At 36.9% G+C, this 140369-nt stretch overlaps 3 protein-coding genes across 8 annotated transcripts; 2 read left to right on the plus strand and 1 right to left on the minus strand.

Annotated features, from left to right (window-relative positions):
* The first annotated feature begins 30794 nt into the window (after nucleotides 1-30794).
* Nucleotides 30795-36167, plus strand: LOC139972148 (NADP-dependent oxidoreductase domain-containing protein 1-like). The gene is made up of 5 exons (XM_071979124.1): nucleotides 30795-31022; nucleotides 32423-32622; nucleotides 33778-34119; nucleotides 34448-34631; nucleotides 35297-36167. Exons 1-5 carry the CDS (start codon nucleotides 30829-30831, stop codon nucleotides 35493-35495), a joined length of 1119 nt encoding a protein of 372 aa, XP_071835225.1. The 5' UTR covers nucleotides 30795-30828; the 3' UTR covers nucleotides 35496-36167.
* Nucleotides 36168-38032: 1865 nt separating this feature from the next.
* LOC139972147 (dihydrolipoyllysine-residue succinyltransferase component of 2-oxoglutarate dehydrogenase complex, mitochondrial-like) lies at nucleotides 38033-68595 on the minus strand. Its single transcript, XM_071979123.1, has 15 exons — nucleotides 68439-68595; nucleotides 62847-62886; nucleotides 61049-61091; nucleotides 59609-59685; nucleotides 58751-58825; nucleotides 54679-54734; nucleotides 48312-48420; nucleotides 47423-47575; nucleotides 46201-46334; nucleotides 45305-45402; nucleotides 44588-44718; nucleotides 43359-43426; nucleotides 42620-42703; nucleotides 41949-42116; nucleotides 38033-40689 (listed from the first exon to the last, which is right to left on the minus strand). Exons 1-15 carry the CDS (start codon nucleotides 68508-68510, stop codon nucleotides 40555-40557), a joined length of 1443 nt encoding a protein of 480 aa, XP_071835224.1. The 5' UTR covers nucleotides 68511-68595; the 3' UTR covers nucleotides 38033-40554.
* A 4342-nt stretch (nucleotides 68596-72937) lies between these two features.
* Nucleotides 72938-120244, plus strand: LOC139972146 (uncharacterized). 6 transcript variants are annotated; one of them, XM_071979119.1, is made up of 31 exons: nucleotides 72938-73323; nucleotides 74135-74265; nucleotides 74494-74589; nucleotides 75702-75927; nucleotides 75967-77967; nucleotides 80755-82016; nucleotides 88367-88615; nucleotides 88995-89114; nucleotides 90337-90361; nucleotides 91178-91344; nucleotides 91915-92025; nucleotides 92949-93020; nucleotides 94486-94590; nucleotides 97383-97414; nucleotides 97828-97918; nucleotides 99105-99159; nucleotides 99436-99482; nucleotides 99915-100005; nucleotides 101127-101265; nucleotides 101828-101929; nucleotides 102583-102643; nucleotides 103280-103315; nucleotides 103536-103603; nucleotides 105950-106006; nucleotides 111580-111644; nucleotides 112274-112298; nucleotides 113058-113080; nucleotides 113310-113870; nucleotides 114220-114335; nucleotides 115901-115967; nucleotides 116515-120244. In XM_071979119.1, exons 1-30 carry the CDS (start codon nucleotides 73206-73208, stop codon nucleotides 115949-115951), a joined length of 6303 nt encoding a protein of 2100 aa, XP_071835220.1. In that variant the 5' UTR covers nucleotides 72938-73205; the 3' UTR covers nucleotides 115952-115967; nucleotides 116515-120244. The 6 variants fall into 6 exon arrangements, with proteins under 6 accessions (XP_071835220.1, XP_071835218.1, XP_071835219.1 ...); XM_071979122.1 differs by having other exon boundaries at nucleotides 72942-73323; nucleotides 75967-76017; XM_071979117.1 differs by having other exon boundaries at nucleotides 75702-77967.
* The last annotated feature ends 20125 nt before the right edge of the window (nucleotides 120245-140369 follow it).

Consider the following 140369-nt stretch of genomic DNA (forward strand, 5'->3'; position numbering starts at 1 on the left):
AGTTGAGCAGTCTTTGGTAACAATAATGTGTAGTCATTTATATTGGATAGACTTGAAGCAAAGCCATGAATATAGTCTAAAACAAGCCGGTGTGTACATTGTATGTAATGTGAGTTTAGAAAATGAATCCGATTGTGGGGGGGGGGATGCTTTCCACCCCGGCACGGAAAGCATGTACCCGAATCGATGGTTACACGAGGAAATACCTCAGTGTATACGAAGTGTATTGGATAGCCTAAATACATCCCCGCGATAATAGCCTAAAAGCAAGCCCATGAATAGCCTAAATCCAATCCATATGTAGCCGATGATATGGTTTTTGAAAGCGTGCATCAAATACAAACAAAATTGCAAACATTTAGTTATATATGCGAAACCAATTTGAATAACCGAACAATTACAGCTGAATTACAGCCCAATTACAGCTGAAAAAGTCGATGAAAACTTGTCTGAAATATGATATAACAATGCAAAACTTGTGTGTAATATGATATAATGCAGGTACCACTCAGACCAACTTAACAAAAAAAAAAAGGTAAACCTACGGGTATAATAAGGCATATTTAAAATCGATTGGATGTAGCCTAATATGCACTTATATATGGCCTAAGTCATGATATATTGGTTAGTATTATACATCAGGGCATGTTTTTACATATATAGTTAATATACAAGTTCACCAAAATCAGCCTATATGCATGCATGGTTTTATTCTCCTGTGAATATTTCATTCTCTTCTGAACTAAATTTACCATATACCGCTGTACCAAACTTTTTGTTTTCATGTTTGATATTATGACTCAGAAGCCCGTGAATTCTACCAAAGATTAAAATTCCATATTTTCAGATCTTGGTTATAGACTAGTAAATCAGAAGTTGTTATAGGTAAATACTTTTGATCCGAAAAGGAAACAAACCTAGCTAAACTTACAAATAGGTTCTGCATGCATGCATGTGTGTGCGGATTGGTGTGTGTTTTTCAGATAAAAATGATTTGTGACAATTAGGAATACACACGGAGCTTAATATACATATATCTATCATAGTGCCTTAAAAAGCGGATATTATTCTCGATTTAATGCAACTTATTCAAGCACCATATCATTATGTAGCAAACATATTAACACTGTTCTGGAACGCCACTCTGTTGTAACTTCTATTCATGAAATTCTATTCATGAAATTCTTTGAAATAAAGAAAAAAGTTACACAACTTCTGCGATCTATTTATATCGATTATGGTGGATATGGGTGATCGGGTCCCATTCATCGCTCGTCGGAATAGTCAACTATTAGGTAGGGGTGTTCTGTATTTGTGTAGAATATAAAACGGTCGTTTTGTCTGTTTCAAATTATTTTGAGAACGACCCTTCACATCCCTTCCCTATTTTAATTTAATTTCATGAATAAAAATTATATTTACCATTGTTAAACTTGACTCCAACATATTATCGAATGGTATGTGTTCCAAATGATACTTGACCCGATATGGGCCTTAGTTCACATATATTTTTCTTACTTGGCCATGGGAAACATAAACCTACTCAAACATTTCACTGTGTTACCTCCTTCTATCGTTCTCGACTTACAATCGTCGTCGTCATCATCGTCATCATCATCAAGAAATGGCCTGCTTTAGTTGCCAGAACTCTCTTGTTTCTTTGTTCTTATTCTTTATTGTCTATTTTCCCTTTGTTTTCTGTTCTGTTTTTGTTTATGTACCGAGCTTTCTGTGGAATCACAGAGTATGAACAACAGTGTGTAATACTTTGTCTTAAAAAAAATGTCGCCGCCCGGGACCGAACCATGCTACGAAAACAAACCGTTACAGTAGCATGACAAATTGACCCCCTTTTCAACCGCATGCCAGACTCTCCTGCGACATTATTGGCACCACGACATGCATGCGACTATGACGATGGCATATATATATATATATATATATATATATATATATATATATATATATATATATATATATATATATATACATGCACTGAATTACCAAACCAAATAAGCAGATATACTCGTAACGTTCAGTAAGTATGAATATGATAGTTGATATGTACAGTCGAAACATTAGAGCAAGAACTCTGTCGTGGATCACTTGAAGTACGTACTCTTGAGGCAACAGTGCTACTGTTGAAAGTTCTCATGTAAAGATGCAACGAGGAATCAGTAAGCCCATTGGCTTTCTGTTTTTCCCCGAATTTTGGCGTAAGAATAACGATTTGTGCGTCATCTTGTGTCATATAAGTGAAGATAAGTCCTTTTGGACTTGTGTTAACGAAAGCCTATTTTCAGTCAGATGAGCTACATGTGACAATATTACGCTTACATGCTGTGTTAAATGCAATATGTAGCCTTGATTTTAATTAAGAAAGAAAAAAATGTTTTTCAATTGATAATAGAGATTCCACGAATAACGTTGTAGTTCTTTGGTTTATAACAAGCCAAGTTAAATCATTTGGAATATTGAACAAGAAGAAGAATAAAGAAGAGAATTTTGGAAATTTCAACTCTGTGTGTGCGATATGAGAGACTGTGTCCGTGCGACGAATATGTCAATATAGAAACGATGAATTCACAAGTACCCACAAATTAATATTGGGTCAACATAGGTCTTACACCGCATGAGTGTCTGTATCAGTTTGGCCAATTCTTACTGTTGGTTAAGGTATAGTTCTCCAACAATTGTCGAGAAGCTCCATGATATTACAAGCACCATGTATGCTCTATGCATGTATCGTTCCGAATTCAAGTGTCATGTACGTAGGATTATAATGACGTCATCGGCGAATCTGACGCAGTGTCGATCGAGAACAGGAAGACACGTACCCGTAAACCGATGGTCGTAACTTTTCCAAGAAATTGAATCCGTGAAAATTTCTTATTATTTCCCAACAGCCCACATGTATCCTGCTGGCGTGCTAACCTTCGCAGCTGAGTTACTTTTTTTGAACTATTACTATTAAAATTAAAAACAAAATTAAAAAACAGTCGGATGAAAAGATGAATATAATGTTTAATATTAGAATATTTCTTGTTGACAAGGCTTCTCTTAGTCGAAATTTAATAATAATAATAATAATAACAATAATAATAATAATAACAATGACGTTATATTTTATAAAGCAATGGCATCCTTTCGGGTAGTGGTGTGAACATAATCAGCAGCAGGTATATACGGTATCATATCGAACAGAGGTTAATGTAGGGTAACATGGGTCGGGATCTGACATGTATGTGGGGTCACCAATAGTTCATATATAGTTATTTCACTTACGTACTCTGCGGTATGATCGCATTGCGTATTGGTCTATAAATAGAATAAATTTGTAATAATATACAAACAAAAGAAAACTGATTATGCCACATGTGTGTCTGTTGGTAACCTGCAGTGTGATCACGTGTGTAATACAAAATGCACATGCGCACATGACGTCATTTTAGTATTGTTGTTTATAATGATACAAAGCGTCCTGTTTTAAAGGACATCATAGTGCGGCTGTCATGATAGGGTGGATATTGAGAACCAATTATTCCATTCTTTTCTTTTTCAAACAGGGACGCCGTCACAGTTTTAAGAGTGCAGGGTGTAAAGCCAGGAGTAAGGCCAAAGGTCCATGATGAAAATGATTGCTGCGATAGGTTGTGAGGGCCATGGACCCCGGCCCACCTGGTGCCAGAGCGCTGTTAAAGTTGCTGGTTATATGTGCAAGGTTGTGATAAGAATCTTTTTGTTGTTGTCCCTATAGTTAAGAAGTTGTTAATGAATTAACCCAACGGGGGGAGAGGGTGCGGGGCAGAATTGTAACGTTTTTTTTTTTGCTTTAAAGGGGTCCATACATTTGATATCATGCTACGTAGTTTCCCTATATAATTCAGTAACAGTGTAGTTCTTAATTGGTTTATTTATCACTTATCAAAGTCTTGGGACCACAAACGATTGAAACTATTATTCATTCAGCAATTCTCCCATGATGAAACTGCAGCTTGTAGTTGATTGATTTCAGTCAAAGGTACATCTACAAATGCAAATTCCGAATACGAGCACGAATAGAAAACATTCGTGTACATATCACTCAAGCCGAGTATACATTAGTGCATTAATGTATTAATCCATTAGTTCATTAGTGTTTAAGTGCATCAGTATACATTAGTACGCGTACATGAGTATACAATTCCACAAAGCATATAGTACGATCAGTACAGGGAGCTATGCTAGAGTATACGAGTAACAGAGTTTTAAGTCAGATTACAGCTGCACACTGGGTATAGACCATTCCATAATTAGAGTAATGTTTATAGCCTTCGACCGCCGTAATCGGCGGGAAATGTTACCCTAAGTTACCCTAAATCTGCATGATGTTATATATAGGGACTGCGGAAAGTGACGTATTTAGTGTAAATATCAATTGAGCAATTAACTGCATGTAGGGGTCTACATGGTATTGCATCATTTTGAAGTTGTTTAAGTCGGTTGTTTAAGTATTGAATCCTGTTTATTGAGAATAAACTTGAAAGCAGAAGAATTATATTCTTTGTAAATTAGTCAAGCGAGAACAGGAATACCACGTTAGGTAGACAAAATTCTGTTTATTTGCCACTTTGTATTGAATATGAAGTAATAGTACAATATATATTTTTTTTTCAAGAAACGAACTCTAACAGCAAGCAAAAAATTATATGGAACATGGATGCCATTAAAAAAAATTCTCCATGGATACCCGAGTATGTACTTGCGATATTTGATTATATAAGATGCCATGACCATTCTAAAAAACTTGGAAAAGAAGCAACAATATAGGCCTACTATATTGCTTAATTCCTTACAGTGGCTGAGACAAACACACACACGCACATACACACACACTTGAACAAGTTAAAAAATATGACATCATCGAACCACTTTTGCTTCACGTTTTTTTTTCTTTTAGTTTAGTTTTAGTTTGGTAGAAAAAAAAAGGATCATGAGGGATACTCAAGTCCCCATCAAGGACCCTATAGGAGAGGGGACAAACTGAAGACACAAACACTCAGACCCGATTACAATGCTTAAAGTGCCTGTCCAAAGCATTCTTAAACCCATTTCACACTACTTGCAAGTATACATTCACAACCCTATTAAAAAAAAGTTCTGCCGAATATTAATCCTACTTTGTGACTTTTGGAGGTTAAGACAATGACCTCTGATTACAACTACTAGTTTTCTTGACTTATCACACCGTTTATTTTCTGTAGTGCATAAAAGATGGTATTTTATTAATGCTGAATCTGAAATGTTGAACTTCGTTATATGACCTTATGATGGCATTGGTCTTAGTGTAAACAATGTTAACATTCTTCCTTATTGAAACAAAAAAATATGAAAAAGAAAAGCAACGACTAAAGAAGAGGGGTTTCAGATTTTAGGGGCGCATCATAATTTAAAAAAAAAAAGTGATCAGTTTCCATACAAGAGTTTTAAACTAAGATATCTTCCAAACGAAACAAGATTTTGTTTGTAGGAGCTGTTCTTCACAAAGATCTCTATATTTTTATTATATTGGTGTTTTGGCTATTTATCACCTTTAAAGATATGACGCACAAATATAATAAGAAGCAATGTTTCCGAAGAAGGAAGTACGTCAGTATAAACCCAAAGACTGATTGCATGACAGCGACAGGACAGAACCGTAGATAATCATAGCTCTGAGCCAGGGACGTATAGTATGTTTTACACAGTACAAAAAGGCTTTGTCATACAGATTGTACAAGTATACGTGGCAAGCGGTTATCCCCCTGTGTGATGAAATGAAAAAATTCATTCTCTCGAATGAGGAACACGTGACATCATCATCATCATCATCATCATATTTATATTTATTATTTGTTTTCGTGAATGGTCCTGTTTAAATCATTTCCAGACGTTGAGTAATCAAACATCATCATTATTATTAAGGTGTACCGATGATGACATGGTATTGGAAAGGAGGTCTTTCTGTAGTGCGTTGCGGGCAATGTTTTCATGTCCTATATATATATATATATATATATATATATATATATATATATATATATAAATAAATAAATATAAATATATATATATATATATATATATATAAATAAATAAATATAAATATATATATATATATATATATATATAAATAAATAAATATAAATATATATATATATATATATATATATAAATATATATATATATATATATATATATATATATATATATATATATATATATATATATATATATATATATATATATATATATATATATATATACATAATCACAAATAATTCCGAGTTGGCTAGCGTCATCTATCTATATATTGCAAGTCATTCCATGTAAAATAGTTACAGATCATTTTATTCTCAAGTGCAGGAATTTCAAAATTCGATTACAAACGTGACCAAGGCGTGAATAAATGCCTGTATACCGGTGAATCAAACCGGCTCATACGGTGCACCCTATTATACATGTCGTCTATTTTTATTTTTGCCTTGAAACACTTTTTCACACTCAATTATATGTTCATCGTAGAAGGTGTGAATCCCACACAAAATTCTCGGCATGCGTTATTTCTCAGTGAGCATGCGCAAGAGTTAAGAATTGATTTCGTCATATAGGCCATACCTATAGCCTACCAGAGGATCTATGATAGAGCGGGCCAAATCGTTGTTCCCGCTCAAACTATGTGTACGTGCAACAATAAACTGACTCTCCCCTAGGCTCCACCTCTCCGCAACCACCGGGCCCTACCTCCAACCAATAAACATTTAAACGATAAATGTGAGCCTCTTCTAAAATACATATACATACTAATGTTAGAAACTATAGGTACGGTAAACGTATTCGGTATACCCGCACGATGAGGATGGTGGCCCTCTATAGAAACCCACCCAATCCCCAAATCGTTCTACCATTTTTGGACCAGAAGTCACTCCTGAAGATTATAGAAGCAAACATGAAAACAATACAAACGTCTTGTCCCTGGTTGGTTGTCGTCAACACCACCTCTCAAGAACCCCCCTAGCTCCCCCTCTCAGTTACTCAACGATATGAAAAAATAATATCACAAATACCAAGTATTTTCTTATATATTATGTACCACCAATGCACGGTACGTATATTGAACACACAAGTTTTCACATGTCTAAACCAGGGAGTTGTTCCATAACAACCGTCCCTGCAGTCTAAACTATACATTATACAGAACCGTTTGTACGCGGTACGAATACGCACTGTACCTAGACGTACAGTGCATGTATATAAGGGGTAAGCAATTTATATATTAGTACAGTTAACGAACAATAAACCTTCTAATAATACCTGCATTGTGCCATTATGTATTTGGAGGTGTGGTTCGTGTATCATGCACACGTGTCATGTACTGCCTTGCTTTACAGGCTTATGTATTTTATTTGAATTGGGTATGCTTCACAATGCGTCATTGTTAACGTTAACCTTGCATTTTGAAATAATTTGAAACAACCGAAATATGGGCCCTGTATGGTAACTTCCTTGTATATGCTGGCGACACATAAAAGAAAATATATATTGTGTTATGCTATTTGTATTTCTCGTAATATTTCCAGGGGTATATGGCACGATATTTCAGGGTGTGGGTACATGGAGGGTGAAGAAAGGGGTCCACGTCAACTGGGTGTAGGGTCAGATTATACGCAATGATTCGTGTGTGTCTTAATCATATTCAGAGAAATTGGCATGTTTGCAAGCTTTTCATCATGGGGCATGGCCCCCTATTGGGGCGGAAGATTGGGGTATACGTAAACCAAGAAAATATGTTATGATTGATCAGTTTAATCACTGACCGAGACTAGTTTTGTTTAGACACTATAGTTGTCCAAATCTACAAACCTGTCGTTTTCAGTAACAAGAAGTACTTGCCTTTACATATAAGTCATCCAGGTCCTCCCTTAAACGTAGGATTTCTAAAATTTATATTTAACTATATTCAAGGTCATTTATTTGAAGACAATAGTGGAGCGTGTGTCGAGTGAGTTGGGCTTTTAAAACAGTTGACAGAGTGAACCTATCCTTGCACATTTACCGTGCATCTTGCATTATTGACGATGATTTTTTAGTCATAGAAAATATCTCTAAGGTCTAAAATGTTCATCCGTTATTCGAAGCTATTTCGATATTTAAAAAACAAAAGCATTAGCTGAACTCGTATAATGAAGTCAAACTCAGAAAGTTTGGAAATTTGACGGTTTATACTTTATCTGTGATTAATAAGGCTACTGAAATAAATTTGAAAAATGCATTGGCGGAGAACAATTGGAAACGGAATGGAATGATGAATTAAATTTCCCCATTACTGCATTAATTGATAAAGCAGCTGGTCTTTGTCTTAGTTTGATCATATTACAATCTGGAAGAAAAATGGCAAACAGGGACCTGACACAAGTTTGAGATTGGACGGGGGATGGGGGATGGGTGAAGGAGTTATAGCAATGTTCGGTGGGGGGGGGGGACTATTGCTGCCAGTGACAGCATCATGCCCGTAGAAAATCATTGTTGTAAAAGTTATGTGGCATTATGGACCTCGCCCTTCCCATCCCCCTATACCCCCTCCCCTACTCCCTGTTTCAGACCCATGCGTTATTGAGATACAATCAATGAGCGCACGATAACAATTACGACTGCAAGCAGACATTTAATCAACCGAAAGAGATTTATTATTAACAACATAAGGTAAATGCATAGTAACAGTCAAGCACGAATAAACGCGAAGGACCCTGGTCTTTTCTTTCTTCTGAGGCGACCCATGCAGTCGGATTGACTCAACACCGTTGAGTTATATATATATATATATATTACCGTACGTTATATATATATATTTATTACGTTATATATACATATATATATATATATGTATATATATATATATATATATATATATATATATATATATATATATATATATATATATATATATATATATAATATGGTGACTCATGCTCAATCTTCAAGAATACATTTACTGCCATACTTAAAGGAGTTTCCTCGCTGAACGTGTCTATAGTAGTAAACTTTAACACTCGCAAGAGGACTTCAAGAGGGGTATAATAACCTACTGGAAAAAAATACTCAGTTTGAAAACTCTGACATGCTAAAAATTGCAACTCTATACGGTTATGGACTTTCCAACGCTGCCCAGTCGTATGGATGTTAGCTGTATATATAATTACATCCATATATGGATATATTAACATAAAACTTAAGATGCATGTTACCCTATTCGGTAAACATGGGGGGGGGGGGTGGAAAACGGAAAAAAGGTGACTTTGTAAAATATTCCCATGTTTTCACATGTATAATATTTTCATTTCAAATCTTCCTTTAAACACGTTCCTTCTTTCCAGCATATCTCAATTCCTTCCCATCATGTCTCCTTAAAACTCTACATCAAATTTCAAAGTTCGTTGCCATTACGCAGTTGCATGGATATTCTCACCCGCAGATGACGTCACAAGCTGTCTTAGCACATAAAACTGACTGTGTGTAGTATAAAGTCGAATGTCATTCCGTTACCAAATTTTAGAACTTTCTTTGGTTTGCATGTTGAAGTGTATGTGGTGTGAAAATCAGAGCAAATTATAGGCAGCATTAGACATTTTTAGCCCTTCAAAGCTCAACGTTTAGGAAGCAAAGAAACTTTTTTTTCAGTTTTTTTCATTTGGACTCTCGTTGCTAGAAACCTGCATGGTGATAGTACGGAAAAATATATGTGCCATGAAAGTCATACATGCACAGCTACCGAGTGAGGGATCGTTTTTACCTATACTTTTACAAGGTAGTTTACACCATGGAGGTCTGTTTTTACTTCCATGGTTACACCACATCGTCAAATGGACGAGTCATTACCGGGTGGGGGGGGGGGATTATATGAGGTTATTTCTAAGTTATCTTAACTGGAAATGAAATTTTACGACTGAGCTGCTTTTGAAAGTTATCGTCACTACTATCAAAACAAGTCATTCCTCTTTACTTAGTTTCACGATGCTCTCGTAAGGCAAATCTGTTGCTTTCAATTTGTACTATATAGAAGTACCTCTTCCGTATTTCCTCTGTAGAGTTACGATGTCTACATCATGATCAGGGTATAAGGGTCATCGTCCTTTGAGTATAATAAGGTATAATTCAACTTTCGTGCCCTTGCGTGACAAACTTTCGAAAACATTGTGATAGTTCTTTTACCGTTTTCACTTTCCTATTTGACTTACACAGCTGTATACTTTACATTTCATAGTCCTGGAGTGCAAACTGAAATCTGTCGGATTAACCGGAAAATATCTTTTTTCAAACACACAATTTGAGAAACAGGATGAAGGAACGGGATATCACAAGATGGGAATAGTTCACTTTTATGACTTGACACAACATAGGGATAACCATGGAGGTAAAAACAGACTAAACCGACCACCCCAACCCGCCTACCCAGTCGACTCCTTGCTAGAGACTATTTGCAAATGGGGGGTGGGGGTGGAGGGAGGGGGAGTAGGAGGAAGGGAGAAAAGGATTTACCCAGATCATCGTCAGTGCGCTCTCACTTTATACCAATATCATTATGGCAAGCGAATACAATAGCAGTAACATAATCCGCAGAGATTATGAAAATGTTATAACGGATTGAGGAGGAGAAGGGGTGGGCGGGAAGGGGAGGGGAAGGAGGGGTTGAGAGTTGAACGGGATAACGTTTTGGAAATATAAAATACCTCCTGAAATATATATGTGCTTTAGAAAGCTTCTTCGATTTTCAGATTTAGATCATTAATAGGTTTGCCAGTCCGTTCTTCATCTCAATTTACAAGGAACCATTTCAGTTTGAGATCAAACGAAAATGGGCGAGAAGTTTTGTGGGGGCCGGCCGCTTCGGCCCTTGCGGTCCTCTCCGTTGACCGTAACGACTCTAAGCATGTACAACTGTATTATTGCGTACACCGCCGATGAAACCATTGCCGAATTGCAAGTTACATTGTATTCACTATTTTCAGAAAGTAGAAAACACTAAAACTTGATGTCAGTGATTAACAAATTCTCCCCATTCAAAACACAAGTAGTCACGTGATTATCACGATGTTACGTCATGATCGTGTGTATCCATACCGTAAGTTAGAGGGATATGAAACACACAGACAAAACGTTTATGACGAAATTCACTTTGAAAAGTATCCTTATAGCACAAAAGTCCACCCCAATGGATTAACCCCCCCCCCCCCCCCCATTACCATGTCTAATCCACTTACACTGGGACTGATGTGGCCACTGGTTTGATGATCATGATCTAATGCTTATGCATAATTCATTCGCACTTCTGCACCCCTCCCCTCCCCTTACGTGGAGACCACGTGATTTTAGCGAGGGTGTGCATAATGAGTATTGTGTAATGGAAAAATGGAGTCGAAAAACCGGACACTTCATCACCAACTGATACACTTAACCCCCTCCCCCCATTACCCTTAAATATTGGACTGTTACCATGATATCATGACGATGGTACATCTATGGTGGTCAAGGCATAGAAATTGTTGGAAGGGATATTTACCCTCGCCCCCGTCCCTTCCCCTCACCGTCCCCTCCCCCCCCCCCAAGCACGTACTCACTTACACACACAATAAAGTTTATCAAAAAGGAAACAATGGGGATGGAAGAAAATATCTAACATGCTGTAGCTGTCGGGTTCTTCCAGGGGACCAAATCAGGGTTCTCACTTCTTGAGGGAGCCATCAACCCCCAACGAATTACAATACTGTACATCACCCACCCACCCACTCAAGTAGTGATAAGATTCTGTTGAAAAGGGAATATACTAACCACATTATCAGTTTGAAGGAATGTTACCCAAGCTATAACCTTGAACAAGTGACCGCTAACAGGAAGCGACTGCTCTGGTGACTTTTCAACCCCTGCCACCTTTCAACCCCTGTCACCTTTCAACCCCTGCCACCTTTCAACCCCTGTCACCTTTCAACCCCTGCCACCTTTCAACCCCTGTCACCTTTCAACCCCTGTCACCTTCCATCGAGAACTTGACTACTTCATTAATACACAACAAGATCTTAACCAAACTGCCGAGAAACCTTAACATATATAATATATAACCACTGCTAAGTATAAGAAAAACTCTAAGGAAATTGGAAGCATATATTATCCGCATTCGAAAAAAAGTATGAAACAAATGACTAAGGTTCACAAGTATTTCTATAATGACTATATTTAACGTGCTTTCGCAATTTTGATTTAAGAAAAGTCAATCTAGTAATCAGCCTTCCCGTGAAAGAAATCTTTCCAAAAAGTAATAGTACTTTTCCGGATATGCTTAGTAACACGATCATAGTTTCGTTATCAGTCACGTTTGTACCGGTCTGATTGGATGATATAGCCCACGTGGTTATTCTCGTGATACGTGATTGGATTTCAGGTAACGACGTTGCATCGACTGTAGAAGAAAGTTTCTAATCAGCTGATCTGCAGTGCGATTGGATGACGTCACATTTGATGTTATTCGACACTATCACCTAATGAAACTGGCGGTATTGAATTTCAGTATATCCTCCGATGAGTGCATGGTTATAGTGGTATCATAGTTATCATATTTTTTTGTGGAAATGTTGAGGGCATTGCTTGGTCAAAGCATGGAGGTAAAACAGAAGTGTATGAGCCAATATACGTGCTGTTTGCCGCAAGGCTCTCTCTATGGTTTGCAAGGTTTCGGAAATTTGAATTTTGTGTTAGAGCTAAATCCATTACATTGTATGACATCATAAAGACACGTGATCAGTAGCCATTACGTATACATACCGGTAACCGGTTATAGGGTTATACCTATAGTATCAAATATCTTCAAAATGATTCCGGATTTTTTTTTTTTTTTTTTTTTTGTCATTCATATATGGATTGGGCACCATTTCAAAATTAATTACAGGCAATGATAGTCGACCATAGGATGCTCAAATCTCGAACATTAAGAACGTATTTCGTAAATAATATATCTTCATAAAAAAATAGTAATGAATACAATGTACGACGAGGTATTATTTAGCCGTATATAGTTGTTAAAGTATTGTTCCCCCAACCCCCCCCCCCCCCCACAAACGATACCTATGAATATACGGTAGGTCTTGTATGAATTACGTTCAGTATATTAAATAACTCGTTGCATGTCTTTGATAATGTCCATGCAAGTATACAAAGATAACAATGGCTGTCTATTGTATCCAATGGTCAGTGCCCCCCCCCCCCGCTCGCCCCTCACACCCCCGCCCCGTATACCTCTCCATTTTAATGGTATAGGATATGTTGACGCTCATTACTTTTGTGTGTCATGCATGTGTTGCCTGTTACCAGTATAAGCCTATTATGTAACCCTATACGTATATAAACTATCATGTTCTCCCGTCACACAGATATTACTTCAATGCTAATAATACTCATGACAAAGACTAAACATATACACGAGTTAGGAGGACGTCGACCGCTTAATCAGTTCCATGAACTTTTCAAAACATGTTGCGTTCATTATCTCGACCAACGTTAGATTTCTTTGTGCATGTTTTACTTTTGAAATCGATGTCAGGCTCATACCATTTTTGATTCCCTCATTCAGTGTAATGAAACTAATTTGAATGCGGACTCACGGATTCATTATAATCACACAATCCAACCTCCAACTGGTGAAGTTTAACGAAAAAACGATTTGTAAATCTCGAAAGTAAAGCACTTTAAAATTTTAATCGAAAGTCACTTCTTACTAACTTTCTTGAAGAGGGTTCGGTGGCAAGAGTAACTCAACGAACCCGATGGTCATTGACCTCCAGGCGGGGGTTTCATGACCTGTCCAACACAAGTGAATCAACTTGATTTCAGTTAACTAAGTGTCTATAAAGGTTTTACTTTTGAAACCAAATGTTGGCTCTATATTAGTCAGTATTTCTTTCATGAATGTAGTGAAAGTATTTTGGATGTTGGTCATTATTACGTTGGTCATTTCTGTTCAGTTTGGTCTTGTAAATACATCACAGACTGTCATATTTCTATTTGCGGTAACTGGTAAGGGTAATGGAGGCCAGGATTTGTGGCGAGGGTGATCATGGGGGGGGGGGGGTGAGTAATATGCTATGTCCGGTACAACAGGTTTCAGAAACTTTAACGAGAGATATATTTTTGACTTCGGCAATGAGCCGGGGCAGGGGTGGGGCTTATATTGCTCTTTGACCCTCCACATTTCTTGACCTTCACGGTGTAACATTCGTTACATATTAACAAAGCGGTAAGCTGAAATTCTAATTCAAACATACGATTTGATGGTAGATTTTAATTTAGAGAAAGTTTGCTTACGATATGAATGAGCGGCCACCTTTAGACTCTTAATTGACCTATTTCTTCAATTCAAGGAAGCAACTTTTTGAGTCGATTTTAACAAAATTTTTGAATATAAAATGTTGATATTAAAATCTTATTTAAATGCAAGTTGTTAACTTGACTATATGATATATTATTTTCAAGTAAATGTGAGAAATGACCACCAAAAAAAATAAATCGATTCACCCTTTGTATGTGAGTGATTAATACTGTATACAAAGTTGTCTTTGTAATAGTTTCAAAGTCAAACGTTGGTCAGTCTTGTAGTACGGGAACTGATATAGGCTTCCTCGAAGCATGATGTCATTGACCTCAACTTTACAACATCTGTTGACCGTGACAAATATTTGTCCTGTTTCAACACAATGCGCGGCACTAATTAACGAAACAAGTATCTTGTTTCATTATCGTTTTACATAATATCGCAAATTTGGGATGGACTCGGGGAATTCTCTATTTGTGCGTGCGCGTGTTTATGTCCTATGGAGACTTCAGAATTGTTTCGATTTTGCTGTCATTCCTTAATACAGTTGAGGCACTGAAAGATCGTTGAACTTCTACCAAAAACACAAAACAAAATAGAAAAGAAAAAAAAAGGAAGAAAAACAGTTGCGAGCGTCAAAACGTCATGAAGTATAGATAAAAGGTTTGTTTACTTGAAATTCCGTGACGTGCAAATTGTTTTACGTTCCAAACATTGATCATTTTATTACTTGAAATACTTTCACGTCGTTTTCGTTTTGAAAATACATTTTTTGGGGCATTATAAGTTATATAAAAATAATAAAAATTCACAAATAAATGATAAAATAAACCCTCAATCCAACTCAGATATCTCTATGGGGTATATACAACCATTTCACAGTTATCATACTTGTACGATTACCAGTGGGGCACACAGGATCAAGGGAGAAGGTGGAGGGGGGGGGGGGTAGTTCGGTGAGGCAACTCTAAATTCAACCCGACTGGTTTATGTATAAGGCCTATGAAACTTTGTGGAAGAAACCGAGGCGAAGGAAGAAATTTGGAGAGGGCGTGGCGGTAGTCTCGTTGCAGCCGACGCCGGGCGGCGGTTGGGGTTTGGATACACGTTAAGACATCAAGTATTGCAATCTGAGGCATATATTTATACACTAAATTAGGTATATAATAGGGTCTAAACGCAAGGTTGGTGAGTGGAAGGGTACACCCGGAGGAGTTGCTTGCTTCTTCCCGACTGAATGATTGAACCATTTACACTGACTAGAGATGGGAAAGTAGGGAGTGAAGGGGGATGGGGGACACTCCACCGACGATCATTAATGGGCGATAGCTTAATATCGGGTTTGCGAACGTCTTATAATTGTTAATAATGTGACTCGCAGACCGAGTAAGATTCACCTGGTGTTGCAGATGTAGTTGAAAAGGCTAATTGTTAGGTGTTCAGACCAGGGAGTTGTTCCATAACAACTCCCTGTTCAGACTCGGTATAGGTGTGTGAAGGAGGTAGGGTGTTTTGTGGTGAAGACCGCGTACTAGTCCGGTGTGCGAAGTGGGTGATGTAGGGTGCGATGTATAAACAAGATCCGAAAAAGATTTCCGTTATAACCGTATGATACAGTCCATGTTGCACAGAAACTTTAACAATCCCCCCTCACCTCCCCAAACCTGGCAAATCTAAATTTACGCCATGCGTCTTGTAATACATAAATAAAACCGAAGAATGTGCAGGATAATGTTAATTGACTCTCTAAAACAAAGGGAAGAAAAAAAAAACGCCTACAATGAATAATAATTTATTTTTATGACTGCCTCCGCTATCTACGTAGTGGATTTTTTATTTATCATCCACGCATCAATTATAAACAACAACTATGTTTCTTAAATTACGTAGCCAATTAACACAACAGTTTGTGCAAACTGGTTTCCTGTATGGTGTAATGTTAAAGGAAGTTTGGACTTATACCATGTACTGACTAATAATGACACTTGGTTATATTAAACAGACTACATCAAAGAAAGGGATGACGTTGTTTCAATGTTTTGCTTGCACAATTATTGGTCACATGTTTGCTCATTATTAGGTAACATGGCCAAAAGGTTTTAAAGTAAGAAAACATTGTCAATGTTCTATCAGTGTTCTCGTAACTCAAATTTAACCGAGTGAACAGAGTAATACGTATTCTTGAAGTAAAATGTATATCACATGTTCGTGACATCATGATTCGTGTCAGATGATCCATGACACATGGAACGCCGTTCCTATACACTTATTCTCAAACTGATTGTCAAAAATAGGAAGTAGTTATGTCGACGAACTTGTCTATCATATTGTCCGACAATCGTGAAATCGGTTCTTTTTGAAAACTGTAATCTTTTGTTCCATTTTCAAATGACTGCACACTAAGCGAAATTCATCAATAAGTCAAAACACTTGCTTGCTGACTTTATGTATTACATCACTTGACTGAGTGTGACGTAACAGTTTCTACCAAAGGGGATTTTCATCTTTCTACCAGCTGGTTCTTGTTTCACGCTGGTTTATATTGTCTCTTCTTGAACAAACCAAATAACGTTTTTCATAAACGGCGTACACGGCAGCTGCAAGTTAAAACCTGCATTATATTTTTAAAGTATACGGTATAGATTTCTCTCACGCCAAAACAACAAACCAAAAACGAAACAAACAAAACAGCAGATGTCGTCTTGCTGAATCTTATTCGACAATATTAATCATGTGGGTTTAGTGACGTCAGTATTATCGCTTTTCAACGGATGGAAAAAAAAGTCAAACGGGAACTATTTAAAGTACACAAAAATGTATACATTTTATTAACATGATTAGAAGTGACTACACGTTTTCTGTGAAACAAAATACAAGACATACTGCAAATTCATGCTGGTATTATCTGGTATAGTTAGTTTTGCAAGGAAGTAAACGTATTCAATAGTCTAAACATTGTTTTCAAAATTAATATATCATTCTGTCAATAAGTGATGTCATCGACATTGGGTCACTATGACTTAAAACCGTTACTTTCTTTTTTGCTTTTATCTGCATATTTGAACATTGTTGTTACTAAAAGCAATCCAATATCGTATGTCGACAGTCCGTAATGTACTGGGCGCGACCAAAAAGTGGGTGGAGAACAATTTGTATGTGGGTGGTGGAATTTCCCCCCTCCAAAAGCCGGTTTATTCATTAAAAAAAAGGTTTTCGAAGCTTGCCGAATGAGATCGATGAAATCATTTCTTTATATCTTTCATCAATGAACTGTGGGCATGAATTCTAAGGGAATGGGGTCTTGTGAAGTCGTGACTGGGGAATCTGGGCATGAATTATTAAGGGGTGGGGGTCTGGTTAGGTCGTGACAGAGGATTGAGGGCATGAATTCTATAAGGGGTGGGGTCTGGTGGGGTTGTGACTGGGGAATCTTAATGGATGGAGGTCTGGTGGGGTTGTGACTGGGGAATCTTGGCATGAATTCTTAAGGGGTGGGGGTCTGGTGAGTTCGTGACTGAGGACTCTGGGCATGAATTCTTAAGGGATGGGAGTCTGGTGGGGTTCGTGATTATAGTTTTCATGGAAGATCCTGGATCGTGGGCTTAAAAGTGTGCGGAATGCTGTTATATCGGTCTTAGTAAAGACTTTACTATCGTATTGACAACATCGACAAACGTGTAATAATAATAATAATAATATAATTCCAAACACTTATAATGCGCCAACTATAAGCAAAAATTGTCAAAAGCGCCTCAGTACAGATAACAACAAAAACAAACAAAGATATAAAAAAAAATCAGCATAAATGCCTCGTGAAGAGGTGCGTTTTTTATCTTAGCCATGAATAAGGGGTTAATCAACGGTCTAGCGTGTGTTACTCACAGGATTAATGCACGATCGGGGGATAATGCAAGTGATGCACGAGGGCGGAGCCCGAGTGCATCCAGCGATAGCATTAACACCCAGAGTGCATTAATCATGTGAGTAACGCACGCTAGACCGTTGATTAACCCCTTATTCATGGCTAAGATAAAAAACGTACCACTACCATTTGTGTGGGGGAAAAATCATAAACAAAACATTTTTGGTTACATATTTATTAAAGTGATGCCCCGTAATTTTACCGTGCGTTACTCACATGATTACCACGGTCAGCTGACCTGAATTGACCAATAGGATTTAGGAATCTTTACTACGTATGAATGAACAGTGATTTATCGGGTATGCAATTTAGATAGTTGGGAAGGGAATTCCATGACTTTGGACCAGAGATACAAAAAGCATGCTTACTATAAGTAACACCAACAGTTTGAGGAATAAGTAAAGTAACAAAATTAGATTGACGGGTATGGCATTTGAATTTCTGAATGGATATGATTTCACAGAGATATTTTGGTGAAAAACCGTAGATGCAGCCATGTACTAAAGTAGTAATTTTTAATTGTATTCTTGATTCAATTGGTAACCAGTGCAACGATCTAAGAAGGGGGGGGGGGGGATGGTCGGTAACGTGTGCGCATTCTGATTGCTCAAACAGCAGTTTAGCAGCTCAGTTTTGACATTTTTGCAGACGATTTTTATAGGTTTTTGGAAGACCAATTTAAATGGCGTTAGAGAAGTCGAGACGAGATGTCACAAAAGCATGAAATAAACGTTCACGAGACAGATAGTGCCTTACAGATCTTATATTTCTGAGGTGTACACAACATGATTGAACGATATTTGAGATATGTTTCAATGGGGATTCCCAAATTTCGTGCATGGGTGCATGGATTAACAATCGTCCCGCAAAGGTTTAAATTATGTTGGGTACCTGTTTTGTCGTGATTTTGATACTAACAACAAGAATTCAGTTTTGTCAGCGTTTAGTTTGAGTTGGTTTAGTACCATCCAATTCTGAATTTCAATTAATGTGTCTTGAAATAAGCCAATCTTAGTTTGGATGTCAGTTGGGTCATCTACTAAATTAACCTCAGACAAAATGTGCGTATCATCCGCATAGACATGGAAGATAGAATTGATTTAGTAAGTAGAATATCACTCAGTGGCTTAGTATATATAAAGAGTGAATAATAATGGGACTAAGACACTTCCCTGAGGCACATCAAAACTAAGTAGATGATCAGAAGATTGATGGGATTTAATTTGAACTATAAAGTGCCCATCAACAAGATAAATGCTTTAGTAAGCCTATAAGGCCGTATTGGGAAAACCATACAATTTTTCTAATCATGTCAAGAGTATATGCTATGATGTATCGTATCAAAAGCCGCACTCATTGGTCTTATATAGTAATAGATATCACAGCTCTACGCGTGTCAAGTGACATTACCAGCTTATTGGAATTAGCCACCATGGCAGTTTCCACACTGTGTTCAGACATATAGGCGGATTGATACGAGGGATAAGCATTTGTCTCAAATAAGTGACCATGTATACGTCTTGAAAAGACTTTCTCAAGTAGTTAAACAAAACTAAGATATGATTCAGATTGACAGAATCCATATAGCTATTTTGAGAAATAAACCATACCACAATCATGCAGTACGGTAAGTCATGAAATGGAATCGACATTCGATCACAAGTGGCTCAATGACGTCATATTTAGACTTACTCCAGTCTTTCATCTTTAGTCTAATCTTTCAAAGACAATCATTTTTGTCCAATTACCTATATGGAGAAGTTTTTTCCATAACAAGCAATCTTTTTCGCGTAGGACTGTATTCTAGTCTTAATGGTTGGCGCTGTTTAAAAATATATACGACTCGCTGTCTTTAATCACATTTGGACACGGCGTGTATACTCGAGTGCGCGAGAGCCACGAAAGAGGAGTATACCCTATCTTTCAAAGAAAGCATAATCTTCATTATAAAGCGCTGTTTAGTATGTGTATGCCTGGTCCTCTAGTGGCGGTTGGGTTTGGCTCTCATCTCAATTACTTATTATGATAGTGACTCATTACATCGGTTCCTATAAACAGTCACAAAAAAAAAAAAAAAAAAAAAAAAACGCTCTTAAAGTCGCATGTAGCCTTTATTATGTACTGTAGTTTAGGCCGTCCATCTCCAACATTAGTTTCTCCTTGTAAATGCAATGACGCAGTATCATAATTTTATTAAATAAATTTACAATAATTTTGGGATCGTTTGGTCCGCAATTTAAACATTTTTTTTTTATTACAGAAGATAATTCAAAATAAGGTTACAATTGATCAAGTTATAAGTCACTCTCCAACAGTCTCGAATGCTTTAACGGGTATATAAATTAATCGATGATAATATTCATAATAATTGCATATTTACCGGTATGAGCATTATTATCATTAATCGCATGTAAAACGCAAAATTAAGTTAATTAATTATGACTTAATATTTTGGTATGACAAATACTTGAATATACCCAATCAAGTGAATTGAATCTTCTTCTTCTTATCTAATTTTCCGAGCAAATCATCCACGAGGCCCTGAAATAATATAACAATATCTAATAAAAATCAAATAATAGCATTGACAAATTCATCAGAATTACATCGACAATAATTCTTTTGCATTTATTTCCGACGATTATATAGGTTATAATTATCAAGCTACGTCATTCTTGGGATTTCCCCTATATATGTCTGTGCGAGGCACGTTAAAGTCACGTAAGTATGCAATGTTTTTTTAAAGTTTTTTTTTTTTACCTTCTTTGTTTGTATTGTTAAATAAAAAAATACTATATATGTCTATGTAAACTATATGCCGCAGTGTTCAAAGTTGTATTTTGCATTGCGGCAATATAGTTTGTACATAAACGGAATGCCCCACTTGAGAAAGATTTGTGGATAAAATGATTTGGTTGCTAATTCCAATTAAATAATGATAATAATAAATTACATTTATATAGCGTTTCAAAGCGCTTTACAAAGTAGGAAAGAGACAAACCAAGGAAAAGGAAACTAGGAATCAAACAGAAATGTTTTTAGTTGTTTCTTGAAAATATAGAGGGAGAAAGAGTCATGAACGTGAAATGAGAGTTTGTTCCAAAGAAAAGGCGCAGCGACAGAAAAGACACGATCGCCATAACGAGGGTGGGTACGTGGACCAGGAGTCAATTGCAAATGCGCATGATAGGAAGAGCGAAGCGTAACTGTAGTTGACCGACCCAAAGGAGTAAGAAGGTCAGTGATATATTGAGGAGCAAGCCCGTTGATCGCTTTGTAGGTGTGAAGTAGGATCTTAAACTGGATGCGCTGAGAGACGGGAAACCAATGCAATGAACGGAGTACAGGAGTGATGTGATCAAACTTTTTAGTGAGTGAGACTAGGCGCGCAGCAGCGTTCTGAATAGCCGTTCCAGTAATACCGTAGCTTATCGAGTCAGTTACCAGGGGCAGCGGACGGAGCCTTTGTGGAGAGCGAAGGGGGAGTGGGGGGATTTAGGTCACGTGTAACTCCAGTTTTGTCAAAACGTAATTTTTTTTAAACATCAAATGTGCCCCTTTCCGTAAATAATAAGTGTTAAAATAAGTAACACATATTTTTGCACTGAAATTTACCCTTTTGTGTTTAAAGATATAGTCCCCTCTGCCTTTCGCCGTTTGCGTCGCCCTCCCACCCCAACGCACCCCACCACGATTGACCTCTGCCAGTTATCGTTGTTTCCAATGAAGAAATTTTTTGAACCCCACTCAAGTTTGTCGGTTTCATTTGGAAATCGTTGAGAGTTATCACTTTAATTGCTATCGCTCCTGGTACGACTTTGGTGGGCTTTAGTGAAAGATCATCATGTCTCAGGTTCAACATTATCATTCATTTCACTTTGGGTTATGATGCAGGATAAATATTAATGACCGCTGAACATTTCTTTACGCCAGTGAAAACTGTTCTGTATTGCAAAGTCTTCCTGCAAAAATATCTGTATTGCACAGGCTTCAACGAACCTCAGGTCCATTCCCCCACCCCACCCCACACCCTTCTTTTTAAAATCGAGCATCCGCAATGTTCATAAAGTCAATATACTGCTGAATCATCATGTGTGTAGGTGTGTGGAATTTTAGTCTTTTTTGTTTTGTTTCTTTGAAGTTGAATTTGACAATTCAACTTAAAGACTTTGCGCAGTGTTATGGCATCAAAGGTTATACATAGTTTGCTATTTCATTGTGACCGACTGTCTATAGGTTTATGTGTCTTTCTTATGAACCAACTAACCATATATAACTAAATATTTCTTTTCTTCTGTGTGACCTTGTTAAAATTCTCATATAATATCACTCGCTGTTAACAAACTTGAAACTTTGCAACTTTCTGTACTACACGGTAGTAATGCTATATACTCTCATCACGGCAACGACAATCTCAATAGAATATTGGTAGCCTGAGTTATTTGCGGACGTGGAAGAAGGGATTGGTGTCTCTTTACCATTTTTAATAGTTGTATACTCCCTCTCGATAAAAGATCGTATTAACTTTAAAATCCTGTTCTTTGTCCATAATTGTGTTCACCATGCTGCCCCTGATTACCTTAATGGTATGCTGTATTGGTCCCAAATATGCTAGATATTTAAATATGGTCACCTTTGGTCAAAATTCGTAAACTGTTTTTATTACAACCCTCGAGGAAATGTTCCTAACTGGGACATTCAGTCAACAATTCAGAACAACTTGGGGAGTAAAGACCTACAGGACAGTACTTTTTGAAAACTTATAGCGTTCATAGCGTGCTATAATTTCGGGCCAATACTGACTACGGTACCTTTCAGAACCTTACTTATTGTTTCTCGCCCGGCTACCCCTGTTACTGACACTGATACTAGAGTCGTCGCCGTTTGTGGGCCGAATGCTTAATTTAGACAGTCAGCCCTTAGCATTGATTTCATACTGAATCTTGTTTTCTTTCAATATTAATGCCAAACACTACATCCAAACTCAAGGCGCAAAGTTGAATGCAAACGAATCCCCCCCCCCCCTGGTCTTAGACTACATCCCCCTTGTTCCCTCACTTGCTCGTGATTTCCGTTTTCTCAAAGATGACCCGTCTCTTTATGCTATTTTTGAAGACCCCCTCCTCTCCTAGCACTACGGCAAATCCCACCCCCCCCCCCCCAACCTTAAACATTTGCTTACTTCTCACATTTCACCTACTCAACAGACCACCAAGAGTAATGTTGGTTGTCAGAATGCTCGTTGCCAGGTCTGTAGACATATCACTGTTCGGGAAAGCATTATCATTCCTAAACTTAAATTTCCTATCGCGCCTCCCAGTCTTAATTGTGATTCATACAATGTTATTTATATGTTCCACTGTAATATTTGTGATCATGGTATGTATGTTGGTGAATAGGCCATCAGATTCAGTTAACCGGCGATTTAATAATCACAAGAAAAATCTACTCGTGATAACTTGCCAGGTTTTCCAGTTGCTGCCTAGGCTAGTCTAATACCCCCACGGCTCTATTAATAACCTCATATCATCTGGCTTTACATCTACTGAAAAGCGCAAACAAGCTGAACTAAATTGGATCCTTAAGACCAAGTCACACTTGGTAGGCATTAACAAAGACCTTGCTACTCAACAATACACCTTCTATAAACTATGTTTCCCCCCCTTAGCCCCTTTGAATGTGGACGGTGTGATTTTATATATATGTAGGCATAATTTCCTTAAAATCTTTGAAGTTAAAATTATTGCTAAATTTTCCAAATAATGTACCTTACATCATATATAGGCTGATTGGCTTGCCGTCGTATACCATTTCGGAAACGTAGCACCGTTGGGTCCGATGCGCAGAAGGCGCCGTCGGTTTGAGATGCCCATTCCCCTTGATTTGAAGTGCTATTCTTATTTACTGACACTTTTCTAGTTTTTTATTTCAGAAAAACCTAATCGTTTCGTTCGTTCATGCTTTTTAAGGGGGAAGGGGGGGGGGGTTCAAGGTGTCCTTTGTTATTAGTAATAAAACAAATTGTCGTTTCGTTGGAAAAACATTAGGACATAATTAATTTCTAGGGGAATGCACAGACGATTCATTCTGTTGAGAAGTTGCCCACCGAGGTCCCCCATCCCCCTCTCACCAACTGAATCATCCCTCTCAAACCGACCCTGCTTCAAAGGCAGTATGATCATACATGAAGCACAACACTTTTTCAATGAGTGACCATTTATCTTATCTTTCTATGGCCTATTATATAGAGTTATTTAACTGGATAACATTTTAACTAAAGCCTTTTACGTCACCATACCGCAATAATAATAATAATAATAATAATAATAATAATAATAATAATAATAATAATAATAATAATAATAATAATAATAATAATAATAATAATAATAATAATAATAATAATAATAATAATAAAAAAGGTGTTCCAGCGATTTAACGGAATGTATGATTACGTAAATGACATAGTACAAATAGTTCCAATTAAACAGATACGATTACGTACTTTTTTTAAAATAAACTGATTGAGTTTCCACGAAAGCTGAAAATTCACCGACTAAGCAAAAAACAAATGGCATTTCGGAATGATTTGATTTTGTATAAGACAACAGTGGGTCTGAGACGATGCTTAAACAATTAGATGATTTCTTTGCGCAACAGATGAGGTGGCATTTCTAAAACATTAACCACTTCCTAACAGGTTATAAGCTGCAATTAAGTAGGCCTATTATTTTGCAGTTTTCCCGTGTCAAGTATTTTCCTTCTCATAAAAAAAAAATTAAGTCTGATTTGTTGATTATTACTTCTTTCTCACTCATCAATCAGTAGAAATTTACTTTTCTATCATAATATGCTAAGTATAGAGACCAATCTATACCTTCTCAACCACGTTCTCAACCAACGCGGTAAACTGGTAAATAACCCTAACCCTACCTCAATCATCACCGCCGCCCCACCCCCATGGGTGAGTAATGACCCGGATCGGGGGAGGGGTGGGGGATAATGGTATTCTACATGCGCAACTATACCTGCTTTTTACAGCTAGTGCACTTCAACATGATGATATAAAACGAACATATCTTTGTTTATGTATGTGTTACATATATCGGGGTATAATCGGCGCATGGAGGGCTAGAGAGGGAGGGTATTTGGGGTAACGGTTTCATTCATCTAAATGAACACTGTGTGCTGTTATTCATATTGCAAACTGAGGACTTTCTTAGATAATATATTACTGTTTACATCTCTATACGTAAATTGCATGCAACAAACTATCAAACCGTCTATTATCTAAGTTTGTTTGTTTGTTTTATTCTAAGTTGCGGGAATGATTACTGCAGTCACGTGTATCGATTGTGATAATCATCCGGCAAACGGCCGCGGGGTCGATGCGTCCGCATCAAGACCATGCAGAGATCGGTCCGAGGGTATCACTTGGTTCAATCAGGGAGTTGTTCCATAACAACTCCCTGGTTCAATCAGAAAACGCCGGGTTCAGAGCCATTTGCACCCCTATAAGCACCGCTGAACAAATACATGCAGTGTGGATGTTTGATATTATGTTAATAGAATTCCAATGGTCGATGTAGTCTTTGCTCGTCCAGCCGTTTGTTTTAATGTTCCCCTACATGCGCTTAACTTTCCCCATTTCTTTGTTTCGTCACTCTCCTATCAGCCAAAGAAATCTCTCCTGCGTCTAAAGTTGGAACCAGACATTGCTTACCATTTAAAAAAAAAAATCCTATAGCATAATTACGGAGAATACCATGACCTTCAACTTTAAACGGGCAAGCAATCTATTTATTTATTTCCCTTGAAACAGGATTTAAAAATCGTTGAATGAAAACAGTCAGCAATTCCTTTGTGATGTAAATGCCATTGAGTGAAATACCATACGTCTATACCATTCTTGTACACTGTTATTTTAACAATTGATATCGGCATTCTTTTCTTACAGGGATTGCGACAGGCTGACTGAAGCAAAGAAGGGAGCCACATTTCCACGGACAAAAAACTCAGCAAAGAATTCTGCACACATATACAGTTAAGGCTATCGCGGAAACGCGTGCACATAAATAAGAACAATATCTGTTTCTACAGAATAATTGCTTTATTATATTCCTATACATATGTGGTTCACATTAGGGTCAGGTTTTGAAGGATTGACGTACTTTACAATTATTGTTACGTTTATAACCTCCAAATGACGATAAAATTTATGTCACATCTATTCTTGTTCACAGAATTGGGGGAAAATGGAATAATTGACTAAAATCGTCACTTGAAGTATTTTGTTGCCTTTTACATCATATATCCCCTGTTTATATATATATATATATATATATATATACATATATATATATTTATATATATATATATATATATATATATATATATATATTTATATATATATATATATATATATATATATATATATAAATATATATATATATTAAATATAAGTTTCAGCCCTTATTCGTAAATGCAGTAGGAGTACAACAGCATGAGTACGAATAGAACTAGAATTCACGATTGGCTGAATACAAGTACAATTACGAGGCCATAAGCACGAGCGAATATAATGTACATATGTAAATATGTAATATTTCTTTAAATGTCCCGAGTAACGAATTCGAGTACAAGGGAGCGACTACGAGTAAACACGGTTATGGGTACGAGTACTATTACTACGGACTCACTACAAGAAGGCTGCATGATGAATTATTCATGTTAGGCTATGAATAAATTATTGATATGCCTCCTTAAAACGTACGTCTCTGATATCGCGCAGAAACTCTGATGAGCTGTCACAGACATTATCAATGAGTACCGTATATGAAGTTTTATGAGTTTTTTATACTGTCTGCGACCTGATCAAGGTTATTTTATAGATGATCGAATCAAGGGACCATCTCTCGCCCTGCTCTTGATATATAGGATATAGCTAATGCCTCCCCTCTCTTGAACATGAAGCCTAAATTGAAACACTCATCCTTCTACTAATAAGTCTGGACTTATGGCATCAAGTTTCCATTCCCCAGTCGCGTATGTAAAGGGGCGGGGTATGACACCCCCAAAACCATCGTCAATCTTGGATAGAAAAAAACACTTTCCGTCGGAGAGTCTTTTTACAATCAGACGGGGATAAGTATGACCATCATTCGGACCCCATCACTCCCTGAGGGGCGGATCCAGTGTGTGAGGTTTTACAACCACGTTTCAACCCCATGCACCAAAGCAATTCAATAGTATTTATTAATACATAACCCGACATTTAGACCTAATTGGAGACCTTATTTGTATATACCTTGCTATGCCTCATTGCACCATTTGACGTCTAAACTTTTAATTTTCTCTCTTCATAACCCCCTCCCCTCCTTCCCCTACTGTTTGAGAGTCGACTTCACTATACAATGGTCATCTGCCCCGCCTTTATGTAATATTGGATCATTTGGTCTTACAACAAACATTCGTACCTTGTCCTAATCAGTCTAAGGGGAGGGGACTAACAATCCCCTCCCCTCATTCTCACCCTATCTTGAAACTTCTCTAACTTTTGTCTGTGAATGAGACAAGATCAATGGGAAGAGATTATTCGTAATGGATATAGATAGAGGAACATAGGTCCAAACGGAATTCTACACACAGTTACCAACGGTACCACTACAAGTTGCTAACGAAATAGTTTGCACAAATTTAGGCGTCAAGTGCACTTACATATCATAACATCAATATGGATTAGCCTTATGTCACACAATAGAACGTATGTATCGTTATATGTGTAATATAGATTATCATATAATACATCATATGTGTCCTATACATGTTTTTCTATATCTATACTATAACACGACCTTATTACTGATTACGTTTACTTGCGCTTTAGCGAGACTTTTCTATAAAAAATATCGACTGTGTATCAGCGTATACTTACTATTTATGCAACCAATGCAACTTATACAAGAATGCATTGAAGCGGTGAGTTGTTGTTGTCGTAATATGGCAGGGTGCCAAATCTGAGCAGCCTATTCCGGATCACACGTAGGCCTATACATAATAAGAAGTTACCTGGAAACAGTATACATGAATAGAAACTGGATCTTGCTCGAAGGAAGCAATTGTATCTGCAATGTCCATCTGTTTGTCTGTTGACATTTTAAATGTCACAAGTATTAATCCCAACATTTGAAATGCTAACATTTTGCAGATTTAAAAAGCGAACGAAAACAGCATTTTGCAATACATCTGCTGCCGTCATACGTGATACCGCGAAGTCGATCAGGATTGCAAGAGAAACAATATGCTTTTTTTTAGGGGGGGGGGGGAGTGTTTACGAAATCAACCTCGACACATTCTCATAAATATAGAGGGTGGTATAGAACGAAAGCGGGACGAATTCGTTCCACCCTTCACTTCCCGAGTGATTTTGTACATGATCCGTTCAGGTGAAGCAACAGTGTCCTCCCAAATTATTCAGTCAACCAAGCCATAAGACTATACAAGAACGTCCACATAATTAATATATATTTTTTGAAGATGAAGTACAACACGATTGTTCATGCTGGCATCTACGTTGTATTCTTACAATTCTTAAATCTAAACACTAGGATTTCTATATTTGAAAGTGTCTAAAATTTAACTCTTTCCAGGAGCAAAATCAGTCTTTTTTTTTCTCCTCTGAGTGTATTGTCTCAAATTTAATGCTTATAGAGTGAAAGTGCACTTGCTCATTTTTTTTAAGATACAAATTGAGATGATCTTGTTATTGTGTTATTGACTTAAAGAGTGAAATTGACTTCTCTTGATTCATCATTCTGGACACGTTCAAAGAGAGGATAATAATTTCTTTAAAGTTAGAAAGTGTACCGGTAAAATTTATTTGTGAAGTCCCATAGTTTACGACAACATCAGTTTTGCTTTGTTATTTGGTGTTGTTAAGGAATATGGACAATCTATCAGGAGATATTAATTAGGAGATGAATTATATCTAATCCGGTATTTATAGGGATAAATCAAATACTGAATCAGTGTCACAATGCCAATGTTTGCCATCTGGCTTAATAATAATTTAAATATATCTTGAAATTCAGAGTTTCATGCATAATTCGTTGACATATCAATCTATAATTGAACGTATACGGAACGAAGTATACACTTTCTCAAGATCCTATTCAATAGTTAACATTATCGTAATACAGTTAAAAGAAATTATGTCTAATCGAACAAATATTGTAATCATTTTTGACAGATTTCTGTGATAAGTAAAAGACATGTTCTGTAATTTGATATTCTGTGCATAAACTACTTCGAGTTTTACTTGAAGCTGAATCAAGCTTTGGTCTCTGCATGAATTAAGACATTATTTGCACTAAAATCATTCTTTCTTAAAATGCCACATTGCGTCGAAGTCTTCCTGGAAATGGTCTTCTGATGTTACCTATATAGTACCTGTACGTAATTACTAATCAAACATAAATGTTGTAACCTTTTAGTCATTTTGGACGTGGTGCCGCATATCCAGGATGCTGAAATGTGCTTACTGTTTTTTTCTATTTATATTATAATACAGTATAGTTGATCAATATAGCACTACAAATGTTTAAAAAAATACACGGAAAGGGCAAAACCATCAGCAATTCGCAGTAACGTTTCTTCGTTACGTCGACAAAGGTTCCGTTCTATACAGGACACACTTAAACAAATATAAGATTGAACACAAAAACTGGAAGTAATAGAAGATAGAAATACCTTTATGGCTTATGAGGTATTACAGGAACTTTAACTAAATGAGTTAATACCGGATAACTTCATTACGTACGGTTTTGTAGCCGGTTTTTTTTTATTATAACCACGTCCTTAGAAAATAAACCTCAAAATTACTATGGGGTGAATATACTTTTAGATCCTGGGATGTTCTGCGGGGGGGGGGGGGGGGAGGGGAAAAGGGGCAACCACCCCTCCTTGAGCATATTTTTTAATTTTTTTTTATGATATCCCTAGTAATTTCAAAATATTATATATTGCTGAGATGCAACTTACAAGGCCTGGGAAGTGCCATTTCCAGCGATCTGGGGAGCATTTTCGGCCAAAATGAATGTTCTTGTACGCTTCGCTCCAACTCGTGGTGGCGCTACGCTTAGATAGTTTGCCTACAGGCTTCGGAATCCCCCCCCCCCCCCCTCTCCACCTCTTTGGCAAATTCCTCGCTACGCGCCTGCGCCGTTTGCATATTTTTATAATTTTTGAAAAGCTTACTAGAAACTACAATCATGATCATTTGTGTTCAAATATATAGGCTGGGTGGTACTGTTCGAACTGTGGTACTCGAGTACATTTTGAAATCAGTTGAGAGAAATAAATTATGCATGATTTCACAGTCCCCGATAGTCCGCTGACGTTAAAAGAGTACCAATCAACAATAATTTTGTGTGATGATATCCCATTAACAGCCACATCACCAACGATGCTGAAACACACATAGCGTCGTATTCAGTGGCATAGGATACCATTTAGTACATAACACCCCCGAACTGCCATGGCGACAAGTATTGACATTAGTAACTTGAATATTGTTAGTGACATAACCAGAGATTTGCCTTCTTTGCAGTTTGAAAGTTCTTTAACGGAAGACGAAAAACCTTACTTAGGTTTGAGAGTTAGGTCCCACGCGATCGGCTCGTCACTTTGTGGCCAAGCCACATACTTTACAGCAATCCTAAACCAAGCCAGGTGATTAATTTCGCATAACACGTTAATGTCAAGAATTGTGTTGGAAATACAGTTGCCTACAGTAACGTTAGTCAATTGTGGACATTAGGCGACGAAAACTTGACAAAGCTAAGAGTAAATATGTTGTCTATTAAAAACAAAATGGTGAAAAGGATAATTATGATCTTTCTGTTATGTTATTCTTGTATGTGACTAGCTAGACTCGGACAGGGTGTTGGCCTAACTACTGTAGCCTAACGATTTGGCTAGGCTAGGACTGAGGCAAGTCTAACGTGAGACCTATAGCACCCCCCCCCCCCCTACCAGTAAGAAAAAAGTTAAGCATTATTTTCAAGTTGTGTAGCAGGTTTGGAGGCACTCATTTTTGTCTCATGCAAAATACAAAACCTGTTATACAATTTTGCACTCGTACAGCAATTGGGTCCCGTTTATTCTCTGCACACAATACTTTACGCTGACACTGGTGCTTTCCGCACACCAAATTTGTCAGCGGAAAACAACGCGGTAAATACAGGTTTTTTGCTTGAGGAGCAGAATGGCTTACTGGACTGATAAGAAACATTGAAATGATTTAGAAGGATGGAGAAGCTAGAATTTGACTGTAGCACGATAGAATTTAGCTCAGAGACTAGATTATTATTAGGATAGCTTTGGTTCGGAAGAGGAATGATGACTGACTCGAGTACAAGTGGCGGTGATAATTAAATTTAGTTAAACAGCGCCACTTTATTGGTTGTAGTTTTTGATATGGCGTGAAGGTGAAAAAGGTGAGCTGCCGTAACAATTTGGTCTCGCTAAGTTTCATCCTTTAGGGAGTATCTTTTGTGATATTTTCTCATTAACCTTGTGTATTCTTTATATTTTAATTTTATCATTGCCTTTTTACGCCGACTGCCAGCGTCTTGTACTTCTTTACGTAATCCCTAATTACATACACCCATGCCTCCAGTAAATTATAGGCAGCTTAACTTTCCTGACATGAACTCAGTCTAACCATCCTTATCGTCTTTGATACTTTCTTGTGACATTTTCATCATCCTAAATTTGGTATCTTAAAATTGAAGAAAAATATAGTGTACAAGTAAGAGAAAAAAAAAATTGTTTTCCGCACAAGAAATTTTTCAGCAGAAAGTAATCAGCGTTAAGTACCGTGTGCGGAGAATAACTGGACAACAGCAATTTGCTCTTATTGCATAGCAATAGCATATGGCTATGTGATAGTGGATGAATTATTCACTGCTATTTAAAGTCCTCCTGTAGGTCTAAATACTTGTAATACTTTTAATGTTTACTTTATAGTGTAAAAGCATCTTGACAACAAAATTTACCAATGCAGTTATCAGCAGCATCAATTCAAAACTTTAACATGTTAAATTTTGATAATTTTGATAACTTTACAGACAGAATATTTTGGAGTTGAAGACTCCACCACAAACGAAAGCATCAAAGCTCTTGAGAGATGCTCCGCCCAGAGACCCACTTTTGGTGGGTCTTATTGGATGTGGGAGACTTGGTACTCAGTTGGCCAACTGTCTGCTGACATATGCTGATGTCCAATCATCTGAACTTTTAATATCAACAAGAAGACCAGAACTGCTCAGTAAATATATTTACTTTAAACTTTGGCAGATTTTTGGTGAAAACAGAGGAGTAGTGTTATCAGTATGTGTTGCTGTTGTATGATATAGTTTTCTACTAACATGTCATTTGATAAGGGTTTCATATCACTCATAATTTTAGTTGTTGTTGTTGGGAACCACTGGATCAAATTAATAGAAGGTTGTAGAAACATAACATGTTAGTTTCAGGAATAGAAGAAAACTGGGAAACAGTTTACCACCTTCAGTTAGGCTTGCCAATACGATGAGTCTTTTTAAAACAAACTTAAAGGCCTATCTTTTCATGGTCACATATTATCACTAATTTTTTTACCGGCCCTTTATAAGTGTGTATTAATATGATTATAATTAAACTGTGCATAATAAAGAGCATGTGAAATGAAGTATAATGCTCAAACTCTGAATTTTGAACATCATTTGTTCAATGTTGAGATATTTCATTTTATATAAAAGTTTTGATCCTGATATGGTCTTCGTCAGAGGCTAAACTAAAAGGAAAACAGACTAAGGACATATTTAAATCAGACAGATAGACAGACAGCTAAATTGGGCAAAAATTAGACAGAAAATAGATTGGCAGTGCGATCAAAGGGTTTCAGCTTGACTTGAACATTTAACAAGTATTGTAAGTTTTCTTATTTCAATTGTTTCAGTTATTCAAATAATCAATTATTTCAGTTATGCTGGGAACATATTTGCTAATCTGTGATTTCAAAGTAAAACACAAATACAGGTTTATATTGTTATCCATGTGTGACATCACAAATTTTCTGACATTCTTATATAAATAAATATATTCTTTCAATAAGCACCTTCAATCCCACCGTTGCCAACTATGTTACATCCATCTCAGTAGCTTCACCTCCCTCAGTATCTGACATCAGTAGTCATGTATTCGTGGAACACGTCTCTCTCTCTCAAGTGAGATATATATTAATATGACAGAGCTAGACTATCAGGAAATTAATAAAAGTCTGAATATGCTGTATCTTACTTTAGTAGTAAAAATGATAAAGCTGTATCAAAGCATTCCAAAATGTAGGTTTCAAATGTGTCGATTCCCAAATCCATCTTTACTCGACATCTCTCTTGGTATGTTCCATTTTCAAGTCACATTCCGTTCTTCTCTTCAACAGATGCTTTGTCTGATCGAGGGGTCAGATGTTTCTATGACAACCATCAACTTGTCCAATCAGCAAACTTGATCTTCCTGTGTGTTCTTCCCTCTCATCTTGCTGATGTCGTTGAGGAAATCCGAGGTTCCATCTCGGCCACTTCCACAGTTTATAGCTTCCTCAGTTCGGTGCCTCTTTCCAAACTCAGATATTGTCTGGGATTTCCAGCGGTTGTTAAAGCAGATCTAAGCTGGAGTGCTGAAGACTCAGGGTTGGACTGGGACTGCACTGAAGACGTGTGTACCGTGCTGGAAAATCAGGTCCAAGTTGAGATGACTTGTCCATTGAATCTGTTAGAAAATTGTAAGTTTCTTACCCCCCCCCCTCTGCTCTCTTATCCACTCTTTCTTCCTTCTTTTGCCATTTAAATTACCAGTGACTGATGTCTGCTAAGTTTCACTTAAATGTGATGTTGCATCTTCCATGAATACAACCTTTTAATACTTTAAAAATACAACCAAAATTAAGCTGAGAGAAGATGTCCACAAATTAAGCTTATCATCAATATTTTGAACCTAGCTGTTGTAAAGTTTCTGGTTGAAGTGAGGGGTGCTGTTTGGTTTTGTTACGGTATTTATTTTACCGTTTTGAATATTATGTCATTTTTATTTTTTTCCTTATTCTGTGGCAGGTTTCATTCAAACAGACACCAAGTGGGCAGAACTGTTGTTATACACATTCCTTAATCTCTGCACGAGTAAAGAGTTATCGCAGGAGGAGACAGTTTCATTAGTCAATCAGATCGTCTTAGGGCAGCTTGCTTCAAAGGAATACGACGTTCGCTTCACCTCATTGGATTTTACCAGGAGGAAAGGGTAAGTTCCTTATCTTAGAGCTAAAAGAGGAGGGTTTTCAAAATGGTTGTAAGTTTCTGCTTATAGTTCCAATGTATTAAAAGTTGTCACCACTCACTTGTACATATTTATTGGTATGGTGAAAATCTTTGTATATACAATGATTTAGCCAGTTTTACTTTTAATTAACCACTTACTCAGAATTGGTTACAATTTGGTAACTACTGTTAACGGGCATTACTGGGAGCAAACTTTGACCTACACAGGGATCTAGTTTCAGGTGTGGGAGGGGGGGGGGGGTGTCCCACTGGCACTGTTGTTGAAGAAATCTGTACATGCAAATATTGAAATTGTAGCCTAATAACTTATCGAATTAACAAGTTTACCTTCTTTTTTTTCAAACCTCAAAGGAAATTTGCAAATTTAGATGTTACAGGTTTGAAGAAAAATATGAAAAGAAACTTCTCTTTGAAGAGGTCAACAACATTGCATTTAAAGAGAAAATTTGAATATACCCCTTGTATTCATGTACTAGTTTGGAATTTGACAAAGGAAAAAAAGCTCCATTTAACTTAATATTTCTTGATGCGAATGTTACTTACAATCTGGTTTCTAATTGTACTTTCTTTCACAATTAAACATACCTTTTTCTTTCTTTTTTTTTGTTGTCATTTTTCACTTTTCAGAAAATTTCCAATCTTTGATATAGCCGCTGTAGCGTCTAGAGAGACACCGTTAACGAAAACCATAAACCAAAACACAGAACTGAGGGCGTTGTTTGTGAAACAGTATAAGAACATCTTTGACAAATTCTATTACTGGAAAGGAATCAAACAGTTAAAGAAGAAATCTGAAGAAGGAGATGTTAGGCTAAGGAGTACTTGAAATGACGAGATGGAAAAGAGAGTTGGAGAGGTTGAGAAAAACTAATCAAGTCTGTGGACCAAAATATGCAAAGAAGATAATATTAACCAAAAAACAAGATTTATAATTATTCTCTTACTCCTCAAGATGAAAAAAATTAAACTTGCATAAGTTTCCTGCACACTTTTAAAAGAGTGTAAGATCTGGAAGTTTGAGAGAACTTTATTATGGTCATCATCAGTCAACTAAAAGTTAGAACATACCTAAGATTTTATCTCGTTTTCAAATGAAATTTTTATCCTTTTCTGAATACAAAATGAAAAACAAACAAAAGCTTGTTTTGTGCTGTTCTTTGCTCTGCAGCTGCTTGGTCATTCGTCTGTTAAAGTCACAATGTGTGCCAAATTTTAATTTCGATCTTTCCAGCTTACTGCCCTAAAATCTCAGTGAAAATAACACCATTCTATGCAATTTTCATATTAATAATCATTATTTTGATTGAGTTACCTGTCGTTAAACATTTTGAGCTGAATTAAACTTCGCCAGATTTTTTACTGAGTCCGTAGATTCTACAAATTTACTCAAAATTTGCAAGCCCCGCCCAACAGATCATGCGCCAATCAAATCTCTCTGTTTTGTTATGACCGTTAGGCATAGGACTCACGAATGGACGATACAAGTATTTATAGGTTACATTTGTGTAATGAACATGCTGATATGTACGGTCGCAGTGATTTTACGGTAAATCGCCACAAGGGCAACAGGAATAATAAATTTCTTTCTTTTGATTGCAAGAGCTTTTCTCTTTAAAACTCACCTGGACAAAGTGCCTTAGAATAAGAAACATTGAATCTGCTTCGGAAGTTTGTTTTCCGAAATTCATCAGCAAGCACGTATTGAGAATGGATTAGACTTGGGTTGCTGCTTGCAGGCAGGGTTCATCAAAAATACCGAGTATTGGCCGGTATGTGGCGTGCAAATCGATAAATTGAGGACACCATGCTAGCATTTTCAAGTTTCACTCGAGAATTGCTATTCAAGAAGTAATTAACAATGCCTTGTGGGTTTTGACGATTTGTTAACTATTGGTATCTGTAGCGGCAATCCATAATGATACATTAATACAACTAAAAACAGTCTAGATTTTTAGAGACTTTCAACAATTGTAATAAATTCAGTGGCAAAAACTCCCTCTAGTTTGAATAGCCATCAACCTACTTTAAGTTGAGCACAGACGGGCAACTTTTCAACAGTAACAGCCCTTTAACCATTCTGAGGCAAGGCATATGAAAATTTTTTTAACTTGAATTTTGACCACCCCGACTGAAATGAATTTTTTTCCAAAAAGGGAAGGGGGAACCCTTCATCCAGGACCCATCATTTCCGATCCTTGATAAATTGCGCTCATTTCTTCAGATAAAATAGGATTAACCCTAAAGCTTGAGGGAACCACCCCCCCCCCCCAATAAACAACAAGAAAAAAAAACAAACATGAAACAAGATACTCATGTTTTAAATCACCTCTTTGTTTCAATAGCCATTGTCAAAATACAATGTTATAAAATAAACTTAGTAAACATCAACATCATCTCTAATATTTTCATTCATTTCAACAATAAAACCACATTCGTTTTTTCCCCCTCTTTTTCAAGGTCTCAAATGGGACTAATTTAAGTCAAAAACGGATTGATACATTGAGAGCTACATACTTTCCATTACAAATCTGAAGTCTAACACATTTAATCTCACAACAATCCTTCACAACCATATTTCCATCGAAAGAAAAGATGATTTTTTTTTTTGATGTTTCAAATGAATTTTTAACCAGTCTACTACTGCTACCAGTCTCAGAAAATTATGCTATTCTCTTAAAAAGTTTAAAGAATCACTCACTGGACTGCTACTACTCACACCCCTAAGATCAACTTTAATTGAGACCGGTCCCGAGATGAACGTTTCCCGAATGACCGACCATGTGATAGTAATTTCAGTACAGCAACACTGGTAGTCAGTTTGCATAATGGTAGAAACACTACACATCTTATTTTCAACTTTACCATTGCATTGATAGTAGAATATTACTTGAATAATACTTGAATGTATCCAGCTGTCTTCTACTTTTGTGAGGTTTCAAGAAGAAAAAGAAGCTATATCTGGGCGAATTGTAGATTATTCTCACAACCTCAAGCAAAACTTGCGACACGTTTGTTCAACAGAACTGACGTTGAACTTATTTCCCTCGTGAGAGAGATTCAATAATGGAGAAACACTTCGAGGGCTTATAGCAGAGCCACAGTCTGAATCCCGAAGACCTTAACATATTCAGTTACATCGAGAGTCAAAAAACAGTTGGCTTCGTTCTTTTCCTTCCATATGAGGTAGGATGTCAAATAGTCAGCCTCGCTGAAAGTCCAAGCTTTCGGGAATAACTCTCATCAGGCATCTGCAAGTTTTAAGATGCCTGAATATCTAGGTGACCAGAACCTACATATACAAATCTGCAGTCCTTCATGTAGACGTGTCTTTTCTTTATTAATAAATTGAATATTAAATTTGTGAATATATATATATATAGACAATTTAAATCCTCACTACTGTGTTAGGTAAAGAACACCATTTATATTTCAGCAGATAAAACTTGTCAACCACACCTTAAAACTCACAGAGATTGCAGCTCAAATCCACTTTGTATTTTGTCGATTGTGGCCCCCTGATTCACAAGTTCTTCAATGGAACCAAGTGGCCACTCGGGTATAACCACCAGCCATTTGTCATGTTCTTATCTATTAATTTATACTCCTTTAGGAGCAAACATTACTACCATGTAGCAACAAGGTTGGATCTATGACTAGGGCTAGCAACTGCACTACATTAGAAAACGCACTCCTTGCATATATTCTACTGGCAACTTAAAGATGGTTGGCTTGTTACAGATCTGAGAAGGTATGTTAGGCTCTACTGTTTGGATCAGTATGAAAATTGAAAAGTGATATCTATCTCCAGCAATCACAAAAACTAACCTCAGCTCAGAATGACTTAAAAGGCAACTACAGAAGTCTCCGTCTTGCACAAACATCACTGCTAAAGAATACAACCAGTGTTGTTTTACTTATTACAGATTCTCAAATGGTTAAGGGGAAAGAGTAAAACTAGGGTTTTACCTTCAACTTTCTGCAATTTGCATCAAATAGTCAATAATGTGATGGGTGAAAGTTTTGCCCTCTAACTGTGTCTGTCACTCCACCAATGGTCACAAACATTTCTCTACTGAGCTGTATTTAACATTTCCACTTTTGAAAGTTTGATGCAAGTTCCAAAATTGATGAAACGAGAAATAGCTGCTCCGTAATTAGCAGTTAATTTGGCACTCAAACAAACAAGAAAAGAAGCACTTACAGAAATAAATACCAACATGTCAGATCAACTAACTAAAAGCTAATATGTTAATATTTAAAAGCTTGATAAACCAAATCAAGTAAGACAATCTATGGATAAGACAAACTGTCAAAGAATATTTATTGTTGTCATTTTGTTTGAACTAAAATCGTTTGGCCAGAAGTGTGCGAGTGAAGGGTAGAAGTGGCTGATGGGGGGGTTAAGAAGCAAGGCACTCTCATATACACATTTTGTGGAAGGCTGCAACATAAAGCTTTTAATAATGAGGAAAATGTTTGTTTCAAGTAAGCTTTCTACGCATTTTGGCATCATCGCTGTTTGTAATAACTTATGTTGGAGCATTTATTTCTAATGTGAGGTGCTCCAGTTTCAGTTGCCCCCTTCCACCCTCCCCGAGATAACAAGTTTCATGAACAAAACTGTTACAACAGACCTAACTAAGGAAAGTAAGATCACATACACACAAACTACACAGACGGAGAAAACAAATATTAAATTGCTCTCGTTAATGGCAATCATCTATAAGTCATATTTTCACATTCACTATCCTTAAATTTGATACATGACGAAGACATCACAGTTTTGCTCAAGAATCTTTCCAAGCCATGTGAAAGCAGCAGGTAGTAAGCAGGTACATAAGTTTTACACTTCAAGAGTCTTTGTAATGGTCAGGTCGCACCTCAGACAAAAAAGTTTTTAATTCCATTACGATATAAAACTGTGTTTGTACTGGATACTAATACTCAAGAGTTCATCAAAAAACCTTTCCCTATGTTTTGTTTTTTCATTAAATATTCGAAACACACATAGCATCAAATGTTGTTAGAAATAAAACATTTGATGAAGTCGAAGATATAACTCACTATATGTCTATGAAACTTTACTGTTTAGCAGCAGCAAAAAAAAAACAATGTTTAAAACTTGCCCATTCAATTCCTTCAGTTGAACACAGAAACAAGAAAAATATTAAGTGAAGGTAAACGTTCCCCATTTCAATTTCAAATTGATTATTAAAAAGGTATTTGAATTGCATTAAAACATGAGGTACTACAAGACCATATTTAAGTAAACTTTTTATGGATGAACCAAACAAAACACAAGCCAGACTCAAGCAGAGACACCACCTTGATATTCTGCAGGGCATGTGGGGCACCTGCGTTGTGGTGGGTGTTTTACGATAAAACAATACCAACACTGTGTGGACAAGTTTGCAAGCAGCCACAGCAAGCGTTTAGAGGTTTTCACTATCTTCAGAGAAAGCTGAAGTTTCTGATTTGGAAGGAGGAAAACAAATTCACAAATGGTGTTGTAATAACATCTACAAGTCATTTTCTCCTGTCTCCTGTAAAATTTTGTAAAGATTTAACTGCCAAAGACTTTGGGAGCTACCATCTAAAGAACACCCTTCAAGCCGTCAAGGGACACCAAGACTGATCCAAGCAACATTGGTATCAAACAGGGATATCTAGCACACTACTGCTCATCTACCCAAAAATTTTATTTTCTGCTAATGCATCTAATGCATGGTTTCTCTAGTGTAACAATTCAGAAAGATGTTTTTTTTTTCTTTCTTTTGACCAAAAAAAAAACCACTCTCCATTTTTTAAAAGCCTTTACTTGTTGAAAGTTGATTATTTCCAATCTATCTTTTCTTCCACATTTGATATATATTTTTTGGCTTGGACTATAATTCTAAGAGTAGTGTGTGCGGGTCCTCTACGCCACTCTTGATCTTCCTCAGGAAGGAGACCGCTTCTCTGCCGTCGATGAGACGATGATCGTAGGTTAAAGCCACATACATCATAGGCCTGATCTCAACCTGAACGAAAGAGGACAACAAGAAGACATTTTCATTTTGAAGCTCGGTAACAGTGGCAGAGCTAGAACATACAATTAATGGCAGAAATGGTAGAGGCTGAGTGAGGGTGTGGGTGTGGGATGGTTGAGTATGGTATAGGCTGAGTGAGGGTGTGGGTGGGGAAAGGGTTGAGTATGGTAGAGGCTGAGTGAGGGTGTGGGTGTGGGATGTTGAGTATGGTAGAGACTGAGTGAGGGTGTGGGATGGTTGAGTATGGTAAAGGCTGAGTAAGGGTGTGGGTGGGGGAAGGGGGGATGGTTGAGTATGGTATAGGCTGAGTGAGGGTGTGGGTGGGGGAAGGGTTGAGTATGGTAGAGGCTGAGTGAGGGTGTGGGTGTGGGATGTTGAGTATGGTAGAGACTGTGTGAGGGTGTGGGATGGTTGAGTATGGTAAAGGCTGAGTAAGGGTGTGGGTGGGGGAAGGGGGGATGGTTGAGTATGGTATAGGCTGAGTGAGGGTGTGGGTGGGGGAAGGGTTGAGTATGGTAGAGGCTGAGTGAGGGTGTGGGATGTTGAGTATGGTAGAGACTGAGTGAGGGTGGGGGAAGGGTTGAGTATGGTAGAGGCTGAGTGAGGGTGTGGGTGTGGGATGGTTGAGTATGGTAGAGGCTGAGTAAGGGTGTGGGATGGATGGTTGAGAAAGGTACAGGCTGAGTGAGGGTAGGAGGGGGGATGGTTGAGTATGGTAGCGGCTGAGTGAGGGTAGGAGGGGGTGGTTGAGAATGGATAGTAAGGGCATGGGTTCCTTTCTTTTGAGGAGGGGAATTGTCTATTAATTAACCTTACCATACATGGTGTTTGTGTTATGCATACGTTGTTTGACTTTTAAATGAATATTCATATTTATTCATAACTGGCACAACCAGATCGTAACAGTCGTTGACCTGGAAGGGGGAATGGCCTGCAGCATGATATTCACCCTGGACAGCAATTAAGGGTATTAGGTCCTTTGGGATCTTATCCACCAAGAGGATTGCTCAGTCACCTAGCATACTATCAGTCCATGATACAATCCATTACTTCTCTATCAGTTATACAAAACAATTTAATACTCCTACTCTGTGGGAGACATTGTTGTCCCACTGTATATATTCTTAATTACCACATGGAGAAGATAAACTTCTCCAGAATTCCATCTAAGAAATCTGCAAGCTATTATAAGTCTCAACGAGATACACAGATAAAGAAAGGTGAACAGAAGGTAAAAATGATATTCTTACCTTCCCATTGATAGCTACAGGACGGTCAAATATGCCGTGCATTCCCAAGATTGCAGATTGTGGAGGGTTGATGATAGGGGTGCCATACAAGGAGCCAAACACCCCTCCATTACTGACAGTGAAGGTACCTCCGTCCATGTCCTCTATTGCTAGGTTACCAGTAGAGGCCTGTGGGGGAAAATATAAAAAAATTATAATTAAGACATCTCTATTTTCTTTTTGCTACTTTTTGCAGATTTCTTGATTTGTTTTAGCAAACCTACCGAAGTATGACTCAAGATAAGGGTTGCAATTTATCAAACTATATGACACTCTCCTCATAATGGTTCATAAAATGGAGGTCTATGAGGGACTAACTAAATGAATTTGATTCCTTCCTCAACATTTTACAGTATGATATTACGCATTGTTACCACATGCAAATTATTCATGTTAAATATCCTTTTTTTCTCTTCAGTGCTAGTATTTTCCGCATGGAAGCAAAATGGACTGTTTATCTGACTCAAAAAAGGTAGGTTTTCAATTCACACGACTACAAAATAAACAGCAGACAGTTGAGGGTAAGGTTGAGTGGAACATGCCTTTAATCCAGTAAGTCTTAAAATGATTGAACAATAGTAATACTTGTAAGCTACATGGATAACACATTCGAACAGATTCTCTGGTCTCACCTTTTGACCTAATTCTCCTAGACCTCTCTCTATATCAGCAAAGTTCATAGCCTCCACGTTTCGTAGGACAGGTACGACAAGACCCTGATGATCAAATATGGAAAGTTGATTTATACGATTACCAAATTTCTATGGGCATCATTAGACACCATGCCAAGTTGTTAAAGAAATTACACAGCTTTAATTACTGAACCAAGTATTATTGAAGAACACATCACAGAATTATCGTCAGATAAAGCAGAGAAATGTCCCAGGACTGTAGGCACACAGATCCATGACTTCAGGTCTCAACTGTGAAGCCACATGATCACGACCCCATTCCCCCCCACCCCCCCCCCCCGCCTCACACCGGTACTGCCTTTGATGTTAAGGACATATGCATAGTATCGGTCATATATCACAGACACTATAAACAATTTTTTTAATTTCACAGGCAATCACAATGTCTGTCAGAGCTCCAACAAGTATATGTGTAAATTGTTTCCAACATTTTGGGGCAATTTTTTGCTAAATTAAAATCATACAGTTAAAGTCTCGATGTAAGGGGGATCGGTACTGAGAGTGGACCCTGTCGTTTGGATTTTCGTGCCCAGGCTTTACCTTGTTGTGACATTTCTTATAAAGTATTAACATCAATCAGGTGGGTAACTTGGTAATTCGCCCAACCAGTTTATGAACGATAAAAACCTCTGCAGTAATTATCAAAAAGTTGAGTACAAGAAACTGGAATGTGACTCACCTTAGGAGTTGCTACTGCTACACTTATATCTATGTAATCTCTGTACACAATTTCCAAATCATCAATAACTGTAGGAGGAATATATAAAGAAATATATTAAAGAATGACATCTGAGAATGGTGTGATCTTGAACTGCAGACTGAGTGACATCATCATGGGAATTGAGCAAAAATGTCTTTCTTTTTCATTTAAAAAAAAATGGACAGACCCAATATCCCCGTGTACTAAAAGTATACCTACCCCTTGAATAGCTTTAAAATAATAAACAACTGATGAGCACATTTCAGCGATGTAACCAATGACGTAAGGCACAAACATGACAGATATTATGGGAGGAGTGGATAAGATGAAAGCTAGAGGATATAAAGAGAGATTTGATAGAATCCCTCTGTTATATGTTCCTCTTCTTTTCTTACAAAATTGATCAGCTCAGTGCAAGAGCTAGTGAAAGAAACCACTTGGAATATAGAAAGGATCTGTCTGTAAATTTGTATCGCTTAAAAAAAACTTCTGTATCTCAAGTGAAACTAACACTGTTCCAAGAAATACATATATTATTGTACCTGTAAAGAACACCAGTCTGTATAATTCAATACACTTCATATATTTAGACTACTTTCGTCATACAGGAATATGCAAGTTTGCTATGCACTACATATGCTGAAATTCCCAGCAAAAAGAATTTCTCTTCTTTCCTAGTTCTGCAAGCCTTAAAGTCCTTGCATGCAAGAACCTTCTACTTACACTCACATGTGCTAGACCAGGGTTTTTCCATTAATATTCAACAAGGGCCAGAGAAACAAATTAGATTGCGCAGATGGTCGGAGAGCTGCAATATCACACTATAGATTGAGTAATGTACAGGTTAGACATTAGGGTGCCCAAAGGAAAAGCCTTGAGAGTCAGCATCGACCAGATTTGTGGGAATCCTTTTGTCATCGAAATATTTAACTGCCATGAGTTGGACATCACAACAGCTTATAAGAACCTCTGAGTAAGACATTAGATCTTTCTTTCAATGGAATCCACTGATATCTAGGAAGCCATCCAAGAAGACAATAACCTATTATTTTATCTTCCTTATGTCATAATAAAATTTCCCCCATCCCCCCTCCTCCAGAAATTGAACTCATCTACAGCAAAGCTCTGCTCAGTCAAGGTGAAACTTATATGTCTGTACTTTTAATAACTAGCGTGTTGCTTGCTTGAAATGTATCTGGATAACTCACCAGCATTAACTACAGGCATTTCACAGAGGGCATGTGCTGATGCCTTTAAAAACGCTGACATGAAGCCCATTTTGACACCGTGCTTTTTCTGAAACTCGTCCTTGAATTTTTTCCTCATGTCCATTACAGTGCTTGAAAAAAAAAAAAAAAGAACATTTGATTTATGTTAATCGGATATTCGCAAACGGGCTGTTCTACTCCTTCTGATGTCATTTTAAGTCAACTTCTGTCCTTTGTTTCCTTTTATTATTATTATACTTTGTTACACATTGAATCTTAAGAGTGCATTAAATATTAACGAGAGTACATAATCAATCCACTACTGTGATTGAAATTGGAACTTTTAGTAATATTAAATTACGCAGGTTTTTCTTCTAAAAATCCTGTTAATAAAACACCGGCACACAATGCAATTAGTTACCAACCAAATTAGCCAAAAGCTTTGTTAATTATTTTAATGAATTCATAAAATCAACTTTTCATACATGTAGTAACCCAGTTATAACATTAAAATACATAGTCCATAGTAGAAAGTAGCAGGTGAGACATTTAATGTGTGCTCAGCATGTCACTAACAGGAGGACAATGCAACAATGTCTTCTCAATCGTTATGGCAACAGCTGCTGGTAGGGTGATGACTTATTTCTTTCCTATTTCTATTAAGCCCACAAAATATCACCAATCACCCACAACCCCCCTCCCCCCTCCAGAACATACCTCATATCAATTTCGTTGAATGTGGTCAGCATGGCATGTACGTTCTGCGCATCCTTCAACCGCTGGGCTATTCTTTGTCTCATACGAGACATTTTTACCTGCGCAAGATCAACAGACAAATGTTATCTCACAAATTATATGTTGTACATAAACGAAGACATTTGACACATATTTCAGCTGCTGAAAACCCAATCATACTAAAAGAATTTCAGTTTACCAACAACGTATGAAGAAAACACAGCAGTTCATAATTTCCATTTTTGGCTAAGGCATCAAATCTTTCCCCAACAGCTTCTGCATTCGGAGGCAAAATGCAAAACATGGTAAAGAAAGCTGATCTGTTTCTTGTAAGAGGAACACCATGGTAGCATCCCTGAATTCTATTCTTTGAAACTTTTAAAACAATTATTATGGTATTGTAAGTAAAGTACTAAGACTGCCAAGTATTAACCAATACAAATTAGAGATTTAACTTATGTAGATAACTGTAGATAACGTATAATTATTATATAATAATTTATACTTAAAATTACTAAATAAAATTTAAAAAGCCGAGACATACAAAATCCTGACTACATTGTACAATTCTGACCCAGTTAAGGAATATAATTATGGTATCACATTATTAGCAAGGTGCTGTCCAAAGTGGACAAAAGACTTTCACAATGCAGATACATATCAATATTTCTACACAGAAACTCAGTATTTAAAATATTTAAAAAAAAATTATCTTCAAACTTATTATATGAAAATGTTAACAGGAAACTATTCACATCAGATATGCTGCTTAGTCCATAACTTAGGAGCTCAAGAATGATCACTGTTGCAGAGAGCAATATAAAAGCAATCTGCTTGTTTGTAATTAAGTTACAGCAACTGGTTTTGTTAACACTTACCCTTTGTTCCGTTCTCGTTCCTGTGGCTTTGAGAGGAACACCGCCAGGCCCTGAGGGTGGGGGAGTCGATGGAGCTGCCTTTCGTTGAACAGTGGCCGTGGGAGGGACAGCTGGCCGAGAAGGTATTTCAGGTGCTGCGAGAAAATGGAGAAAGAGATCCTTCGGTGAATTTTCTTATTATCATTGTTACTGATGAGACTAGTTGTCTAATATAAATAACTTGGGAGGATGAAAACTACATTGGTGACACTTTGCTTCTACAACACAAGACTGTGTTTAGCATTAAGTACTTAAAAAACAGAAAAAGAACCCTCGGGTGAATACTTCCTGTGCAAGAAGTTGCTAAGAAGAGCGGATTTCCCAACAACCGACCGGTTTGGGTATTTACGTATGACAAGACTTACCGTTCTCCATTATACATATGCACACAAATCTACCTAGCCTACAAAAGGTGGTAACATTTAAGCACCCCATTGACCTTCTTCAAGGTCAATGTTGACTTCTTTCCGAATCTACCATGTTCAGGGAATTCTTCCTGTGCAAAACTGTTAATAGGAGTGGATTCCATCATCATTCATTTTGCCATGTTGAGGAAGGTACAATAAGAGTAACCACAAACATTGAAATGGAGCTTATATTTCAATTATCATTTTTTACTCCGATAAAACTGTGATACTTATACTGTTATTAATATATGCCTGAAGGGAGAATCCCGAATGGCAAGTTGGTAACAGGTTCAGTTGCAAAGTCTTATGTTTTGTTTTAACATTCAGCTATCTTGAGGGTTCAATGATGCTAGGATGACAATGTTATTTCCTTTCTAACCTCTTCTTTTTCTTTCCTATCCATTTCTATTCTTTAGTTGTCACATTTTCACCTCACCATACAACAGGGATACCTTTAATTTCACTGTTATGCAAGGTGCTATGATGAAAGCATTGTATAATTCATGCAAACATGACAGAAAGCTAACTATGAACGATAATCGCAAGATACAGTAGTAATGCCTTTGGAAAGGATAGATCAGGTGAAAATGACATCACACCTGTGTACTTTCAGTCCACTTATGCAAAAAAAAACTATGACAATTTCCATCAACAATACCTAGACGATGCTACATAGGAATGTCATGCAAATTTCACCACCATGCTTTGGAAATCTTCATTTCTTTCGTCATTCTTTAAAATAATTTCTTTTGCCCTTCGACTATCCTTATAAGTACCTGCATGAATAGTCATGGGTCCCGCTGGTACCGGTGGTATAGGGGGAGGCGTTGTTGGAGGAGGGGCAATCACCTCCTCTTTTGCAGCTGCAGCAGGGGGGGCAGCGGGCTGAGCTGTCGGAGGCGTGGCAGCTTTTGACGATCCGGCTCCACCTGCATATTAAAGATAAATACTCATTCAAAAATCAAACGGTCAGAAAGGATTGACTAAAGTTTGCTTTGGTAAACAGAGACAAGATGTAACTTTACTGATACATTTTGGGAGAAACTGCACAAAAGAGAAGGCTTGATGTAAACCTACTGTAGTGTTCATCTACAATCATCACATAGACTTGCTCTTATCCTTGGGAAATACTCAAGTAGACTATGATAAACACACTACTAGTCACAAAAAGCAGGTAGTAATTACCTTTGCTGATGTAAGAAAAAACAAAACTTAACAGCAAAAGTGTTACAAGTTTCCTGTGCTGGATAATGAGGTTTCACTGGGTTCATGGAAACGAAGAACTAACTACATTGTACTGGTACAAGTACGTAAATGCATGTATCGATATGCACAGTGCGAATATGGTCAGTTTTACATTTTACAAAGAATTCAACCCCCCCCCCCCAACCCTCCACAACCCGTCCAAGGTGGAAAAATTTAGGATATTGTTCCCCGGACAACAGAGGTCAAAGGGATTGCACGAAAAAGCCTTAAGTTATGTTTGAACCACCAGAATGGTATTATTCAAACTTACATGGAGCTTGTCGACATAGAACAAAGTTCTTTCTGATGGTTGAAGAATGCATGGCAGGTTGGGAGTAAAAGTGTCTGACGAGTAAAAATGTAAGACATGCGACACGGAAAGTGATCATTATGGTTGGTGAGTAGTAGAGTTGATGTTACCTGTAATTTCAATCTTGACTAGCTGTTGTCCAGCTATTACTGTTGATCCATCTTCAACCAAAAACTCCACGATGACCCCACTGACCGGTGAAGTGACTGCTATTGACGTCTGAAGATGGACAAAATACAGTAACAGAAACCTTGAATTTCATAGCTGCCGATCTTTCAACTTGACATCGGATTTTCTACCTATCGATAAATTGGCCCCTCAACCGGCACCAACATATCATATTATCTATTACGTTAGTATGAATAATGTTAATTACATTAGCAATTAATTACGTCATTATGAATAGCCTTTTTTCAAGACTCGAAGGATCAACGAAATGTTTAGTCAAAACTGACATTCCCATCAGTCGCAAACTTTTGAAACAATTATAATCAACATATCGTTCTTCTTTTGCAAATTTTGTGAGAAAAAGGCTCATTTTAAGGGAAGGTGATTCAGTTCTGTGGATGCATCTGGCTCAGCAGATATGTCCATACTCTGAACATATTTCAGTAATCTAAAACTAGTAAGTACTGTAACATGCAGCTGTTGTAAAATTATATCTGATAATGTTAAATCACTCTGTTGCTGCTGCGAAGCATCACGCACATACAGATACACAACAACATACTTTCAATATGTATATAACATTATTTCACAACATGTACAGATATCTCAAAACGACCCTGGCAAGCTATATTTGGCAATTCTGGACACATGCATGTATGAAAATATTTTATACATTTTCCCAGGCTTCAAAATTATTCATAACTATAAAAATATACTTGAGAAAGTTTCTCAGAGAAGTAAAACACTTTATTTTTTGTAAATTATTTTTCCCATGTCTTCACATACAGTACATACATACTGCGTACATGTTGACGTACTGGGCATATATTGTTTTAGTACAACATTCCTATTGTGTACAGTGTATGACACCATACATGTGCATGTAAAAGGGGGCTGTTTATCATCCATATAACTGCCTCGGAACCCTGCATGAATGCCTACTGGTTCAAAGCATCGTAAATGTCACACCATTTTAAAATGCTATCTACTGTACAGTATTATAGTATTCTGGACTTATGCAGCAAGACCTGGGAATTTACAGTGTGATACATACACGCTTCATTTGCTGTGAACAGTGATGATCTCATTAGAGCAAAATCAATCATGAAGAACGCAATTTAACCTCTAAAAGATTGAAGTATTGTAAAAAAGTACAGTAATCATGATGAATACATTGCAGGATGTCTGGTGAACTTGCTCGACGTTATAAAATGAGACTAGATAGGGGGAGAAATGTCTGAAGACTTCAGTACTAGAGAAAGATTACTGAATTAATCCTTGAATAGGTTTTATTTTTCTGCGGGTCAAACATGAATATCACTATGCAAACATGTTTTTGGTTCAATAAAATTCTTCCCTTCCCTACTGTACCCTTCTTTTTGCCCCTACAAGATAGTAATGTTTGAAACCTTGAACTACAGAAGTACAGTTAACAATATCTTTACCCGCAGCACTGTACACTTTTACGTGTCAATGTTATGACAACATACTTCATTGACACACTGCAGTATAAAACACAGTATTATGATTTAATATATATATGTTCATTGTATAGTAACATTGTACAGTATGTAACACATGCCTGTATGACTTTTGCATGCCAACTACTGTCCTTGTAGACTATGCTTGATTGGATGCCATCTGGTACGAGAGTTACCGTGCATTACGTAGGTTCATAATTAGAATTCCTTTTGAAAGGAAACAGACTATTCTTTCTGGATTGAAAAATGGAACTGTTTGACCACTTAAAAAATCTTTTATGTACACTTGTCTTTATGAATAAACAGCATTTGCATGACGGGAGAAGACAATTTGTTGAGAGCATGACCAGCTGCATTAACACCTAAAAGAGAAACAAATACTGTACTATTGATATACTACTGTATATATCTATAGCAAAGCATCCTATGTACAGTACTACATTAATGTGTACAGTGGTTGCAACTAGCCATAGGGGGACTGACACTTCGACCTTCAGCAGGAAATGTAACAGTCGCCACCAACCGTTTCCCAAGTTTTTTTAACCCTTCCATGTGGCATACAATCATATTCAAGTGCCCATTTACTTTAAATATGTATTCATAATATTCAAGATAACACTGGTACGGTCTGAACACACAACATACTAGACGGTATTACATTCTCTGAAATGTACCAGCATTTGACGACAAACACAGACAAGTTCAGCTACTGTAACAGACAAAGGGGAGTTAGTAACCAAACCCTGTAGATGTTTTCAATTTGTAAAAGGATTTTTGTACAGATCTACTGTACGCAGGGTTTGGAAGTCACTGCAAGAACTAAAAATCACACAAACATGAAGTACAGCTTCAACTACGTTACAATAAAACTATGAGACCATTGCCAACATTAATTTTTTCCGAGGTCGGTTAAAACCATCAGCGCCATTTGCAAAGGTATTGCTATTGATCGTCTGTATATATTGTTACCTTTAAAAAAATAATGATTGAATGATTGTCTTTGAACTAAAAATGACTGGTTTATGAGCAAATTAGTGCTGCAAACAATAGTATGGGACTATGGGTCAATAATGGGTGCAACCCCCCCCCCAAAAAAAAATGATTGAAGGTCACTGTAAGTTAATTGTTGTTAACTGAAGGCAAATTTGTGAAAGACACTATCCATTCCTTTAAAATGAAGAGCTCTGATAGCAACAAATCTAACTTTTAATTTTTTTTTGGATTATTTATGACTTGCATTCTAAGTTGTTAAGTTGTAGTTTCCCCAACAGGACAAACTTATCATCGATAGGTGTGATTAGAAATGTATTGTTCCAAGGATATGTTTGTGAATCAGTCAACCATTAAGGTACTAGTTTTCAACCGAATAGAAAATACCAGGGTAAGAACCGAAAAACAGAATAGACAGCCCTAGGAATATACTATAGCCAATTAAACCTGAGTGCTCACATGTACTTTATAACTACTCTTTAGATTTACTAAAATTTTATTGATCATTTAGAAGGGTGAAGCAATATACTCAGGCTCTGTTTGTTCACATGCATGCAGCTACTTTATCCACCTGAGCTGCATCTACATAGCAATAGGCCATTAAATACAGAATTGAACCATACAGTACTACATTCACTGCTGAGCCTTATTCTATGCAAAAAGTTACAAGCAGAGTGGATTTTTGGAAGAATATGTTTGCCACAATTCACACAGCACATTATGTACACATTTATAACTTGGTTCCCAGTTTCCCCACACTCTCTTGAAATATTAGTCCATCAGAAACCCCAGCTAGGAAGATAAAAGTGCACATTTATAGGAGACAGGTAAGAGTAGAGAGGGGTATATACAATAAACTCTATGATATATGCTACTGTACATAGAACATGTCTGTACCTGTAACTGTTCAATGGGTAAATTTCAGGGGCAAAATAGAAAATGAGAACATTCCATTTTTATAACTGCTGGTCACATTTTTACCTTCTACAAGACTTTCAATGTGTGGGAGAATTAATGTTAAGATTTTCAACACTTTTCTGTAATTTACCACCCTTTTCTGTACTTAAACACTCTTTTCTGTTTATTTCCATGGGAACCCTGTTTTATAATGCATGCAGTGTAATACAATGTGACACATACACCTACAGTATGATCCCATTCACATTTTGTAATAATAGATACTGTAGTTGACCTCCATCACACCCCAATCTGAACTACTGGAAATTGTTCACTTGAAGATTTCAGAGAATTTATCAAGTCCATAAAAACCACTGTAATAAAATGTACTCCAAACTAATTTTTAAAAGCATTCCCTTCTGTTTAGCATACTACTTACTGGACTGCAAGAAACTCAGATGTTTATGTCAGTGGACTTACTATATGCAGACCTGAGCTATGTAGATTATACTTAACAGGAATAACAAAGGCAGGGATCAAAGACAAAATTATTCAGTAACCTAAAAAGTCTCTAATAATCCATTTTTAAGTTTACCGCTTCCTGTTTGACTGAATAAGCTCGCTTTGAAAATTGGCTCCTAAGGCCTCACCACAACACAAAGTAAGCCGCCATTTATTATGTAAAACGCTTGAAATTCAATATTGATGGTTCCTGCCTTCGTTATTCCTTTAACAGGTTAAGCCAACCGTGATAAAGGAAAGGCTGCCTTAAACTTTCTTGTTCACATTCTGAAATATATGAACACCAGGAGCAGCATCTACAAGCTCATATGAACACAACAGGAAATTACACAGGATAACATGTATGTTCAAATAGGCTACCATAAAGTGCATATCCTAGTAACATAACATAACAACTAAAATTTATATAGCGCTATTCCATCTAGATCATAGCGCTTGTGACACAGACACAAATTAGCATGGAAATAGGTGAGTCTTAAGATTACTACAAAATTGAGAGATATTGTCAGTTTCTCTTATAGTACGAGGGAGATTGTTCCATGACTGTGGACCGGCTACACTGAACGATTTCTGACCCAAGACCTTGTTCGTTCTAGGAACATTCAAGCGGGTTATGTCATGAGTAGAGCGGAGAGTTCTTTGAGGAGTATAAGGTGACAGTAGATTGGATAAATAAACAGGTGCAGTATTGTTCATGGATTTAAAGACAAAAAGACAGAGTTTAAACTGAATCCGTTCCCTTATTGGCAGCCAGTGGAGTTCTTTAAGTGTTGGAGTAATGTGATCTCTCTTGGATATGGAACATACCAACCGGGCAGCATTGTTCTGCAATCTTTGAACTCTGTCCAATTCATGTTCCGTAGCACCAAAAAGAAGAAGATTTCCATAGTCGAGACGAGAGATGACTAAAGCCCTGACGACATGATAGTATTAGTGCTGCATGCTTTAAAACACCAGTGCATGATAGCATGCATCAAGATGGTACCATCAGAAGCAACACAACCGTCAGTGCCAGTCTTTCTTGACGTTGTGAGACTGCATCCTGGCCAGTTATGCTATATGTTGTTTCTCATTCCTAAATGATCTACTGTACATAAGACTTGGTATTAGCAAACCTATATTGAACTCGACTGTGCCATGCGTTTTCCACCCACTAAGAGTTACTAAGAGTATATCACAACAGTCAAGCATTGCCATATATATGCAAAAGTCACAAGTGACCACTCAGCGTGTCAAGTATCTGCCTGATAGTGATAGTCCGGCCACAGCCAGAAATAATAAACAGAGAGTCCACTTCCCAGCATAGTTGTCAAATTTGCAGCCAGGAGAACCTGAAACCATTGTTATAATCTTTGTCCTCTTTTAACCATTGTTTCCTCAATATCTTTTTTCTAGGTTGTGTTGTTTTCTATGTTGTTGGGATCTATGACCTTCTTCCTTTCTTAATTTGATTATTTTTCTCCCATAATTTGCATTGCTCTAAAATTCATTTAAATTTATACTGGAATAAACTGAAACCGAAGTAGGTTAACAACTGCTGATGTTGTGACCTCTGTACAATACAATGTGTACCTATGGACTGTGCTTGTATCCAGGCATTCAAACTCAAATCCCCAGGAAGTAATTGTGTTGAAGGCACTTCTCTCTAAAATACAATGGACAATTGTGAATACTTGGTATCAAGGCCTCCTAATTCAAAACAAAGCAAATTACAGCTGGGGCTCCCATTCCTCTCCATGACTGCTTTTGTCAGTGTGCACTTAACTTGTACCAAACTCACACCTTGTTCTGTATTAACTGCTGTCTTGGTAATTCTCTCCACCTCAAAGCACTCAGTACTGTAACTGCGTACTAGTAAAAGCATTTTAATTTATTCAGACCCAAGCAGTGGAGCATGTAAGTCGAGGGGAAAAAAGGGTCCAGTTGTGAGACCTTTCAAAATTCAAAAGTATTTACTAGTACAAAATATGCCTCGGATGCATTAACTTTGAATTTTTTTCTGGGAGGGGAGGGGGTGGGATCCCCCTCCCCATACAAGGAAGATGCATTCAACATCCCCACAGCGACAACCCTCATTCGAAAAACTTAACATCCGCATAAGGCTTATATGCATGTCCTTAAACCTTCATGCCCATACCAAAATCAGTCCGGGGGGAAATTTCGAATTTGGCATGCACCTACAGCCTCCCAACTTTGACATCCTGTGCACTTCACTAAACCCCAGTACATATCAATTACTGTGGTAAAAAAGCACTGATCCAACTTGTAGAATTCCACAACATAGATACCAAGTTACTGTGAAATTTATATGCTGTTAAGCACTTTCTAATAAAACTGAACCATGAAAGCCCCCCCTGATATCATAATCTTTACAAATTGTATGAAAGATGCAAAACATGAACGCCAAGACAGTACATACCTTATCAGTTTCTATTTCTCCAATAACATCATCTTCAGCTACAGCATCCCCAATGACTGACAAAAGAACGAAAAAAGGAGAAAGATACGTTAATTACATTTTACATTAATTAAATGCAGACTACTCTAGTATGAGATTTGATCAGATGTTTCATCTCGGCTTGAGACTCTGCCACCTAAGTTGAGATATTTTAATATGTTCACTTTTGTTCTGCTCATACTGTATGTCAAAAGTATTTATATTGCAAAACATTCTCAAGAGCAGTATGGGGTCAAAGGTCAAGGTTAAATCAGATAAACAACAGAGTGGGAGGCAACATTCTCTTCTGAAAGCAGCTTTCTGCATTCAGGCAGCAAGTTTATAAAACTCACCTCTGAATGGCATTCAAATTGAAGATACTATTAGCCACCTGAATGTCTATCTTACAATTTTATAATGTTTAGTGAGCAGGTAAATTAAATGTCTGATTTCATCTCATTCTGAAAAATTCACCACCCACATATTTTTTTCGTATTGGCAATGATTACTGTACCTTAGTAATCAACAAGGAAAGCTTTTCAAACATGTTGACATTCAATTATTAATAAATTACAAATGTCTAGTCAATCTACATGTAAGGTATAACATGCTGGTAAGATTTTAGCATCAAAATAACGCTGAGAAATTTAATCAAAGTCGACTCATTAAAAGCTGCTTTGAATCATAGGAATCATAGGAAGAATTTCACAGGCAGCCCTCTTTTTATGTAACCAGTACTGTACCTGTACTCTCATCAACCCATTAATCAAAGCTATTTCCAGAAATTTCTTCTTCACTTCAAATATTCCTAAACAATGATCATACTGTAGAGCTACAGTTGATATTTTATAATTACTTAAAGCCCAAACAGTGTGTACAGTAAAGCCAGTTTAAACAATGTTAGCATCATTCAAATCTAAAGGAGAACGTCAAGTAGTTCTTACATTTTTCAAGTCGGCTTTAAGGTGGTGCAAAAAAAAAAGAAAAAAAGTGAGTGTCCTAGGTTTAATAATTACACCAAAATCTTCCAACAGAAAAACTTGCATATAAATTCCAGTAGAAACTATCACCCTGTGGGAATAATTTTTTTGGCATTGCATTGCAAAATGGTTATGCTGCTGTAATACTGTAGTGTAAAGATGTACAGTGTGTAGCAGTTCTTGTACACAGGAACCGTAGTATATTGTTGAGGGACAAAATTCAGTGCCTTCGAAACTGCTACAAAAACATCATAACCCAATTATTATGGAAAATTAAAACTTGACAGAAAGGTAACATTAAGGTAGGCCTATGGACATCCACTATATTCTGGTGCTAAACAGCTGTTCAGATACCATTCCAACTGAAACTAGATTTGTGTATGATGTAGATTTGCCTGCCGGAAGATGACCGTTGCAACGCATCCGGTTGTTTACAGTAGCTCTTGCTTCTCCAAAAAATTTTCAATCAAAAGGGTCTATTCTATATAACATTGTATTCTACTGTATTTACGTAACCACTATAGTGGCATGCATACTGTACATGCTGTAAGAACAGACCTGTACAAATACAATGTAGTGCTTAGCCTCGACCGACACACAACTCCCTTAACACTACTGTACTTCATCATCAATAGAGCAGAACTAAACACTTCAAACTGCCATGCTTATTAGGAAGAACAAATAGTTCAACTTTATAATTAGGTTCAAGAAAACCTTGAAACCCAAGGTAACTGTAACAGTCAAGATAACCTTGTTCATCATGGAAATCATTAATCTAAATCATAACAACATACTGTAGCAATGTCAAGGTAAACTGTTAACATCTTGAGGAGGTGATTATTGTATTTTAGGATTGAGAGGTTTGTTAACAATAAAGCAAAGTACCAAGAGCACTTTCCATTTGACAGGCTCAATGAGGCCATCACATTGAATTCATCTTGTCAAATGTCTACTCACTTTGAAAGTTTGTTTAAAACTGACTGTGCATTGGCTATTGTTCTGCATTGTACTAATATGATATGCACATTCCGATTCCATTAAGGCAGCCATTTGTGATTCTCACACAATACAAATGATGCACAAATTATGCATTGGGGGTAACAGTGGACGGCAAAGCCTCTGGCAATAGACTGTGCATACATAATTAACTTTACATCAAACAGCTAGCCTTAGGGGATGTACCTAGTCTAGCCTATTTTGCATATAAATAAGATTCAGATGGAAGTGGTTAATTATCATTAACAGGTAAGGTTAATTAGTTATTATAAATTGTACTCTTTTGCTGAGAGAACAAAATACCTCATCACATTCATATTTTATATTACATTAAACTAGTAAGTGAATATTAAGTAGTAAATCAAGTAATAAACTGCATCCAGCTGCTATATACTAAAGCTTGGTAGTTTTGTCAATGTAAACAATACAGTTTATTCGTTACTAGTAATCTTCATATGGAGTATTGATGTTCTTGAGCATCCCAGTAAAACCAATTTTACTTCAAGAAAGATATCTGAATAAACACTTCTAGACTGATTTTCAAGTACTACAACTTCTTTTTTTTTGCCTTTGAAAAGAAAAAAGTTTAAAAATTGAAAGCAAGAATGTTAATGTTTCCAGGATGTTGTGGAAACTATATTCCATACTTCTAAGTACATATGAATGCAGTTGTGTATCTTGGTTAATACCATTTATGTCAGCAGCATTTTTGCTATCAAATCCAAACAGTCTTCTCTCTTGTTTTGTGTACAGCCAGGCTTGTATCCAAGGGGGGGGGGGGGGGCAAAGGGGGCGACCGCCCCCCCTTGAGCATATTTTTTTTGTATGTTTTTATGATATCGCTATTAATTTCAAGCTTAGATGCAATTACAAGGCCTGGGAAGTGCCATTTCCAGAGATCTGGGAGGCAATTTCAGCCAAAATTTCTTGTACACAGATGACATTTCAAATGCTTTGGGTCCGGAAAAAAAAAGTCTGAGCCAAAAAATTCATACACACCAACAACACACTTTGTGTTCAAAATTCTGAGATAGTGATCAAGATCTCTTCACATCTTTTCTCATAACTGTATTTTCCAACTATTGATTGACAGATTCGTTCATGTGCACACCCTTTGACTTATCAGCACTGTTTACTTGAGAGATTCGGAATATTTGAGGTAGGAAGAAAGGTTGACTAACATTGTCTTAGATCAAATAACTTTACAACAGATTCACACCAAAAGTGAAATTTAATGTACACAACCAGTCAAAGGTCAAGAGTGCTCTTCATGCAAAGCATACTTCCCTCTTGAAGGTGTAAATCCTGGGCAAGTTAGAAATGCTCTGAAACTGGCACAACTTTTGAATGGTAAGCTAAGAGGATTTTATATACCAAGGTTGTAATTAAAATAATATAACATGAAGAAGTATCAACATATGTACAAAGATATAGCTTTAATAACCATACTGAAATTCTAGTACAACTAATTCACTAATTGGCGCTATATAAGTCTCATTTATTATTATTATTATTATAATGTTTTCAAGCTTCATTAACATACACATGCTGATTTTTAATATGAATCTGATCGCTTGCAGGTTACACAGATGTTGCCTAAGGCAGAAAGAAGGTTTTCCGATTTAATAAAGGTGGCGAAAATTCAATTCTGCGACCAATTCAGCCGCAGGGTCTGACAGAAAACTGGTCATGTGAACTGTTGTCATGTATACTTCTCTATAATCTATTGTATAAAAGCCTTATTTTTGTTGAAGACCAACTTTGCCATCCAAACAACCTAACTCCAAGTACTTGTTGTTCAATGGGCAACCTGGCAAACTCCTTGTAAATGAGAATTGCAAAGGAAACACTTACCCTCAGAATTAGCTATATATTGGAACTACATACCTATTTTTTTTCAACTGAATTTCTTTGCTTAAATTTCATATCCGTTAAAATGGTTGGTATTTTCCAATTAATCTCTGACCGTTGTTATTGACTATTTAATCTATTTTGGTGCTTTGGCCTGCAGTTTGTTTCCAAATGAGAAAAGTAGAATGAAAAAAGTAGATTAATAAATGAGACATTCTTTCTCTTACCTTTATCCCACCTGACATCTCCTTCTGAAACAGATTCTGCAAAAGGTGGCGTCTCAACTATCTTAATGTTCTCACCTGCAACGGAGAGCCAAGTAAAAACCAATTGTGTTATTAGAGGTACAGTAACACAGATACACACATTACTTCCAAAATTGACAACGACAACGTCAAGTTAGAAAAGCACAGTATGCAATTACATGACTCGTTCAATTTTGGTTTACAGTACAGCAGAGAACATTTGCTTTACAGTACTTCATTAACAAAGAACCGATTAAAATAATCAGTAATTCAGACTGGTAATGTAATTGGTCATTTACTGTCTTTGTTTTTGTCTATATCATAAAAGCAGGAAAATTTTGCCACAAGTAAAGGACATCCTTTTCATTCACATCACTACATTTATATGACATCACAGTCAGTCACAAGAGCATACAACTCTTATTGGGACAGTATCCATTTTTGGAGCTCTCTTTAAATACTGCAAAACTGAGTCAAGCATTTTGGCTTAGCTCAGACTCAGTAAAAAAATATATACATATATTTCTGAGTAAAGAAGGAAGGATAAAATAGTAGCTTCTACATTTAGGAGCCATAGCATGGATTATATCACACTAAGATTCTTATAAAGAGTTTAAAAAAACAGAAATTGTTAATAAGAGACAAAGTTGAATGTTGCATGTGTTGCAAACATTGGCTTTTCAAAGGAGCCCAGGATATTTTCAATGAAATGCTCGTCTTGAAATATTAATCTTATAAGAAGAAGGGAAGAGTTATGGTTTTGCTTTAAAAGACATATATACATGCAATAGTCATAAATAATGAAATCGATAAATTGAGTAAAATTCACAAAATTCTTACATAGTGAGACCGATGTTTGAAAACCTCTATGAGACCCGCCAAGGTCATACCTATTTACAGCACCAAGTGACAGACACCTGACCAAGAGAAATGAGAAAGGACAAATTAATTCACATAAATGGATGACTTGAGGCAGACTTCAAGTGCTGATATATTATGTCAAAGTATAACAAAAAACTGTAAATCTGAGGGCCTGGCTAGAAATGATTTCATGGCTATTTGGATGTTCGTCTTTAATACACACTAATTTAAAGCACACTTTAATGCACACTTTAAAGCACGCTAATTGCATGGAAAGCTCCTATTAAGACAAAATTACTAATGATATCGGTTCCCCTCTGTATCTGTAGGAATAAATCATTAAATCCACCGTTAGGGTTTTATGAATATGTCTAGACTATGTAGAATAGTAAGAATACAATACAAAAAATGGTTTCAGTCAGATTTGTTTAGTCTCTGAAACAATGACTTAACAGTTTGTGTACTAGACTATGAAGTTAGGTCACTTGGATTGATGAGTCAGTCCCCGGTGCTTATAATGATACCCCGGGGGAAAGGTTATTTTGTGACTAATGAAGGAAGAACATACTACTGTAAGTGTCCTATAGCACATTTTGCATGCGATTCCCAACACTGTATTTTCGAGGAACTGATAGTTGAAATTGTCTCGGTTGTTACCATGTAAATTTTATAAGTGGTAGTGTATACCGTATATAAATACAACCTGGTCTGATAGCAACGGTATTTAAGTATCTGACAACATATCAACATTACATTTGTGGCTCCTGTGATGTTTGGATCACAATTTTCGGTATGCTATTAAAGCCACTAAACAGTTTGCAAACACAGTTTCCTCTATAGTAAAGGCTGGCTGTAAAATATCCACAGAGTTCTTGCACAAGCCATTTAGGTAAACCAATCTTATTAATCTCTTTCACAAACTTCCAATAGATGTGACATAGTCAAGAGCACATTCTCTACTTCAGTGTATACTCTAACAGTCTGTTACCCTTACTTACTGTGCCTTCTTTCTACATATACTGTACTGTACAGTATATATATATATATATATATTCTGCAAACGTTGGTAACCCGTAACTCAAATACACTTGTTGATAATTAGTAACAAGACTCAGGCAGAAATTGCACTGTGTATACACAATCTCTTTATCGCCTCCTCCTCAAATGTAATCGATAAGATAAAAACAGCTTAAACCACAAATCATCAATACTACCGTAAACTTGCTTGGATTTGCCTAGCTCTCAGAAGATTGAAACTCAAAGTTAACTGGACTATAAAACTGAGCAATGCAAAGGATCATACTACTGTACATATATGTTCTACAACAGTTTGAAATTGAATGACATCAGTTTAAACTACTATTAATGATATAAAAGGATGAGTTGAATATTCATTAAGAAACAATATATAGTTCTTACCTAACTGGTCTTGAGTACAAACAGATTTTGGCTGCATTTTGAGCTAGAAAAAGAAAGGGGGATAATATGACAAAAAATAAATAAATATGAAATATTTGTAAGAAAAGAAAAGTGTGATGTTGGGTATGACATCTAGCCTCATTCTATATTTAACAAACTTCAACCATTAAACCCTTTGCAGCTTTTTAAATGATAGGCAAGTTTGAAATGATATAGTAGGGGGTTTCCACGTGTTATAACTTTTATTCTCAGCAGAACCTCATAAGCACTGTGCAAGTTAGTGTGATAGGCTACTACTGCCATTATATAAATAGTTTTAACAAATGTTTTTCAACATTACAGAAGTTACTTCTTACATTGTGTTTGACCATGGTGCATTGTTCGTAGGTCTCAATATGCAATGTTTACAACTTTGATTGTGCAAAAAGTTTTCTTGGATACTTGCAAAGAATATATGCAAGGGCAAAACAGGTGTCAGCTGGTACTGTATGTTCTCTTTGAATTATGTTGTTTTCAATTGTTCAATAAATTGGCTGGTGAAAGTTACTTTAAGGCACGACGAAGACTGCTATGTACGTAACGTCGTTAAGTTGCCTGACTGGTCTGTTTACAGATCATTATCGGTAAATATTTTTCAGAACGTGCATCTTGTTTCTTTGACCAGCAGATCAGGCACATTGACCACTGGCTATTGATCGAAACTGTGGCTAAAGAAATGCGGTTTTTAGAACAGATTAATCAATCATCGCAAGTACCAAGAAGTGGCTTTGTCGTGCAAAGGAAATAAATGTTCGATATTGGTTTGTCGTTATCAGCAATAAAACTAAATTTACCGATAGTGATATGCCGCTGATATTGCAAATATCTATATCATAAAGAAATGGGTTTCTTAGACCAGAACAGATTAATAAATCATCGCAAGTTACAAGAAGTGGCTTTGTTGTGAAAATAAAATGTTCAATATCGGTTTGCAGTTATTGGCAATGAGGCTAAATTTTACCAATACGGATATGCCAGTGATATTGCAAATTTATATCGGCCGATACCGACATTGCAAATGATTATCTGCACAACACTAGAACTAACATACGGTTTTACTACTCATAACTAGCACATTTTAGCACAATGTTACAATCTACAGTATGTCTAGTTGTCAACCAATCAGACAGCTTCTCTGAGGTATTTTCAATCAAGTCCGCTACACTGAGTGTAAGCTTTGAGTGTTCATAAAATCGCATCCAAGTCTCTGAAATGGAATACACTGGACCTGTAATTATTGAAGACGAGGTCTTCTTAAACATATTTTCACAACTACTGTAGCTCATGGGTGGAGATGTACAGTAATACAGCTCTATACCAAATCATTGGAGATCTGTACACACGACAAATCACGCACACAAGGACCCAGAGCCATTTCTATGGCACTATTAGGAGCTGTGTACATACATAGAGATATGCAGCCCTGATAGCAACGATATCTTGTACTGTATATGACAGTGTCCTCTTCAGAAACACTGAAACCCCTACTTGACTGTTTTCCTTCACTTTATGCTGGCTTATTTTGCATACCTAAACAGCACTACCATTAACATTAGACATGTGCATGCAAAGTTCAGTACCAAGTATCAAGATGGATGCTTTTAAGTTCAAACTTAAACAAACTGATTCCAATCTTCAGATGCTAGAAAAGAAGAAAGGCCTACTTCTGACATACAGTACTGTATATAATGAGTTCATTGAATTTCAATTCCAGTAGAACAACCAAATTATGCAAAAATGAATGAAAAGTGATTTTTACCTTGAAGACTCCTGATCTTGCTTAAAGGCCTTTGGTTCTGCTGTAAAAGATCAAAGAACAAAACTTTGTATTAATTAGTGCAAACTACAGTAGTCATGACATACTGTATCTGTCAGTACTAAGTAACCCTTCATGTCAAAGTAAGTAGCATTGCATGCTAAGGGAATAATTTAATACTCAAATTTTTTAAAGCAGTTTTGAAGGCTCTGAACATTCCTTTACAAAATACTACTGTTACTGTGTACAAAAACTGCTATAAAACTATGCACTTGTATAGCAATTTGAACAGCATTTTGCCCAATTTGTATAGCAATTTACCCAACTTGCAGCATTTTGCAATGCGATACAGGATAAATTATTCCCTGATGCTACTGTATTCCTTAGACTTTGTTGATAAAATTAAATAATCCAACCACCAAGTTTCATTAAAGGAATATTTCAGAAAGAAAAATGTGTTCTTTATCCAAAATAATGTTGTTACTAGCATGTTGCAACTTGCATACAGTATTGTGGAAATTGTACATGCCGAGAACATTGATAAATTAACACAAATTTCAAGGATACTTTAAATAAAAAACAATTTAATTGAAAAGTAAAGCTTCTTGAAAGACATCTACCATAACGACGACACAGGTCACCTAAAGTTTTATCTGGTTTACCTGGTAACTATACTTTTACATTTTATACAACCATACCTAGACCCATGAACAATACTGTATATTGAGATTGAAATTTGTTTGCTTACACATAGTGTCACATTGCCTCCCACCAGGATTATCCCTTTTAATGGAAATAATTCAAATAAGGTACTTAATATTCTGTAGATCTATCTAGACTTTGCAAAAAGTATGTTGCACAGTCAAGTCTAGCCTAACAGTGCTGCAATTTGACCCAATCCAAAAATGTGTTTATATGTTATAGTTAATGATTAGTTCTGTTATTAGTCAAGCATCTATAGATAACATCACACCCCACCATAGTTTTGTTAGGATGGGGGTTCCCATCTTCCCCCATAACTAGTAATGAGTGATGCATGTGTCAACTACAGTAGGATGGACTACTAGAGCAATGGGCATGATGCCTGTGTGGACCAAATATATATGATGCTAAAAATTGCAATTTGGGTTCCGACCATCTCATTTACTCCTATTAAACGTAGTGAAAACTTCTCTTATAAGTAAAAATCAGAGGTACCAGCTTTGATGGTGGAAGAAAAGTACTTTGATAAGTTTAATCATTTTGGAATGTTATTTAACTTTCTAATTCATTTTTTCTGGCTATAATGTTACACTGTTACCAATGAAAGTTAAGAATGCATCATAATGTTCAGTCACATGGGCTTTTGCTATTTGATACCAGATAAATTCTTCTCTGCAATATTACCATCAATCCACAATATTTGCAGGAATGACCACTTGCAATTTTCATGTGGAATGAAAGGATATTATTCCATTAAATTTATATTTCAATATTATTATACTAGTATATATATATAACTAGAGCACCAATGGTGCAGAGCTCATACCTTTTCGAGCTCAAAAATGTAGGGCCCACAAAACTTTATGGCCCACCAAATTTCGGCCATTTTTCAGATTCCACCAGTTTTGGGCCCATGAGGCCAAACATTTTAGGTTCAAAGACAAATTTATACCCCTAGCTCAAAACGGCGATAACCCCCCCCCCCCCCCTCAGTTAGCAGCATCCTGGCCACACCACTGGCTATAATTCCTGTTTTCCCCTTTAATTCCTATTTTACCCACTCTCTCAAACAATACCACTGACCTATATGGAAAGCCGTTTTAACATTTAATAAGGAATTTCAGATATCTCGAAATAATTTCAGATATCTCAAATTAAATTACAGATATCTCCAATTTATTTAAGATATCTACAAATAACTGCAGATATCTCAAAATCAATTTCAGATATCTCGAAATACCAGGGAATTTCAGATATATGAAATTGAATTCGAGATATCTCGAATTCAATTTCAGATATCTCGAATTCAATTTCAGATATCTCGAATTCAATTTCAGATATCTGAAATAGAATTTTGGATATCTCGAATTCAATTTCAGATATCTCTAATTCAATTTCAGATATCTGAAATAAAATTTCAGATATCTCGAATTCATTTTCAGATATCTCGAATTCAATTTCAGATATCTCGAATTCAATTTCAGATATCTGAAATAGAATTTTAGATATCTCGAATTCAATTTCAGATATCTCGAATTCAATTACAGATATCTGAAATTTCCCGATTAAATGTTAAAATGGCTTTCCATACGTGCCATTTTAACATTTAATCGGAAATTTATGCATATGCATTTCAGATATCTCGAATTCAATTGCAGATATCTCGAATTCAATTTCAGATATCTTGAATTAGAATTGCAGATATCTTGAATTCAATTTCAGATATCTCGAATTCAATTTCAGATATCTCGAATTCAATTTCAGATATCTGAAATAGAATTTCAGATATCTGGAATTCAATTTCGGATATCTCGAATTCAATTTCAGATATCTCGAATTGAATTCCAGATATCTGAATTAGAATTTCAGATATCTCGAAATCTATTTTAGATATCTCGAATTCAATTTCAGATATCTCGAATTCAATTTCAGATATCTGAATTAGAATTTCAGATATCTCGAAATATATTTAAGATATCTCGAATTCAATTTCAGATATCTGAAATAAGAAACAATTTCAGATATCTAAAATTCCCGATTAAATGTTAAAATGGCTTTCCATAGACCTACCCTATTAAACTTTCTCCCCTCTACCTGAGCAGACATAACTTCACAAGCACGCCTTCCCAAAATTTTGGCTGGCTGCCTACATACCTCAGGCTCAAAGACTTCTAAGAATCGGCAAGTGCTGATTGGCTATAGGGCTCTCATGCTTACAGTTCAACAGTTAATAACAACTCCCAATCCTGCTTTAATTCCACTAACAGCCTCTGCAGAGCTTAACCAAAAATGTAAACAAACACTGCAGAGACTGGGAGGCAAATTAAAGGAGCTTTGACATAAAGGTGAAGGCTCAGATTTTTTTAAACAATGGGGATTAATTGAAATTAATTAACTTTTGACCAAAAATTATTAGGCATCACCTTATTCATACACAATCCAACAATCATCAGTTCAACTTTGAATGTGATCCATCAAAATCTTGAGGAGATTGAGATATTTGAAAATATTACAAAGAATGACCCCCGATGACCCCCTAAATGACATTTGACCTCAATTTTCCGAACACCCCTCGTAACCCTCATCCCTAGAAACGTTGTGACCAAGTTTCATTATAACTGGCCATACACTGTACAAACGGAAGCAATTTGAAAATATAGGGCCGCGGCCCGGGCCACAAAAGACCCCTAGTTGATCTTTGATCTCAAATTCATGAACACCCTGAAGGTAAAACTTCCATTGTACTATCGTGACAAACCCTCAACATTGTACCATGGAATCTGTAGGAGAAGAAGCATTTTGCGTATTTCCACAAAATGGCCCATTACGGCCCACAGGTGACCTTTGACCCCAAATTTCGGACCATCTCTGATGGCCCTATACCCAATGGTCTTTGTGTCGAAGTTTCATGAAATTCCATTAAACACTGTGCGAGTGGAAGTGGTTTTACCAATTGTTGATGGATAGCGTGATAGAATGATAGACGCCGCACTGTAACAACAGCTCACACCAGCATGCTGGTATGAGCTAAATGGGGAATTTTGTTTTTGATTTTTAATGTTTCAAGTTTTTTTTCTTTTTTTTTCTTCTTCTTGAAGTTGCAATTTATTCTAAGTCATGTTTTAAGTCATGTTTTAAGTCATGAAACACCAACATGCAATGTACAGCTAATTACATTCAAATGTTGTACGTTGTCCAGAGGTCTGATAGCTCAAGACACATTTGGCAGGTGCGTTAAATAGGCCTATTCACATATTTCTGTGATTGTGAATGACCTAAAAATTGAAAAATTTCGGTCAAAATTGACCTTTAATCAGTCATATTTACCACATTTTCCTTACCACTTTGAGAAATTGTATCTCGCGATCCTGATACTCCACCATACAAAACTTTGTATGGTTTTGAATACTCTAAAAAAAAGCCTCATAGAACTACCGTACATCGTTCGCCAGATTCAATTTGGTTTATTTATGTACTAATTTTGCTATTGGGTGGATTGACCATGTTCGCTAGCTTCAACTAAGTTCAGTATATATCAGGGACGTAGCCAGGGGGGAAGGGGGAGCAACTGACCCCCCCATTTCAGTGTTGAAAAAATGTTAACAACTGTTGAGTTTTTTGCATGGTATTTTGTCAGTGCTCTTTTGCTCTTGAATACTTGTCAGCTCCGTTAACTCGATTATAATCGTAGGAACATTCAGGCCTACTGATTCAGCTACTTAATTTGGCAGATGCAATTAGCTAAATTTAGCCTATAGCCTATTACCAGCCTACAGTTGGCCACTGCGTAATAAAATACATATAGCCTACCTAATCGCACTCGATGGAGAGTCACGAATCGTATGCACAACTACGACAACAACGTGCGTTCTCATCCTTTATATGATTCGTCATAAGTTGTTGCACGAACAGCAAGTTATGAAGCTAAGCTAGTAATCGTACGTGATACACGCTTCCATGTAAATAGTTATTACACTGCTAAATATGAAAGTTTATATTGTCCATCAATTGAGTTCTTCAAATGTATTTAAGTCCAGACATTGGACAATAAACAAGAATCATCCTACTGGAAAAATTGTAAAAGAGCACTATGTTTTTCTTTCTGATATAATATGTAAAAGAACATGTAAAAGAATAATTCAAACCGGAAACATCATCTCCTGATAATATGATATCATATGATAATGATGAAACTGGAAAAACATTGCACCAGAACGCATCTAAGGACCTTCAATTGTTACTTTAAATTTAATTAAATTTTACTAGCCAATAACTTTAAATGGGTGAAATAATTTGTGAAAGTTCCTCAGACTATAAACTTATTTCATCACATCACTGTATAATGTTGGGCTTTCTTTGAGGCTGTGCAGATTAAAATTGCTACCAAACAAGAGACTACAATACTTGACTTTCAAACATGTTCGCTAGCCTGTCTAAATAGCCTTGTATCATACATACAGTCACAAAATATTAATGCATAGTCTAGGCCTATACCACACAAATTGACTGTACCACATAAATTAAGGGGTACACACAAAGTTGCCATACCACCATTGCATGGAAGCGTGGAAGTTTGTTGTAATACGTCTGTTCGAACCCATGTCGAAGAGCCGCAACTACAACAGCAAGAAACAGTAGATAATGTGCAGCACGCTAAGGCAAGGCTAGGCTTCAGTTAATGTTAACAACATGCGAAGTTGTCTAGCCTAACAACGGTAAGCAAGCATAGACTATTGTAACACATTACTAATACTACTAGGCTAGGCCAAGTCCCAGGTAATTAGAAGTGTAAGCCAATGACCAACACAAATCAAAACATCGCTAATTTAGAAATAATACAACAGGATTTTTTTGGGTACAAAAACTGAGCTTGGATTTTTCTCTTGTACTTACCAAAATCCGACAAGATAAGCCGCTGCTGGCGGTGAAACGCGGGAGAGCGGAAGGTAATCTTTGAAGAAACATCTTCTGCCTTCGTTATAGTACGATCATCCTTGAAAATCCGAACATATGAAGACATGAATACAGGCCCCGAATAAGGTTCTGTGTTGCCAAATTTAAAAGCAAAATAATAAAATACATTGCATTTCGATTCGTTTTTCATATTTAAAAATTTGACAAATACTCTTCAAATTAAAAATAAATATTATCTACATTCTACAGTCGATATTCAATCTTTTTCGTCGATATTAATATTTTCAGTAAAACATACAGATTCTAAGTCACAAATGTACTGAACTTGAACAAGAATGTAGAAGAACCGACAACACCGTGAAGGTGACCTCGGGATGCTCGATTGATACCACAATATAGATATATGCTTACTTCATTGATACTACCAATTAAGCTCATTTGTGACTAAATTGAAGCTGGGCTGACTCTTGGGTCAGTGATCGCTCCTGGGTCGGGTCAATATGACCTCTATGTACCCTTCTATTTTGAAGACTTTTGCGATTATCTGAGTGAGAATGGTGACGCAGAGGCGCGGGTGCAAAAACAGCGCAAAATGCTAATCGAAAGGTTGTTCTATATGTAAGGAGCACCATCCTGTCCTCACTATTGCAAGCATCCAGTTGACCCTGATAATAGCAACTGGACCATGGCCGAACGGTTCACAAATATTTTGGAAACACACTTATCACAGATCTTATACTACTACGTACGATGGCATGCACTATCCTGGAAAAGAAAGGCTTTACCTACTTCGATGACTGATATGTGCAGTTGTAAACCGTTTCCCGGTTTAGTACGTCTGGTTTTCTTTACGATATAACAATTCATTAGTAATATAAACATTAGTAGTTACTGTTTACTGGTCTTTTTACTTTAGTTACAATCAATGCCGAATACATCATCATATTTGTGATCACACTAGTTTCACGTGGGTATTTTCAACTTTACCTCTGAGTACAGAAACCTGGCCCGCGCGGGCAAATGAATTTGATTTATTCTAGGAGCCAGTCTGTGCTATGGCCAGTGGCGGACTGGCCACACGGGCATTTGGGCAATGCCCGGTGGGCCGGTGGGGCCGTGCATGGGGAGCCTGGTAAATTTTCACAGTAGTTAATAGAATACAGACGGGCTGTGTAGAATTATATTTTTAACTGTGGGAATCAGCTCATGAAATCACCATGTTAGTTAGTCTGTGAGTTCGTAACAAAAGAACATGCTATTGGCACACTCGTCCGGGCTAATATTTTTACGACAAGATATACAAGTACTTTGACCAATGCATTCTGACATATACATAGCATCGGCAGAGAATACAGATTTTATTACTCTGCACCTCGTCTTCCAAAAAAACGAAGTAATAAAAGCTAAAATCTTATTAGATTATTTGGATATCACCCAGTAGCTTATTCCTGAGACTTATGTATGGATAAAAATGACCAACATATACAGTAGGGTGTTTGCATGGTTATCAAAATTAGACGAAAGTTAGTCGTCAACGAACATCTTGAGGCGTTCATGTTGATGTCTGTGGAAAAAAGGATCTTGGCCAAACTTGACAATAAAATATCATTGATGGTGTGGCTGCCAGGAGCAGCAACTGCGTATAGGCTCCTACTCTTGTAGACATGACGTGTGCTCGTGTTATTGAACATATATGTGATTTTATTTATGCAAGCATGTTGTCACAAAATGCTTGACAAACTAAATAAAATTCAGTCTAAAACATATATTTTTGTTTACGCTTTTAACTTTTCTCAGTAGTTAATCAAGTGTTGCTTCTGGAAAATTATTTTTGGGTCTTTTTTAAAGGATTATTGTAACCTACAAAATTGAGGAATATCGCACCACTTTGCATCTATAGGCATTCCTTAACTTCAAAAAATCTGAAAGGGGAGGGCCGGGACACCCGCTCCCCTTAGACACCTCCCCAAGGACGGCGATCACTATAGTAACATATCAATGAATAATGGCCCGGTCTGAGGTGAAAATGCCCGGACCGGTTTTAAGACCCAGTCCGCCCTGGCTATGGCACTATGACATTCGTAACTGACATCATGGTCTTAATTGTTGAATAACTAACTATAACTGTAATGAACTTGAAAAGTACATAGTGTATCGCTGAAGTAAGGACAACGCCGGGTATGAAGGTAAAGTGTCTTTCGTGGTAATAAAGAACGGCCAAATGTGGCCCTTCTGCTGGTAAACGTGTACGACACACTGATCTATGTACACTCGTATATATCAGCGTACGTTCGGCTACACATGCCAAGATTATTCCCTTGACGTTCCGCCCGGCAACATTTCGTCATAGACGATCTGCGAATTGTTTGGCTTCCGAAAGCGCATGTAGTAGGCTAATGGTGGCAGAGATTTCTGGCGCTATACAAAATCTTTGGTTGGAATCACTACAGTACTTTTAAACTACATTACTGTCTGTCATAGGCGTACGGGACCATTTCAGTTTGGGGGGCAGAACTTTTCGTGCCCGAAAGTTCCCGTGACACTATCTAAGCGGAGCGCCACCATCGGTTGGCGCGTAGCGTACAAGAATTTTTTTGGCACACAATGCCTCTCAGATTGCCGGAAACGGCACTTCTGAGGCCTTGCAAGTTGCATCTAAACATTCTTTATTTTATAATCTCACGTTTTAGAAATTTACACTTCCCCAAAAATTTGTTCAATTAGAAGAAGAAAAATGGTAACATCACTTTGAGGGGGAAAAATGGGACAGTATGTCTTTTAAGCTCCTATTTAGTTTCCTTATTTATTATTTTAACACAGTACTCAGCTACCTCCAGAAAAACATACATTGTCCAACGACACGTAGGCGGGATAATGTCGCTGTGTCGGGTGAGACTGCAATTTGTCTCACAAAAAAGTATAAAATATTACAAAGAATATTATAAACCTGTACTTCTAGGCTTGTAGGCACTCCCCCCCCCCCCACACACACACAAGAAAATGTTTCTTATATACACTCATGTTGGGGATGTCCAGGTCAAGGGCGGCGGAAGCACTTTTAATCGGGGGGGGGGGGGCACCGACATCAAAGGGCACTTTGAAAAAATTCGATTGGACTGATGCAGCCTTATATTTAGTACCCTTTATAACTCTTATTGTATTATCTTTTTTTGTGTATACACATCACTCCATCAACGCCCCCCAAAGGAAAATATGCATACTAGCACTGCAATATCCAATGCGCAAATTGGGAAACAAGGAAAAAGTTTTCTTTTGAGACAAAATAAGGTGATATCATGCTAGTTGCTAATGTAGGAATCTTCCGATTTTTTTTTTTATTGTTAATATCTTAACAAATTTTTTCCATTCGAAATAGCTTTGAATTTGACCCATAGAAATTCATGAAAAGTCACGGGCTTAGCCAGGATTTGCAAAGTTGTATGTACAACTATCTGAGCGGAGCGCCACCATCGGTTGGCGCGGAGCGCACTAGAAAACTTTTGGTCTTATACCCCTCAGATGGCCGGAAACGGCCCTTCCCGAGTGTTCATTCTGGTTCCCTGGCCTCTTGCTAACTTGAGGCACCTCAATTTTTATGTAGAAAAAGGCACATTTTTAACCTGAGGAAAGTGGGGGTGGAACGTGCCCGCTGTGCCCCGGTTCCGCTGCCCTTGGTCCAGGTATACAATTGACTAGTTAGAAAAAAAAATTGATCGTGCAAAAAACGTGGTAGCCCAGATGAACTGCGCTTACGGTGGTGTTACATGGAAATATTCGGGCATCATGATGCTAAATAAAGAAAATCATGGATTTGTCGGGCAAAAATTTGAAAAAGATTCGGGCAAGCTACTGCATATATTTCCAGAGGACAAGAAATTCGGGCAAAAGTCCTGAAAACTTCCTGCAGCCAAAAAAAAAAAAAAATTATATATATATATATATATATATATATATATATATATATATATATATATATATATATATATATATATATATATATATATGTATATATATATATATATATATATATATATATATATATATATATATATATATATAGGAATAACGGAAAAACTGTTAAACAACTATGCTGCATTTAGAGAAAGGCTGGATCTCGAGTGAGATACAATAATTGAATTAGGTAAGTGATTGGAAGTAAAACAGCCAATGTTTGGTTTTTGCAGAGCTTTCGAGCAAAACTAGCTCTTCTTCAGTGCATGATCAGTGCATGATCACCGAATATATATATATAATATATATATATATATATATATATATATATATATATATATATATATATATATATATATATATATATATATATATATATATATATAGATATATATATTTTTTTTTTTTCCTCTTTAGGCTGCCCGAATTTTTCAGGAATTTTGCCCGAATTTCTTGTCCTCTGGAAATTTGGGGGGGCAGTCTCCCCCTGCCCCCCCCCCCCCCCGCCTCGTACGCCTATGCTGTCTGTGGCTGTGGGCAAATTTGACTGGGGGAGAGGACAGGGCCAGAAAGTTTCGACAGCCCTATAAGAATTTACACTTTAGAAAACAAGGGGTTTGAATACCAACCAGCATCTACGTGCTCTTGTGACAAGCTGTGATATTGAAGGTCGAGGCATTGCAGATACACCAAACGTCCCGAGCGTGTGGCTGGCAGGTCTTTGACCTCGGGTTAACACTTCCGTAGTATTCGTGTCCATAATATCAGACGACGTGTTCAACGACCAGCTAAACCATGGTGATGTCGTGGAATTACTTTCTGGTGTTATTTCTCTGCCAATGTACCATTTTTAGCAGTTCTATGAGAGAGAACTTACCTAATGAGCTGCAATGCATGGACGACGGATGTAAAGGTAAAATTTTGGCATTTGCAAGCAGATGAAGTGTAACTTCAGATTTTATTTCTATATGATTGTGTGAACGTTAGTGCAGGCATGAAGGTGCACTAATTATCGATCAGACTGTGAGTATGAGATACATTGAGCAGTGAATGGTAGTCTAAAGACTTTACAAACTATTTTAACTTTTCTGAAAAATAACATATTTGCTCAAATAGGACCAGCATATCTAGTCTCAGTTAGATTAATTAATAAAATATTGCGTAGCAATTTTTGGTCGTAAATTAACTAGCCTAGCCTAAGTTGTTTGTTACTCTGTTAGTTGATCACAGCAACACAACTTTCAAAAGATGTGCAACACAGAAGCAGTCAGTTGGTGACTCATAAATTGCTTTAGAAAAAACAATAGTGTTTGTAACAATTGGAAGGTTGAAAAAGGGAACTTATTAATAGGCCTGACATAAGCAATTAGACCAATTTACATTTTAGCCTGTATTAATTATTATACTTACAGACATGTATTCAAAGTTGAAAGAACACAAACCACACCACCAAGACAACTTGTATGAATAGCAATATACCTTGTGGATCTGGTTAATTAGCATTAGTGTAGTTCTGATAATTCATTTTAAGATTGCATAATTACCAGTAATATTCCTGATTTCTGTTCAATATTTTTCAATCATCTTAAAGTGTTCAGTTTGTTCAAATGTTATGACTAATTAATTCAAAAAAATTGACCATTAATATCATGTTTACTATTGTAGTATATTTCAAATGCTGTAAATTATTTGTTGTACTTACAAAGCCTTCCGTTAACCTTCAGGAGCTATTTCTCAAGCAAGGGGTGAAGAGGGCTTCCAGTCTGAAGATGAAACTTTTCTCTCTTTCAAAAAGAAGGAGTTGATTGAAGTACTAGGCAAACCGAGTGAAGACAGCAAATTGTGGTTCGCGAAGGTAAGTCCTTTTGATGAAAAGCAAATCTCCACAACTGTCGGTCTTGTATTGTAAACCAAAACAGTGTTTTGATATAGCTTATTGATGAAAATGACCAAAGATCTTCCATGTACATCATTCTATGCAAGGTGTTGCATATTACTAGTTGAGTGCTTCTTACCACCTCACAAGGTACAATTTCATGAAAGAAGGTATGCCAGAGTTACTTTTGATTTTTCTCTTTCACAGCTATTCCAGTCCGGTCAAAAAGGCTTCATCAGCAAGAATCTTGTGAGGGAAGTTCTTGTATTCCAAGAAAATCCACCTGTAGTTGTACCACTGGAGGTAAAGCAATCCAACCAACATTGACAAGCCTAGAAATTCTGACTATTTTTTTTCTCCAGGCTATCCAGACTATTATTTAGGCTATTCAAGAGCTTAGAAACTTTTGTATAATTAGGCACTATTTAATATAAATGTTATTTATTTATGGTTAATATTCTCTGGCTAAATACCAGTGGATTTCATTGTTTGCCAGTAGAACAAAAAAAAGCACTTGCATTTCTCTGCCAGTAGACATGAAGAACATAAACACATAAGTCAGTTAACAACCGGCATTCCAAAAAGTGGTACGATTATTTTACCTGTAACGTTAGCCCTGTATTACAACTTATTATCAGCAAATATTATTGTACTACACCCATACGAGCCTGTATAGTAATTGATGTGTACTGTAAATTAGGAAAATGCTAATTTCAGCCAGTGGATTCTTAAAGCACTTGCATTCGTTAGCAAGTGGGTAAATTAAATCCTGACCTGTTACAATGAAGTGGATTTGTCATCATTAGTAACACACAGACATATTTAAAGGCAGTGGATGAAGGTGGTGACATTGAAAATGATCAAATCTAGTTTCTCGGAGATGTTGTGGGTTTTTCATCCTGGAGCAATGTATGCTGTTTTCTTTTTATATCTGAAATGCTCTTATAAATGGTAAAATAGGTGTAAAATTAGCTCAACCTAATCATTGGATAGCCACCCAACTTGAAGTGTAAGTGTCAGGCTATTTAGCTTTTCCCCACATGTATATCTGGCTGGTTAGTATCATAACAATAACAGGTAATAATGTAGTGTTCACATTTTGTCTAGCATTTTGTAAGTCTCTGAATTTTGCCTCTTATAAAGCACCATGGTTCCTGTGTACAAAACTGCTATACATCTTTGCGTTTGTATAGCAATTGGCTCAAATTGTATAGCATTTTGCGATGCAATACAGGATGAATTATTCCCTGAATAACCACTTTTCAAGCCGACAAAACTTTGAGAGGATAGGTTTGAGAGTTTCAGAAAAGTGGAGACTTGCAAGCGTATGCAATACTTTGTGCCTGCTGGGAGAAATGAAACAAGAAGTGTTAACATGTAATTTGAAATTCATTTTCTCTCTTTTGGCAATGCAGGTTGCTTATCCTAAAATCATCCCAAAGGATGACAACCTGGTGCAAAATGGAGAAGATACAAGAATACAGAATCCATCTTCTGACTCTCCTCCAAATGACAACCCTCAAGAGAGTGACACTCCTAGCAACCAAGAAGATGAAGGAGTGAATACAGGTGGGGAAGAAGAGGGTCAAGACAAGGAACCCATCAACCAGAAAGAGCCTCCTCAGCCAGATGGGGATGTGAAAGAAGCCCTCGCTGCTGAACAGGCTGCACTGGCCAAGGAAGAACTTCAGTCAGGTAGTGAAGACCCCATGGAGGAGGGAACTGCCTCAGGTAATGTTGGGATAAACCAAGCGGAGGAAGGGGACACTAACACACAACAGGGTGCTGGGCAAATTAATATTGAAAGGGAAACTGGTGCCGCAGGGCCTTCTAACGTTGGGGATGTTGTCGTCGATCAAACACCCTCCTCTCCTCATGAGATTCAAAGTAAGAATGATGAAATCAATGTCGATGAAAGCAAACATGAGGGATCGATGGCACCAAATCATGATGAAAAGCAAAGTGAACATGGTAATGGTGTTTCTGGTAATCAAGATAATAATGCAAAAGAAAATCATGTAGATCCTATAAAAGAGAAAGATCCAACACCAAAGAGAAAAAGAAGAGACAAAAGAGAAACCTTAACAGTTGAAAATATTGAACCACGAAGTGACTCAGAGCTAGTTCAAGAAATGGGCAAAGAGGGTGGGGAATCTAACAGTCCCAATCAGGAGGGTCGGGAAGTAAATAAGGACACTTTGGACTCTCAAGGAGAGATAGGTAATGATGAAAAGTTGCCAGAAAACAACTTGGATATCCAACAGAACACTCCAAACGAACAGCCTCCTAGTCAGGATGCTGGGAGCGAAAAAGCTCCACCAAATCTAACACAAGAAAAGGATGAATCAGAGCCAGTAATTTTGGCCGAGAAAAATAATGATAAATCCGTTGCGGAAGAGACCATTGGTTTAAATGTTAAGAATAATGAGACCCCTGAACAAGCTATTAAAAACCAGGAAACCCCCATGGTGGTGGAGATGGAAGTAGACACCAAAAATGATCAACTAGTCATAAATGCCATAGAGAAAGAGTCCAATCCCCCTAATGATCAGACCTCTAACCAGGACAGTGATAGTCAAACAGTAGAAGTTAAGATTGGTGAACAAGTAGCAGTAACTGACAAAGAACAAAGTGAGGGACACCCTAACCAGGTACCAGTGACTGATGGTGGGGAAGGCCTTGCCCCAGAGCAAGGGAATAATAAAGTCATCCAAAATGACCTTAAAAATAGTGAAGGTAACCAGGTCTATATTGAACCATCTAAAATAGATATAGAGTTTGAAAATAAGGGAGCTTTGGACCAGCCTAGCGAGGCACTTGAAGTGGAAAGGAAGCCACTTGAACAGGGAGATGTGGTACCTGAACCTAATAGTGAGCCTCAAATGGGTCAGGTTAAAGGGGTTGAGGAGGGTAGTCAGGAGGGTAAGATTGACATGCAAGCCCCCGCTGGGGAGATGGAAGTAGAAACCAAAAGTGATCAACTAGTCATAAATGCCATAGAGGAAGAGTCCAATCCCTCTAATGATCAGACCTCTAACCGTGATAGTGATAGTGAGCCTCAAATGGGTCAGGGACAGGTTAAGGGGGCTGAGGAGGGTACTCAGGAAGGTAAGAGTGACATTCAAGAAAATACAGACACAATACAGCATGATGTTCAAAATGAAAATACTGAACAGAATGAAGTGGAGGTCAATCATAAAAATGAAGAGGTAGATTTGCAGAAACCAGAGCAGAATACTTTAGAGGTGCATGATCTTGTTGAGAACTCTGGTAATAATGATAAGTCAGATTCAATGCCAGAAGAGGAAAACACTGCTGTAGATAACAATGAAGGGCAGAGAAGAGATGAAATCGCCAGTGCTTCTGCGACTAACGATGCGGAAGAAAACAACGATCGTAGTGATGGTCAACAGGGAAAGGGTACGGAAGTAGACGGAGGTGGACCAGGTCAGGTAGTAGACCTGAAAACAGGTGTAGATGAAATCAGGGGGAAAGAGACAGAGAGCTCTGAAGAGTTGAAAGCACATCTTGATAATGATGATGAAGTTGATAAGGTAGAGGTTACTCCAGCAGAAGAGAGGGATGAGGAAGTCACGAGTGATTCGTTAACTGGAGAAACCCAGCCCCCGATAGATGAGACAGAGGAGATACCTTTAGAGGAAGTTGAACAAAGAGAGGGAGGTCAGTGATGTAAAGCAGCTGCTGCTCTTCAGTTGCATGCTGCCCTCTAAACCACATTTTTCTTGCCTAATTCATTCAAACTCTTATCCTTCCGTCAAGGCATCTCTATCTTCATCTCAAACAATTTGACTTACAAAGGGCGAGGTCAAAGTTGCTGAGGACTTTTTCCATTCTTGGAGATGACTCTTTTCTATCCTTTTAGCATAAAACATTACATTCATGTTGTACATTCTACGACATCCCCCAACGACACACAACAACAACCAAGGTAACTAATTGGTATATTCATAGTCCTTTCAACTTTTTTTGGTTGTGCCCTCTTAAATATATGTTGTGCACATTACACCAGAACCTCACATCGAACCATAGCAAATTTGTTGCTCTTTGGAACCCCGACATTACCCAGTCTATCATTATTAAAGAAGAAACAATATTGTTTAAGAAGCTTTAGTTCAAAGCCTTCATACGTAAGGATTAAGGTCCCTTTCCTCCCTCGTGCCATTTCATTACCTTCCTGGGGCATAACTGTGTGACGACATTTTAACAAATTAACGTCAAATTGTTATACAGGTATTCCCCAAAGAAAAGTTACAAGGTCAATGTCAACCGATATTTTCTTCATACAAGTCGCTCATGATGTTCTTTGGATTCTTCTTTATTGCTTTCAACTTTCCTACATGACCTACCATTTTCTCTACAACATGCTACTCTCAGACAACTTGCCTCTCAGCTCTTGGACAACTTGCTATTCCTATACCACAAGTAACTCCCCAGCAGCAGCGCCATTCTCAGCTTACTTACTTGGTTTTCACTGCTTCACTTACCTGTCCCAGCTGCTTGACTTATCTAACACTCCTATAAACTTGATATTTAGCTTTGCAATTGTTTGCAGTTTGTAATCTTTTATAGACAAATGCCCCATGGGTATAAAACAACAGCAAAGTTGAGAAGGAGAAAGAATGTTCAGTTAACACCTTGTAGAGATAATCAACCACTCTTACAACTTATAGACCATGAACAGTTTGCATACCATTGATCAATTAATGCAGATCAGCAAAAAGTTGTCGTATAAATTCTGTAGATTTACCTGACATTTTTTAATTAACTTTAGATCATGCACATCCTCTATGGTCCAATCAAATCCATATACATTGGGTACTTACCATTTTTACAGCCAGCTAAACCATTTTCACTTTCTGCCGGGTTAAGCATTATATTGAGATGAATTCTTAACCTATGAGTCCTTCAGTCTTAGTTTCAGTTTTTTCTTCTTCAAAATTAAATTCCTGCACCAACTTGATAGATTCCAACTATACTGTTTTTCGTGAAAATATTTCATATTTTGGTCAAGCTTTCTTTTCATTGGAGAAAATATTACCACCTGACTTTTGCAATGTTCTATTAGAAACAGTTGAAAGATCACATGACCACACAGACAGTCGTTTGGGGTCAGTTTGTTAGTTTCCATGGCAACTGAAATCTGTTCTTAACTCTTGTTTGGGGTAGTGTGTAAATTGTACTGATAATCAGGCCATACCAGCTGTATAATTTTGTGAGTATTATATAATGTAACCAGGATGGTAAGTATTTTCTTTTTATTTGCTCTTTTTCCTATTTTTGAATCATGGGTGCATTAGTATGCAAGTGGGAAGATTCTAGGTGATAGAGTCTTTTTTCTATTTTTTTTTTTGGGGCCTCTTTGATTGCTTTCATCCATGGTATCATGTACAGTATACTTATTTATTAGTAGCATTGTGACAACAGTTTAAAGGTAACCTTTCAATACATGTTGCTTTTAATATCAAGCACTAACCAAATTGCTTTGTGTAATATCAACACCTAGGGTGTGATAACTGTTGTCATCATGCTCAACTATTAACTGTTGGGCTTCATGCAGAGAGACAGGAATATTAAACCTACTTATTACAATGACATACCTGCAGGATGTCCATAATATAAACACAACATGAACACCTTAATATTAACGACTGTAGTTGAAGTACTGATGGATGAATAAACTAATAAACTTTCATCCACATCAGCACTTCTTAATTACTTTACTTAAAAGAGTACTTTACCGGTTTGCTTAAAGTTGATATGAATCAGTATAGTCCCCAGACTGACCTGAAATTATCAAAGTTCCACCAGAGGTCCAAAACAAAAATGAAAAAATTCTACTTGAGCTTTGTTTGACGAAGCTAATTATGGTGTTATTGTCTATCCTGTCCGTTCCCTGGCCTGCAGGATGTGGAATGCTGCTTTAAGGCACTGGGCCAAAACAACAAGCTGCAGCAGCTGTAACTCTGCTGCAGTAAGGCTGAATCAATACCAAAACAATAGAGAATATATCTGTCCTATGCAGCCCTCCTCAGCATCCTATTTATGGCATGGTAACTAACTTGATTAGAGTTGTTCTATTGGAATGGTTATATATAATGATCAAATTTGGTGGGCTACAGTATGTTCAAACATTTGATCTTGTTTAACTGCCTCCTACAATAGTACCTTACCTCACCGAGAGAATCTAATTAGTCTAAAATTAATGCCCCTCCTCAACATTTTCTTTTTTAATTTGGAGCCTTAGAACCTACAAAAAAATAATTTTAGAAACTTGTACATTTTTTAGCAATCTAAAGTTTTGGGGACAAAAATATGATGATTCTTAAGCTCAAGTGTAGCAACTTTGGAATGTATTGTTCTTGGGTGGATAATTCTTAGATTTTGTTTACCTGTTTTATTTCTCAAACTTTTTGAGGTTGTTTTATTTATCTTGGTTTAACATTTCAGGTGAGACTGAGGTATCTCCTAGTACAGGAGAGGAGCACTCTGGTGGTTCAGCCGGGTCAGACATTCAGGAGGAAGCAGTGAAGGACGAAATACAGGAGGACAAGAAGCCAAATTACTTCGGTGTGATCCAGGATAATCTCATTAAGACTCTTAACGAACAAGAATTAGCAGATGACAAGGATCAAGAGAAAGAAGTGAAGGAAGAATTGATAACCGATGCTCCTCCCATAGAAGAGGAGAAGAACTTTGAGGAGGAGGAGGAGGAGGAGGAGGAGAGGGGACAACTATCAGATAAAATAGCTACAGTTGATGGAGAGTCTGACACTGGTATCAACAGCAACCCTCATGATAATGGCGATAGCTCAAACCTAGACAGTTCTACTGGGAAGGAAGAGATAGAGCCAGTCATCTGGAGAAGTGAAATTGATGAAGGTTACGACTCGGGAACTGATACGGAAGATGAAGCAAATCCAGAAGAGATTGCAGAAGAGCAACTCCAAGTGGAATCAGATGGTAAAAGCAACAAAGAAACACCGGAGGAAAGAGACAAGTCTGTAAACGACAGATTTGAAAATCAAATTCCTGAAGAGATCCAGCCTACCCCTCAGTTCGAAGTGATCGACGGTACGACCATCTACTTTGACGACGAAGACGATTTCGTGTTCGATCAAACGGCTAGTGGGGGCGGCTCAGACCAACTACAACCAAGCCACAACCTGCCAAAAGGAGAAGAAGAAATGAAAGCGACTCCTCCTCTATCAGACGTGACCACTGGCAAAGTGGAGATGGGAGACCAGTTTCTATCCAACAGTGACGACCTTGCCAAGGCTAACATAAAGTTTGACAGTTGGCTCCGCGCACCCGGAAATCTGATCATCCTGTTACAAGAGCTAGCTGCAGACAACCCTGCCATCCGGGATGACGACCCTGCCCTGCACAAAGAACTGAGTTTAATGATGAACGATGCCCAATGGAAGAAAAGGATCATGAAAAGGATGTGGCATTTCTTCAGCGACGATCCACTCGCTGAGAGACTGTTTGAATCTTCTGAGGGGAGAGATGAAGGAATTCCGGAAGAGGTTAACAAAAATGGTGACTCTGATCCGTCTGATCCAGCTCAGCTGTTGCTGCAGGGAGAGAATCTTGAAGAGCGGATCGTTCTCAAAGATCCTTACAACTTTGAATCTAATGATGAAGATGATGTCGAGGAAGAAGCAGAACTTATCGCAGAAGGAGACCAGATCTTATCACTACCTGTAGAGGTAAGTCCTTTTTCATTTTGAAAATGATTGGGTTTGTCATTTGGGATACCAGTGGGATGGTCCATCGGATAAAGGTGGGGGAAATCCGGGCAATGGAACTTGGCGTTTGGCAGACAGAATCGTTGATACTGCTTTGCAGTGCCTCATTTCCACTGAAATGTGTACAATTGTACCACCATCAAAACATACTCATCTACAAAGTTTACATAAGAAGATATATCTTTGCCATCCTAAATATCATCTATATTATTGAAATTGAAGTTGGGTTAGTTTGTCAATATTAAAATCTTGTGGCTGGGTTAAATTTTGTGAGTTGCTGTCCAGAACTAGGCTAAAGACAAACTGAGAAATTTACAGTGGTTCCCAAACGAGAGAGAAACAAGAACAAGATGCATCTAGGAGATATCGCGAGCATCGTAAATCTGCAAAATAAGCACAAAGAAAATCCAGCAGAAATGTTACTCAATTAAGTACTGTTTCATTGCTCTGTACATCTATGTGAGGCAAATTGAAATACAATTCCTCAGTTATTTTTACAATGGTTAGTGTTGTTTTATAATGTTTATAATGTTAGATAAAACACAAGCCGTGTCATTAGAAGTTTGTTAAACAGAATCGTGCTTAATTACATGAATTCAAACCTATTTACTTTGACCAGGTAGTTTTATATGGCATCTTTTTCATGAGTGGATATATTTTATAACATGTGGATATATTGTATAACTTGTGGATATATTTTATCAGTGGATATACAGTATTTTATAAGTGGATATGTATATCTTAGAAGACGCTGCAGCCGAAAGCAAATGTTTACAGTGTTCAGTTGTCCCGTAAAACTAAGACACTAGAGTCTTAATCCATCAAACTCACATAAATAATATCCTTTAATTCCACTTTTGGTAAGCAATGAGACTAACATTAATGTATTTCAACTAAACAATCAATACTGTAAGAAGCACTGTGCTTATAGTACTACAGCACACTGTAAATCAAACTTAACCGTACTGTAGGTTAGTTTGAAGTCATCAGAACATATCAACTTCTTAATATTACTCGAATCACGTCGCCAGTATTTAAAAATGGTGGCTTCACCGTGCTGTAATATAAATGCCACGGATTGTATCCGTGGTTGGCCTTTGTGGATGGTAAACTATACCACCCTTAGCTTAGTCAGTATCAGTTTCAACTTTTCTCAGTTGAGATAATCTGAAAAGAACTTTTGAGTGACAAATCCTATTGAATGACAAGGGGTAGGAACAGAATTCAAAAATCCTGGCAATGCTTAGATTATAATATTCCTCTCTTCCATTCAAGTTAAAAACAGATTTTTTTCCCCGAGCTCTGGGCTATTCTTTTGTTGTACTCACCTGAATAAACTCTGCCTGATCACTGACCATCAAATCCACACAAAGTATCTAGTTTCAGCACACCTGCATTTGAATAGGGTTTTCTTTGTTTCAGATCTGACCTTGACAATATTGACTCTCTGCAGAATGCCTTTCATATGAAAAAAATCAAAAATAAATCCTCTGCCTAGGGAAATTAATTTGTTGATATTTCATTGATTTTGTTTGTTTCTTTGTCTCCATCAAAGATTGCATAATAAATTATGTGACAAAATGACCTTTTGTTTGTGGAGGAATGCAAATGACTAATTTGTAATTTCACAGTTTATATTAATTTCTATGCAGTCAGCGATACTGCAGCTTTGTAGCAAATCTTTGCTGGGATTTATTTTGGAAAAACTGGAATATTGATGTTCTTATGTTTAGTTTGCTCTAGCAAAGCAGTTTATCTGTGGTTTGCAATTTTGCTGTAAGTATATAATTCTTTTGCTTTGTGTATGTGTGTAATAATATGCCTTAACTAGCAAAACATTGGTACCTAGCCTATACCGCTGTAAATAAATAAATGTCTTATTTTTGAGATATTCATTATTAAATAGCTAGCAGTAGCATTCTAGAAAATCTTTTCTAGATTTAAAAAAAATATATATATAATTTTTTTTCTTCAATTATGCTTTATCTTTGGTACCTACTGTAGCCTATACTCTTTGTAGAAGATTACATATCAACCATACATGTACCTTATCCGGGGGGGGGGGGGGGGGGATTAGAGGAAGTTTACCAGTCAGAAGCCACAGTATGTGTAACACTGTCTATCCAGGGATCACTCAAGTCTCGTTCGATTCAACATAGAAGTTGTGAGGGAAGGGGATTTCAAGAAAAAGTTGTTTTATGTACACAGTTTGCCATCGTTCATTTAAACTGATGAAAAACTTCATAGAGATTATGAATACAGTTACTTACCATATCACCAGTAATTAAAGTGAATTTGGTGGGAAATGGAATAAGCCTGTGACATACAACAAACTCAGCTACTGTACCTCAAGGTATCCGAAACCGTACGTACATTATTTAAATTAATCAAGCATATCACTGATATACAATATGTTAGTACCTTACTGTATCATGCATAATTATGCTGCCTACACCTTGCACTTAATAGTTACTATGTACAGAGTTATTACAGCACGAATGATCTCATGATTTCAGACTACCAGCGAATATACAAGAGCCAAAGCCAACTGTCAAAATAATTTCAGTCCATCTGTTCCATTGCAGTTATCTGTGACTCGTGTGTGTTTCTCCTGAACATTCAATTTGCTAAAAATTTGCTTTAAACTGCTCCACACTTGACCGAAATAGTCGCATTCATCTTGCCTTGTAAACAATTTACCACATTAATCAGTTTTTCTCATGACTTGGTATTTAACAACTCAACAAACAATTTTTTTTTTGTTCAGGTAAGTGTATATTTATCTACTTTAAAGTTTTTCCATAGAGAAGATGCTTCACTGTGTTTTAAGCTACTTTTGTTCTAAAACTCGTTCACAACAAATTACTCCTTGTTACATACATGTGTCAATTCAGATGCATATATGTTTTTGTTCCATTCGAAATCAATTTCGTACAGTGTTAAGTTGGCATCAAGTAAAGTCATCCAGCTATTTTCCCCCTTTTTTGTCAATTGTGTCAAAGTGTTATGTACTTCTGTATTTGTGTATCCCAGTAGGGACTAGGATATTTTTAGGTGTTACTATGTGTCTGCATGTTATATGTTAGTAAACACACAATGTACAGGTACATTACTTTACGTCCTTCAGTAAAACTCAGCATCGGGTGTGAAATATATCTCAACATATAGTATCGTAATATATTTCTTATCTAGCAACATTTTCTTCACAACATTTCTGAGAGATATCTAATTATTCTTAAACACATTCACATACCCCATGCACATCCCCTTCCTTTTGAAAAAAAAATAAAAACGGTCTATCTTACTAGGCTTCTGAAAAATTCGGTAATATTGGAACACTGGATTTTTTATTGCCAGCTTTGCCCTCATTGTGCTATCCCCAGAATAAAATCAAAATTGGTAGGTCTAGCCCACCTACCCCCCCCCCTCCCCACTGGAAGACAGAAAATTACTAAGAATCCAGTATACAATAGTGACTTATATATTTATTTGCAATACAGGCCCTGCACATTGTTTCAAGATTTAAATTTTTTCCTCTGGATGCAATTATATCTTAGCAACCCCCCCCCTCTACCTGCACAAAACAGATGGTTATGCCGCTGGCATTGAGTCATCACTTTGCACCCATCTGACCAAACCGTGTATTGCGTATTTACCATGCGCATACTTTGATCCAATATTTACATTGTTGCAAACATTTGTGGCTCTTCTTTGTGTTTAATAGGGAGACTGGAGTTGTTAATCATTCAAGCCAATATAGGACATTTTTAAATCATGGTGCAAAATTAATGCAATTCAAAAACAAGAAAAATTTTTAATTAGTGAACTGTTTGTAATTCCGTGGTGGATTATATTATTTATAACAGATAACGTGTCTGGCTACTGTAGGTACCTTCATTTAACGCTTGAGCAACCTTAAGCTCTCCATGATACCAAATATTAGTCTTCAACACAATGGGATTAGTTTCATAGACTTTTTGAGGTTAACCTGATTTTGTACTGCAATAGTCTTTGCAATATACAATCCATACATTATGTATAGTACGTCAGATGATTTGCTACAAGTTATTTCAAATTCAATCACTGGACATGGTTTGTGTTCGATCTGCACTGGTATAAGTTGCAGATGTGTGTGTGTTTATAGCTGCATCTAATATTGAAGCTGGTACGATATTAACTGTAGAAAATTGTTGTTGACTCATCAATTTATGTCGCAAATTGAAATTTCCTTTTAATTCATAGAGGAGACTTCCTGTACATGCATGCGTAAGTGACGTTGCTCTTCAGTGATCAAACAACCAAACATCGGTTTTGGTAAATCAAACATAAAATGTGAAACAAAGCTGTTTATAAACTATGTACACAGTACACTAGGAGTCTAATATCTCAGTCCTGTTTTTTTTTTTAAATTCTAGCTTCATTCTGGCTTTAATATTTAAAGTACACAAAAAAAATTATTGACTATAATAATATATACCTTCCATTTCAATTGAGTATGAATGCTTGACGTGTATATCATGTATACGCTATATGGAAATGACATCATGTCATTTGGGATTTCTCTGTGTGAAAGTTCAAAAACAGTTGTGTAGTACTCACTATCATGAAGATGTCCCTTCACCTCAGAGGAGTCAAAATGCATATCGTGGACGCTCGTACTATAATTAGTTGATTGCATACACGTGTTGTACGTGTGTAGTATTGCTGTGATCTGTATTGTAACCAGTGTTAGCAGCGAGCCGTGTTCTGGGTCTTTTTAAACTCATCTATCAGCCAGTCTGTTCAAGTCAGCAGTGCTTTGTGCAAGTTGTAGACCTGACCATTTTTATGTGTTTGGGTTTAAATTCTGTGTCATGTTTACAGTACTACACTTCTCTCAAGGTAGGTTTCATTGCCAGCTACAGTACCTGGTAGCTCTCTCTACGTACAGTATACTATGTAAGAAGCAGACTGTACTTTAGCATTTGTACAGATAGGACGTTCCATGTATTCATTCATAATAACTGTGTGGTCAGTGGTCTAAGACTCCATGCTGTACGTGTGTGAAGAGAATATGGTTCAAATTATGTAGAATTGAGGTATGACTTCACATAGTCAATTATATTGGATTAATAGTTCAAATAGGTTTAACTTCAATTAAAAAATGGAATCATATTCCAGGTTGAAGAACATCACTTTGTAATATGCAGATGGTTGTGTGCTGGTAGGCCTATTTATTGATACAGTGCATGTTTTAGATGACTTGTTGTAGGTGCAATAACAGTACAGTGCCACCTTCTATGTTTATGATGATAGCTCACAGCATTATTTATTGTGTTGATATTCATACACCACATGTACTGTGTCACCTATACAGGCTGGTGTGTGCACACACAGTACTACAGTTCCATATTTTGTCATTCGATGGATTGCCACATCGTGTGTTGTGCTGAGGTAGCAAGCCACCAGCGAAAGTGAAATTAAGCTGCGGATCAGCGGTCTTCTTTAAATATTTAGTGTATGCTTGTTGTCTTAACCTATATAAATATGTGCTGTAAAACATTTGTTATCACAGAATGTCTCACAGGATGAAGTTTGATACCATGTTCTCCAACAGCTTATTAAGACATGATGGAGGGGATGGGTGGGATAGTAAAGGTTGCAATTTGTTTTAGTTTTTGCAGTCCTTCTGGTAAAAAACTGTACAATTATGTATTTATGAAACTTGGTATGCATCCAAAGACACTTATCATCCAGGTCCCACTGTCCCTCAATGAAACTCCTAGTTGGCCTGAGTGGCCATGGTAAGAAGTTGTCACTTTGGCAGTTTATACTCAGGTTGTAATTAGTTTTGGGTTGGCTAGAAACAAGTAAAAATTTCTAATTGCACACACAAAAGTCATTGGCTTTTGTGATACAGTGTTCATGGGATAATTGTGTGTATCAGTTTTGAAGGCTTGTAACTTTTATCTCACATAAAATAGTATCGCTACTGTGTGCAAAACCTGCTATATATTCTTTTCCACTTGTATAGCAATTGACCCATTTTTCATAACCTTTTGCGATGCGATACAGGATAAATTATTCCCTGGTGTTTCAAACAAATAAGAAACAGGGGGAACAAAACAAACAGATGGTTGTCAAATAACTCTTTGATACATTGGGAGGAATGTGATATAGTTTGAAACTGTATAAATTGTTATGAACTCAGAGAATATATTATTTGCCCACATTTATGATTAGAAAGAAACTTTAAATAATAATATTCAAGCTGCGTGCATTATCTCAAAAACAGATTTATGATGATTTTTTTTTCTTTGTAATTTCACCAGGAAACCTATCAAGGCAGTACCACTCAAACTCCACGATACCAGACTGATTATCCACCACCCCTCCAGGACCACACTGAGGTCCCATCTGACTACCCATCTGTACCCATCACAGATGAACCAGACATGGAGGAGGCAGAGGAAAACAATGCAACCAGCTTCTCGGTTGACGACATGATAGAGATGATGGAGCAGAACTGGAATGCTCTGTACCAAGCCGCTGCTGAGACTGCTGTGCCTCTGTTGGATATGGTGAGTTTGACCTACAGGGGGCCACAACATGAATGAGGATTTAGGCCCTGCGAATGAAAAATGGAATGGTCCCTTTGAAGAAAGCAAGGGGAAAGGTGGATGGGGTGACTATACTTAGGCCCACAGTATGGAGGGACTCTTTAAGCCAGAGGACCAATGTCACTGGAACCTAAACCTCTAGGAAAGCTTCATTAACCTCTCTCCTTTCTCCCACCCCCTTCCCCCACCCCCATTCATCGGTCATGGCATGCCTTGCTGGTTGCCTTGCATGTTGGAGAATTAACAAACTTGAAGGCAGATTTCAACAATGCCAGAGGCAGGGATAGAAAGTTTTTTGGGGGAAATTTGTTTGATTTGATTTCTGTCTTTTATTTCTTAGTTGCCAGAGGAAATGAAAGATGTTTTAAGACAGCCAACATTGTTTGGAGTTGCTTGGACGACTTTCATTTGGTTTGAAGTGGCGGTCAGCTCCTTTTTTGCTTTACTGTTCTGTGGATGTGTAAGTAGTACTCAGAGTCAATTGTTATTGTTATTTCGATTTTTTTTTAAATAATTGTTTAACTTAAGTGTTTCTTATTCGTTGTTCTAAAGTCAAGATTGTTACAGCTTTGTGAGCAACATTCATTTTGTTTTCGTCTAAAATCATAGAGAAGTTTTTCAGCATTTCACAAACCATTGTGTGTAGTAAACAATGTTATGTGGCATTGTGTGCTGTGTCAAATCTCAAGATGTCTCTTTGGTAACAGATTTGGAGATACAATTCCAGTTTTCATTGCCTCGTAAGACATTGACAACATAGTGTATGTAACACAATGGAGGCATTTAGTTTGCCAAACATTTGGTGTCTCTGCAAAGACACGTGCAAATTATAAACGAAATCCAGATCTTCGTCAACTGGGGGCTTGTTTACAGACTGCGAAACATTGAGGTCCACAGGCGCGTAGCCAAGGGGGGGCGAAGGGGGCAGCCGCCCCCCCTTGAGCATATTTTAAAAAAAAAATTTTAATGTTTTTATGATATCGCTAGTATTTTCAAAAGAGAAAATGCTAAGATGCAACTTACAAGGCCTGGGAAGTGCCATTTCCAGCGATCTGGGAGGCATTTTCAGCCAAAATTTTCTTGTACGCTTCTCGCCAACTCATGGTGGCGCTACGCTTAGATAGTTTGCAATGCAGAATCTACAGTTTCGCCCCTCCCTTGGCAAATTCCTGGCTACGCGCCTGGAGGTCCAAAAGAATTATTCCCAGGGTAATGTCTGAAAAGTTTGTAAATGAAACCGACATTTCCCATGGTATTGGATTCTAGATAGATTTAATTTGCTGATTGTAAAAGAAACAAACGTTGACATATCATCTTGATGTTCCAGTTGTAGACCACACCCATTAGTTTTCAAAGAGAGTTGTGATTGGTCGACAGGATATGTATCCTTTTACCAATGATAATTGCAATGGAGGAGAAAATCAGAATCACCTCTACCTCCTGACCCCCCCAACCGGCCCCACCCCCATCCCATTCATCTTATGTGGTCATGGCTTTGTGAAAGTGTTACATTTCAAGGTGTGGCATGAATTGTATATTTTGATGTAATTATATGTTACTGAAGTACAAACATATGGTTATATGACATTTTGTCAGTCTGTGTATATTTTTCATCTCTGCCATTGACTCTTTTTGGCAATTATCACCATTTAATTCACTTTTTTTTATACTCTCTTTTGCAGATTTGCAGTGCAAGAAAAAGCAGAGGTTGGTATAATTTTGGGATGACAGGCGATTCTTTCATTGATTTGACAAAATTGCCCGTTTTAAAATACGACAAGGGCGAAAAAAAAAGGAAATTTTGAAAAAATCGTCTGTGCACTTTTGCTTCAGACTTTGGTCAATTTTATTGTTTGATTTCAATTTCATTTTACAATTACAATCTTAACTTTACCTTGATTCTTGTGGGTGTTCCTACTTGAATCTTAATAACTTAAAGCAGTTATCTCATTTTTAATCAATTTTGATCTATTTTCAGATCTATTTTAAGATGCTATTTAATACTAAAATTTCATCATGGTAAAAAAGTTTCTGGCCGACAGAATGTTGAGAATCGGATGAAAAGTTAGTTATCACTTCCTCATTAAGTTGAATCTTACCTCGATCACTAGTGGTCTAATCTGGACTATTATTGGGTAGGTGAGGTATTAAAGTTGTTGACCAAACTTATAAAACTGCTTTGATATCTTGAAAGATGCTGTCACAGGGAAAAATGTTTCACTTGTAATTTATCACATAGTATATAGTATGATGCATATCAATGCAAGTTATACAGATTTCAATTCCTTGTTTGTTTGTTTTTCATAAGATTTGCACGATTTCCATCTCCGACTTCATGCCATGCTGGCCAAATACCATTTTCAGGTCCATGGATTTGGTAGTGATTTTAGTAGTTAACCTCTTGAAGGTGCAGACAAAATTCCTTGAGGTGTCATCTACAAGTTTTGAATTTCTCCAAAGCTTCAGCAGTATGTTGTTATCTTTGTTTTTATTGTTGTTGTTATCGTTGTTGTTATCTTGCAGCGTACCAAAGTGATTTAGTGACAGAGATACACATGTTGACAGAACAGAAGGCCAAGGCTCTAGACGGCATGAAGACGACCACCAAACACTTTGACGACCTAAATAATGAATACTTTATCTACAGAGGGGAGATGAAAACAATAGAACAAGATAAAAAGGATCTTGAGGTTTGTCATTTATCAGCAAACTTGGAAGCAGAAGTAAATGAAACAAAGGAACACTGACTGAGAAATTATAAAGAATTTCAGAAAAGCACAGACATTTTTTGGTTACTTCAGGATTTTGAGTACTCTGGTGCTCTATTAAAAGCCATCCAGCCCTTACCTCTCTACCCAAAACTGTCTATGCTCATTTCAAACGAATGCAAATCTCTCAACATTTATTTATTTCAAAAAAAATTTGACAATTGATCTTTTTTTTTTAAATTTCATTCTTTTCAACCAATTTTTCTCTATTCCAATAGGTGACAGACTACATTTAGCTTGATGGAGGCCATTCCACTTCCTTGTTTTTTTTTTAGTAATAGGGGGCAGGTGGCGGGGATTAGAGTGGGGGACAAGGAGCCTTAGGATACACTGTGTAACACAAGTTATTATCTGATGAACCCCTATGACCCATTGGAATATTATTTATCTTGTTGATAAATGTCATTTTCTTTACCATCAGAAATGTCAAAGGTCAAGCTGTAATTTTTTCTAAAAATTTTCTACTAATGGTGTCGTATCTATCTTTTGTAGCAATTGTACGAAGAGTTAAAAGCAGAGAAGGAAGAGCAGGACAAGATAATCGCAGAATATGAAGAAACCAACCAATCACAGTTGACAGAACTAGACGGAATCAGAACAAAGGTAGGTTGAATAAATGCAACTCACTTTACATGTCTGCACACTCCCTGTGCACTCCTGTTTCGTACTAAGGCTAGTGTCGTAACGTAAATGTGATGTTTTTAAAATAAATCAGGGGCTATATGAGAAGTTTTATGTTCTTGATAGAGGAGCTGAGCGATGTTATTAGAATGAGAGACAAAATTGAATCCGGTCCAGACCAATTACATCCTCCATCCAAGAACGAACCAAAAGAATGTTTCGTTCAACAAACAAAAAATAAATGGATGAGCTAGCATAAGGAAGGTGCATGTATGGAGGCATACCTTATCCAAAATTTAAATCTAGATGAGAGAAGTAAGGAAGGAGCTTGTGTTGACTATTCAGTGTATTCTACTGTACCTTTTATTGAGAAAGAGAGAAGAAATTAGTTGAGTATAGGTATACGAATGACATGATGCAGTATTTAAAAGGATATGAAAGATTATGGAAAAAAAGGAGTTTTTCAATCAAATGCTAAATGTTTTAAGAGACAGGCAGATTGCATGCCTCTCCCGCCCCTGCCCCCGCCCCTGCCCCCCGAGGACAAATATTTTGCAGGCCACGACAAGGTACCCTTTTAAAACAGCCTGCAGACTCTTTTAGCAAGTGAAACAAGGAAAATGGCCTCTTATTTCCCATATAATGGTAGGATTCCATTGTTGTCATGGGAATACAAGTGTTGTTATCTACAGAGTGGGTACAGAATTCCTTACGGTCTTGCAATGTCAGGTTCCTGCTCTCTCCTCATTTAACGAATGGCGTTTACCCATATTAAAGTGAATTATCATAATTTACGGTTTGTCTTCGCACACACTTGTAACACTCATTTTATTCTACCAGGAGACAACTTTAATGGTAGCTTTGCTGTATTGACATGTGCACAATTATTTACAAATTTTCCTCAGGTTTCAAGTCAAGGAGATGAACACAAGAAGGCCAAGAAGGAAATCCAGCATTTACAGAAAAAGGTTAAGGAGGTAGGTCATGTCCACACAACTTGAATTTAAAAATAAAAGATAGAAAGCAGTTTTGATGTAGCCTGATTCATTTTATTATGCTGCATTTCCTTCCAGGTATACATTTTGTCATTGAAATTACGAGGATTTTATGTTAAACAAATCCTCCCCCAAAAAAATTCTCATCCCAATTGTGTGTTCAGCTAGCTGGTAATAAGTCTTTACCACTGGATATTAAACAATAAAAACATTTGGCTAGATTCGTAAATGCAAGTGAGATATTGCTCTAGGCATTTGCTTTGTTTTGATACTTTGGGTTTGGTAAAAACTATTCCTTTAGTACAACTTGACATTGTCTTTCTTGAAATATCAAATATCATTAAAGGTCATTAAAGGTCAAACAGGGTCTCCATGTTAAAAAAATACATATAAATGCAGAGTATTAAGTAAATAGAAATATATTAGTCCAACTCTCAGATAGACGACTTGTTTCATGATTGAAATGTGAAATTTCCAAAATCGTTTTTATTTTAATGTGCTGAGGTACATTGTGCAAGAACATGGAATTTCCTACACGGACGAAACTTCGAACTGTCTTTATCACTCATCGCTAAAATGCAACTTAGAACACCCTTGAAATTTTAAATCCCTGATTGGTTTTGATCAAGTCACTTGATGATAACCTTTACCAACATGCAATGACATCCCATCACAGGGATGAATTATTATTCTCCAATGTTAGACAGTCGTTTCAAGTTTTAAGGACAAGAAAACACATTTGTTTATGAAATCCATGTATGACATCACAGTTTTATTTTCCATTTTATTACAACTAAAATGAATCAATCAATATCAAGGATTTATGTCTTAACAGTGGAACAAGCTTATCAAGCTGGGAGTTATAACAATGTGCTCCCTTCCGTTTTACTAGCTCTGTATCATAACTTGTTAACACGGATAGGGTCTCAAATAAGCTACTGTAAGGCTTCCTGCTCCTTGGGTCTCTAAACTAAGTCTCAGACCTTTTATATATATAATATACATGTTGCATTTTGACAAAATTCTGGTGGGTAAATCACACTCTTACCAAACCAAAGAGCCAGTATACACCTTCTGTCTAATCCAGCTAGTTGTTACTCTCGCCCTAATCATCGGTTTTAAATTCAACTGTGGCATCTTCGTAGAATACCAGACTCACAGATTCACAGATGTTATTTTCAGACACGTATTGTTGTCGTATTAGTAGGTGAACAAGGAAACACTGACTGGAGAATTACGACAAGATTTAAAGAAAAAAAAGAAAAAAGATTGTTGATTACAAATGGAATTTGAACGAGTAACCTTTGGATTACATCACATTTCTTGGAATCATGAGGTCGGATGAGGTCAATGGTTCAAATCCCCTTTCTAGTCAACAGTTTGGTTGCTCTTTGCAACATAATTATTACTTTTTTTCATCAATCTCTTTTTGTTTTATTATAAACAGCTAGAACATCAAGTGGAATCTCACCGTAAAGAATCTCACAGTCTGAAACAGAACATTAAGCAGTTGACGGATAAAACCAAAGATCTGTCCAAGTCTAAAGAAGAGGTATTTGGAATTTTTAGTCTTTTAACTTCTCAATGGCAGATGTCATACAGTAATTTATGTCATTGCTAGGGAATCAGTTGTATAAACTGCTTGAATTTATTCCCAACAAATCCATCTGTAAGATCCATGCAATATCTGCAACAGTATGACTCAACATTATTCTGAACGATTGAACTTTGGGAGAAGGTTTTACTCACGTGGACGCAAGTCAGAACCTCCGTTAAGACTAACCCCATGACGGTTAAATAGAGCCTGGAATAGCCTCCACTCCAAGGAAGTACATAGCCTCTAAAAACTTACTATAGACAGACCCTATAACAGAAGCAATAAGACTTAACCCCATGGCAGTTCAATAGAGCCTGGAAGAGACTCCACTCCAATGAAGTACATAGACCCTATAACAGAAGCAATAAGACTTAACCCCATGGCAGTTCAATAGAGCCTGGAAGAGACTCCACTCCAATGAAGTACATAGACCCTATAACAGAAGCAATAAGACTTAACCCCATGGCAGTTCAATAGAGCCTGGAAGAGACTCCACTCCAATGAAGTACATAGACCCTATAACAGAAGCAATAAGACTTAACCCCATGGCAGTTCAATAGAGCCTGGAAGAGACTCCACTCCAATGAAGTACATAGACCCTATAACAGAAGCAATAAGACTTAACCCCATGGCAGTTTAATAGAGCCTGGAAGAGACTCCACTCCAATGAAGTACATAGACCCTATAACAGAAGACCATTCCATTCAGTAGCTCGTAAAGACTACTTGATTATAGCCGAATCCTACAGTAGAAGACTGGTCACGGCTCAAGCCAGAGCCCCTGAAAAGCTATGGTCAAACTAAACATTAAGACTCTACTGGACTGTAGCCAGGCCTTATACAGTGAGACTGGTCACGGCTCAAGTCAGTGCTACTTCCATTCACATCAAGTGACTCTACTACAAGGACTTAACTTGTAATATTCCATGTGGTTTCCCGTTGGAGGAGTTTTTTCAAGACCACATGAAACAGTATCTTCATTGCTGTTGGTTCATTGCAGGTCATTGTATGCTTTTAACCATAGGTCTTTAAATCTTAATATTTGAAAATTTATTTTTTTATTCTCAAATGTTCAATTTTCTGTTGTCCTCACCAACCTTCCATCCTAGCTGTCAGATGGAGGTTCTGGTCGCAGTAGCTTATTAGACGGCCAAGTTACCCCTGCGTCCAGCTTAGATGGGTCTATGGTAAAACAATTGCAACCTTCCTCCCTCCCTTTGTGTTTGGTTTATAAGGTCCCTGGCTGGTATTATCTATTTACCTACCCCTGTGGTTCCTTTTTCTTGCCCATGCTAGGATTCGCGGTACAGCACCCTCCACTGAACCCCACCCCTTTTTTTATTGTTTGCTTGACTGGGTATGTGGGATAATAACCAAGTCACAACTTTGGTACCCTTTTTACCGCAAACTATAAACAATTGATGTTCTGTTTTTTGGGGGTTTTCTTATCAGCTTTGCTATTTTCTTTGACTTTAAACATTGCAAATAATCAGGTGACAAGCATGTTGAAAAGTTTGGTTTGTCTGTACACGGTGCTTGTCTCAGCTTGAATTATTTACTAAATACAATTCGCTGCAATTTAGTTACAGAGTCAGCACTTCAAATGAAACATTTTCTTATATTGAGCAATCATTGGCAAGGAATAGGCATGGATATTTCTGACCTTTTTCAGCACATGTTAAGGTAACGATGTGGGTAAGGGTGTTTGGGTAGAGGTCAGGGGGGTAATGGTCAGGGGGGTAAAGCTAGGTTATGTTTTGGGGTAGCTTTCAATACAACTATGGTAAAGCATGAAGCTCACCTACCTAGCTGTTTAATTAGGGTCGGTGCATGTGCTTGATGAGAATCTATGCTTTTCATTTGATGAGCTTCACTTGTCATTTGATGAGATTCTTGAGGTTAAAGGTGAAAGACACAATAAACATCATAGGTTCATTTTGATTTTGAACTTGAGAACAGGTTTTAAACAAAGTTGCATGGCATATAGGTAAAATATTGGGTTGCATGGTGGTCTTTAATATTTCAAAGCAATTAGCAATAATATACAAAATGTGGAACCATGTTGACATCTATAAATGTCATAAGAATTTGTTATTGTTATGATAAATTTGGTGACTTTGGTAACTTTCTGAAGTGTTAACCTCACTACACTATTCCTGGTATTCGTTAGTTAGTTATTTCAACAGTAGCTTAATATCTAAAGTTGAGAATTGACTTATCATCAGGTTCAGCTTTTTCTGTCAAATTTGAGAGCTTTCCCCAAATGACTCTCTGAATTTTGACATTTTTCGTTCATATTGGTGTTAAATATTGTAAACGCTTCTTACAGAATAGCCCTTTGTGGTCAATATGATTTTCTTTTGAATTCTTATCAACAGCAAATTTGAGTAAGACTAAATTAACAACCAAAATCTGAAACAGTGACAGGAATCCTGTCTTGAACCCAAAATTGTTGTGCCACTTTACAAATGGGTGGTGTTGGCTTTTTTTTTTGCACAGAGGGCTTGCCTTTTCGGTGATGGGTTCAATGATCTTTGCCTGCCTTATTTAGGGTTTGGAAATGATTTTGATATTTCTATTGCAGAATAAATTTTAATAACCCTGTTGATGAGAGGACACCTTGGTATGGCTTTGCTTGTTTGCGTGTAAGGGTGGGTGTGTGTGTGTGAGTGGGTGTATATGTATGTGTGTGTTTTTTCTTAATACTTAAGTGGCATTAAATATCATTTTTGCCTTTTCATCTTGTAGCTGACGGATGAAGTCAAAGGGAAAACTGAAAAGTGAGTAACACTTCCTTTCTTGATCGTTCAAGTTGTTGCGTTCTTTCATTTTTGCTCCTGAAATATGTCATTTCCAGGTGCTGCAACTCTCAAGTACAGATGGATGTCATTCAGCCAGGCGGTTTGTGGCCAGCTGAAGATACGATTTGCTACGAACGGTTCCGTCCCGCCCCACAGAGACTCTTAGTCTGGGTCTCCATAGCAACTTCATCCCAAAGCATTATATGCAAATGAATGTAGGGCCCAGTACAGAAATGCTGATTTATCATTGATTGAACCCTTTCCCTCCCTCCACCAATACAAAAACAATAAGGAGAAAAATAAGCTTAAACTTCACAAATGCAATCATGTTATGAACCAAAGTTTCAAATGACATGTCTAACTTCTTTTTCTATTTTTTATTTACGTCACAGGTTGGATGACCTGACAACTGAACTTGACCAACTGAAGACTGAAAACAATGATTTGAAAGCATCTGTTAGCGATAAGGATAATGAAATTGAGGTATGCGGGATACTATTCTCTTAGAAAATTAACCAAAAATTATTAAAAGCATCTTTGTTATATGGAATGGTCAGTAAAAGCAACCTTTCTCTGATTTTTAGCTGTTTTCACTGTTTTAAGTTAAAACAAACAAATGGAAAAGGTTTAAAGGCGTCAAATGGAATGGTCAAAGCTAAACCAGTAAGAGATGACCAGTGTCCGGGGGGGGGGGGTTTAGGTGGTGGGTAGTGTGGGGGATATGGAGTAAGGAAAGAGAAGAGGGTTTATATGACATGATCCAAATCATCCCAAATAAAATGCATTTCACTGACAGACGGACTTTACATATTGAGAGAGGCTTTCCTAAATTGATCATATTAGGCAAATTGAACATTCTAGGCAATTGAACATTTTAGTCAAAGGCTTGGTTCAGCCTCACAGTCCTTAGGTTCCAGGATCAAAATTTCGCCATGGGCCAGATTCTCTTGACCTGTTGAAAGTATGCTGCAGTTAAGTGGTGATGTGTGGAGTCTTCAGTGGATTGGTGTTTCCGGTTTGTGAACTTGGGAAAGAAGTTTGTTTCTGTCCTTCACTTGGTTTTGAAACAACTTTGTTCGTCATGGCTGCACTGCAGTGATGTCAAATGGGTGCCTCTGCCTAGTATTTCAGAAAGTGGTCAGATGCTAGGGCATACACTCTCGTCCGTCGGATGGGGACGTTAAGTGGCGGCCCCAGGAGCAGGAAGGGGAGCGAATTCACACCCCTGCCTCGTTATCCCCTGAACACTTATCTAAAAGAGAAGGCTTGAGATTAGCTGGTGTTTATCCACAATCTAACACGGATATGGTCTCAAATCAGCTACTGTAAGGCTTCCTGATCCTTGGGTCTCTAAACTAAACTAACGGTGATTGCAGTAATTCTAATAACAGACCCCAAAGTTTACTGCCTTGTTTCTTTTCTGAGTAGAAGTGACATTTGACATGTATACCACTAAAATCAGTTAATATGTGAATTTGCATGCATTGATACAAAATGGCCTTGCAATCATAACGGCTTAAAAAAACATTCCTAATTTTTCTTGACCTGGTGTGTCCACTGATGCTAGGAGGGAAAGATTGGCTTTGCCAGGACGATTCTATCAAGAGTGACAATTTGGCCACTACTCGTTGTTTACTATCATGTTATATGTTTTTGTTGTTTAACGCAGGTGCTTAAAGATTGCCTTGTTCAACTGAAAGGTATGCAAGATTACGGAGAAACAGGTAAGCAAAAATTGCCCCTTTTTCCTTTTTGTCTGTCTGTATTTTCAATAAAGTGAAGCACATGATTATCATTGTATCACTCCATTTTCTGATCTTTGTCTTGAAAACATCAATTATGCGGTTGTCCATTAGCGTTACCAAAAAGAGTTGTGTATCTTCACAAAAGAGATTATTGTACATCAATTTCCCTAGCTTGCCTCATAATGTAGCAAAAGGTGTTTAATCTAATTCACTATCCAATATTTATTTATTTTCTCTCTTTTTGCCCCACTCCAGAGGTTGACAATGAAGCACGTATTCAACAACTGCTGGATGTAAACAAAGTGAGTAGCCGATGTTGTCATTTATTGCCCAGAATTTAAAGAGACTTATATACCTCAGTATCGATATGTCGGCCAGGTTCGATACCAAGATATAAAATGTGCAGCTCCGGTTCGATTCCCAGACACAAAATGGGTGACCCAGGTTTCATCCTTGTATATAAAAGAAAAAAAAGTGTTAAACTCTGATTTTGAACGTGTGAATAGAAGGCAATTTTTTTGAGGTTTAAATTCTGAAATTTGTTTCCTTGGAAAATTCTAACATATTTATAAAGTTATCGAATATTTTTCATTATCAAATCTAAGAAATTTTTCTAAATAGCTCTCAAATGACCAGTATGTTGTGAATAAATTGTAAAGAGAAAGCAGTTAAAAATTGATGCGGAAAAAAGGAATAAAATTTGAAAACTTATGCACATATTTCTCATTTTGCAGGCAAATGTTAAGATAAATCTCTTGGAAGATGAAAGAAAAGCACTCGAAGAGAAACTGGAAGAAGAAGCCAGAAAAATTCACAACCTGCACGGTAAAGACTTGTCATTTAAAGCAACACAATGTGACTTTACTTAGACAGCAAGTTTATAGGTTTGCCGTTGACTAAAATGTCAGTATTGTGGTTTTCTGCACCTGCTTTCTTCAAAATGGTTAAACCTTGAAAGGTTATGAGTAAACTTTTACAAGGTTCATGTCACAAAACAGTGTTGTGAATTGGATTGTTTCGTTAAAATGAGAGTGAAGGGCACTTTTACATAAAATCATTGTTCCCCTACCCCACCCCCCTCGTGCAGTCTGGAAGGTAGGGGAAAAGGGACAAAACGTTTATTCTGGCTCTTTGAAGTAATTAAATTTTGAAGTTAAATCTAGGAAAATGAGAACAGTTTTTATACAAACATTGCTTATTTTTCATGACTACTTCAATAACATTATTTTTATTTATGTTGATTTATTTATGATGACAATTCATACTGTTAAATGACTGAGTATTATGAAGTGACGATATTGCTGATTCGTGACTGCATAGTTTGGGATGGTGTTTATTACTGTTTGATTGTTGCATATTATGAGGTGGTGTTATTACTGTTCATTAGTACATATTCTGAGGTGGTGTTTTTACTGGTTCATTGCTCCATATTATGAATGGTGTTTAATATATATTTTTCACTGTTCCGTATTATGAGGTGGTGTTATTACTGTTCATTGTTCCATATTATGAGGTAGTGTTAGCACTGTTTCATTGCTCCATATTATGGAATGGTGTTTAATATTTCTTTTATGACTGCTCCGTATTATGAGGTGGTGTTATTAGTGTTCATTGTTCCATATTTTTGAATTGTTCCTTTTTACTGTTTCACTGCTCCAAATTATGAGATGGTGTTTAATATTTCTGTTTGACTGTTCCATATGATGAGGTGGTGTAATTACTGGTTCATTGCTCCTAACTGTGACATGGTAATATCACTGTCTCACTGCTCCATATAATGAGGTGGTGTTATCACTGTCTCATTGCTCCATATTATGAGGTGGTGTTTAATAGTTACTGGTTCATTGCTTCATACTGTGACATGGTGTTATCACTGTTTCATTGCTCCATCTTTGTATATACGAGATGGTGTTGTTACTGTTTGATGTACTACTTTCTTCTGTTAGATGACAACAAGTCTCTAAGTAAGGAAGTAGAGTCTCTTCAACGGGAACGTAAGAAGGCCACAGAGGACCACGAGGAAGCCCGAACTAAATTAGAGGTACTTACGGAATACTTCAAAGGAAAAGAAGTAGAAATGCAGAGGTATGTCAATGGCCTGCTTCTTTCTCATCGTAACTTAAAAACTAATCTCGGCTTATGAGAATAAGATGATTTTGTTTTGACCTGAAAGTCACTGGTTCATGCTTGTTGGCCTTTCCTTTCAGCAAAATTGTGAGAAAAACGAACTCTCTGATACCGTTCAACTGTTGTAAACTGCTATGTGTAACTTTAGGGGGGGGGGGGGGAATTGCATTATCCTCCCTTACTTGATGTAAGGTTGGCTCTGGATGGGATTTGGTTTTGGGGAGGTGCAAGCGTGTTTATGTCAAAATGTACCATAACCATCGGTGTAGGGTTAGTTCTGAAGCCTTCTTCCAATAGGATACTTGAAAACTGAAATTCAGCATCTTAAAAAACAAAACCTTCTCTTCTAGCAATGTCATCTTCTCTGTCAATATTTTCTTGCAAAGGATGCTCTCTTTCAGTCTCTTCCAAATCCGTTTATCTTATTTAGTTCCATGTTTTCTGTTCTGCATAGGTGTTCCTGCCTTCAATCAATCTCATTATTTTGTTGACATCTTTCTGATTATTTTCTATCATGTAGGAAGCTCGGCAAAGAAGAAGCTCTGAAATTCCACAGCCAGAAAGAGCTTGACAACCTGGGCGAAAAAACAGCTGCGGCGGAAGCAGATCTTAGTAATTACAAGTGAGCTATCATCTTACCAATCTTTCTTCTAAAACAAATATTACTCCTTTATTTTATTACTCAGTGTAACATCTGTAAATATTTATAAACATATGTTTTGTTTGATAATAAGGCAATCCAAGTTATTATACAATTTTGGGGGGAATAAAATTCTTGCCTTTGGGAAGGGAATGAAATTAATATCAATCTTCTCTTGTTCGTTGGATTATTTCTCAAATTTACTCTTTTTTTTTTAAGCAGTTGTTTTTGTCCTGATTTTCATAAATTTTAGATAACATTGGGTACTAAGATTTCATAACATTTCATTCAATTCTTTAACAAAATATTGTTAGCTTAAAATAGTCAAGTTTCTTTTCAAGTAATGACGAAAATGTTTGCAATTTTGTAACTCATATATCATTTTGAAAAGTTTGTTGAATATTTAATATGTAAAATCATCGCGGCAATACAGGTACTGTAATTATAAGACTTGTGGGATTATCAAAAACTCGCTATTTCAACATTAACTTTAGTGAAAAAGGAGATTGTTTTAAGTTGACAAATTGCAATCTTTGAGCAAATTAAAAAAAAAAAATCTTAAATTGTTTAGTAAGGTTCGTAAGTGTTGGTTACAAAATACTATATCGAATTTGTCTCGTCGCTTCTCGTTACAGACAGCAAATTCAAGATCTCAAGGATGAGATTGAAAAATCAGAGCGGTCCTTTAGACAACAGGTGAGATGCAGGAAAGAAAAGTGTTAAAGAATTTGTGTGAAATCATGAATTTTTTTCTTATTTTGAACAGTAGCCATTTGAAAATTGAGCCTTTTTTTTTAATGTGCTGAAAAATTAGGTTTTAGGAAAGTTAAAAATGGCTAGGGACAATATCAAAAGTCTCTCTCTCTCTTGCTTTAAAAAAGCAATGGCAGAATTTGGCAAGTTTATTGATATTCCATTTCAATACAAGTCTGAAGCTTGTGACAGAAGTAGAAAATGTTATATTAAGGATGGTTGTACTGTGGTTTTGTCAATTTTTCTTGGTTCATGTGCCTCCTTTTTTTTAAATAAACATATTTATAAATTAGGACACCAAAATGGACCTTGTGTGATCATTCTTGGAAAATGTCAGACTACAGTTATTTTCTTGGGAGAGGAGGAATAAAGACACATTATTAATTAACCTTATTAATTATAAGTATGTAAACAACAAAAAACTGACTGGGAAAATTAAAAACAACTGTCTGAGGAGCAAAGAAATTTTTATAGTCCCTTTATAAATAAAAAAGTTCTTTGCCTTTTCAAATATGTTAATTATTTACAAGTAAAATATAAAATTCTTTTATAAATTTCTTTCTCCTTTTTTTTTTCTAGATTGCTGCCCATGAGAAAAAATCACATGAAAGCTGGGTAAGCTTAACTTATTAATTTGGAGAATATTATATTTGAAAAATAATATTATTATGTACAGTAATTTTAATTACTAAAAGTTTACAATTAAAGGGAAAAAAGTGTTTCCTTTTGTTGTTGTTGATTTTTTCTTCTTTTTTAGACTTCAAATATTTCATGTTGACATTTTAATTACATATTTACATAATTATTTATGTTATTTATTTATCATATTCGATAGTTGGCTCACAGAGTTTCCGAGAGAAAACTGAAGGAAGCCACCAAAGAGGTTGCATCAATGAGACAACGGTGAGAAGCTAACTTAATTCATTTCATATTTTATTTTAATTTAATAAATATTTCCTTTCATCAACAGAGAACATTTCAGTATGAAAGACATTTATAAAGACTTTTGAATCTTGAATTTGTTTCCCTTTGTATCTTCTGTGTAACCTATTTCCATATAATGCCTTCGTTTTCTGAGTGGATATACTTTTATTTCTCCCACATATAAAAATTTATGCCTATTGACTGTTATTTTAATATCTCTTCGTAGTTTATTTCAATTCCTTCTTTCTCTATTTTAATGTGACTGAAACATTTTTTTTTAAATTCCCTCTGCCATTTCCTCAAGTTTCTTGTGGTTGATGTGGAACAAAATTTTAGGAGGATTTCAATTTATTTTTTTTCAAAAGATTTTACTATTTTTGGTCTAGAAGTTTTGCTGTATGATTCTCACTTTTTTGTTCACTTCGTTGAGGTTTTCAGCATTTTTGGCGGTTTTTATTAAATTGTGGTCACTATCTTAATGTCTAAGCACATTTCTGTTGGGACTGAAAGATTACTTCCAACAAGATATGAAATTATCTGTTTGATTCCATAAATTTCCTTGAACCAATGTTTGAAATATTGTTATAGTGAGGTGATTTACTGTGCATACATTAATAACATACACCCTGAATTCACCTAATGGACCATTATTGACAGACTTTTGAAGCAGTATGTCAGCTATTTAGATCATTGTAACCAAACATTCTTATGTATAGGATGACACTGCTGTTCAACATTCCACACCATGCACAGGTATGCATGCAGTTGTGTAGCTTCCAAATCACAGACACAAACACACCCACATACATACATCTATACAAAGTGTGTTTCATATGGGGATTGTGCAATAATCAGACCTAGGCAATGGTTGCTGTAGCGAAGTAATTTATCGATGCGAGAGTTTGCTCAATAAACAAATTCCTCATCTTTACTTACTGGGTGATGCTACTCAGGGCTCGAATTTCGTAATTTCTAGGGCAGGCCAACTGGCCTTGGAATACATGTTTTTGGGGAGGGCATCAAGGCCAGTGGGGAGGGCAGCAAGGCCAACGCTGACATTGTGAGCAGGGCACCAAGGCCACTTTGAAAAATGATGCGAAGAATGTCTCAATGTCCCCCCCAAAAAAAACATCATCGGCGAAAATATGCTCGAACTTTCATGATCATAACCGGACCCGCTACGGTTTGGGTCCTCAAACCGCCGCGTAACACTCCTCCATGAAACAGCATTATTATTATGAAATTCATACACAACGCCGAAACACTGTCAATAATACAACTTAACTCTTAACTGCATATGCTTCCAGTGTACAACTCTCCACTACATAATTATTCGGTCTTCCGACTCCCGTCTGAAATTGGGTGTACTTGTAATTGCCAATAGTGACACACCCTCCCAAAATAATCCTGTGTAACTTGACTCTACTGGGAATTTCCCAGATTCTACCAATCACCTTGCATTCATGTAGTTGTTGAGCCAATAAACGAGCACGATTCTGTGACGTCAATCAGCCAAAGCTGTATAATGGTACTACTGTGTGCAGGTGTGGTTTGACCGTAGCTGCTACTGGTTGTAAACTTTTTCGAACTTTCTTTCAATTTACGATAAATACCGGTATGTTATACATACATATACGTGAATGATATGGTTAGGAAGCTAAACATGTTCTCTCTCGGAATATGATGATTTTGTTCACATTGTTGTCCCTGGATAAATTCTTCGCGATTCTAGAAACACTGTATTGCATTACAACTGAATTTCCCACTGAACTACGTTACGAAAATGCAATGATAGCCCGCGGAGCGGTCGTATATTAATCAGTTGGATAGGCTCACATTCTTGTACCGTTAGAATGCGGTACGTTTTCACACCATCTACCAAGGTCAGTACTGTGATGATGTTCAATTTTGGATCACAGTTCGCTATTCACGTCCTGTGACCGCGATACGCTAGCATGCTCTTCATCATTTTCCGCCAATAATAGCCACGCTTTTTCGGAACATATGATTCGTTTTTTTGTCATTCTCAAAGTCGCATTTGTCCAATGCCTATTCCTGCAAAAGGCACGGAGGCCAATGGGTAAAAAGGGCAAGGCCAGTACTGGCCTTGATAGTAGTAATTTTCCCTTGGGCATCGCGGCCAGTGGCGAGGGCACCCGCGGCCATGGCCGCACTGGCCGCCGCTTATTTCAAGCCCTGATGCTACTATTAAATAAATACACACGTTGTTAGTCGCTACAGGAACAAGGATGTTGTCCTCCTCCTCATCTAGTCTTATCTTTTCTTTATTTTCATATTTTATTTGTTTTGTTTACTGTCATTTAGACTCAGCCAGTCAGGGCAGGTTACCCAGAAAGATGGCAATAATGACAAAAATGAAGGGTAGAAAATCGTTGCATTCTTTTTTTTTCCTTTGCTTTTTGCATTCTTCCTTTGAATTATCAAACACAAAGAAGCATTCTGAGGTTAATAAAAACAACACACTTGAAAGGATTGCTTTGTTTCTATATCATCAGGGGAAGGGGGGGGGAGGGGATTAAGCGAGAGAACTAGTCGATCTGTTTCAAACGGTATGCTGTTGTGAAGAATGTAAAGACATTTCTGTGACAATTTCGATTACTTTGGTCCCATTTTTACTTGGTTATCTCAAAGTTTTAAAATTAGATGTGATTTTGGGTTTGTTTTTTCATGGTTCAAAAACTTCCGGTCAAGAAATTATATTCCTTGTAAATCAGATGGTTATATCCATTACTTTTACCAGGCATGATGTCATCCATTCATTTCATGATACTAAATTTAGAATTACCAATCATATCGCCCATTCTGTTTCTCATGGCTGATATCGTTCTAACTACACAAGAGAAGCAGTTTGAAAATTGCTGCAGCTATTGTTTGGATTGGGTTTGACTGGATGGAGATCTTACAGTGAACAAAGTTACCTCTGACTTGGGTTCCAATTTAATCCCTCTGGAACTCCAATCATTTTCATTCTGTGCGTCTGCAACGAATGAGTGCTTTTCCCAATAGACAAAATGACCCCACCCCCCCTCACCCACCCCTGCCCTCACTCCCTTCCCTTCACCTGGTTCAGAGTTCCCAATGAAAATATATTTGAATTGATAAGATTAATTTGCCAATATTATGATTAGTTTGAGTGAAAACATGAAGTGAATGAATGTTGGAACGGATGTAGCAAAAAAAGCAAACGTTGGAGCCGTAGGCCAACACAGGAGAGAACAAACTGGATGTGTAAAGATGTCTTCAAGAGGAGAGAGATTATAGATTTAGAAAAATAATATTATCGCAAAGACAAGGGCAGGTTTGGCAAAATTCTGTTGCAGTAATATAAAAGAACAGAATCCTGATTTTTGAGGAAGATGAATTTCCTCACCACAGAATGCTTCTTAAGTTCCCATCCTTTTTATTCTTGTTGCGTCTGTCTGCATCACGTTCTCTCTGGAATAATCTGTATAAAACTGCATTTTAGCATGATTCTTAATCTTTTGGATGTGCTTCATTTGATATGCTACATTACTGCTTAGTTTTATTCAAATATTTTTAATACATAGCCTTGTATTGGTAGTTCTGTAGGGGCATGTCCTTCTCTGAACTTCCAAGAGAGTTTGCTTGGTAGTTTGTAACAACAGTATGTACATGAAATTGGACTAACATTGTAAACGTAGCATATTCATATTTCATATTCATATTTGTAAGGCCTGGAAATCCAGTCGGCATTTGCTGGACGTTTGCTTTGCATATGTAACCAGAGATTTGTCACCTTCAACCGTCAATGAGGTGTGTGAATACAGTCGGCGAAATCGGTTTACGGGAGGGAGGGAGGGTGTATTTCTCAAACAGAGGATATTACATGTCAGTTTATAAATATCTTTGTAAGGAAATTGGTACCATTTGCATTCTGCTTTCAACTCCTGAAAATGTTAACATTTCCCTTCCAACTAATATGCAGGTAGGTACACTTTGAGAATGGCCCCCATTGCTTAGATAGTTAAATAGACATATTTTCTCGCCGATGCATGTCGCCTGTTGATTGTGTGGTGTCTTCAAGCCTTGAAACCTTTTAGAGTTTGCGATTGCTGGCACATTTAAGTAGTAACCGAGGCACCTGTACGTTTTTTGGACGATTTGAGATGAGAGAAAGACAATAACAAACAGCAATATCCAGAAAGTAAATATCAGTAAAATGAGAATAAATGGAAAAATATGACGATTTAAAGTAGAACTGAAATTTGTTGTTGGATAAATTTTGGTTTGTTACAAACATATCAACTCATGTAGTGAGTTTGAAAAATATCATAACGATCTCTTTTTTCCATATTTTCTTTTGTGGTTAATTTACATTTTTCTTAGTTTCAGGGATTTTGTTTTTTTCTGTTTTCCCTTCAAGGTTATTCTGGTTTAGCTCACATTCTTTCTTTCAAACAACTTATTATGAATATAAATAAATATATAAATGAAATTGACATTTGGCTTAAATATCATTCATTCCTTCAATCGTAAACAATTTGTGATGAATTCGTGCAAAACATATTAGCCTTCATAAAGACAATGAAGGTATCAGGTATGAGACGACCATTATTAAGGAAACGGAAATTGCTATGGCAAACGACCTTCAGGACTCCACGGTGTCAATAATTTGTTTTTCCTTCTTTAAATCTAACAAATGGAACCAACATAAGTCACCAAATATTGACCGGAAATCCATAGGTAGATCTCCTCACAAAATTAACAAAAAAAGAAGGAACAAAATGATGAAACATGTGTAAGAGTTAAGGATTAGGAAAATTTATGGTTGATCAATGTAAGTGAAATTCATTCAAAACAGAATTAGCATGTTGTTGGATTGCTAGAAGATGGCAATCTGTTCTCCCAGAAAATTTATTTGAAAGAAAATATTTGAGGGATAGAAATTACCTCCATTTAACATTTTCATATATTTTGCATCACCTGTAGGCATTTCAAAGACTGTCGCCATCTCTTGAATATTAGCCGATAAATTCTCAGGAAATTGAGCTATTTGTCATTGTTTACCACTTTTTTCCTTCATATTTTAGCTGTTTCTTTAAATACTTTGTTTGTGGTATGAAAGAAAGATTGAGGTTTATTTCAAGAATGCATCGCACTGTTTAAGAACAGCTGCTTTACGTCGCTTAGCAAAGATTTTACCAACCACATTTAAACTGTGTTTTTTTTTTTTTTTGTGCAAAATCGATACCGAAATATCTATGGGCTTTTGAGGGTTGTTATTATTTTAGCAAACAAGAGAATGTTATTTTGAGGCGTTTTTATTTTTACAGATGTGTTCAAAAAAGAACAACTTTCGAAGAAAAAAAACGTTAGGAACTTCAAGTTAATTGATAACCCTTTAGGCTTCCCACAATGTCTTCTTCTTTTGCAATCTTCAGTGGAAGAAGTCTATGGTCATTAAAGACTATGGCATAGTGAAGATACATGCTGAAAGTTGCCCAATGTATTTTTATTTTGGTTTTTGTTGACCCTTTCGTCCATAAACTTAAATTCCATAAAAATGCTGCTCAAGAGCTTGAATGAGCAAGTTTCATTTCCAATTAATGAAGACAAATTTTGGAGGAGAAAGTTAAAATTTTGCTATCAACTGCTACCAGCTTCTTAAACCTTTATTTATTTATTTATTTGTTTGTGTGATTGTTTATTTATTTGTTTTTTGTGGAAATTCGTAGCAATCTTAGGTAATTAATCTTGTCTTCCTATCAGAACAGAAATTCATTCAAGAGGTTGCTATGGAAACAAACATACCCTCTCTTGGTTGGTTCATTTCCAAACGAACTGAATTTGGAAATCGTACTTAAACGTAATAGTGAAAAATCATTACATGAGCAAACTTCTCTCTCCACCTCTCTTCCTCTCTCTTCACCTCTCGTTCTTTTTCCTTCAATCCACTCTTTTTTTTTTCATAAAAGGTTTTTATTAATTTCTGTTTTTTGCATACAAAATTTGATCGTATTATTAGTTTCTTTAACAATTACTGTCAAACATTCCACCCTGTGCATAATAAATTTTGAGATATTTCTATTTTTTAGATTGTCTATAAAGAAACAGAAAAAAGTCCTTGAACGTCATCCCTTGACATGAACAAATAATTTGAAAGCATGTTGGGTTCAGAATTAATTAATTATCCTTGGAAACGTAATATTATCCGTCTCGTCTAGATATAAGACTGTTTTTGCAATTTCTTCTCTACATCCTTGAGGCATGCTCAAGATGTTCCTCTCAAAATAAAAGGAGACATTTTTGTCTTATTGTGGTACTCTCCACAAGGATTGTGCTTTAATTAATTTAAGTCGAAACATTTTTTTCTTCTCCGAATGTTTAATTTTTTTTTTTTTTTAATTTGTCAATGTTTGCCAAAATTATTTTCTCTTTGTTTTGGTATCAAATAATGTCCATTTTGATCACAAAATGTGGAAAAACAAAATGAAGCATTAGATATCGTCTGACCTACTTTTTTTATAATATAAGAATTGCACTCTGCATGCCGCCCGGAAGTTACATGGGTGCAATGAAAATGTCGATAATACAGGGAGGGTTTATTTTTATTGAAAACATCTGGCATGTAAAGTGATTTGGTTCATAATAGAGCCAGGATATTGGGTGAAACATTTCCTCGACATTGTCATCGTAGAGTCCTTCGTGACCCAAAACTTCTACTCTAAGCAAAACTAAGAGAGAACGCCTTGTTTTAACAAGTCACATTATTGCTTTACCGAGTATATATTTACAGCCTCTAGGGATCTTTCTTTTTGGTTTGTTCAATAATTGAGAAGAGCGTGAAGACAACAGAAGCAGCGGTAATCCGATAAATCTATCTTTCTCTAATGTATCCCTAGTTTCTCTCGGAACAGAATGCTGATTCAGTATTGTTGTGTTTCTTAAGCTTCCTGACTATTTTAGGTTTCTTTTTTTATTTGGCTTGTGAAGTGGAGATGGGTTATGTTCGTAAATAATGTTGTCTCTTAAAACATATGTTTTAAGGTACAGTCGTTTAATTCTCCCAGGAGAACAGTAGGTCTTTTTTTCCTTTGTAGAGATACAAAGCATAGTGATTGGATGTATTTTTAGTTCTTCTCAAAGTAAATCATATGTGGTGGATGTTTTCTGCCTCATCTGCCGACTGTTTTTACTTTTAGCGTTGTGTAAGATTGTGTATGCTGCTGCCAGTAGTTACAATGTGGGTTAATAATTACACTTGTTGTGCAGTAACACAGTGCGTTATTGTAGAAAGAGCAAAATCAACTTTGAGCAGGCCTTTTGTAGCATCGACCTATCGTATAAATTTGTGAACGTGCAATATTAACATGAGGAGAGAGAGAGTGAGAGAAAAAATATGAAGTTATTTAAATTGAAGTGTCCTTTTGAGGTGTTCCTTCATTTATGGCCATAATATCAAGTTACATGTTTTGAATAGTCTGTGACGTAAAAAAAAACAAAAAAAAACTTTGGGAATGGTCAGTACTTGTATGTACTTACCAAAATCAAATAGAAAACTATAAGAAGAAGAAGCAACCATGAATGTGAAAGCTATACTCATCTCTATAATGGAACAGTTGCCTTTTAGAAACATTTGTTGAATATTAATACTCCTTTTTGTTCTCTTCTCACAACCAACTTGCTATTTGCATATTAAATTGTGGATGTTAATCTTCGGTGTATTCCTATATATGCGTTTCTCGTCTGTCCTCTCACGACAAATGCACTCTGAAGCTCACGATTCCGTTTCAATTCCATTCAAACCTCTTACCAAAATACCAGCAAAAATAAAATAAATGAAGATAGACAGATGGTACTTTATTTAATTCCTCTAGTTTGGTAGCGACTTCCTCTCGGTATCCCAGTAAGATGCAGATGGAATGTGATTGGAGAAATGATTTTGTGTTTTCCCTCCTCTCTTTTATTTCCAGATTAACGGAACTACAAGGTAGGAGGAAGACAGATGCCTCTCCTCTCATAAAACCATCTCCAGGCAGTAAGCATTTGACTTTTACTTGAGAGAAACACTATGAAAGAACTGAGTTTTTTTCATGATAAAGTTACCCTAACAGAACAGATTTCAAAACAGTTACCTTTTAGAGAAGAAAAAGTCATGATAAAAAATTAGATGAAAACAGTTTTTGCTTTTTAATGTCTTGTTCATTAACAGGGATGTAGATTTATTATTAAGTGAACTGTTGAATATTCATTGGCAATATTTACTCAGTTTTTGTCAATACTGTTACTGAAAGTGGCCCGGAAAAATAATTAAAGTAAAACAAATAAGGTATTAATTAGTGTTAATACTGACATCTAGTTGTGCTAATTCTCTCTACGTTCTTAATAAGATTGAATTTGGTCAATTATGCATTTTTTGCCCCACATAAAACATTTGTAAATCTAAGGGTAATCATTTTGTGACCTCTTTGAATTAAATGCTTCAAAACTGGTGCTTAGATCTCGTGAGCTTTAGACCAAACAAAGATTTATCGAGAAAATAATGATCTTAAGCTCATCCCTCATGACCTGATGTATCTAATTGTGTTTCTTTTATATGATCTGTGATCCTTTCATGTAGTTGTCATGGTTACTGTTTCCTTCATCTTTCTCCTCCGTTTCCTGTAGGGATGAGTTCTCCCAGCAATGTTAGGTGAGTATCCCATATCGTCCTGGGGAAGTCTCAACTGCTGTATTTTTATTCCTAAATAACAGAAATATTTTGTAACTCTGAGCAAGTATTTGCTTGCCAACTGTTGAACTGTAGTAATATCAAACCAGTCCTTTGCAGGGCGATGAACTAGAAATTATTGGGTGCCAAATCAAGAATATCTGTGGGAATGGCATGCTTTTAGTCAGAGTGGCGGCGGGTTTTATAGAATTGGCCAGTGTCCAAAACAAATAAATGCAATCTCAGACAGTCATGGAACCAATAATCGAGGTTGCTGGAGACAAGATCGTCGATTTCCTTTGAATGTAACTCCATTTTACTCTTTTTATAATATGTTCATCTGGTTGGACAATCATCTTTGCCATTAAGATAACCATGATAGAAACATTTAGTAGGCGCAACGGACAACCAGCGGCCTCTCTTCAAAATGAAAAGTCATGATCCCTACATTGCAATGTTGTAGTAAGGGAAATGAAACCAGCTGTTTTGGATAAACAAGAATCTAAAAATAGCTGCTTCCTTTAAAAAAAACGTCTGTTTTCAAACTTGTTATATTGCCATTTATTTGTTAGTGTGCGAAACAGGGCAAACAGCTTTTAAACATTTTCAGTAAGAAGTTGGATCTCAAGTGCAGGTTAAATATGGACATGTTTACATAATAATATGCATTTTAATTTCACTTTGATAATATGAATTTTGTCTTTATTACTGATCATTATTCTTCACTTTTTCGTTTTGTAGTGAGGCAAGCATGCTGGGAAGAGGTGAGATTTCTCTCTATTGTTTTAAATGTTAGGAACCGTATTTGTTCCCCAAACTCTTCATTTCTATCATCTGCTTCCTCCCCCCCTTCCCATCCAACCCCCCCACCCCATTCTTTGCTTCCCATTTGCCCAAGAATCTGAAGTTTGGAGTGTATTGCTTTCTACCATGATTAGATAATGCAAATTAAAAGATGGCTGGTAATGTTGATTCATTACTTTCATTTCCCAGATCAACCCAGTCGCAACAGTCTACTAGACGATGCCCCCTCACCGCCAATCATCGGAGGACAGAGACAGTCACCCTCAGAGATGAAAGAACGTCCACCCTCACGTCCCCTCAGGGTCTCCAGACAGGGACGTCCACCGTCCTATCACGAAGACTTCTTCCCTCCCGAAGAAATGATGCCACCACACGATGGCCCGTTTGGCAGGGGACCACCGCCAGGTGGGTTCCCTCCAGATCCATACGGCCCACCGCCACCAAGGGATGGTCCTTTTATGCCACCAGGGATGGACTTTGATGGTCCTCTTCCTCCTGATATGGGCTATGGCCCACCTGGACCATATGACTTTGGTCCTGGCGGCCCACCACCCTCCATGGGTGGCGATCCAAGGTTTCCACCTTTCCTAGGCCCTCATCCAGATGACTTTGGACCAGATAGGCCATTTCCACCAATGGACCCTAGTATGGGGCCTCCACCATTCAGAGGTCCACCTCCCAACTGGGATGATGGTAGACTACCCCCTCCTGGTATGAGGGGCCCACCACCACCACCTTCAAGTGATCCTAGTGAGTCTAAAAATATTTTAAATTTTGCAAATATGAAAATTGAGTGATTGTGATGTTATCCAGTCAACCGTTACATTTCGATGGTGACTAAAAGCTTTGTTCCTCGTTGGCAGCTGTGGTCAGTTGTGTATCATGTTACAGTTTACCTGATGACTTAATTTTATTTTTCAGCTAACGTTCATTTCGTTTGTCTTAAAAAATCACAGTATGAAACTAAATATTCTTAATTAAAATTGTTCAACCCCATCTGAGCATCGTCACACAATTGCAACATAATTAGCAATGTTTTAGCAGGTAAGCCTGAAGAAATTAACTCCCAGAGTAACTTTCAATCTCATAATTATCCCAGGTTTTAATAGACCGACTAGTCGCGGTGGGATCCCTCCACAAGCCCACAACCAATTACATCAAGGTCCACGTACTTCATCACCACACAATCCGGAGGGCGGTATAACAGATTCTCAGGTATGTCTTTAATGTCCTTAAAAATGCCAAAAGTTGTGCCGTATTTGTCTCAATCAGAAGCTGTAAATTCATACTCTCATATCTTATAATAGGTGCATGGATCACATCTCCAATGGTGTGGAACAGCTTGCCATCTCATATACGTGCAATAACTAACGTGAATACTTTCAAGAAAAGCCTGAAAACTCATATCTTTAGTTTATGTTGATAATAATTTTTCCTTGTTTTAGCCTGTTATACTATATAGTTCTTATCCTGTTTTATGGTGAATTAACATTGTAAGGGCGTTCCCGCTTTTTTAGTGATTCCTGCTATTTTTTCACTGTTTTAATTTTAAGGTTTACTATTTTTTGTTTCGTTTAATTGATTTGTTGCTTTTTATTAGATTTATATTAGATTTAGATTATATATACAGCGCCTTGAGTTTGTTTTACATTGTAAGGCGCTTTATAAATCTTATTTATTATAAATTATTATTATTATTATTATTATTATCACATATAATTGCAGTACAGTAGTTAATTGCGAACACCTCCTCAATCTGCACGATCCTCTCATTTATTTCACAAGTTTTTTCATTAATTAGGTACAAAGCTTTGCAATAATTTTGTTTCTTCGTTTAGGTCAGAGGTGACATGAGTTTTATAAAACTGAGGTCTCAAGATTCTACAAACTCCTCTGTGTTCCCACTGACTTTTGGGGATCTATTATGTTATAATGATCTTGTCCGGTTGTTATTCTTTCAACTAAACCTTCGCAAATGCATCAATCTCACGTCTTGAATAACAGACACCATGTTTTTTTTTTCATGCTGGTCGTTTGAGTTTTACAATAGTCTTTTTATCTCTACTGGCTTGTCATCCACATCATAGGATTTTTTTTGTTTTTTTTGTTGCATAATTATCATGATAGCACTATGATTTATCCAAATCAAGTTTTGTGGGTTCTTGGTTGCATGCCATGGTACCGTTTTCAAATCTTAGTTTATTCAACACGTTTTTTTCCGTCTGGAGGCCATATGAACCTTTCAAGAGTGCCATGATTGCTGAGTTTTTGATATATCTTGCTACTTGATTCATTACCATTTTAGGGTAAGATTAGCCTCATTAATTGCCCACATGCCTGGCTGCCGTTATGCCTCCTCTCCAAAATTAATCATCGACTCGTGTGAGATCTTTTTCCAGCACCTGTGGGGTTGTAAAAGCCTACATTCAATGGTCGATAGTCATTTATCAAAACATTCGCCTCTAGTTAACTAACAAATTGTTTCCGCAATGCTCTCGGGAAAAAAACCGAGAATCTAGAAACTTAAAAAAATGCAACGATTTCAAACTCCCAAGAGGGCAAAATATATCTCTCAGTTTTCAAATTGCTTGAAACTCTTTTTATGTCTCTGTCGATGATGAAGAAGAAGCACATTATCCGTTTCTTTTCCGTTTTAGTCTATCAACCTTTCGCCGCTTTTTAAAGATTTAAGAAAAAGGAAAACTCAAAATAAAAAGTAGTGATTTGATATGATATTCTACTTTTTACATGTTACATCAACTGTGCGTCTACTTTCACAGAATCAATCGGCACAAAATCAGGGCAGGAGGCTACCAAGCGTACAGCCTTAACGTCAAAATTAAATTAGTAAGTACAAGGCTGATTTTGCTTTTATGTAATATAGATGTATACATAAATAAGTAAAGAACAACACACCAGAAAAATTCCACTTCACAACCGGTTTCGTCCTTTTGGGACTCATCAGGCGAAGGTAGGAATTGAACCCGGGATCTTGTACATATAGATATATATATTTATCCCAAATAATGACAGAAAATAACGTTAGGGAAATTGAGTGGAAATGCAGACATATATTGCTGCTTTTGACAGCGACGCAAATATTTTCAAAATGCTGACTTTTGATGTTTCTGAACATTTGGTGAACTGTATGCTTTTATATTGACACTTGAACCACTGAGCTTGAAATAATAAGTACCCGATATCGAACAGCAAAATGCCAGCGCAAAATGCGCTATACAAGTGCAAAAATTTATAGCACTTTTTTTACACATGGAACAATAGTAGTTTTGCATGAGACAAATATTTCAGGGCCTTCAAACCTGCTGCACCAACTTTAAAACCTAAAATAAATGTTTGAACCTAAATTAAATTATTTTTCCTTCTTTACTTCCAGGTTTTCACGCAAATTATTGTGCAGTTTAAAAATACCAACGACATTCATCAAGAATATTTTAATTGGAACTTACAAGAGTAGAAAGGACGAAATTTTGTGAACATTGAATGTAGTAGCATTTAAAAAACATTTAAAACTTTGATAGACTTTGGCAAACATTTTGGCAAAACTTAAAATGAAATTGACCAAGCTACGAAATACTTATTGCGGTAAACAATAGAAGTTGAACTTTGTCCTTTTTTTCTCATTGTTTTAGCATCCGTTCTATGTAAAATATCATCAACTCTGTTATGGTTGGTAGAACAATTCCTTAGGAAGCTTAGCAGGTTTGGCTTGATGGCTGCCGTAATGAAGCGGTGACTCTACGATTGATGTAGCATGCTTGAATCTTGTATGCCTCATGTAAGCGTTCGCTATTAACCTACCCCTTCCTGCCCCCTGCCCCTGCCCCCCCCTCATGAGGTTATTATCAAATTTGTCTTAAATGAGTATTCCAAAAAGTTAATTCATATTTGTGTAAAAAAGAAGCCATCTAACTTGATTTAGAAATATGGTTAATATTACTCATTACTCATGTTATGACTTATATTTATAACAGAAACGTTCTGGTTTCATTAATTGCCACACGTTATTACTCAGGGTCAGCCTAAGGTCATACTTTCACCTCATAAGTGTCATATGTAAGCTTAAGCTCATCTCTGATTAACAATGTTTAGGATTTGACCACTACACAAGTAAAGAGCTTGGATTATCTTTTTTGGGGGGTTTCTTGAAAGAAAGAAAAAAAGGGAAGAGTGACAGGAGATATTGTGAGAATAATTGTCAAAAAAAAAAATTGAAATCTCTTACCAAAATATGAGAATGTTTCATTCTTTCTTGTCTGGAAATGGACAAATGTTTGTTCCTTTTCTTCAAATCATTATTAAACAGTTTACCATGTTGTCCATGACAGGGTAAATAAATATTTGCACAAATGTTGTTGCAGACATTTTGTTACCTTGACCATTCTAGCATTTTGTTTTTAAGCAATAAAATGACCTCTGTTTTGGACTCTTGAACTGAATACATCACTTCTGTGTTTTTCTTACCCCCAGGAGCTCTCTAACTTAGAAAAAAGTTGCAACTATTTTTCATGAAAAGTGGATTGAACTGTTTTAACTTGAGTATCTTTGGCTGAGAATGATTCAGTTACACAAGGGACAGATACCACAATGTCCTATGGAGAGTTGAAGTTATATTAGTGGTAATTGAAATGATTTTCCAAGAGGCCTCGGTGTTAACATTTTAGCGTGATTTTATTTTGGTTTAATGGGAGACGAAGGTACATTGACACAATACAGTTTACAGAATTTAGATTTTAGTACTTTCTGGAAGTTGAAACACAATAGGTCATGTTTCTGGGTAGTTCAAAAACTTTTTGAATGACTGATGTCACTGCTATGAAAATGTGTGGTAGTTCAATAAAGAATTGAGATCTGTTTTGCAACAGAATTTCTTTCAAACCTTTACGGACGTCTGTTATGATGTAAGTGCGATTAAGCACAGTTACAAAATTTAGTTTACAAAAATGATGTAAGTGCAATTAAGCACAGTTTACAAAATTTAGATTTTAGTACTTTCTGGAAGTTGAAACTCATAAAGTCATTTTTCTGGTAGTTCAAAAACTTTTTGAATGACTGATGTCACTGCTATGAAAATGTGTGGTAGGTCAAAAAAGAATTGAGATCTGTTTTGCAACAGAATTTCTTTTAAACCTTTACGGACCTCTGCTATGATTTAAGTGCAATGAAGCACAGTATATTTTCAGTTCTATAGATTTGGGGAGACATGTTATGTTGTCAGGGCAACCAGCGGCTTTAAGCAGGGTGGAGATTAACCGTTAGGGGTAACATAGGTCGGGTTTAAACTCATGTATTCGACTTTTCATTATTAAAAGCAAATTGACCAATAGCTTAACCTGGCGAGGGTATTGTGTTTCATTTGATTGTTATAATTTTTTTCCTTGTTTATTTTGTGTATCTGTTTTTTGTTTTATGATTTTTTTTGGTGGGGAGGGGTTGGGCTTTTGAGAAGTTCATTGTAGCTAAAATGTTGTTTAATCATCAAATATGTTGAGTTTTGTTCATTTAACTTTTGAAAAAGGGGGGGGGGCAGGCTCATATATTTGTGAACTAGAATAGTTTGGCTCATATTTGTAGAGTCATAACAATTGAAACAAAATAATTTTTAATAATTTGTAGGTCACAATAGCCATTGAACTAGGAAGCAGCATTCAACAATACTGGTTCAAACCTGGTATTTATTAAATGTCCTCATTCCAAGAACTGATGACATGATGACTGTTTGAATAAGAAATTAAATTGAAATCCAATCCAAGGAAGGCATTACTACACAGGTATCTAGCATAGTAGCTAGGATTATCTTCTCACCAACTTTTGAGGACATAGCCCAAAAAATGTCTCAAGAATATTTGAGAAAGTTACTCCTTAGGGGAAAAAAATACCATCTTTTTTTGTCCATATTCTTACGAGTGTATGATTTTATTAATAAATATATTGTTATGGTGCAGTCAATCGTGCTTCGGTGTTTCACAAAATGTCTTCAGATCACAATGTGTGTACTGTCTATATTCTGTTGTTGTTAAATTCTGTTCGTTAGTTTGCTCTCTTGATGGATTCGGATCTTGTGCTAAGTCTTGTCAGTGTTTTATCTTCTAAGCTTGCAAGAAACTCTTTAATTCTCTCTAAAAGTCTTCTTCAAGATTCCGTCTTTTTTTTCCCCGTTTAAATTAGATTAAATTAAATTCCCTTAAGGCAAATTGACCTGACCCCGTTTACTCTCCATCACAATACCTGTCTCTAATAGAATCTTTTGGGGTGTTGTTTCTCGTAAAGACACATTGTATTTTGATGTGCAGTGAACAGAAGAAGTGCAATATGTGTTTTCAAGCTGACCAGAATTTACCGTCTGTTATATGCTAAAAAAATTATTGTCGAATTTGCTATGTTTTTTTTCTTGTTTATATTCTACACTTGTTTGATAAGTGTTTTACTTTGTTATATTAAGAAGAATCAAATTAGTTTGGTGAATTAATTTGATCACCTCCCTTGAATAATAACAAATATTTGATTTATTCAGAATTTTCGTTTTTCTCAGTTTTTCCACCTACGGTATGTTACAGGATATTTACTCCACATGGGAGTGGGATTTCAGTAGTTTGTTTATTTATAGTCAGTCTCTTCAGTTTAGTAGTTAATTTTGTAGCCATTTCTATCATTTTCACTTAAAATTTGGTCAGATTGACCCAAAAGCTGAATATGTTAGCATTACGTATTATCTATTATCGGTTAACCGATCCTTCTTATAATGCTATCGGTTAACCGATATTTTACTTTTACCACGTACCATGTTGAGAATGTAACATTGTTAATCGGTACACAGTCTTTTGCCTCGCATCGCTGTACGACAACTGTATGCCATTGCAGTCACAGTTACAATTAAACTCTTGGCGGTTAACGGCATCATAATTTATCGTTGCTACCTTATTCTGACGTGGACAGTAATGTTTTTGATCTGCATAACAATGTTGAATATTTTCTGTTTTTTTTTGTTTTGGTTTTTTGCTCGAGGGGAGTTCCAAAATTAAGTTCTGTACTTTCCTTCAACTTGCCACGTCTTGGTTATTTCAAGAAAAAGAAATTCTTGGAACAATAAATTTATTTCATAATTACTTCTTTGTTTGTATAGCTGTCATTGCCTCCATATCTTTTATACACAAAAGGATATAACACAAATCTTGTACAAATGAATCAAACGTAGTAGGCCTACAGAAAAAAGGGGGAGGGGGAGGGGTCTCGGTATTTCCGACTTGGTACCTCCTTGTAAAACACACAGCCTTAGACGACACAAAGCATTATAAATATTGAAACATTTAATTAAGCAAAAGCAGAAACAATAGCCTAAAAGTCCATTTTACTGTAAGGTAGCTCTGTGTGTTTGTTCGAAAGTTTCACCGAAACAACGAAGTTTTTTTTTATTGAAAGAGACTAGATACAAGAAAAATTAATGTCAGTTCAAAGTTTAACCAGCGATCTGTTCCTTTTTTATACCCTTTATCCCTAAAACGGTGCCTTATAAAACCTCCCTCCTAATAAAGATGCTTGAGACAAAAGGAAATGCCTTCACAAATAGATATCTCCCTCCAACCTATCCCCCCCCCCCCCACCACCACCGCCAACAATAACGACCGCTCCACCATGTGTCGCTTATTCAGTTACGTCATGCTTAATTGAATCACTCGTGGCTGTATTGCTTTCCAATGAAAATGACCCAGTTTCAATTGAATGCGATGTCAAACGTTTTCCATTCTCGATGTGGGTGAAGTGTTGTGTTTGCTCAGTTTCCTGGAATTTCTAATTAGCGATATTCTAACCTCAATTCTGTCTGTTGATAGACCTATTGCAATCCACTACTAAAAGTACTAAATCCGATGCATTTATACCATCGTGTTTGCCCTATCTTAAACCCGCGTTTATATTTCTTCTTTTCATATTTCATTTGTTATAAATTCTTGGCTTCGTGCCAGTTGCTTTTTATGTTTATCACTCTTCTGCGATATAGTTCCTCTCCAAATTGGCCCAGTTTTATATCAATACGATAAAAGAACTTCGAAATTCCCTTACCTCGAAATTCCCTTACCTCTTCTCCATCGGGAGTGTATCAAATCCCCCCCCCCCCCCGAAAAAAAATTTACTTTACTTGGCCTTCAGTTTCTTTCTTCTTTTTTTCCAAAGAGAAAACAACCCTAGAAGAAGCCTCCGATAATTCTCAGTGTTGGATACAGCGCGCGAACACTAATCCAGCATTGATTCTTTCCTAGCGATATTCATTGATTATAAATCTTTGGAGGCTATTCGCTTTTCATATCAATCGTGAGATATAATAACAAACAGGATTTTCTTGTTACTAAGACAATGCTTCTAGATATTTCCAAATTGTCATATTTCCCAATAGCGCTTCTGGTCGTTACTTATCTTCGTTACGTTGATAAATGCCTGGGAATTCCCCAAGTGACCGAAAGTTATTAATTATTCTGAGTTTCGACGAGAACTATTTCCCTCTTTTTTTTTTTCTTTTTTCTCATCAATCAGACGACATAAAGAGGCTGCCAAAGGAACGATTAGTAGACAAAAAAGTTCATCTTTTGAGAATCTGAACGATAGAGAAGTTTTACCGGAAGTGTAAATAAGACAGAAATGAGCGCAAAATTCACTTCCGAGTGTAACTTGTCTAGAGAAACTAATACCGTTTCCCTCCAACGATAGTTAAAATATAAGTCAACGGGTTTTAAGTTATGCTGATTTTTACCCTGATCCCCTAAATGGTACTGAATCCTACTGGTATTGAAATTATCCTGGATTTCTTAGTCTTTGATGGGATGTAGGTTATACATTATCCATCTTGTTGAGCCTAAAGTCTAATATGGTCATTAGGTTACCCACCCCCATCCTACCCCGCTCTTTGTTCTCCCACGTTGGATGATCCTAGTCATTGTTGACGTCCAACACAGAGTGTTGCTGACATTAACACGGAGGAAGGGGGAAATAACACCGGGCGAGTGTTCAGCTTAAGAAGGGCGTAAAGCGGCTATACATTGCGCCTGGTATTGTTAATTATATTTGCTGGTCTAAAACAGTTTTTAATTGTTTGCCAAAAACAAATTCGGAGGAGTTTGAGCTCGACGATCGAGAATTTCGATATCTGTCCAAACTGATTCAGTTCTCAACTAGTCAAAACAAGAGAGAGAGGGGAAGCTTATTTTATTTTATAACCATCGTCTTATATGCCAAAAGATTAAAAGAAGAATGAGTCTTAAGTTTGTTCAATTTTACTCTGCTCTATTTCACATGAGTACACATAACAAAAATAGCGGAATAAACACACAACATTATTTTCTCTATCTGTCTCTCTCTCTCTCTCGTTTTAGTTTCTCCTAGGCATTTTTTTATTCAGTTGGTATGCTGGCCTCCAAACACACCATAGGAATTCAATTAAAATCATTTTCTGTCCAATTGTCTTACATTAAAGCACAATACAATGTGTTTTATCTTTCATCTCCTCTTCAAAATGTGAATGTTTCGTTTCCGCTGCACACAGGAATTCACCCAAAGGGGAAGACCAATGTGAGGTATCGTGACGTCACGAAATATTTTCAAATTAAATTCTATGAGGAAATGAAAAGCAAAAACAAAATGGGTTTGTATGAGAGAATGAGTTATGTTCTTTTGCAAATTGAGATTGAGAACAATCAGAACGGCAACTCTGTTTCTTGGGAACTGGGACCTGGCGGTAAAGATGACTGGTGTCAGTCTAAGGGAAGTCACGTGACGCCGTGGGTATAACACACAGATAACAAGTCCTATCATAGAGTCGATATCAGTCCGCCGAGGAGAGGTTTCTCTTTACCTTTTAGAAAAGTGCGCCAAACCAAACACCGAGTGAGTCACCTTGTGTTATATACAATAAATGTACTCAGTGAAATGATCGGTTGATGACGTATACTATACGAATACAACGGCATGAATACGAGTACATTCCCCTTGGTATATGAGTAGGAGTACAATAATCTAGGAGGGAGTGAGAGTTCTCATAGTATTGCTTTAATATCTTTACTATAGATGTCCAAATATTGGTTCCTATGTGAGTACAAATCTATGTGCGCGATCATGAATACATGCAACTATACGCGGAGTAATACGAGATCGACAGTATAGACTCTGTATGAGTCGGCTGTGTGTCACAATGTTGGTTGTGTGTTACAATGTTGGTTGTGTGTCACAATGTTGGTTGTGTGTTACAATGTTGGTTGTGTGTCACAATGTTGGTAGTCTGTTTCAATGTTGGCTGTGTGTCACAATGTTGGCTGTGTGTTACAATGTTGGCTGTGTGTCACAATGTTGGTAGTCTGTTTCAATGTTGGCTGTGTGTTACAATGTTGGCTGTGTGTTACAATGTTGGCTGTGTGTCACAATGTTGGTTGTGTGTTACAATGTTGGTTGTGTGTCACAATGTTGGTAGTCTGTTTCAATGTTGGCTGTGTGTCACAATGTTGGCTGTGTGTTACAATGCCGTGTGTCACAATGTTGGTAGTCTGTTTCAATGTTGGCTGTGTGTTACAATGTTGGCTGTGTGTTACAATGTTGGCTGTGTGTCACAATGTTGGTTGTGTGTAACAATGTTGGTTGTGTGTTACAATCTTTTTTTTTTGTGTGTGTTACAATGTTGGTAGTCTGTTTCAATGTTGGCTGTGTGTTACAATGTTGGTTGTGTGTTACAATGTTGGTTGTGTGTAACAATGTTGGTTGTGTGTAACAATGTTGGTTGTGTGTTACAATGTTTTTTTTTTGTGTGTGTTACAATGTTGGTAGTCTGTTTCAATGTTGGCTGTGTGTTACAATGTTGGCTGTGTGTTACAATGTTGGCTGTGTGTCACAATGTTGGTTGTGTGTTACAATGTTGGTTGTGTGTCACAATGTTGGTAGTCTGTTTCAATGTTGGCTGTGTGTTACAATGTTGGCTGTGTGTCACAATGTTGGTTGTGTGTAACAATGTTGGTTGTGTGTTACAATGTTTTTTTTTTGTGTGTGTTACAATGTTGGTAGTCTGTTTCAATGTTGGCTGTGTGTTACAATGTTGGGTGTGTGTTACAATGTTGGGTGTGTGTTACAATGTTGATTGTGTGATACAATGCTGGGTATGCTGCGCCTCGTTGAATGGAACATTCCATCTTTCAACTCATGAAATATTTGCACTATTGCACTCATAACCATTCATTATTTGTATAATAGTTGATAATGGTGAGAGATGTAATAACCGCGCATGCGTCGGTTTGCTGCGCGCGGCGGGAAAAGTGTCAACGATGAAACAGTACTGAAATACTTTTAAGCAGCATTCCTTTGCTTCGTATTTTCGATCATGTGATGCAACTGTCTATACTGTTTTATAAGATCTTACCTTAATAATCTGCACTGGCCGTTAGTCTTCATGATTTCCAAACCTTCATCAGTCCGCGAAAATTAAAGGTATGAGATCACTTTTCGCCTTTATAGTGTCAAGTCTAGATGTGACTTTTCAAGCGGGGTGGTGGTAGGGGAGGGGGAGGGAGAGGGCGAGTGCAGCTCCTTATGCCTTCGTATTATCTGATTTTTGGCTTAAATGGATACTTAGAAAATTAAATTTCGGGAGCTATGATATGTGTTTGGGTATTTACCCTTCTCCTACCCACAAAGGTCCTCCTTCTCCTCCCCCCCCCCCACCCCTGTTCGTCCTTTTCGGATAAGCAATACAACGACATATTGTAACATATCTCTTGGAATATATTACGTGAAGTCATTGCGCATGCTTTTCAGAAAGAATCTTGAATCTAAGTCAAAGTGGTCCTGTCTTCTGTCTGCAGTATATCACTGCATTTCATAGGCTCGGCACGATAAAAATGCATTTACAGGCAAACAGCCATATACTTTCTTTCAAGCGGCATAAAACTGGTTTCAACGAATAATTGGTTTGTCTTGTATTATTGTCGATCCTACACAGTAGGATGCGAAGGTCATTTGTAAGTTAGATGTGATAACTCTGTATTAAACCCGTATAACCACAGACGAACTTTATTACGGCGGTACAACTTTCTTTAAAGTCGTAATCGTCTGGCACACTTTTAAATAAAACATCATATGTGGGAATTGCTTGCCATTTTTGTCGGTCGTATAAGAGAGTTATAAAGGTGAGACCGCTCTGTAAGTCCTTGTAAAATCAAGTATATGTTAAACATCCATACATACACTCTGTGTGAAATCTATCCTTAACATATTCGAATGTCTAACCATCACACAGATTCGCGTATCTCATACCTACGACATGTTTATATTTAAAACAGGGGCATCAGCAGGGTAGCCTACTTTGACAACCATGGCTGCTAGGCCTACAAAATATCTGTTTCTTTCTGTTTTCTGTTTTATGACACGTTGCAGTGACAGTAAATCTTAAGACTTGACGTCAAGTCGAGAAACCTCAGGTATACACTAACAATATCAGACGGCAGCCGTAACCAATAACAACCAATCCGCTGTCTCGATTGCTGAAGTATAGTTTACATTGCTTTTTTCCAGTTTCTAATTGGGAAATGTTCGAGGTCAAAACTAGCAACGTTAACTCCTTCCCCTCCCCCTTGTTCACATTCCATGATCCTTTCCAAGGTTGTGTGAGAAGTCATCATGTTGCACACTGCTGGCTTTTTGGCTCATTTGAAAGTCACTGTAGTTTAAATGTGTCGTTATATTGACTGAGCTGGCTGTCAATATTTAAATTTTTATCTGATCTGAAAAGTTAAAACTATCATTTTTCCTTTTCATCTTTTTTTTCTTCCTTTCGTGTAATATTCCAGAATACCCTTTCTTATACCTAAATAAATCCCCCCCCCCCCGGGAAACATATCTTGTGAATGTTATAACATAATTTCACTAAATGTAGAAGATTGTAAACTTATTGTACAAAAAATACGCAGAGATGATAAATATGATAATTTTTTTCAGGTGGTTTTCTTTAGCGAAAACATGGGGCGCAGTCAATGTAGATATGCAGGTTATAGGCGTATGAGGCGGGGGGCTGCACCCCCCTCCCCCAACCAAATATTTTTGTGAAAATTCGGGCAATATGCTGAGAATTTTTCGGGCACCTACTAACAGAAAAATAATTTGCAATATGTTTTTCAATGGTCAAACTTATATTATTATTATCATCATTATTGTAACGGCTTTCCCAATAATTCTAACTAATATGGAAGGGAAATAACACGGAAAATGATTGTATGTTATTGGCATGCGATGTAATAACCGATGCATGCCTATATGATATGCAAATTGACATGTTGAACATGTTGAAAAATGTTGGTTATATTTTTTGGGCAAGTCGTTACAGCCCCCTCCCCCAATCAAATTGGGCTCCTTCGCCTATGTGCAGGTAGATATACTTGAAGGATCGCACAGCTTACAAGGAAAGCTATATAGATACCCTTCAAGGCACAGGAATATAGGAAAAGGGATGTAACACTCGGAGAGTCCTGTAACAACTGTATGGTTCATCTCAGTAACTTAGTACAGTCTTCTTTTTGTTTTATTAGGGGCACAGGAGAAGTGACAACTGCTATCGGAGGGGGGGGGGGGGGGGTGGAGGTCTCGTTTTCATTACACATTACGTTTTGGTGTACAATGATCTGATACGCCAGTTTCAATTGATTTAGAAGGTTATAGTACCCAGACGGTACCAATAATTAATGGGGACAAGTGTTATTCTAACGTCCCCTCCCTAACCATCTTATTCCAACTTAAGACACAATGAACAGTTGTGAACCCATGGGGATATACCAAGAAACTATTAGGACCCATGATTCTTTCCATATTACTAAGTTCCCCGTCCCCCCCCCTCCCCTTCCCCTCTTCTAACCATCGTCTAATTCTACTTATTCTCTGTATTCCATTTATTTCTGCCTCTTCCTTTTCGTAACTATTTCTTAACTTAACTGGGACGGGAGATGGTCTCACTCCCGCCCCCCCCCCTCCATACGCACACACATTCCTTTCTCGAGATTCAACCTTCATTTCCATCTTGTACGCACCTCATCTTCTTTTCAAGCTGACGTCTCATGTTTGTAGTTGAGTAGAGTTTGCTCTCTTATTGAGAGCTTTTCGTAAAACATGGAGAGCTAAAATCATTCTTTTTTTTAACATAATTTTGTCTCCTCTATTTTAATCTATTTTTCCATTCGTCTTCATCAATAACTCAACTGTTTATGAGTGAAATGTTTGAAATCATTCTAAACTTGATATTTCAAAGAACAGTTTGAATAACAATAATCGGCCCCTAAGGAAACTATACAGTCTCCTGTTCAACGCGTAGATCAGCCGGCATTATATCTGCCCTTCTTTGTCATCAGTATACTCAGCTTATATTAAAGCAGTATCGTCGCATCAGAGTGGATGCTTTCATTCACACCCCACCACCCATCGAGCCCACCAACCACACCCCAGCAACTTCCAACCACACATTTAACCACCATAAAATACTATTATACTTTCGTATAGCATACATACCTGGTTGAATCCATAGCCTGACACTGTTTAGTACTACAACGCCGTGATCGTTTTACACAAGCCTGAAGAAAGCGGTGAGGGGGACAGGGGCTACAGCACCTTGCCCAGGGTCAATTTACGGCCCTGGTAAATATGGGATACATGAACCATGCAAAAGGGGGCGGTGACATAATTGACCCCAGGTTCGACTTGGTTCTCGACGCCTTCTAGTTTACATATTGATTTGTAATATAAAATTCCTTTCATTTTTATTTATTATTATTTGAATTTTCGTGTCCGTCCAGTGGTCCCCTTATGACCTTATCCTTTCTATCCCACGACGTCGCTTCTCCGAGAGGGAATACAATCACAACAGTGTATTTCTTGTTCTTACAATTTCATATCAAGTTTATTCCTCGAAAGCTAGGTAAGTGAATAAGAATCTTAATTTCAAGCTGAAATCCCTTTGACATGAGGCTCTTTTAGGTCAAATTGCCGGAGGAATTTTGTCAAACGTAGATAAAAAACAATCGGGAAGATTCAATTTCTTTCCCTTACGGTTTTAACTGATCAACTAAGTAACGTAAGGTATATTGAATTTAGTACGACGCCTTGGTTTACTTTTTCCTCTTTATTTTTTATGACGGTAATAAAATTGTCGTGGAAAGGAAACACGACTATAGAATTATACATCATTTGTTATACAAATGAATTCTTAATGTGTTATGTGAATTGCAAACTTTTCGTTAAACGTATAGTTAATTTGCGTTGCCTATACTATGTAGGTGTGCAAGTGCGGAGAGAAAAGCCAGTATTCCAAATTTGGTTGCAAAGTTCCAACGTACCACACACTGGGCAGATATTTACTGGAACTTGAGTACTAAGGGAGAGAGAGAGAGAATAGGGCGGAGAGGGGGGGGGGGGACTACATAAGGGGTCCTAACATTTTCGAATTGTGAGAGCAAATTGGCATCGCCATCGTTCTATTTCGTCGCCTAATTTGGAGTAGGACTGATGAACAAATTGCAGAGTTGGGGTTTTCGATATTTAGTATGAAAACTAGGAGATTGAAATTGCGACCGGAAGGGGGAAGTGGTTGGCAGGGAAGGGAAAATGAAGGGAGAATAGAAACAGGAGGTCTGTCAAAATAAAAGCCTCTATAACTTTGTTTTGACTACCGTGTCACGTGAATTACTAAGTAAACAATAAACTGTAGGTAACTGACTACGAACGCCAATGGAGCTATATTGACCTGGGCGAAGATTGGGTTCCTCTGGCCGTATGCATCCCCATATCCCCCCCCCCCCACCCGCTCGCTCCTCCACCCTTCATCGTACCTAACATTAGATAAGTCGTCTAAAAATTGCTTTGTCAACCTCTCAAATTTCTCCTTTCTTGCCCTCTTAGTGTGTCGCCCTATATACCCTACCTTATAAAATATATCTCCCTTCTTGAATTGCGATCAATTACCCCCTATCGGTCCCCTAAATACTGCTGTGTATATTTCCTTCTTTCAATATCGAGTACAGTCAAGGGATATAAAATACCATCTGAGATGTAAAGAGCGCCCGTCTACGTTTAAAGGGGTATTCCAATGTATAATATAGGGAACATGGAATACTCTATCTCAGTGATCTGAGAATGTAAAAATGGATTATCTCTTTAAGTTTCTCGTTTCAGTGAGTTATTGATTTTGTTCGATATTATTTCCGAATTTCATCTATTCATAGGGCCTATTTACCGTGGCCCAGAAGAGTCAGTACAAATAACATCATGCCTATTGGTAAGCCGAACTTTGACGTTTTTTTCCCCAAACAATTTTGACTAAGAGATCAAATTTTGTAACTTCGAGATGACATAAGCGAAATTTTGGGATAAGAAGTCGAAATTTCGTACCTAACAGTCACAATTATTACAAGGTTATTTTATTTTATTTTATGACCCTTCTGGGCCACCGTAAAGTTGTACATGACTTTCAGGTTACTTTCCCCCGTATTTCATTAATTTTTACGACCAAATTAAGCAAAAAATGTGACACTGGATCGTCTCAAGTTGCTCACGGGGAGTTCAGAATACAAACGATTTATCAACGGAACTTTATCCGCGACTTTTTCAAGATTGTGCTATTAAAGGCGCTTATCCAGTGGGTAGAGAGGGGATCTACTGTACCCCCCTCCCCCCCCCTAACCTCTCACAAATATCAAAAGTTGTTATAAGCACGATGAGTTGTTTAGACCAATTATAGATCTAATTTATAGTTCCAAAAAGCCTGAGAATGCACCATTAGAAGTCTCAATTTTAATTATTTCTGGGGAGGACTCCCAAACCCATATACGAGGTAGTCGGCTTCAACGACCCTAGGGCCTGACTCCTTCCTTAACAACAAAAAAAACCTCAATCACTCCCTGTGCGATTAATAGAAGAAAATAACAAAATTTCTCTTCAAGTTTTTAGTTTAATGCCAAGAGAAAATATTATTTTATATCTAAGCAACGGAAATGTGAAAAGTAGAGAGTTATTTCAATGTTTTTCGTTTCCATCATTTGTACAGTATACAACTGTCGACTTCTTTAACACTGCACATCAAAACTTGACGAGAAAAATAGACATGTGAAAAGTTACTTTGGGACATTTTTTTTTCTTTCTCAAAAGTCTGTTTCTCCGATGTGATCCCAGGCAATTAAGGATTGTTGGTAGTTATTCTAACAGCTGGTAAATGATTTCTCAAATCTGTTGCTCATTGCTCCCCGGAGAAGGGAAATAAAATCAACAAATCTCGATAAATCTAACGTTGTTGCTGAATAGTAAATGATTTGAAAACTTATATTGAAGGAAAAAAACTCAATTATAGATTTTCTCCTGAAATGCTTATTTTTCTTATTTTTACGAAGTTTGAAGACGAATAAGCCTCAATACATATGTTGCTTCTCTATAACAAATATATATAGTAATCGGGAAAGACAGAGTTAAAGCAATATGGAAGGATGGCTTTTAGATATAATTTTAATCTTGATATGTCATACTTCAAGGAGAATATAACCTTGAGAGCCTGTAACGTTTGATATAGTCTATCTGTTCCCAGTTTTCAAAACTTTCATCGTTCACATTTGCTATATATCTGAAAAATACTCCCATAAAGCTTAATGGATAATGACGCTTATAAGCTTGCGCATGAAAATATTTACTTCAGCCCTGAATATTGTATGCAAATTAGGCTTGAGTTATAAGCTCATCTGCAACGACGTTGTGTTGTCTGGCAGTCTGTAGATGTTATTATTCAAACTGAACCGGCTCCCTCGAGATATCCTAGTGTTAAGAAACACTGTTGTGAGAACGTTAATGTAAGAACACTAAATCTAAAATTCTAATAGCGTGACGACGTATGTAGTCTATTCGGGAGATTCCCCTTGGAATTCTCAATATAAAGTATACATAGAGTAAAATAATACCCATTTGTCTAAAAAATAATAATAATTAAACTCGTATGTCATAGTAAAAAAGGAAAATAGGGTTCTTAAAGTAATGTTATACTTTTGTCACTTGGGGTTCTTGTTGTTTAAAGTGATTATTAGCTTTGTTTATTTCCAAGTTTCACCCTCTTACTTTTCAATATAAACAAAATGAAATATAATTTATGATCTCCTATAAGCTGCTAGACTTGCCGCCTGTCTCACTTAGCTTTGATATACAATACTAATATAAACAAGACTTAAGTTAGTCTGTAATTTATTTTCAGAACATGCAAAGTAGGGCACTGACCGAAGAGCAGAATAAGTTGTTAGTTTATTTTCCTAATTAGAGTCTTAGGCCTATACATATATCACTGTATATACTATATAGCGGTATACTGGGTACGGGAGAGAAAATCAGCAATCGTGGAAACGGGGGGAATGAGGATGGTGAATGATGCGTGGTGGGTGGGGGGGTCAACCGGTTCCGCGCGAACCCCCCCCCCACCTCCGGATCATCAGTTAGTAACGTCTCTATATTCTACATAGGATAGTCAACACAGTGTCTGACTACCTTATCAATAACTGACAGCGCTAGGGGGTGCCGAGAAGTCCGTTGAACATCAAATTCGTTATTTTACTAATCGACGTAAAACCATCAAAAGTAGAGAAACAAAGCCAGCATTTACTAGTTCAATCAACGATAACCAAAGAATCGCAAATCACCATCAGCTTATGGGAACAGCTTACCACCCTTCCTTTAAAATTTGCTGTCTAGGCCTCTGATGGAGTGACGTGCACAAATATGAGGGGGGGGGGGGGTGGGGGTTCTTATTTCCCCAACTGTCCTCGGTAGATATTTGCTATGCTGTCCACATAAGATTACTACAACATTTGACACTTAATTTATTATGAGTGGTTCTTGACGTCAAAACGAGCAACAATTTTGTAATGTTACCGCCATACTGGAAGTTAGGTCTGGCTTAATTGCTTCGCTTTCTAAGTGCGATATAAACATCGTGAAGTCTATACCTGTCGAACATGTCAGACATTTAACAATCTAACTTTTGACTTACGTTAAAGGGAAACGAAGTGAGTACATTTCAGTACAGGCAGTTTGGGAGGAACAAAGCAAAAGGGAACCAAGGGCGCCGCAGATTCCTTAAAATAGGTAACACCCACCACCCTCCCCCTCTCCGGCACCACAATCTTGGTGACGAATATTTAGTTGTATCTTGACTTGAAAAATGTGTATATTAAAAGATGGAATTATTGCCCGTTTGAGAAATGTTAGTGTATCGATAAATCATTGACTATATTTTGCGACCTATCGATTTCCCTTCCGCCATCCTCCGTCCCCCTCACCCCCTCCCACTTCCCCTTCCTAAACACACTCAAACTCCAGGAGGATCAAATTCCATTTTCTGCTGCAATTTGCCTCAATCTCAAAGTAGCAAGAAGTAGCAAGAAACTGTAATCCGCTAAAATCGCACCTGTAGGGATCGATGTAAGAACTAACTAAACATAATATAGGTCTTTGCATTATTCTTTAGGAGAGCCGTCAATATTAAAGCAAACTCGACGCCACAATCAAGGCTTATTAAAATGAGGTAACACTGACATTAGTTGAGAAGTCAAATTAAGTTCAGCCCTGGTCATTTTCGTCGAGTAGATATGGCACCTCCAGTATATATACTCTGGATTTATCTCCATGTAGCATTTATTACAGGCGTGAAATTAACTTCCAATTATAGAAATCTTCACAATTGACTGCGGAATCAATGACTGCAAAATTGGGCAAAAATCAAATCATATTCCCGGATGAGAGCTTCTCTTATAGATCGTATGTGGCTGGCTTTGACTGGCATGCGCATCTATAAATTTTCCAACCCAAAATATTCGGAGACTTGAAGAAATTTGAGGGGGAAAAGGAGAACAGAAACTCATTGATAAATGCTTAATTACTTCATAATGAGTTGTCTCAATAGAAACAAGAATCCGGCCATATATCTTTTGTTCAAAGTATAAAATAGTCTCAGATTTAGGAAAACAGAGGATAAAGTGGCGAATGAAACTAAAGACAGTGGTAAACAACTCTTGTCTTCGTGTAGCTGTTTCTGTTGTTGTGATGTAATATTTTAAAATTCATTTACTTTAGATAAGTGTATTGCGCAATAATCTTTGATGTCATACACGGGTAGTACATCAAACTGTCTTATCTTTTCCATTGCTCTTTACTGATTGAATAATAACACCCTTCCCCCTAAACCCTTCCCCTCACCCAACCCCCCCCCCCCCCACCGCAATTTAAATCATTGATGAAGTCACTTAACCTACCAATATTATTTAACATACTGTCACACCTTTATTTTCCATGTTATGTTATAACTTCACGTTATAACATAACATTTTGTTATGTTATAACTTCACGTTTAACAGTCCATAATATCTAGCACATCTACATCTGTTTACACATCTAAACAGAACGAGGATTTATCTATATTTAACTTTTATATATCGTATATATATGTAACACGCACATGAAGCTGGGACTTGGATCAATTCGATTCATTTCGCAACTTTTCTGTATGATACTTTTCGGCTGAAATCCCAAAAATTCATTGTATTTTACCTTTGCCAATTATACTGAGTCCCGGTCCATATTCAGGCCTGGTGGGGGTTGCGGGGGGGGGGGGGGGAGGTCATGGGGATAAGCAATGGTACAGGGGTCAATTATAACGGGGACAGGAAAAATAATAGGGAGAAAATATGTTTTGGTTATTTCCATAACGTATATACTTAAAGAAACTTGATGTAAAGAAAGTGGCACTTGACATATTTTCCCCGCGGCTGGCCCTTCCCTGACTTTCGACGCCATTTGCCCATATTGCAACTGATGTAGTGAACAAACGACTCTCTGTAGATAGAGGGACATGAGACGTAAACCTCGAATGGCAGGGTCAACTTTGTCTGGATAGGCCTTCAACAGCCGATTCATATGCTAGTATATACAATACTATTCTACTGTGATATTAAAAATATATATATATATAATTGTTATCATAATATATTACTGTACCATGTAATACTATATTCAACAATATTATTGTGGATTTTTAATATTATATTATATTATACTATATTATTATGTTACAATATAATTGTATGATATTTTGTGAATCGGGTGCCTTCAAACAGTTCTCATAGATACATGCAAGCATGCAGTATACAAACTTATATGTAAGTGTATCCCCGGATGGGAGACGAGGATAAAACACAATTATGAATGAAGATACCAATATAGTCTCGTCGCATTGTTCAACACAGCGGAGAGCCTGTCTTTTAGTACATTTGCATACAAATATAGAGGTATATCAAAAACGTGACATTGTACTAACATCGCAACAGTTATCATGATACAAAACAGTTTACATAATCAACGAGCCATGAAGGCTATGACTTCGTGTTTTTTTGTGGAAAAAATATCCGAGTGTCGAAAAGGTATAACAAATCAAGAGGCAATGTGAGTTTTTCGTCGAGGTAAGGTGTCAAGTAAAAGAGGCCATAAGTTGCATCAAGAGGGCAAAAATAAATAAATACATAAATAAGACCCGAAATGTAAGCAAATTAAGAAACACTTTGTATGGAAAATGTATAACACGCTCCCGTTCATATTTCATGAAGGGGCTTATTTGTGTTGACTTTAGGTCCACTGAAATCAAATGAAATGGAACAGAACTGAAAATGCTGAGTCACGGCAACGGAACAAATGGAAAATGCAGCTTATAAAGACGTATCACGTGACCAGTCGTCTCATTTGTATTTAACAGGTTAGTAGGATAATTATTCATTGGATTCGAACGTCACCTTATTATATATGACGTCACATTTAGCTACCATCAGGAGAATTAGTACAATAATTGGTGGATTATATGAACACTGTATGTCGCGTATACCGGATTTGAAGTATACGGTACACGTACAACGGCATGAGAACCGAGTACAAGAAGAATTCATCCTGGTACGGTAGTAAGAACACGAACTCGAGTACACATAACTAAAGTGGGAGTGCACTTGAATTCAAACTAGATTTGCAAAGTATCCCGCGGGAACGAGTAATGCATGAGCTAATATAAATGAGTAATATATATATATATATATATATATATATATATGTTGATACTAGTTGAGACTAGTGTAACACTAGTAGTTGTAACTCGGAGTTTCACGCGTTATATATAGCGATCGTCAGACACAACATATATTCACAACATATATTCACGCGTTATAGCGATCGTCAGACACAACATATATTCACAACATATATTCACGCGTTATAGCGATCGTCAGACACAACATATATTCCGCTCTGTCCACTGGACATAGAGCACTCTGCGCCAAGATAGACGCCAACCAACCAACTCTATATATATATATATATATTTATGATTATAGACGATATAATTTCAAGGGGGACATTGCGACACTCCTGGAATGGGTCCGCATACATTATTAGTTTTGCATACAAATAGTTTTCGTCTGTCTTTGGAGGTCTCAATGTTTCCCGCCAAGTGTTAATTTTTTCATTAAAAGACTAGTGCCGAATTTTAATCAAATGGGCTGAGTAATAATCTATCGTGGTCTCACTGTAAAATAAGTGAGGCCTGCTATATATGTTATTGTTTCGTACTTGAAGTTCATCACCATTCTTCTATGTTTCTAGGCTATATAAACTCAATTTGCCGCCTCAGTTATGTTTTGATGTATTTATTCAAAATGAAAACACTAATCTCGCCCAAGATTTCGATCTTGTACACCGCACCGCGGGATTTGTGGCTTAAACAGATCAGAACGTGTCGTCATGATTTCATACGGCTGTACACTTTTGCTGTAGCTGTCGTCTGCTGATGAGAGTTTTCCCGCCTAAAATTGGCGTAAGATGCCATGGTTACTTTCGACCCAAAGACTCCAATTAGATTAATATTTTAATCCATGAAACTTGTGTATTTTTTCTTCCCTTTTAGTTTTAAAATGTAAGGTGGTATCTAGAATTTCGGACTTGTGACTGCTATACTCCTCTTGTATTACGATTGGCTTAACTGCCAATTCATTTAAACTCTTCTCTAATCTCGACGGTCAAAGTTAACCCGAGGATGGACGGTCACGTTACATTAACAGGTCTACTTATGACGTGATAGGTCGGTACATCCCTCTTGAAGATGATGTAAACCCATGAGCTTTTAACCGATCTAAATTTACTCCGCTGCTGATCTTCTGGGAGTCCCTCGATGTCAAATAAGAGAAGAAGTATATAGAAAGAGCCAGAAATTCTAGCGATACAATCTATCAGTCGCCGTCTGACAGCCTTATCCCACTTTTCATTAACTTTTCAAGTTATCATCTCTGAAAGTTGAATTAGCGTATAAAGTACAGCACTGCATGTAACAAGAAAAACTAGAAAAAAAAGAAATTGTCATTGAAAGGAAAGGCTAACATTTGATCTCAGTAAGTGGAAAAGAGCAAACAAAGTTAACCTTAAAAGCATCTCTCCATTACCAGTAGCGAAACGAATTTTGACAAGCAAGACTTTTTACTTGTTATCACGTTTCATTGCCAAGGTGTCGAATTAAAGCAATATCTACATGTATTTGGAGCGAAAGTAACACCGGATTTGAAAATACAGACAAATATCTTCCAGAAGGCCTTAGTCTTTTTTACTTTATTCGTGCAACATGACTTTCAGAGTAAAAACCGGAGAAAACATGTATTTATATGGAATTAAATTTATCTTCTGTGTCAGCGTTTGATCTCGAAGACGTTTGATCTCGGGAGACGAGATTAATTAATATTTTCTGATGGTTACATCAATTCTCAGAAAATAAGGATGGATGAAAAACTAAAGATGAAAATTACAGAAGAAGAAATTAGGGTTGTCTGTTGGGTCGCTGCTTTAGTTCTTCATATATATACCAATGAATATCCACGCGACCGTGTACACAAGAGATCGTGTGGCCTATATAGGTGACCAGACGTCCGCGATTTTCGGGGACAGTCCCCGAATCCAATGTTTCGTCCCCGACTAACAAGTGTCCCAGAAAATGTCCCAGATTTAACAAGACGTCCCTAAAATGTTAAAATACGACATTATATTCACAACAGATTTATAAATGTTGCAATATCTACCTTCCTGCCTGTTATACTTTAATTACACGTCATTAAGAAACCATGTAGATGCACACAAATACCTTGGATAGACGATCGCAGAGATCAAAACAAGAACTGTACTACAATGTAGGGTATAGGCCTGTATCCTACTATACACGCGTAGTAATAAATAAGCGTGACAGTGTTTCCCACGACAATAGCAATCTGTGCTGACATATAGGCCAGCTCTTGATTATGTCATGTCTGTGATAACACTGTGTAGTGTGGAGTGAATTGCACAATGTTTTCACAGTTAGAACTCCGTTTCATCCAGTGTCTTCACGACTATATCCTCATTCCATGTCGTACCAATGAGACGAGTCAACACATATCCAATAAACACGACCTGTCAATCCCCTCTTCATTGACAGAAACTTATTTACATGAATACTGATGATCGACATTGAGATTTTGACTGAATATTTAAAGCAGGAATCGCGTAAGACTTGACGTCAAAGAATCTCACTAGGATGTGCATTCATACGAAGAGGTGAATACTTTCTATGACTATTTAGGAATTTGTTTGATGTACATGCTACTTTCTGTGAGTAATTTCTGAACTGACAGAAATTTGGGCAAATTTTTGTCTTTTCTTTACATGCGAGAGTCTTTTAAACAAGGGTCGGATGTGTTATTACATGGATGTTTGGTGGGCCATGAAACATTCAGAATGGGGGTTATTAACTATTTATACACAGAAAAGTGTGTATTCCACACTTTTAATGTTTTGTTTTGCTTCATTTGCAAACTATACCTAAATTCATCTTTCTTATATCGAGGTTCTTGAAGTAAAGTAACTAGTAATGTTTTAAGATTATATCTGATATTTCCTGCCCCGGTCCAGCATCACCCAGATTGTTACAAATTCAACACAAAATGGAATATTTGAACAATATATATATAGTAAACCGATCAAGTTTATTAGAGCTTGGGAACCAAACTCTTTTTAACCCAGTTTCACAGTTTATTCATCAACAGTAATTCTTCCGAATATTACAGGAAATACGCCACACATCTCAATTATATGATATATCGCTTTAAGCTTATACATTCATCGTCGTCTTAGCACACCAATCTAATTTAGCGTATCTCACAGTCCCACGAATAACCAATAACCGAACGATATAGATAATAGAAGTGTGTTTACTGATGACTAAACTTAGCAACAATTTATCAGATAATGGAATTTTGTCAAACTTGACATATGCACGGCAAGATAAATGGTAAGTGCTAATTTTCAACGATACGTAATAACTTATAAGCTAATAAACTAACAAATAAATGCTTAAATGTTTTATAGCAAAATAAAAATTAATCATAATAAATTTTCCTGTGTATGGATGAGTGACTATATCACACGTCAACAATATCTTAAGTATAGCGGTTAATAACTTATTAAAGCATACCACGTGTGACGGTGCGGCAAAGCGATTGAAAATGAAGTTTATGTATGATTATAAAAAACAAGCGTTGATTTCTGCGTATGCCGTTCAAATGGATAACCTTAAGCTAGGCGTGTAATTAGATCGATGTGCATGTAGGACATTAATCTGGAAAAGAATATGAATTGTCCGTCAGACTAATAATCTCAAGTCGGTTTTCGAGTCAAGCTTATTTTACGTAAACTTGTTAATGCGCTTGAATTTGTCATAATTCATAACATTTTATATCTTTGAATTCCAGTATCTGCACACACACACACAAATGAGAAACCTGTTAGAGACAGTTTCATGCGTGACCGGGCTCAGAACTGAGAACGCGCATTCGTTGTTAATGTTTCGTAAGGAGAATGTGCACGCATGAATCCCTCATCTGTTTATAAAGTATAAGATCAGCAGGATAAAATGTTCTTATAATGAATGCCACCTACCTTCTTTTCAATCGACATATCGTTGCGGTCAACAAAGTATTTGAACTGATAAAATTTACAATTCATTTTGAAAATGCACACGTCAAGCAAACTGTCTTAAAAACTTGTGGAATTCTACAGAGATTTGCGTATATGCTTAATGCAATGACATTGGCTGCATTGGTATTAACTGCTTCGCAATAGGTTTCCCCCTCAAGGGGACGGTTGTTTTCGCGATTTATTCCCGAAAAAGGAGGTGTTTACGAAATTTCAAACTTGGGAAATTTATGGTTGTACATTACAGAGCGTGCAAAGGTAATTTATTTGCAAAAATACTATTTAACAAAGAGAAGCCATATGGCCCCAAGAAATTAATTTGAGGAAATTGGGAGAGATGACGTTCTTGCACTATAAAATAACTTGAAAGGTTTCGTACCTGAAGTATGTATACTCTCTTATATTAGACTTTTGTTACGTTGTCCGTGTTTGCAATAAAACATGCCTTTCACTACTATATGGATGTACAAAGCGTTCTTTACAAACGCAACGTTAATCATCTTTATTTCTCACATACGTGTGAGTTTCCGACGATGTGTGTGTGAGTCTCTCTCTCTCGTTCTCCCTGTGTATGTGGAGGAGGGTTTGGCCGAACAGAAATGGGGGGGGGGGGTATGAGTGGCTAGGAAACGATGTAAAGACACAAAATGAAGATACAAACTGCCTATATTGGGACGTCTCTCAACTGCGTATGTTTCGATCCCTCTCGATATTATCCTGCAAGCATAGAACCGTCGGATCCCTATGAATGAAGTAAAACTGCTATATTTTTATTCAGGATTACATCTGTTCAGTCTGGTATCCATCAAACTTCATACCGTATACTTCAATGCTCCTTTTGTATGCGTGTGTGTGTGTGTTCATTATAATTGATGTGACGTTACACATTAGGGTTTACTCTTGTGTGTAATTCTGGACGAGACACGTTTTTCATTCTCCAGTTTTATGTTAAATGTCACAGTTAAAGAAATGAACAGTCACTTCTACTACTCAATTAATTTCAGTCGGTCAGCTATGTGACGACGATCAGGCAATGAAAAGTATGGAAACGATATTTTGTGTGGTTACTATGGAAACTGTAATTAAGATGTCATCTTGTCAACACGAAACCCAACGCCTGTTTTGTCTTGTAACATACACATTATCATCAGCATGAAAAAAGCGAATATGGCT

Source organism: Apostichopus japonicus, chromosome 8 (assembly GCF_037975245.1).
Source record: "Apostichopus japonicus isolate 1M-3 chromosome 8, ASM3797524v1, whole genome shotgun sequence".
NCBI lineage: Eukaryota > Metazoa > Echinodermata > Holothuroidea > Aspidochirotida > Stichopodidae > Apostichopus > Apostichopus japonicus.

Bases quoted from the DNA above. Each gene is read 5' to 3' on its own strand.
- LOC139972148 (XM_071979124.1), top strand. From the start codon at position 30,829: ATGGCGACAAGTATTGACATTAGTAACTTGAATATTGTTAGTGACATA. The intron at 31,023-32,422 runs GTGATTAATTTC...ATAACTTTACAG, and splicing joins GCAATCCTAAACCAAGCCAG to ACAGAATATTTTGGAGTTGA. The intron at 32,623-33,777 runs GTAAATATATTT...TCTCTTCAACAG, and splicing joins AAGAAGACCAGAACTGCTCA to ATGCTTTGTCTGATCGAGGG.
- LOC139972147 (XM_071979123.1), bottom strand. From the start codon at position 68,510: ATGTTTCTTCAAAGATTACCTTCCGCTCTCCCGCGTTTCACCGCCAGC. The intron at 48,421-54,678 runs GTATGTACTGTC...GTCCATCTTCAG, and splicing joins GAGAAATAGAAACTGATAAG to ACGTCAATAGCAGTCACTTC. The intron at 42,117-42,619 runs GTGAGACCAGAG...TTTCCCCCACAG, and splicing joins TAGGAGAATTAGGTCAAAAG to GCCTCTACTGGTAACCTAGC.
- LOC139972146 (XM_071979117.1), top strand. From the start codon at position 73,206: ATGGTGATGTCGTGGAATTACTTTCTGGTGTTATTTCTCTGCCAATGT. The intron at 74,590-75,701 runs GTAAAGCAATCC...TTGGCAATGCAG, and splicing joins CTGTAGTTGTACCACTGGAG to GTTGCTTATCCTAAAATCAT. The intron at 111,645-112,273 runs GTAAGCATTTGA...CGTTTCCTGTAG, and splicing joins CATAAAACCATCTCCAGGCA to GGATGAGTTCTCCCAGCAAT.